The sequence below is a fragment of the Dipteris shenzhenensis genome, chromosome 9, assembly GCF_047967505.1.
Source record: "Dipteris shenzhenensis isolate YYH24624 ecotype China chromosome 9, Dip_SZ_1.0, whole genome shotgun sequence".
NCBI classification, from domain to species: Eukaryota; Viridiplantae; Streptophyta; class Polypodiopsida; order Gleicheniales; family Dipteridaceae; genus Dipteris; species Dipteris shenzhenensis.
The window spans coordinates 51,966,584-52,110,762 of record NC_141604.1 but is presented as its reverse complement, the minus strand read 5'-3'; the positions used below and the strand labels follow the sequence as shown (position 1 = coordinate 52,110,762).

Here is a 144,179-nt window from a genome sequence, read left to right as displayed (position 1 = left end):
TATAATTAGTTGGATCTTTAGAGCTCAAAGTGTTGCTTTTCTTACCGATTGTTTTTTCTTCCATTGTTTTGATTCTGTTGTACTCTGCTAAGGATCCCACCTTCCTTGACACCACCCCCACCCCCACCCCCCTGCCCGGTAGCCGCTTCTTCATTCTCGCTCTCTGTTTTTTTCTTGGGTTACTTCATTTCTTCAGTAATTGTCAATTAGTTTAAGGAAGGCTTATAGATGCATCTGATTATGTGGGTAATGGAATGACCTGTTAGTTTTGGATCAGGAATCCTAGTTTTGTTGGAATGTGTATATGATTATGTGAGTATTGAAGTAGCATGTAAAGGATCAATTTAGCTTCTTCTTCTTTTTTTAAAATAAGAGAGAGAGAGAGAGAGAGAGAGATAATTCCAGATTTTTGGAAGGTTTTGTTTCTTGACTTGCTTTTTTATTTTTGTTTAGTCACCTTCTTTCTTTCTTCTTTATTTCTTGTTTTCTTTCTCTTTTGTTTATTTGACATATTTTAGTAAGCACTAGGCTTGGCCAAGAGACTCCGCAGGTCTTTAGAAACCCAGTATAGCTGCTTATGCTTGGGCACTGATGACGATACAAGTGTTGCTTTGCTTGCTAAGTATGTCTTCCTTTTGTTTTTCATAAAAGTTTTTGTTACCTCTTTTTTCTTCTCTTTCATTTTTTCTTTTATTTTCTGTGTAGATTTTTGGTCTTTAGAACAACAAAAAATCTACATTTATATTATTGGACTTATTCTAGTCTTACAAAGGTATATATATAGCATGTTAGTTCTCTTATGCATGAAGTAATTGCTTTGAGCTTTGTGATTAGATCTCTGAACACTGTAGATCAAATGAATTTTATTTAGTCTGGGAATAAGTTTGCGTATCTTTGAAAATTGTCGAGCACTTGAGCTTTCTGAAATCTGTGGGGCACAGCTTGGCAAGTGGATCGACCATTGGAATCCTAAGTCCTTGTAATTCTTCCTGGGCTTTTAATGGTGAGGCTCCATTCTATTGGCCGAGTACCAAAGAATCAGCATTCTTGCCATGGGTGATCCACATCAAGTTGCCTAGGATGCCCTAAATCTACTAAAAGCCAGATTCTATGGCTTGAGCTCCTAAATTCTGGAGAGCAGAAAATGAGAGTAAAATTAGGGGCGTAAATTTGGTCAACAGCTTGGAGGGTAGAGATGTACTGTATCAAGCTTTAACTATATTATTACAGTCATGTTTCAGGTATGTTGTAGGAGGGATGTCACCGTAGCACAGGCACATATCCACTCACAAGCATTGTAAGCGTATAGGCACCAACATGTCACTTATGGGCACGACAAAAGTACAGATAAATGTCTAGAAGTCGTGATATCAAATCTTACCCTGTTTTTAATCACTGGAGAGGGATGACGTTACTCATTTGATGTCTGCTTTAAAGAAACTTGGTCTCTAATCAAGATTTTCAACTATGTTGCCCCTCTATGCAGGTCAAAATCTGGGTGGACAGCATTGCTGCAGACTGGCGCTTTAAGCAAATTATCCCCTGTCACTTTGCTGCACCCATAGCTGCCAATCCATCAGACTTTAAAGCAGCCTTTGCCTTTCTAAATGATCTTATCAATGAAGATGAAAGAAAAACGACCATCTTTCAATTCTCATTTTCTGACCTTTTAGGAAAAGCTGCTACTTATTTTCCTCCAGATGACATGAAAACATTGTCATCCCTAGATGAGTTGTTGGTTTCTGTTGGTGCTGTCAAGAAGACTGTCTCTAATAGGAAAAGATAAATCTCAGTTGCATTGACTCTCTCTCTCTCTCTCTCTCTCTCTCTCTCTCTCTCACACACACACACACACACACACACACATTGCACGTGCATTGCGCTTACGCGCATGTGCATGCCAAGGCATGCATGCGCTTACTCAGCATGCAAATTATACTTTTCTTTTTTAACAACCCCCCCCACCCCCTTCTCTCTCTCTCTCTCTCTCTCTCTCTCTCTCTCTCTCTCCCTCTCTCTTCCTTTCTCTCTCCCTCTCTCTTTCAGGCACATGATTGACATCCACATGCATGGCACATGATATGGCATGCAGTCAGAGGTGCTCATTTGTGCGCACTCCTGTGTGCTCACACACTTCAATGCCTACAATAGTGCATCAGTGGACACATGCTTGTGTGTAGGCAGACATGAGATGTGGATAATGTAGCCTTTCAGAAGAGCAGCCTCAGTAGCTTTAACTAGTGAGATGTATGAGGACAAGGAAGGTTGCTTTGCCATAGCAAGGAGTTTGATGACTGATGAAGTTGGTATGATACTGTTTTGGTCCACACCATCCTTGAGGAAAGCAAAATGTAAGCTTGATCTCTCATTATCCCATTATATCAGTCTACATATCTCATTATATCAATAACTAGTTTAAGTTTGTGGAGCCTCTACTTAAGTATTGTATTAGTATTAGGGCCCCTTTGTGTTTAGCTAGTAAAACTTAACATAACCAATTTCGTTAAGTTAATAATTACATTAAATTGGGCAGTGGGGATCACATTGTTATTGGTATTTATTATGTTATGCATCCAGCGATCTTGACTAAAACTTTCAAGGTTTATTCCATGCAAAATGGTTTATTCCATCAACCGAAAGTCCGTTCTATATAGTTAAGGTCACAAGGGATTCTTCTCAAGATCTTTGAAATGAGTACATGTGTTGTATAGTTTTGAGTTGATCTTGACCATGAAAATTTATTAACAAGAATCTTGCTTAAAGTTGCACTCTCATTGTTGATCCTTTACCATTAAAACTTTACGTTCCAATATCTTTCTCTTCATTTAAGTCCGTAAACTACCTCTTTTAGCATTAGGAGACTTAAGTTAACTCTCTAAATGCCAATGGGAGTGCAGAAATTTGTGCATTTATGGGTGAAAACTATCCCTCGTGTAGCTTTAAATGGCAAGATAATAAAATTTATAAGGGCATGTTCCCACTACCCATTAGGGAGCACTAGTTAAGATTGTTAATGGAGTGTCCACCTTAGTATGTAAAGAGTCTAGTTAAGTAAGGTCCTAATCCCACTACTAGTTAAGGAGCACTAGTTAAGGTTGTCAATGCAAAGAGAGATGGGTCTAATCCCACTACTAGTTAGGGAGCACTAGTTAAGATTGTTAATGGAGTGTCCACATTAGTATGTAAAGAGTCTAGTTAAGTAAGGGCCTAATCCCACTACTAGTTAAGGAGCACTAGTTAAGGTTGTCAATGCAAAGAGAGATGGGTGATGATGAGAGTGGTAAAAGGTTCGTGTTGTCTATGGGATTAGTGGAAGTGTATGATTGGTGTTTGAGGAGAATTGAGTGTTCGATTGGAAAGGGTATTTCTTATGCGTTTTTCATACCCATTACTTCCACATAGACTTTTTAGGTTCGGGTTAATGCTTTTGTGGAGAACATACACAAAAAGAGGTTGTTGCCTCATTCAATCCATTCTTCATTGATTGTGAGTGAACTTGTATGATGTTAAATACAGAGCGCATGTCATTTGAAGAGCATTATGAAGGGACACTAATGCCAATGAAGTATGAGATCGATAGGTTTGTCAAATTCATCACAATTTCATTCTCACCTTTGTCATAGACCTTGGTAAATTTCTTGAATCCTATTCACTTTGCTGTCAATATTTCATTCTTATTAATGTGCACACTTTTATTGACTATGTATGATCTTTTTAAGGACTTTTCATTATTAATCGATTGTCTTTTCTTAGCAATCAGTTGTTTTAGGTATGATTCATGGCATGGTTTTCACGAAGCCTCTACCATAATTGTTGGTGGTGGCATCATTCATGAAGGCATTTACATTTGATACTTTTTAGAATGCTCATCTTGTCATCAATGGGACAATTGGAAGCAAGTGTATGTAGTGTAATCCACCTTGTCTTTCAACTATAGCTAGACTTTTCAGTCTTATCTTCACATAATTGTAGATCAATACGATGAACAAGCATTTCCAATGTTTTCATACCCATTAGTTTGATTTAACTTGATTGTGGGCCTTGGGATTGAGCCTTCGTATACTGGGCAAATATGCTTGATTAAATAGTGAGGTTTTTTAAAATTTTTATTTTTGAACGCTTGTGATAGCTAATTGGATGGTATTCTAGACACCTCCCATACACAGTTGTTAGATCACTTATAAATTTCTTCATTCATGTAATGTTTGGGTTTGTCCAAGTTTCTAGCTTATATTGAGGCTATTGATTGTTTTTTAAAAACCCATTTTTAAAATTAAAGTAGAACGGATCAAGCTTTACTAGATGAGACATTTGTACTTTATTTAGTTTTGCATTATTGGATTTAATAGCCCATATCCGTTGGCCTTCTAGAGTGAGATTGGCTAGATGTATTCTCCTCACTCTCACCTCACATTCTTTCTTGCTTCTTGAGTGTTCTTGTAGCACTAAGCTATCTGCAAGCTGAATTTCAAATTTGGGCATAACTCCTCTGTCCAAAGATCGATTCCTTCATTGTGTTGTTCAATGTGCATGTTCATCTTGCAAGTTGATATTGTCCTATATTAAAGTGGTTGCTCATTTTTGTTCTCTGATTTGAAGTTTTAGGGCTCTATGCTAGTATGTTCTTTTGCACTGTTTATCCTTATCTCTTCAAATCACTAAAGTTTTTCATTAACCTCTTGGACTCTGTTCTAATGTTACCACTCTCATCTTAGAGAATCCGGTAGTTGCTATGGTCATAATTTGACTTTGGAGCATTAATTTGATGTTTGTTGACTTGTTTTGGTATTTGAAATTTCGTTGGTTAGAACTCCATGGTGTAATGATTGATAGGTGTTGATTTCTACCATTAGATAATGTATATTTTAGGATATTGACAATGAAAGTACTTGTAGCTACGATTATGAAGAAGACTAGTACTTGCGTGTTGAGATTTTTCCATTCAAATTAGCTTTCTTGAGTCTTGGATCAATTATCAATATTTTGGATGTATTTGATAGACTCTTGGTTTCACTTTGAAACACACACACACACACACATAATGTTATATATATTATTTAGCTCCATATATCATTGTATTTATCATTCAGCTATCATATGTTGTAGGAATTACTCAAGTGCTTGTGAATTTGCCAAAATGATATGTGATGATTGGGCGGGGCAAGGGGGGGGGGGGGTAAGCCTCACCTAAGTGCTCTCCATCTAGGGAAGTCACACATGGTCTACATCAAGGTTTTCCTAATCTAAACATTATGCCTCTAGCTTGGAATGGCATCCACCAGGGGTAAAGAGGGAAAAAGTCTTGTATATTTAATGTAATGTAGTGAGATATGGAGGTAGAAATTTTGGGAATAATGTCGTGTGGGTTTGAATCCAAACTTGAAACCTAACACTTGGAGGAAGTGAACATAGAGATCAAAGCAAGTGAATCTGAAATTTAGAAGCCGAACAAATTGAATCTGAAATTTGGAGGAAGTCAACCTCAAATCCAAACTTAGAACAAAAGAAGTGATCTAAACCTAGAACTTGGAACCTAAACTGAGTGAACTTGGAGCCTAGAATAAGTAAATCCGAAACCAAAACAAGTGAAATAGGAATCGGACCTAGAGCCTAACAATCCTAATTAAATAAATTTGGAACCTATACGGACTGAACATAGAACCCAAAACTTAAAACCCTGAGAAGTGAATCTTGAATTTGATTGGGGGGGGAGGGTGGAGGAGGCTAGCCTTTCCTAAGTGCTCTCCATACCTAGGGAAGTCACACATGGTCTACATCAAGGTCCCCTTTTAAAAAATTTATGACTCTACCTTGGAACATCATCCACCAAGGATAAAGAGAAAAAACCCTTTTATATTTAATGTAATGTGGTGAGATATGGAGGTAGAAATTTTGGGAATAATATTGTGTGTGGGTGTGAATCTAACTTGAAAATTGACACCAAGAGGAAGTGAACATAGAGACCAAAGCAAGTAAATCTAAAATTTGAAACCTGAATGAATTGAATCTGAAGCGAGGAGATGAACAAATATGTAGAGAGGAGAGGAGAAGAGTGGAGATGAGGAGCAAGGGCAAAGCTAGAGAGCACACCGCAAATGACTAACTGTACACTAGATTTAGTTGAAAATAAGGAATATATACAAGCCCCTTTAGGGTTAGGGTTTCCAACCCTTTCCTTTTTAGCACTCTTTTGGGTTAGTGCTATGCACATATGATAACATGATGTTGAGATCCCGAGCACCTTCCCTCAAGATCATCATCATGAAGTAGGCCTTCCCTCAAGATGATTATTTTGGGGAATTGAAGAAGGAATGAGCATTACATTCCATCACACCCCTTTAATGGGAATGTCCTTCCTCTACATCAAACCAAAAGATTGTTGGTGCTTTTTGAAGAGCTCTTTTCCAAGTGGTTTCATAAAGATATATGCAACATTCTCTTTGTTGTCACACTATTGCAGTGTCATGTCACCAAGTAACACTCACTTTTTGATAAACTGCTCTCTGACATCAATGTGCTTCGTCCTGGACTAACATACTAATTCTTGGCTAATGCTTGAGCTGATTGATTATCACAGTATATTATTTGTTGGCTTTGATTCATCAACGTAATCTATTTTTGACAATAGCCTTTTGAGCCATATAGCCTCACATGCACCTATTGTTGTGAGTGCCCTATATTCTGCTTCTGTTGAAGACAAAGAAATAGTTGACTAGTTGTTTGACAAACATGATATAGCATCTTGACCAAGGAAAAATGCATATCCTTGTGTGGATCTTCTAGTCTCATGATCTCCTGCATAGTCACTGTCACAGTATCCATACAACCTTGGATGACTTCCTTTGTATTCTATTTCAAACTGTCTTGTACCTCTGATGTATCTCAAGGCTCTTTTGGTCGCATTCTAATGAGACTGTTTTGGATTTGCCATAAACTATGCAAGTGAACTTGTGAAGATAGTGGGAGAGAGGGAAGGAGTCTCACTTGCGGCTTTCTCACATGCACAATGGGGGAATACACACACAGGTGGAGGCTGAAAACAGTTTTCCTCTTCTTAGTTGTGAAAGCCAAAAGAACTCAAGTACAAAGAAATAGAAGAACCCTATATGTGGGTCTCAAACCAAACTCAACTAACTAAGGTGGCATACTAACTGAGCCACGAACTAGAGTAGATAAGGATAGCTGTCATCCAGCTATTATTCATGGGTGGTGTACCAACCGCATCTGCAGCTAACAAGTCGGTGACATAAATTCACAACAGTCACCCTGGCATATCACGAGTGGAGCTCGATATCTCAACACTCCCCCTCGAGCTCAATCCCAATTCTTGCAAACCAAGCAGGTCTCTGAACTTGCACAGCTTCTCTGCGCCCAATGCCTTTGTGAATATGTTAGCTACCTGATCTTCTGTGCTGACATAAACTAGATCAATAAGATCTAGTAAAACCTTCTCCCGCACATAGTGATAATGCACCTCAATGTGCTTTGTTCTAGCATGATAGATTGGGTTATTTGCCAAGTGTATACTGCTCATGTTGTCACAATAAATGACAACTGGCCCATCTGTAGACTGATGCATATCATAAAGTAGCTTATGCAACCAAGCTACCTCACATGCAGCCATTGTTGCAACCCTGTACTCAGCCTCTGTGCTCGACAAGGCAACTGTAGGCTGTTTCTTGCTGCTCCAGGTGATTGCAGCACTCCCAAAAGAGAACACATATCCACTAGTTGATCGTCTATCAAAAGTACTACCAGCCCAATCAGCATCAGTGTATCCATGCAACTGTATCTAAACCCTAGCCTCATAAAATAGTCCATACTGCAATGTGGACTTCACATACCTGAGTATGCGTCTAGCCGCATCCAAATGCAGTTTCCTTGGAGCCTGCATAAACTGACTTACCAATCCAATAGATAGCTTAAATATGGCCTGGTAATAGTCATATAAATCAAACTTCCTACTATGCGTCTGTATATAGTGTTGAGAGTTCACGCTCAACATCATGTGATCATGTGTGCATAGCACCATCACGTGATCATATGTACATAGCACTAACCTTATAGAGTGCTATAAAGGAAAGGGTTAGATCCCGTAACCCTAACCCTAAAAGGGTTTGTATATATTCTATTTTTTCAACTAATTCTAGTGTGTACAGTTAGTCATTTGTGGTGTGCTCTCTAGCTGTGCCCTCTCTCCTCATCTCCACTCTTCTCCTCTCCCCTCTTCATATTTTGTCATGGTATCAGAGCTTGGTTCTGCCTTCCGTTGAGGCGCCATCCTTCTTGTGAGAGATCGAGAGAGATTGAGTGTTCCATTCTCTTCCGTTGAGAGAAAATTCCGTTCATTCTTGAGAGATTTTAGTTCCTTCTCTTGAGTGTTTGTGAGAAAGAGTGAGCATTGAGATTGTGAGAGAACTAGTTCTGAGAGAGAGTTTTTTGATGTTTGGTTCAAACCTCTCCAAGCTTGCAGCTCATGGGACTACAAGCACAGGCGACTACCATGCTCTACTTCACAGCCTCGAGCTACGACCTAGGCTCTAAGGCGACTACAACACATGCTAAGGAGGGCATCCACGGCCTCTACTATAGGAGCAAAGCAATCTACTCCATCAAAGCCTGTATGCAACAACTCGGCCAGCGAGTCGCCTCCTACAATGCCTCCTACACCTCCGAACCACTCAGCGACTAACTGCAAAAGCGCCACCAATTATGAGCTCCAAAGCTCCAAGCGTCGTTGCTCGTCTCCTCCTATCCGAAGCCTGTGATTCGGTATCCAATGCAGCGACGGAGGGAAAAGAATTCTCAATAGTTCGTAAGGTCTGAGGAGTTAATTTTCGGATGTGCGAGTCCCCCCAGCCTTACCCTTTGGTGCCGACAAAAGCTCCACATCAAACGAAGTAGTCACGGTCTCAGCTCCTAGCTCTTACAAGGCTCCAGCAGCTTCCAACGACTGCTATTCCAGCCAGCTCCAAACGGCCGGCTCCTTGACAGACTCCCAACCGACGCCAGCACCAATACAACGAACGGTCGCAGTCCAAGCTCACTCATGGTTAACAGTCACGATCGGCCAGCTCCAAGGATTTCGAGTGCCATCGCTCAGCCTTCCCAATGGGACTTCAATTGGGATGCTCCATTTGCTGCTCCAGCGACGTTCTCTTGCCTTTAGCTTGCTCTGCTAGCTAGTGCAACGCCCTCCCGAACGGCTGCTATTAGTTCCCACATCGTTGCTCCTGCACGGTTAGCGCTTTGGCTCCATACCTCCTCTTCACGGCGGGCACCTCTGCGGGGACCTCGGCGGTCACCACGACCTCTGTCGCCACGCCCCGCCGCCGCTAGCCTCACGCCTCGAATCGCTGTCTACAAGCCTACGCGGCTCCTCCATCGACTCTGACGCAGCCTATCTACTACCTCGTGAGCCTCTACATACGGCAGCTCTACCTCAAAGCAGCCATCGCCATCTACTGCAACACGGGCGCCACCAACGAGCGGAGATCTCCAGAGGGCTCCATCGAAGAAGAAGACGGAATCTTTGAGATTCCGTCAGAATCTCAAAGATTCTGATCGTCGTCCTTACGACACGTGGCACTTATCCACTCACCCTATCACAAGGGTCACCACATAGAGGTGTGGTCAATCAACTGACACGTGGCACTTATCCATTTGCCACATCATCTTATCTGACACGTCATCACTGCCACGTCAGCTGCCACGTCATCACTGCCACATCATCACTACCACGTCAACTGCCACGTCATCACTGCCACGTCAGCTGCCACGTCATCACTGCCACATCAGCTGCCATGTCATCATTGCCACATCAGCACTGCCACGTCATCACTGCCACATCAGCACTGCCACGTCATCTGCCACGTCATCAGTGACACCTCAGCACTGCCACCTCAGCAGTCCAGTCAGCACTGACCCCTGCAGGCACAGTCCCTTGCCAGGCACACTGTGCACACACTGCATGTGCACACTCCTGCCACCTCAGCACAGAGCTTCACTGGCACACCTCTTGCTAAGCACAGTGCCACATCATCACTGCATGTGACTCACAGTGACACATCATCATTGAGCACCATTTGCACTCCTTTTGCCCCTCCACCTAGATCAAGTCATATCTCTTGATCCAGGAAGAATTTGAGGGTGCTCCAAAAAGGAAAGTCGCTCGATTTTTTGTGCTCTACGCGCTCGTTACATCACGCGCACATTTCGGTGCAAGTTACACTCACATTTGAGCCTCGCCGACAAAACCACTTCCTTCACGCACATTTGCCTCTACATCGACGCATCTGACCCAGCACTTAAAAAGAACAAAGGAAAAGGAATTATTTGCTGCTCTTTCATCGATCGACGGTTGGTTTAGATCTAGATCAGAGTAGACTAGATCGCCATAGAGGGGACGCTTTGAATTCCCCAAGTTGCCAATCTAAGCCATGCCCGAAATTCCCGACTAGTACCTACTCGGAGTCAGTCCATACGCTCACATCCGATTTCACATCATTACATTACCTGAAACCTTACGTTCATCAGTTCAGTGAGCAGACTTCAGAGTTCAGAGGCATTGCAAATTGATTCAGTGGGCAGATAGCACTTGATTTCACACACACATGCCACCATTGTAAAGCCTATTTGGCTATCTCACGGCATCGTGCACATCATTTTTTTCAGCCTTGTAAAGCCTCTTGGCTATTCCCGGCATCATTGCCACAAGCCTTGTAACACAGGTCAGATCTTATTTACTGCAGTTCTATCTTCACCGACGGTACAGAGATTTCACTTGGCATCTTCAGTGTATTTGCAGTTGATTCATACAGAGTTTTTTTTTCAGGACACTTTTTGAGTACATTGTTTGCACCATGTCGACTAGCAACCTCAATCTGGAGGCATCTGCTAAGTTAGACAACTCCAATTACGGTACATGGAAATACCGAATGGAGACCATTCTTGTGCTTCAGGACAAATGGGAGTATGTCGATGGATCCATACCTAGACCATTGGCCGATCCAGCCACCAGTAGCTCTACTCCATCTGTTGTCACAGCACCAGCAACGGGATCTACATCGGGATCTACATCTACACAAACAGTTTCCGCACCAGTAGCAGATCCTGCCATTGCCCGAGCTCAAGCAGAATGGGATAAGAAAGACAAGTATGCCTATCACCTGATCAAGCAGAATGTGCAAGATGTCATGCTAGGACAGCTCAACACAGTCAAGACATCAAAAGAAGCATGGGATATGTTCGCAGCTCTCTACGAGTCCAAGAACACATCCAGGATTCTCACCCTGAGAAACCAGATCAACTAGAGTTTCCGTAACAGTAGTGAAACCGGTCATGCTTATGTACTCCGCATCAAAGACTACAACAATCAACTTGCAGCAGCAGGAGAGACTATGAATCCCGCAGAAATGGTTCAAGTAATCCTGAATGGACTAGGAGAAGGATATGAGAATCTAGTCCAGAGTATTGCCATCCAACGGCAAATTCCAACACTGGAAGAACTTCAATCAGTTCTACTTGGTGAAGAACTCAGGACTCAGGCCATTCAAGCACATAAAGGTCATTCTAATGATCAGGCATTCACAGCTTCAGACAGAAGTAGAGGCAAAGGCAGAAACAGAGGTAGATCATATCAGAAAAGTGGTCATCATCATCAACAAAATCAAAGTCAGAATCAGCATCAGCATCAGCAGCATCCTCAGCAACATCAAAATCAGCAAAGAGGAAATCATTCGAACCGAGGAAGATTCCAAGGACGAGGGAATGCATCCACCAATGTGTCAAACATTCAATGCAACTATTGTCACAAGTTTGGACACTATGAAAGAGATTGCTGCAAGAAGCAGTATGACCAAGGTGGTCAATCCAGCAGTAATCGAGGGAATTCCCGAGGAAGAGGAAATCATCGTGGTGGACATTCTAGTCACATTCATTTTGCAAATGAACATGGCAATATGTTTCTTGCAAGTGAGGAATTGCATCAGACTGATACAATGCACCTAGACACTGATTTCAATCCCAAAGAGGATTTCAGCTATCAAGTCGACCAAGTGGAAGAGGATCCTTGGTACATCGACAGCGGTGCATCATCTCATATGACAAATCATCAGGAATGGTTCACAGAAATGAAGCCATTAGAAGGTCAAAGGAATGTCATCTACACAGCAGACAATACACCGAATCCGGTTCAAGGGACAGGTGTTATCCCTATGAATAATTTCACTGGTACAAAAGGATTAGTCAAAGATGTGCTCTATGTTCCAAAGCTCAGCAAGAACCTTTTGTCAGTAGGTCAAATGACGGAACACAACTACAAAGTCATCTTCGACGGTGATGAATGCACTATCAGAGACAAATCCAAAAGAGGTCAGCTAGTAGCAAAAGGTGTCAAGGAAGGACGCTTATACAGGATGCTAGCTACAGTACCAGATAAGCATGCCATGTCAGCTCAAATGCAACAGATGCCACTATCTGCAAAATGGCACAAGAGATATGGTCATGTCAACTTCAGGTACTTGTTAGATCTTAGGAATCAAAATATGGCAATTGGGATTCCAAAGCTACAGTTTCTTGGAAAGGTTTGTGAAGCATGCTGCTTCGGCAAACAAAAGCGAACCAACTTTGTCAGAAGTACCTCTCGTGCACGAGGTATTCTTGATTTAATTCATACAGATGTATGGGGTTATGCCCAGACCTGCAGCATCAATGGTTCACTTTATTACTTGACCTTCATCGACGACTACAGCAGATATTGTTGGGTCTACTTTCTGAAAGAAAAATCTGAAGTGTTTGCCAGATTTCAAGAATTCAAAGCCATGGTAGAAAACCAAACAGGCAGAAAGATCAAGGTCATGAGATCAGACAGAGGAGGTGAATACATGTCTTCAGCCTTCATGAACTTTTGCAAAACTCACGGCATTCGAAGACAATTCACATGTGCAGATACTCCTCAGCAAAATGCAATAGCTGAAAGGAAGAATGGGACTTTAGCAGACAGTGCTAGAGCAATGCTTATTGAAAAGCATCTTCCGAATCAGTATTGGGCAGAAGCAATAGCTACAGCTAACTACTTGCTTAATCGGCTTCCTACCGAACCGATACAAGGTATGACTCCTTATGAAGCATTCACTGGACACAAGCCACGCATTGGGCATCTCCGCATATTTTTGGTTGCATAGCATATGCCCACATACATGATGATCATCGCAGAAAATTGGATGCGAAGTCACGCAAATGCATCATGGTTGGCTACAGTGAAGAAAGCAAAGCATACAAATTGTATGATCCCATCAACCGCAAAGTCATTATCTCCAGAGATGTAATCTTCGATGAGGAATCAGAATGGAAAACCTCACCTACACAGGAGATAGAAGCATCGACTTCACAGTCATCTACAGAACAGGTTGATGAAGAAGAGCAAGAATTGCCAGCAACACCCCAATCAGTGCCACAGCAGCTCAGACGGTCTACTAGGGAAAGCAGACCACCAGCCAGATTGACATATGCTCAGAAAGGCAAAGCAATTCAGGTGGAAACCACCAACTATGCTCTTATGACTACCATCATGGCTACAGAAGAGCCAGTGTACTTCGAAGACGCAGTAGACAAGCCAGAATGGCAAACTGCCATGAATGAAGAAATGGATGCTTTGTATAAAAATAACACTTGGGAATTATGCGACCTTTCACCAGGAAAGAAGGCCATAGCCAACAAATGGGTATACAAAGTGAAGTACAATCCAGATGGCAGTATTCAGAGATACAAAGCCAGATTAGTTGCAAAAGGATTTGCACAACAATATGGCCAAGATTATGATGAGACTTATGCTCCAGTAGCAAAGATGGATTCCATACGGTTCTTGATATCACTAGCGACACTCAGTAAATGGAATGTGTATCAGCTCGATGTCAAGAATGCATTTCTCAATGGTTATCTAGACGAGGAAGTCTACATGCAACAACCAGCAGGTTATGTTGAACCACGAAAAGAGAACCAGGTTTGCCATCTCAAGAAAAGTCTCTATGGCTTAAAGCAAGCACCCAGAAGTTGGTACAGCAGAATTGACAAGTATTTTGCTGATCTGGGATACATCAAGTCCAATGCAGATCATACTCTCTACTACAAAGTTCAAGGGGAAGATATTACTATTGCACTTTTGTACGTAGATGATCTCATTGTGACAGGAAGCAAGGATAGCTTCATTAGAAAACTAAAACAAGACTTATCTGCAGAGTTCGACATGAAAGATCTTGGACTTATGTACTATTGTCTTGGAATTGAGTTCTGGAGAGATTCAGATAGCACATTCATGAGTCAGCTCAAATATGTTGACAGTCTCCTGAAGAAGTTTCATATGGCAGATTGCAAGATTGCAGCCACTCCCATGGAACAGAGTTTGAAACTTACTAAAGATTCAGAAAAGCCTACAGTCAATGACAGATACTACAGGCAACTCATTGGATCTCTTATATATCTGACAATCACACGGCCAGATATTTGTTATGCAGTAAGCTCACTAGCACAGTTTATGGCAAATCCAAAACAGTCTCACTGGAATGCAGCCAAAAGAGTCTTGAGATACATCAGAGGTACAAGACAATTTGGGATAGAATACAGAGGAAGTCATCCACAGTTGCATGGATACTGTGACAGTGACTATGCTGGAGATCATGAGACCAGGAGATCGACACAGGGATATGCATTTTTCCTTGGTCAAGGTGCTATATCATGGTTGTCAAACAAACAGCCAACTGTTTCTTTGTCTTCGACTGAAGCAGAATATAGAGCACTCACTACAGGTGCATGTGAGGCTATATGGCTCAGAAGAATATTGTCAGAAACAGATTACTTTGATGAGTCAAAGCCAACAACAATATACTGTGATAATCAATCGGCTCAAGCATTGGCCAAAAATCCAGTATATCACTCTAGAACAAAGCACATTGATGTCAGAGAGCACTTCATCAGAGAAAGAGTGTTACTTGGTGACATCACACTGCAGCATTGTGATAGCAAAGAAAATGTTGCAGACATCTTTACCAAACCACTCGGTAAAGAGCTATTCGAGAAACACCGACTAGCTCTTGGTATGATGCAGAGGAAGGACATTCCCATTAAAGGGGTGTGATGGAATGTAATGCTCAGTCCTTCTTCGATTCCCCAGAATCATCATCTTGAGGGAAGGCCTACTTCATGATGTTGATCTTGAGGGAAGGTGTTGAGAGTTCACGCTCAACATCATGTGATCATGTGTGCATAGCACCATCACGTGATCAACCTTATAGAGTGCTATAAAGGAAAGGGTTAGATCCCCTAACCCTAACCCTAAAAGGGTTTGTATATATTCTATTTTTTCAACTAATTCTAGTGTACAGTTAGTCATTTGTGGTGTGCTCTCTAGCTGTGCCCTCTCTCCTCATCTCCACTCTTCTCCTCTCCCCTCTTCATATTTTGTCATATAGTAGGGTCTTCCAAAAGCTCACCTGCATCTGTGCTCAGCTTCACATTCTGCTCCAAAGAAACTGAAATAGGCTTACAGCCTGTCATCCCATATTTGGACAGCATGTCCAATCCATACTGCCTCTGGAAGAGCTGTATCCCACTTGGTGATCTAATCACTCATAGCTCTCCTAAATCCTTCATCTCAAACTTCTGCATTAATAGCATTTTCACATGAAGGATATCTTCATCACTATCACCTGTGATGATCAAATCATCAACATAAATGACAAGCAGCATAATCCCTTTCTCTGTTTTTCTCACATAGAGTGAGAAATCTGCCTTGGAAATCTGAAAGCCAATAGTGACAAGATACTGTCCTATCTTGTCAGACCATGCTCTAGGTGCTTGCTTCAAGCCATATAAAGCTTTCTTCAACCTGCAAACAAACTCAAGATGAATAACATGAACATAATCTGCTCGCTGCTCCATAAAGACCTCTTCTTGCAAATCACCATGCAAAAAGGCATTCTTTACATCCATCTGATGTAAAGACCATCCCTTTGATGTAGCCATAGCAATGACTGCTCTTACAGTTGCCATCCTTGCAACCAGACTGAATGTTCCTTCATAATCAATGCCATATGTCTGTGCATACCCCTTGACAACTAATCTTGCCTTGTGTCTATTCACAGAACCATCTGCATTGTGCTTGATCTTATAAACCCACTTACAGCCAATTGCATTCTTGTTTTTAGGCAAAGGCACCAATTCCCATGTAGCATTGGCTTCCAAGGCATCCATTTCTTCATCCATGGCTTTCTCCCATTTTTCATTTCCCATGGCTTGCTCAAAAGAAGTGGGTTCTGGTTCCTGTATCACTTTGACCATATAGGCATAGTGAATGGCTGTAAATCCATCATATTTCAGTCTATCCACAGGATACCTAGCTCTGGTAGACCTGCGCAAAATAGGCTCACTTTCAGGTGCTCTCAAAACATCCCTGGTCTTCCTTACTCCAGGTGTAACAACAGAAGGAATACCCAACTCATCATCAATGCTCTGTTCTGAGCCACTGGATTCACCATCCACATAAGAGTGACCTGCATTCACATCAAACATGGGCTGATCTACCTTCTCTTTTCCTTTTCGTGATACCTGCGTACCACTTTCTGCATTGCTTTGAGGAGATTCTCCTGATCTCAATCTACCTGTCCATGGCAAAGTATGTGAACCACTGCTAGAGGACACTGTAGGTCCACTGATATTTTGTGATTGTTGCTGTGAATTCTGTGCAGCATTACCATTTTGTGCATCTACATCAATCATCACATTTACTGGTTTATACCAACTGCTCATCTCATCAAAAATAACATCTCTGCTCACTGTAAACTTACGAGTAGAAGGATTATAGCATCTATACCCTTTCTACTGCAGAGAATAAAAGACGCACTTCTCAGCTTTTGGATCCAACTTGGACCTCAACTCATCTGGCACATGAACATAGGCAATGCAACCAAAAATTTTCAAATGAGAAATGTCTGGTTTCCTACCAGTATACATCTCCTCTGGCATCATGCCATGTATTGTTGTAGTGGGAGTCCTGTTCATTATGTAAACTGCTACTGTAGCAACTGCTTCAGCCCAATAATAATTTGGTAGATCTTTCTCATTTAGCATGGCCCGAGATACCTCTCTAATATGCCTGTTTTTCCTTTCTGCAAGTCCATTTTGCTATGGGGTATGACTGCATGAATATTGCTGCTTTATGCCATGCTCCTGCAGGAACCTTGCAAACTCATTTGAGAGGTACTCTCCCCCTCCATCTGACCTTAGGCATTTTATTTGCAGGCCTATTTCTTTTTCAACCATAGCTTTAAAAGCTTTGAAGTGCCCAAACACTTCACTTTTCTTTTTCATAAAATACACCCAAACTTTTCTGCTGAAGTCATCAATAAAAGTGATAAAATAGTGACAGCCTCCAATAGATGCAGCTTTAGTAGTCCACACATCAAAGTGGATTAATTCCAATGGCTTTTTACTCTCTTGAACATGCCTAGGAAATGGTTTCCTTACCTGTTTTCCAAATTGACAGGCTTCACAAACCTTATGCATTTCTGCAACCTTGAATTTAGGCAATCCTGCAACAATATTTTGGGCTTGCATTGATTTAAGTCGCTGTATATTAATATGACCAATGCGTTTATGCCAAATATCAATATCTGCAACTACACCGGTCCCATGTGCAAACATTGCTACACTCAATTCAGGCATGTCCGCATCCAACGTAAACATCCTGCCCTTCTTCTTTCCTTTTGCTATCAAGCGATCGTTATTTTTCATATCCTCAACAAAGCATCCATGAGGACTAAATCTGACTTGCAAGCCCTGCTGAACCATTTGACCAACAGAAACCAGGTTCTTGGTGATGTTCGGGACATGAAATACATCAGACAGGTATTTCTTTTTCCCATCCTGCATAGACAAAGGAATTTTACCAATCTGCACAATATAATGTGCAGTATCATCACCAGTCTCCACAAATCCTGGTTTTTCCATTTTCCTTGCATCCTGCATCCACTATCCTGCATCCACTCTGCATGACCTGTCATGTGGTTTGACGCACTTGAGTCAACATACCACACATCATTTCGTTCTTCTGCACTTGTCACAAAATTGGTCATGTGTTGCAACCATAAATAGATGCTCATTTCTATCATCACCCTGTCTACTAGAAGATGCATAATTACCTTGCTGCAATTTTCCATTCATAATGTCATTCTACTTTTTGTAGTAGTCCTTAGCCATATGACCCATTTTACCACAGTAGTAGCATTCAACATTGTTGTTTGCATTTTGGCCTCTCTGCCATCCACCACGGCCTCTTTGGCTCCCCCTGCCTCTAGAGTTACCATGTCCTCCTCCATAGGACTGGTTTTCTTGAGTTTGCTGCATATTCTGATTTCTACAACGGCCTGCACATCAGCCTCCTCTACCTCTGCCTCTACCTCTTCCAGCATTTGAGTAGAAGACAGTTTCTTTTGAAGTTCCTCCTGAAGAAGATGCACCCCCATTTCTCTGCTCTTTAGAAATTAGAAGAGCAAACAACTCTTCAAAATCAAGAAATTTTTCACGGACGGCAATGGATGGCCGGAACTGTGCATAATCCTTTCCTAGACCATTCAAGGTCACAGAAACTAGATCATCATCTTCCACTGGCGACCCAATGGAAACAAGTGCATCTGCAATTTTCTTCACCTTCATGTGGTAGTCATTTATGCTCAAATTTTCTCTCTGCACATTGTGCAACTCCTGTTTGAGCTGCATTTTCCTGGCTTGCGTATTTGTGCTATACATTTTTGCCAAAGTATCCCATGCCTCCTTTGGCGTACTTGCATCCTGAATATGCACAATCATAGAATCCGAAATACTGATAGACAGCCAGTACATAACTTTTCTGGCTCTCTCATGCCATCCTTTAAATGCCTGCATTTCCTGTTGATTGGGAACATTAGGAAGAACTGGTTCTTCTTCATTTCCTGTAATGAGCTCCCAATAGCCTTTTCCCATAAGGAAATTCATCATTCTAAACTTCCATGCCTGGAAGTTGTTCTTGTCAAGCGTTTCTGTGACAATCTGTGAAAGAGAATCAGACACCATTACAAAACACTGCAAAATATTCTGTCACTGCGAAAAACGCAGCTTTTGCCTCACACGGGCAGATCTGCAAAACTGACGAAAGTGGTATTTGACCACACTGTCACTTCCTAGTGACGATTTTGCATCAACAGGCAACAAGCATGATTCTGCAACTCCTAATATCTCTGCACAGAGGCATACGATGCAATTTTTGTGGCAACTTTTCACCGACCAGCCGAGCAGTGGTCACACAGCAAAAACAGGGCCTTTTTCTGAGTGCCTGCGAAGAACTTCTGCCTTCAAAATGGGCCCCGAAATGGCCTCGAATCAGAAAAATAAAGTCACCAAGGGCTTTGCCCTTGTCCCACAGCATATACTGCCCTCTTGCTATACCGTGAAGGGTGTCTCAATCTGAGACAGTGCACTCTTGCACTTCTGGCTGTGCTACCTGTAGAGATTTGCTCCCAAACTCGAAATAGAAAAGTAACACTGGTCCTCTTACCAGGACACCACGAACTTGGTTTGCTTTCTTGAGCTCCTTACCACGAACAAGGCTCTGATACCATGTGAAGATAGTGGGAGAGAGGGAAGGAGTCTCACTTGCGGCTTTCTCACATGCACAATGGGGGAATACACACATAGGTGGAGGCTGAAAACAGTTTTCCTCTTCTTAGTTGTGAAAGCCAAAAGAACTCAAGTACAAAGAAATAGAAGAACCCTATATGTGGGTCTCAAACCAAACTCAACTAACTAAGGTGGCATACTAACTGAGCCACGAACTAGAGTAGATAAGGATAGCTGTCATCCAACTATTATTCGTGGGTGGTGTACCAACCGCATCTGCAGCTAACAAGTCGGTGACATAAATTCACACCAGTCACCCTGGCATATCACGAGTGGAGCTCGATATCTCAACAAAACTAACTACATAACAAATATATAGCCTTGTGATAGTCAGATATAGAAGAGATATGATGAGCTACTGATAGTACTTATCATTGACTGTAGGCTTGTCTGGATCTTTTGTAAGTTTCAAACTTTGTTTCATGGGAGTGACTGCAATCTTGCAATCTGCCATATGAAACTTCTTCAGGAGACTATCCACATATTTCTGTTGGCTCATGAAGGTTCTTTTTGAGTCTCTCTAGAACTCAATTCCAAGACAATAGTACATTAGTGCAAGATCTTTCATGTCAAACTTTACAGATAAGCCTTGTTTCATCTTGTTGATGAAGCTATCATTACTTCCTGTCACAATCAGATCATCTACATACAAAAGTGCAATAGTAAGTGTGTGAGAGGAGCAAGTTTTTTGAGTGAGTTTTTTTTGGCAACCAACATGTTTTGTTCCACCTATTCCACTTATGACACATCTCTCTCTCTCTCTCTCTCTCTCTCTCTCTCTCTCTCTCTCTCTCTCTCACACACACACACACACACACACAATTCTTTTTGTCTCTTTTCTCTCTTCATCCTCCTTGTCCTTATTGCAACCCTCTATCTCTGTCTATGTCTAACTATTCATATCTCTCTCTACCCCCTCTCTCATGCATGCAGTGCTGTGTGTGTGTGTGTGTTATTTGTCTCTTTGTTCTATGTATAAACCCTGTATCTTTGTCTATGTCCTACTCTATCACATCTCTCTCTACCCCCCCTCTCATGCACACATTGCGGTCCCCCCCCCTTCTCTCTCTCTCTCTCCTTTTTTACCATCATAACTTGTCTTTTTTCCCCACCATTTTGGATAAATTTTTGGCCCAAAAGGGCCTCTAGAGGAGAGCCAACATGCACAGAATCCCACTAGAGACATAATTTCATGAAACTAATAAGAGAAATGAGCTCATTTGATGTGTTCCAATCGTTTCGATACCAAACATGACTAAATTTGGATATTTCTAGCAAAAGTTGTGAATTCTTTTAAAGCCCAAACTGGCATCCAATAGACCCTGTATCTTCGTCTATGTCCTACTCTATCACATCTCTCTCTACCCCCTCTCTCATGCACGCATTGCGGGTCCCCTCCCTCTCTCTCTCTCTCTCCTTTTTTACCATCATAACTTGTCTTTTTTTCCCACCATTTTGGATAAATTTTTCGCCCAAAAGGGCTTCTAGAGGAGAGCCAGCATGCACAGAATCCCACTAGAGACATAATTTCATGAAACTAACAAGAGAAATGAGCTCATTTGATGTGTTCCAATTGTTTTGATACCAAACATGACTAAATTTGGATATTTCTAGCAAAAATTGTGAATTCTTTTAAAGCCCAAACTGGCATCCAATGGAGGGCACCAGCGCCCTCCTTTGGATGCCAATTTGGGCTAAAAAAATTTTCAGTGATTTCTATTTTAGTCCCTCTCTCTCTCTCTCTCTCTCTCTCTCTCTCTCTCTCTCTCTCTCTCTCTCTCTCTCTCTCTTTCTATTTTGTGTGTGTGTGTGTGTGTGTGTGTGAGAGAGAGAGAGGGAGGGAGGGAGAGGGACTAAAAAAAGAAATCATTGAAATTATTTTTAGCCCAAACTGGCATCTAATGGAGGGCGCCCTCCATTGGATGCCAATTTGGGCTATAAAAAATTTGAGTGATTTGTTTTTTTAGTCTCTCTCTCTCTCTCTCTCTCTCTCTCTCTCTCTCTCTCTCACACACACACACACACATAAACATGAGAGAGAGAGAGAGAGAGACTAAAAAAAGAAATCACTGAAATTTTTTATAGCCCAAATTGGCATCCAGAGGAGGGCGCTGGCATGTGTGTGTGTGTGTGTGTGTGAGCGAGAGAGAGAGAGGGACTAAAAAAAGAAATCAATGAAATTTTTAAAGCCCAAATTGGCATCCAGAGGAGGGCACTGGTGCCCTCCTCTGGATGCCGTTTTGGGCTAAAAAAAGATTCACAACTTTTGCTAGAAATATCCAAATTTAAACATGTTTGGTATCAAAACAATCGAAACACATCAAATGAGCTCATTTATCGTGTTAGTTTCATGAAATTCTATCTCTAGTGGGATTCTGTGCATGCTAGCTCTCCTCTAGAAGCCCTTTTGGGCCAAAAATTTATCCAAAATGGTAGGAAAAAAAGATATAATCATGGTGGGAGAGAGGCACAGAGAGAGAGAGAGAGAGAGAGAGAGAGAGAGAAAGAGTAAAAAAAGAAATCAAAAAACTTTTTCTTAGCCCAAATTGGCATCCAGAGGAGGGCGTCGACACCCTTCTCTGGCGACACCAGTTTGGGCTACTAACAATTTCACAACTTTTGCTAGAAATATCCAAATTTAGTTATGTTTGGAATCAAAATGAGTGGAATACATCAAATGATCTCATTTCTCTGTTAGTTTCATGAAATTATGTCTCTGGTGTGATTCTTTGCATGCTATCTTTCCTCTTGAAGCCCTTTTGGGTTGAAAATTTTACCCAAAATGGTGGGAAAAAAAGATAAATTATCATGGTAAAAAAGGTGGGGGGAGCGAGAGAGAGAGAACCACAGTGCATGCATGAAAGAAGGGGTAGAGAGAAATATGACAGAGTTACACATAGATGTAGATATAGGGTCTATACGTAGGACGAAGAGAGAGAGAGAGAGAGAGACTATTGGAACCTCAAGTGGATGAAATTGGAAAGCTATAAAAATGAAATGCAGGGCATTTGTGCTTACAAATTCTGTACCCTATAAGCTTGTTGAATGTATGTGTGTGTGTGTGTGTGTGTGTGTGTGTGTGTGTGTGTGTGTGTGTGTGTGAGAGAGAGAGAGAGAGAGAGAACAATGCGTGCATGAGAGAGGGGATAAAGAGAGATGTGATAGAGTTAGACATAGACGGAGATAGAGGGTTGCAATGATTATAAGGAGGATGAAGAGAGAAAATATGCAAAAAGAATATTTTGTGTGTGTGTGTGTGTGTGTGTGTGTGTGTGAGAGAGAGAGAGAGAGAGAGAGAAGTGCGTGCATGAGAGAGGGGATAGAGAGAGATGTGATAGAGTTAGACATAGACAGAGATAGAGGGCTTCATGGTTGAGGAGGGACCAAAAAGTATCACTACTTGGGAGTCCATGTGCAAGAACAGAAGACATCTGGAATACAAAAATCCGTACACTGCAAGAACTGTACGTCCAAATTATGTTATGAAAGCTCTGCATATCTTGGCCAATAAGCCTGTTTATAAAGAAGCAAATGTAACAATCTCGGCAAAATGGCTACCACTATTCAAACTTTCAACTATAGTCGAAGACACTAACATCAAAAGTACAGAGAACTATATCAACATGCATCAAAATAACATAGATGAAAAATACACAAACATGCTTTTTCATGCTTTATGAGTTCACATGTTGTCTTTGACAATGAAACCCAAGTACTAGCAATAGCTCCAACTGAACACCGAAACCAATATTCATACTGAAAGACAAACATTGTGAAGAACAAATCTATCCAACTTTATTCTTTGGATATCCAAGGTCAAAAAAAAATTTACAAAACAATAGCTACCACCAAAGTATTAAATGGGAGATTCTTCACAAAGACAGATGCCATGCTTTAGATACACCAAGTCTTTTTTTCAAGGCAATAAGTATACTTTCCAAAAACATTGCAAGCTCTGCATGGATATGCATATGAAAAGCAAAGCTACTAGGATGCGAACTCACAACAAAAGACGTTAAAACAAAGCCTAATTTAGATAAAATCCTATAATTGGATGTAGGATATCGAGACTTGATCCAACTTCGGACATCACCAGACTATTTGGAACACCTATGCAAATAGGTATTCACAATGATCAGATATTTGGGACCTCCAACATTCTTCGTGACCTTCACAAGTGCAAAGAGTAGATGGGTTCCTTTAACAACTGCTCTAAGGAAACTAATGGTTCAAAAATGCAGGTAGGACACAAAAGAAATTTGTGTATGAGCTTATACAAAATGACCCTGTGACTTATGCACACTATTACAATCATCGGGCAAGCATTGACAACACTCTTGAAAACCTGTGATACGATATTCGGATAGGTAGATGATTTTTTTTGGTCACATAAGTCCAAAATCAAGGAAGCCTTCATGAGTACCTACTCCTTTGGATAAGAAATGCTCCACACTACAACAACACAACAAATGATAAAGTGACAGAGTTTGTAGACAAATACATATCTTGTGATAAAAAACTATTAGACCCTATTATCTGTGACATCCAAGCACATCATCACACTTACACTTGCAGAAGGAATGAGCAACAAACATGTCAATTTTATTACCCTTTACCACCAATTAACAAAACCACGATTCTTACACCACTAAAAAATCATTGCAAAGAAATAATGAAAACATTAGAGGAAATATACCAAGCATTAAACTCTATCTCAAGTTCAGATGACTAGACATTGCTATAGTTCTTGGAAGAACTTAACTTGGATGAAGAAAAAAATGCCTTCGAAGTAGCTTATGGAGGCCCACTCTTTGCTTGAAAAGAACACTGCATAGCTTTTCAGCAAACATGTAGCACCTCTTTGACAAGCAAATACAAATGCACAATTCATACTAGACCCATACATAGTGGCAAGCTACTAGACATCATACATCACTAAAGTTGACAACACAATCACAAAAGGGTTGCATGAAATAATGACACAATGTCATCAAGATCAAACTGATGTAGCAACTCAGATCCAGAAAATGGGAAGTGCATTTTGGAATATGCAACAAATGTCAGCACAACAAGCAATGTATATAATTCTATCACTTCTAATGTACCATTCACCCAAACCATGCCAATTCATCAATACATCACCATCAGAAGACCGTGCTTTTGTTCTTAAACTGCCTATGGTGCTATCAGACCTTATCAAACAATTCCAATGACATCATTTGTCCATCTATAATTGACAAATACACTTGTCAGCTAGCCTTCATTGAGAACTTGTCTCTATCTGAAGTAACATCATACTATAACATGCACAAACACTTTTAAAAAATAAAGAAGCCACAGATCATTTGGTACATGCATTACCACAAATTCCATAATTCAACAAATTACTACAGGGAACAAATACTTCTTTACATACCTTTTCACAAAAAGGAAGACAATATAAAAAAACAAAATGAAATGTGGCATGATACTTTCAAAAGATATAAGTTACAAATAAAAGAAACTCGAGACAAGTTCACATGCAATGTGCAAACAACTTGTATTAACAACATCATAAAATGGAGTGAGATAGAGCAAAGGGCTCATGAACTAGCAATTGAATCACACAATACACTATGGATGGAAGCTTTTCAAGGTGCAACACTGCTAGAACTAACAACAATCAATGCAACAAACTATGACCCTACTCTTGATATAAATGCCACTGCCACAAACATAGTAACGAGACAGGAGAAGACAAACCAACCAATGTTCAAAACAATTCAGCTAAAGCATGTCATGTTATCACCACTAGAATATCATCATCAAATTAAAGGCTTAAACTAAGAACAAAGGCTAATTTTTTATGACATAATGTACAAAAAAAGAACAAGCACCGCCATTCCATTGCTTGTTTTCATTACCGAAGGCACAGGAACAGGAAAAAGTACTATCCAACTAGAAGCTTGCTAATAGAACAACTAACTAGAATCTACAACAAAGAACTAGGCGTTGGTCCCTTGAAATTGAAAGTCTTAAAAGTTACATACACTGGTGTTGCATGCCACATAGACGGGAGCAAATTCATGCATCTTTAGGAATTCCTATCAATTGTAAGAACTTAACACACCTACGCTTACAAAACAACCCTTAATAAGAGCCTTCCACTACCAACAATAAAGTGGACATGCTGATCAAAGCTTACAGCGAGCTCAAAGCAATAGTAATTGATGAAATTTCTCTTGTAGGTAGTAGAATTCTCAAATTCATTGATCAAACATTGTGTGGCATCATGCATGTTCAACATCTGCCATTCGATGCCTCAATGTTATTTTGGTTGGTGACCTATGCCAAATCCATCGTGTAAGAGACAAATGGATATTTTGCGACCTGCATAGTTTTGGTAGGATTGCATTTACTAGTATGAGTTAACAAAGCCTATGCGGCAAGAAGATCTAGAGTTTGTGAGTATGCTGAATAGGTCCAGAACAGCAATGCAAAATATTATGACATCAACAACATAAACAACACTTGCTGCAAGCCTCTCCCACCTAACTCAACAATTCCTCATTTGTTCTATTATGTGAAATCAACCAAACACCACAATGATATGACCCTTAACAAAATAGCAAGAGATCCTTTCATATTTCATGCAACCAATACACACACAAGCACATGCCCTAAACATTTTACCTACCTGATCAGTGATAATCCTAAAAAAACAACTAGTTTGCATAAAAGACTGCAATTCAAAATAGAAACAACCATAGAACTATGTGCTGGGAACTACAACATTAATGACACAATTGTAAATGGTGCTGATGGTGTTTTCAAAGGAACAATTACCGAGAATAAAGGTCCAATAATTTGGATCAAATTCCATAACCAAAAAGTAGGTGAGGTAACACGCTCAAAAAACAAGCACTTATACATAGATAACATACAAGAACAATGGACATCAATTCAACCAATAATGAAGGACGTCCAAATTGGCCAAAACAAGAATCATACAATAATGAGAACACAATTCCCAACACAACCTGCAAAACTACTAGAACAATATATCGCTCCCAGAGCATGACATTAGATAGTCTTGCATTTGATCCAATAGGCTCAACAAAACATGGCCTAACATATACAGCACTATCACGTATATGCCATAAAGAACAATTATACTTGCTGAAGCCACTATCACACAAAAATTTCAAAATTAATCCAAAGGTCCAAAAATAAATGATAAGACTATCCATTGAATGGGCATGGAACTTAGCTATTCCAGATCTGCATCAGTACAAAGACACACACTTAATTCTCCAATCATCAAACACAAACTTTTTACCTTCACATTATAAAGACATCAACCACAATCCCAATTTACAAGCCTCTGATATACTCTGTTTGATGAGATAAGAACCCATGATCCATCCCTCTACTTGTCACTATATAAAGCAATAACAATAAACAACACAATGGGCACTCCTAAACTCTACAACAACATGTTGCCAGTCCATATTGTCCAAGTTAACACTACAAATGAAAATGAATTCATTGCTGTACACATCAAACCTTGTATAAGAAATTCAGTATTTATGATTTCGACATATTGCTCTCCAAGAGCAAACATTGGTACATATCTACATGAATTGCAAGATGTGTTGATGCTCTCACCAACATGTCCAACAATTGTACTTGGTGACTTAAACATAGACATGCTAGCCTCCAATCCAGAATAATCAAAATTACAAATGCTCATGGACAACTTTAGCATGAAGCTCACATTCAAACAATTAACAACAATATATAACTCACAAATATGGATAAATGCTCATTTACAAGACAGCATATCAAGCACCACAACATCATATTATACTGACCATGTTCGAATTTACCTTGCATGCCGCATGCTGCCACATATCCTACAATTCATTCCTTCAATGTAAGTTCCTTGCTATCCACCCATCAACAAAATCAATATTCGGTACCATAATGAAGACTCTTAAGTTTTAAAATTGATTATGTTTGTCATGCACAATTACACACTTTTTAAAATTGAATATGTTTATGTCATGCACAATTATTGTGGCATTTAGATGTGATTAGCACCAGCAAAACACACATCTGACCAAATTTCCTATCCATTCTAGACATCCTGATGTACATTCTAACTGCTTCGTAGACCTCTGCTAGAGCACATCTTAGGTACCAATAAAATAAAGATTCAATTCTACACATTCTTAATATACTTTCATCCACTATAGTATTCGATTATAGTCAACACCAACAGGAAATTGTTTATCTTTTCCAGATTACAAAGAACAAGATCCGACCACTTCGAACACCCCTGTTGAAGCACGGGACATATTGAGTCACAACAAGACAAGAATGCAAAGAGTTCGATAACACTTGCATATTTCAAGTCCTAAAAGACTCTTTCACAAATTCTGTTTCCTCCAAGAGAAACACCACCACAATTTCTTGTAAAGGAAACAAAATGTAAACGGCTTCAACAATTTACCCTGTTTATGTAACAATTACATATCTCATCCTCTTTTTTAAAAACATGGTATTGATATGTAAACAATAGTTTCATATTGTATATATTCACATACGCACACACATACACGTGCACATACATTCTTTTTTTTTACCACGATTTTAAAAAAAACAAGGTGGTGAAACCACAAAGGCCCTACAAAGGCAAGAAGAGGGCAATGATATGTCATAGTCTTTGGATGGTTCTACCCCGATATGTAAGCTATCGAGTGGTCGATCCAATAGATGAAGGCTATTCCTGAAGTGGTTTCATGGATCGGTATGTTTGTCCAAAGATGGTTCAAAGTGCTTCCGTAAACTATTGTTGGTATGTTGATGTGCATATGTAATTTGTATTTTTCCATCAATGTTTTTAGCTTTGTAGATCTTGTTGATGCTTCATTGAGATTAACATTGAAGTCACATTTGTTTCTTGTTTCGAAGGATGTTTTTTTGGAGTACTTGCTCTAGGAGGTTGATGAAAGCATTTAGGTTAATCGCGGGTGGTTTGTATATTGCAATGATTATATATTATTGTATTGCTTTTGCAACATGAGGTTCGATTATCTCAATTCCTTTTGTGATTGATGTGTTTGGCATTTTAGCAATGAGACACCTTTTTGTAGTAGGACACATGAGCCACAGGAGTCCGAGAAATGTATGGCTTGGAACTTATCAATAGTGATTGTATGAAATTGTTTTGTTTGTAAGCTTATGACATCTGATTGCACAATATTTTGTGTTCCTTCAATGTCAAGGTTGTATTTCTTGAGTGACCTTGTGTTCAAAGTTTGGATTATGATGTTGTAATTTTTTGCTTTGCTCTTTCTTCCTTGAGTGTTATCCATTTACGATTTGTGTTTAGTCTCTCCATCTCTTGCTAGACATCTTTGTCGACATGGAAGTTCTCCATTCATATTTGTTCCAACAAATAAAGGTTCTCAATTGTTTTAACACAAGACATTGCTGTATAAGCTAGGCCATATCTGTGCATGTTCTTTGGAGAGAATGCAATGCGATCCATAGTAAACCCCTAGGATCTATGGATTGTTCGTGCAGATGTCAATTGGATTGGAAATTACTCCCTTGTCAATGTGCTTGTCTTTGATGGTCCTATTTGCACCTCCTTCACTATATGAAAAATAGGTGTCCAGCTTTTGTCTACTCCTAGCTTGTAGGCGGCACTGTTGTTTCTCCTTGCATGTCTCCCCATGTTTGTAGCAATGAATTTCAGCCAAATTATGTCTTTTCCATTGTGTGTAGTCATTGTTTTAAAAACTCCATCAGCCCCATTTACGAACCCATCATGCTAGTCTAGGTTTCCTAAGTAAAGTTCAACAAGCATTCCTTCCTTGATTTCTATTTTGGTCCTAAGACCATCTGTTGTTTTTGGATCATCCAAAATCTTGTGAGTGATGCTTTCGATTTTTGTGAAATGTTCTATTGCCATGGGTGTATATAGTTTTCCTTGCACTGTGTGTAGAACAGATTCGTTGTCTAAGTTCATTTGGATGTTTGTGTAGAATAGGTGTTGGAGGGATATGGTCCTTTGGTGGGTTTCGAAAGCATCTTTGGTTGATGTAATCAACTTGTTCTTGTGTGTGTTGTTTTTCTAAAGGAGTTTAGAATGGCAATGAAACGTTGATCCTACTGCCTCATTGTTTTGCTTAGCTTGAAGCATTTAACTTTATTATGCCAGTAGGCAATGGAGTCTAGCATTCCTTCGTTATCTTTGAACACCCATGCATCTTTCATAGGTTTGTCTTGGTAGAAATCCCCACATGTTAGCACATCCACTCCTCCAAAGTGTTCTTTGAAATTGCATCTTAGGGCTCTCATTCTTAGATCTGTGAATTCAGTGTCCGACTCCCGACTAGGGAAATCTCATCAAAAACTAGAAGTTGCGGTTGCTTGTAGAGGTGCATTACCTCAACTAGTTTTTCTCGGGAGAGGGACATGAGGTTCTTACCATGCACTGGCAAATGTAAGGCAGAGTGGATGGTTATCCCATCAATGTTGAAGGCAGCCTTCCCAGTGTATGGTAGCACTATTGCCAATGGCAAGGTCAGTTTATTACATATTAAGGTTTGGTTGTAGAACCTTAGCAATCATTGAACTAGGAGAAGAAGCGAGTTTTCCTAGTCCCAGCTCCTTCTGTAGGGAAAAGGTGGATTTTCTCATTCGGACATATTCTCTTACGAATGAGGATGTCATAAATAATATCTCTTTGCTCTTTATTCAGGCTTCTAATTCTCATGAAGTATTCTTCCTTGGGCATCACTATGATTTTTTTTGTGGGAATTATGAAATTGTTACATAGAGGGACCCTTTGCAATACTAATATGTCAAGGCGAAGGTTGTATGTTTCTAAAGGGTCATCTGCAGAGGTCATATTTGCGGCCTTCTCCTACCCTTGTAGTCCCCCCAATTCATCTATGCTCTCGTTCGTTTTAAAGAGGATGTCGTAGTTGTAGTTGAATTTGTTGCTATTGTGTAGTATGATATGTTTGTTCATTTCTTCCAAGAACCAAAAATGGTTAGGGGTTGGCTCTCATCATGTTTGAATGGGCAATAGAGGGGGAGTTGTTCCCTGTGGTCGTTACTTGGATCTTTTACTCTATTAAATTTGACAAATCTTATAATTTTATCTTTTTTCCTTTTCTTCGAATTTTGGTTGCAATGGTTGTATTCTAAAGCAAATGATGCAAGGCAAACGTCATCCATACCCTGATGCTTCATGTACTTATCGATAATTGTCTCACAAGCTATGTCCTTTGAATTGTCATTTAGCCGTTGAAGTTGATGTTTCTTTTTTAATATCAATGCCCTATTGGCAGGTTCATTTGTGTTAATAAATTGGAATTCACGTGAAGCTTTGTGCAGAGGCAGATATAAAAGCTGCTAGTTGCGCAGTCATTTGTTGCACGTGCAAAAATGCATTTCCCATTCTCCATAGACAATTTTGTGTGTCCAAATTTTCTTGCATGCATTCTTTCATAGTTTGTTGTAGGTTTGACGTTATGGTATTATCCATTTTAGTGATGTATGAAGTAAAGCATGACGTTGCTCCGTATGGGTCCATAATGAATTGGATGTCAATGTTTGATTGCCAAAGGAATGAAAATTTTCTATTGAATGCATTTGTGTACAGATCCTTTGGATGCCTTTTCAGGAATAGGATTGGCTTCTGTAATTGTGATCTTATGGAAAGTATATGTGTTGGTATATCTAATCCTTGTGCTTCTATCCATGCCTTTGTACTTTCATGTGATTCGGTAGGAGTTGCTACCATGCATTAACACACCTTAATGTTAATTTGCTTGTAGATGCTCTTTTGAGGAGAGTCGAAAGGTGTTAATATCATTGTTTGGTGCAACGGATGCTTAGGGTAATGAAAACAACATTCCATGTTATGTATCTATCAATGAATGTGCAAATGATCTCATTGTCATCTTCATTAAAAATGGGTGCATATTTGACCCAAAGCAAGCCATGTTCATGTTGGCTTCCTCTGCTTTGAAATTCTATCACAAAAAAGTAATCTTCTATGTTTCCAACAAAATCTTTGTCTCTTTTTAGCAAGAAATCAGTTGGTGGAGCTTGTGGTTGTAATAGCAAGCACAAAGTGTTGGATTCTCCCTCACAAGTTGACTCTTCTAAGAGAGTCGACCTCTTCCTTTTTTTGGTGGGGGCAATATCTTGTTCTCATGCAATCTACCAAAGGATCCCACAAGCGCTCAGCACATGAGAAAGTGATGAAGAAGGTCGGTGGTCCCAATTGGTGCATCATTGCAAATGCCTCTTTACGTAGTTTTTTTTGTGTAGTTTAGGGAAGTGCGCAGGGCTTTAGAATCCCTCGAACCTATGTGAGAATTAATAATTTTCTCTATGTTAGTGTTGTTCATTACGTCCTTTGCCACAAGATGTGTGGTTTGTAACATGCCCTTTTGCAAACAAACCCATATGGATTGCATCACTTGATGGATGATTACCTTGATTGACTTGGAGAACAAGTTAGGAATGTTTTAATTGAATTTCAAGGATGTGTTAGCTCCCACTTCACTATGTCCATTTATGATAAATTCTCATTTCCATTGCTTCTGGGAGAGCCATGGAACAATGTAGGGAAGTTCAGTTCTTCACTGTGCTTGTCTTGAAATATTTCAAGAGGCTTATTACCCTCGCATGGGGCAATGAAGTGGACTATATGCTAGTAGTCCACAACTTGCTCTGCAAAAATGAGGTGGTGCACCAACGTGCCAATTTCTAACTCATTACTCTCAACATTGTGACTAGTTTCATTGGAATCCATCTCAAACGTCTATTGATGTTCCTAGAGATTCCACAACGTCCTACAATCCACTCATGAAATTCTTTCTTTAGGAAGACCAGTTGCTTTTTAAAAAGTAATCTCTCGTAAGAGAAACATTCAAAAGGAGTGTCCTTAATTGCCTCCAAATAGTTGATAATAGCAATTGAAGGTTTACTATACAATGATGTGTATTGATTTTTGCCTATTTTACCATCAAGAACAATAGGCCTTTTTCTCTTTCGACTTTTCTCCACATCATCTACTAAATTTTTTGGTTCAAATGCAAGTGCACGTATAGTGTCATTGGAGTTTTTTGGGAATTCATGCAATGTTTCCTCATATTGTCTCTCTTATTTCTCTCACTTTTTGTATAATTGTATGCAACAACATGTTGGAAGAAGGGTACAAGTTCTTAAAAGTAGTGCTTATATTTCTCAAACTTTTGCTTGGATCTTCCAAAATTGTACGTGTCAATTGTGATTCCAATTCTACTATCCAAAATTTCTTCTTGTTTAACTCTTTATGAAAGGTGCATGAAAAGACAATTGAAGTTTGTTTAACTTTGAAGAAGCGCTCATGTATTTTTGATAATTTGTCTTGTTATTATACTGTGACATCTCAATTTGGAAATTGAAAACATCCACAATGCTTTCATATAAAAATGAATCCAATGGAGAAAATATGATTGTTTTGTTCTCAACTAACTCCAAAAAATCTTCCACACTTGAGATGTGTGGGTGCAATTTATAGATAGAGTTGCTTTCCAGCCATGATTCATTGCTCATTAAACCCTCACAAATCATATTGCGAATACTTGTTGCCATTTTTTGGAGCCCAACATCCATAACAATTTCCTTTGTGACATGGTAATTCAATGCATGACTCAAGCAAAGGAAAATGCATTTGTTAGATGGGTTCAAATTGAAGAAAGAAGAGTGCAAGTGAAAGTCCTTTGATGTAAAGCATAGTTGCATCATCATAGAAAGTATTCCATCATCCATGGCCTTCAATACTTTTCTTACAACAAAAAAAGGGATTGAAGATACTATTTTAGTACAAAGATACCATGCCACATTTGCAATACTTTTCTTACAACAAAAAAAGGGACTGAAGATACTGAAGATGCCACATTTGCCTTTACCTCATTTGTTGAATGAAGTTAAAAAACAACAATCATTAAAATGGAGTTTCATACTAAAGGAATGAAGAAAGCAGATTGGGATTCACCAGCTTATAATTTTGAGTGAGCAGCCTGCAAGGATCTCAATTTCAAGAAACTAAAATTAAACTTTTGTAAGAGCTCTTGAAATCCAAAATTAAAATTTGAGTTTCATATTAAAGGATTGAAGAAGGCAAATTGAGATTAACAAGTTTATAATGATGAATCAGTAGCCTAGAACGGGCATAATTTCAAGAAACTAGCACCTTCAATTGTGGTTATTACACCTTTGATCTTGGGAATTTAAAAAAGTGATGCATGTTTATCACAAGACATATAGAATGTGTCGTCAGGAAATTTCAGAATCCTTGCAAACTACACAAATTGACTCATATAATGTAGAATTAACCCCAATGACTATCAGAACTGCAATAACCTGTAGTTCATAAATTACAATTTCAACATGATAGATCAATACCTGAAAATCTGATTTCAACTAAAAAACTTTCAAAGTATACAAACAGAATTTATTTCAATTTTAGCATAACATATTAACTTGCAGAAATTTTGCTTTCAACTGAAGAGGAAGAATAGATTTTGCATAACCTATTTTCTCATTTCTCAAGTAATAGCCTGCACTTTTACTGAAACCTTAGACAAACTTTACAAGTGAAAAAATTCAGTAATAATCAAGAAATATGTTCACATAATTAAAATGAAAAGGAGAGAAGCATGCCCTACATTCAAATACTTGATTCTCGTAACCTATTTGCTGAGGGTGGGGGGTAAGGAACACTTGTGACAGCCTTGCTGACAGTCCTGGATCATTTATTGGTGCAATTATGGTTGCATTAAGCATGTTGAGGCCAATGGGTTGTGTGTCACACAAAGTCTTGAAGCGTTCGGATACTTTTAAATAATCAAACATTCTATTACTCCAAAAGCTGAGCTAGAAAGAGTCCACAAATTGTAAGTTAGATGAATAGGAAACAAATTATCACTGCTAAGTAAACAAAGTGCTTGTAGCATTCAAATGACTTATAGTAATAAGGTCATCAGCCAATGCACCATCTCCTATGATAAGCTCATCTCTTTGTTTGAATGAGGTGCCGAGCTTGATGATGGTAACAGCCAATTTTGCCAATTACAACTGATTCCCCTCACCTTTGTTGATGAGATCTTTGCAGATTTCCTTATGTTTGGAGATAGAATGTTCAGGCAGAAAATAGGGATCTACAATGAAACTTGGTTTGAAGACGGGTGGATGGATCAAAAGTCAAAGTATAATCTATTGTTCCTCCATCATTTCTTACATTCCTCACACAAACAGAGAAGTTCACAACATGAATGCAATCTCCTACATTCAAGGTCTTACACCTCATCTATGTGTAATGTAATGCATCCAATACCCTTCCTATCTACCAAGTCGACTTTGAGAGACTTTGGGTTCATTATGTTTTGCAACATATACGTCCCATACTTGTTGAGCACTCTACATTAAAATACCCCATTTTTAATACACACCTCAATGTCTTGGACACATAATGGCTTACTATTGGGGGACACTATAGGGGCTGGTTTGTCATCTTCATTCCAATTTAAAGGTGAACCTGGTTGGGTCAAAGGCAAGGTATCTACATGGCATCCACTCTTTGAACTCTCACCCCCAAATGTAAGGGTCTTCGCTTTCTTATCTTCAAGAGCTAATTTCTCAGGAGAGGACCTCTTCACAGATTGCCTATAAGAAGGAGAACCTTCCAAAAGGGAAGCTACACCATGCAATAGAGATGGGCTACTAGTGGGAGTGGTCACGGGTGATGGCTGGCTGATCAAGAGAGTGTTGTCTTTCTCATGAATAGAAAATTGATCTGTTAAGGAAACAAAAGTTTATTTTAGCATCTATAAAACAACATAAATTATTACCAGTTAAGCATTCCCACTCCGTGAATGAATACATCAATTAATCAAAAAACTCTCATAAGTTTAAATACACCCAAAAAACGCAATCAAAGTATTTAGTAGACATAATATTTTCTTACAACACATTACTTAGATTATAAAATTGCTAGTTTTGCTAGAAAGATCTGTCCACTGACTTTTTAAAGAAAATGCCAGTATTGCCAGTATGTGCTGACTACTGACTGTTTTAAAAAAAGTGTGCGAGTTGGCAAATACATTGTCCACTGGCTAATAGAAAAAATATTCATCAACTTTTGATTAAAAGAGTTCCACTAGCAAAATATATTGCTGTGTACAAATAACACCATGTAAATACGAGAATTAAAATTTCAGTAATTTATTTCCTATAAAGCTTAGAAGCTCTGTTGCACATCTTTCAGCTGAAGACTGGCAAATGCAGCCTATACTTTCATGTATTCAGTGAAGAAAAGTTCAATAGAAAATGGAAGTGCCAATGCTGAGAAAGCACACGAAAGGACTAGAAAATGAAATTTCCTACCTAATAGTGCATGAACACAATGTTTCATCGAGAAAAATCATGTAAAACCTATCTATAACAAAAACTATCCATTCATAAAGGATTGTGGATAATATACATCAAACACCTCCTATTGCATGTTAAGATCATGTAGCACTACTCTCAAACGACTACTACAATGCTTGTAAAGAAGTACGAAGAGACGAGTTGAAACTGGGAGAGCTACTGCAAGACAGACCTTTGGAATCGACCATGTCAACGTCGATATCTTCACTACAAAATGATGCAATAGGAAACATAGATTGCAAGTGAGAGATGTACAATCCCTCCTATAAAGCTTAGAAGCTCTGTTGCACATCTTTCAGCTGAAGACTGTCAAATGCAGCCTATACTTCCATGTATTCAATGAAGAAAAGTTCAATAGAAAATGGAAGTGCCCAACGCTGAGAAAGCACACAAAAGGACTGGAAAATGAAATTTCCTACCTAACACTGCATGAACACAACGTTTCATCGATAAAAGTCATGTAAAACCTGTCTATAACAAAAACTATCCATTCATAAAGGATTGTGGATAATATACATCAAACACCTCCTATTGCATGTTAAGATCATGTAGCACTACTCTCAAACGACTACTACAATGCTTGTAAAGAAGTACGAAGAGACGAGCTGAAACTGGGAGAGCTACTGCAAGACAGACCTTCGGAATCGGCCATGTCAACGTCGATATCTTCACTACAAAACGATGCGACAGGAAACATAGATTGCAGGTGAGAGATGTACAATCCCTCCTATAAAGCTTAGAAGAACTGGCCAGAGCATCCAAAGAAGCAGCAGGCCGAGGAAAGCGAGATACAAGCAAAGGAGAAGGAGAAGAGCATCACAGCAGGGGGAGTAGAGGTGGTGGGAACAAGACAAAGGTACGTTGAACCCACCTAACTAAGAAAACTAAACACGGTTAATACTAACTATCCGTTAATCATCAGTTACTACTAACTACTACACTAACTAAATCAGCAAGACTTCTAACAAAACATACACAACATCTACACAAAACTCTTCTCTTTCCATAAGCTGCCATTGACGATTACTTGTACTCTCTTGTTCTTCTTGTTGGAATTCTTCTTCCATGTGGTGACAGGATGTGCCAACCATGTTGTCAAGTAGAGCTTTCGCTTCGGCAGAGGTTCCGCCAGACACCTCAGTCTATGGGCTTTTCCATGACGAGTACAGGCGCACCTATAGGGCAGGCCGAGAGACTTTGCACCGGCTTCCCGTGATCATTGGCCACGGGCTCCCTCTCACCTCATCTGAAGCTTCAATTTCGCGCCCACTTGTTTCACAGAGTAATTGGAAAAATAGTTCGCCTGGAGGGGACGTGTCTGACCCTCAAATGGAGTGGCGGAAGTGTGATGTTGTGCAAGATGGTTCTTTTCTAAGCACCTCAGGTTTGTTTACTCGGCTACGCTGGACATATCCTATGCTTTTTTTTAAACAAATCTATAGACCTTCAGTTGTGTTGTTGCTGGCAGATAGGGAGCACTTATGGCAGGAGCGTGTCGTAGATCCTTCTCAGGAATGGGACGACAGAAAGATGAAAGTAAGTGACAAGACTTTGGAACTTGCACAGATAATATGTAGAAGTATTTGAGTATCATGGCCGCAAGCTACAATTTGACTGATTTGTGTGAGGAGTCTATACAGACAAATCCAAAGGCTCCAGATTTCAGCAATACAAGTACTAAGGAAGCGCTGTGGATAGATAGCATCGAGAATTCAGGCTGGCTGAAAGATATGCTTGAGAAAAAGAGTGGAAGCCAAGAAGCCAGTGGGATCAGCTTTGCATCCGGAGTACCCTTGGGCCCACAACTGCCACAAGGAGTCCGCGGTTTGGAAATCCTGAGTTTAGAGGAGACGCTCAGTATTTTGGACCAAATGGCTGAGCAACCTTCCATTGAGACTTTGGTCTGCCTCTTGCAGAAGTGCAGGAGGAAAAAAAACCTAGCTAATGCCAAGCGTCTCCATGCACACATTTGCAATAATGGGCTAGAAGCTCAGAAAGCTTTAGGGAACTTCATTGTGCCAATGTTTGTGGACTGTGGAAGTGTGATAGAATCTCAGCAGGTTTTTGACGGGTTGATCCATCGCAATGAACATTCATGGACTTCTCTCATATTAGGGTATATCCAGTGTGGTCAAGCCCATCATGCTCTTAACCTGTACCAAAATATGCAAGAGGATAGTATACATCCTAGCAGATATACCCTTATTGCCCTACTAAAAGCTTGCACTAGGTTGAAAGACGCAGAAAGAGGTCGAGAAATACATGCTGAGATTGCACAGAAGGGATTTGGAAGAGATGTTTTTGTGGTCACCACTTTGGTTAATATGTATGCCAAATGTGGCTCACTTTCTGAGGCACGTGGTGTCTTTGACCAGTTGCCAGTTCGGAACACAGTGTCATGGAATGCACTAATTGCAGGATATGCGGAACAAGGACCTGGTGTAGAAGAGCTGAAATGCTTTGAACAGATGCAGCTGGAGGGCATCTCCCCAAATGCAGTCACATTCATTCGGGTCTTGAAAGCTTGTGGCAGCACTGGAGCCATAGGCAAGGGCCGGGAGTTACATTCTGGGATTGCACAAAAGGGATTTGAGAGAGATCTTTTTGTTGGCAGTGCTTTGATTGACATGTATGTGAAATGTGATGCACTTTCAGAGGCACGGGAAGCCTTTGACAAGCTGCAAGGTCGAGATGTTGTATCATGGAATACGCTAATTGCAGGATATGCTGAACACGGACCCGGACAAGAAGCACTGAAATGTTTTGAACAGATGCGGTTGGAAGGTGTTTCTCCGAATGCTGTCACGTTTGTTTGTGTGTTGAAAGCTTGTGCCAGCATGGAGGCTATAAACAAGGGTCGAGACATACATGCTGAGATCACAGAAAAGCAATTTGACAGAGATTTATTTGTTGGCAGCACTTTGATTGACATGTATGCCAAATGTGGCTCACTTTTGGAGGCACGGGGAGTCCTTGAGAAGCTACCAGTTCGGAATGTCGTGTCATGGAGTGCATTAATTTCAGGATATGCTGAGCATGGTTCAGCTCAGGAAGCCCTGAAATGTTTTGAAGAGATGCAACTGGACGGAAGCTCTCCAAATGCTATGACGTTTTCATGTGTTTTGAAGGCTTGTGGTAGCATGGGAGCCATAGGCAAAGGCAGGGAAATACATGCTGAAGTTGTACAAAAAGGATTTGAAGGGGATCCTTTTCTTGGTAGCACTTTGGTCAACATGTATGCCAAATGTGCCTCACTTTTAGAGGCACAGGAAGCTTTCAACAAGATGCCTGTCCAGGACTATGTGTCATGGAATGCGCTAATTGCAGGTTATGCTGAACATGGGCCTGATCACGGAGCACTGCAATGTTTTGAACAGATGCAATTGAAGGGCGTCTCTCCAAATGCTGTTACTTTCATTTGTGTCTTGAAAGCTTGTGGCATCATTGGAGCCGTAGGCAAGGGCCGAGAAATTCACATTGAGATTGCCAGAAAGGGATTTGAAAGGGACCTTTTTATTGGCAGTGCTTTGATCGACATGTATGCCAAATCTGGATCACTTTCAGAAGCACAGGAAGTTTTTTACAAGCTTCCAGATCGAGATCTCGTGTCCTGGAATGCTCTGATTGCAGGATATGCTGAACATGGATCTGACCAAGAGGTGCTGAAATATTTTGAGCTGATGCAACTGGAGGCCATCCCTCCGGATGGTGTGACGTTTGTTTTTGTCTTGAGAGCTTGTGGCAGTGTGGGAGCCTTAGAAAAGGGCCGAGAAACACATGCTGAGATCACAGAGAAGGAATTTGAAAGAAATATTGCTATTGGTGGCTCGTTGGTTGACATGTATGCCAAGTGTGGCTTACTTTCAGATGCACAAGAAGTTTTCGACAGGCTGCCAGCACGAAATGTTGTTTTGTGGAGTACACTTATTGCGGGATATGCTGAACATGGACCTGGTCAGGAAGCACTGAAATGTTTTGGACAGATGCAACTGGAGGGTGTCTCTCCAGATGCTATTACATACGTTTGTGTCCTGAAAGCTTGTGGAAGGGTTGGGGCCATGGGCAGGGGCCAAGAAATACATGCTGAGCTTGCACAAAAGGGATTTGGAGAAGATCTTTCTGTTGGTAATACTTTGGTCAACATGTATGCCAAATGTGGCTCACTTTCTGAGGCACGGGAAGTCTTTGACAAGCTGACAGCTCGAGATGTTGTGTCATGGAATGCTCTAATTGCAGGATATGCTGAACATGGACCTGGCCTGGAAGCACTGAATTGTTTTGAGCAGATGCAGCTGGAGGGCATCTCTCCTGATGCTATCACGATTATATGTATATTGAAAGCTTGTGGGAGCATTGGAGCTATAGACAAGGGCAGAGAAATACATACTGAGATTGCGAAAAGGGGTTTTGGAAGAGATCTCTCTGTCTGCAACACTTTGGTCAACATGTATGCTAAATGTGGCTTACTTTCAGAGGCACGTGAGGTATTTGACAAGCTGCCAGTTCGTGATGTTGTGTCATGGAGTTCACTAATTGCAGGATATGCCGAACATGGACATGGTCTAGAAGCGCTGAAATGCTTTGAACAGATGCAACTGGAGGATGTCTCTCCGAATGCTGTCACTTTCGCTTCTGTGTCAAAAGCTTATGGCACCCTGGGAGCAATAGAGAAGGGCCGGGAAATACATTTTCAGATTGCAAAGAACGGATTTGAGAGCGATCCTTTTGTCAGCAGCAATTTGGTTGACATGTATGCCAAATGTGGCTCACCTTCAGAGGCACAGAAAGTATTTGACAAGCTGCTAGTGCAGAATGCTATGTTGTGGAGCACTCTTATTGCAGCATATACTGAACATGGACCTGATCAGGAAGTACTGAAATGTTTTGAACAGATGCAGTTGGAGGGTTTCTCTCCAGATGCTGTCACATTTGCCTGTGCCTTGAAAGCTTGTGGAAGCATGGGAGCCATTGGAAAGGGACGAGAAATACATGCAGAGATCACCCAAAAGGGATTCGGAGGAGATCTTTCTCTCTGCAACACTTTGGTTGACATGTATGCCAAATGTGGCTCATTTTCAGAGGCACGGGAAGTTTTTGACAAGCTACCAGTACAAGATGTAGTGGCGTGGAACACAATGATGAATGGATATGGCATGAACCATGAGGGTAACACGGCGGTACAGTGTTTTATAGACATGCAAGAATGGGGTGTAAAGCCTGACACTGTTACATTCACAACTCTTCTCACTGCATGCAGCCATACCAATCTGGTGTTCAAGGGCCAGGAGTATTTCATGGCGATGAGAAAGGAGTCGAGCATTGCATTAACAATAAAGCATTATACTTGCATGGCAGATCTTCTTGCACGATCAGGACATTTGTATGAGGCTGAGGAATTTCTTGAAACTATGTGGTCTCCATCCGGAGGAACTTGGATAGCTTTGCTCAGTGCCTGCAAATCTTATGGGGAAGCAGAACTTGGACTGAGATGCTTTCATCAACTTGTCCGGCAGAATCCAGAATCTGCTGCTTCGCATGTGCTCATGGCAAGCATCTATGCAAGTGTTGGCAGGTGGGATGATGCATATAGGGTGGAAGAGCTCAGGAAAAATGCAGAGGCAAAGGATGAACCCTCCAACTGCTTAAATAAAATCGAAGAAGGTGCTTGAGTTAGGGATGGTTAATATCAGAGTACTGAAATTATCACCGTGCAAGAATTCTCGACTTCAGGTGCGAAGGGAGAAGGCATGCAAATGTCGAAACTTAATTTTTACAGGGATAAGGCGTTATGTGGGCATGCAGCACAATTGGCCATATCTTCCGGCCTTCTCGACATGGCGAAGGCTGTCCCTGGCTTTCACGCACTAAGGTCATATCCAGAATAAGACACCTTTTGCATGCAAATTTTCAGGGGTGGTTTGTATTTATGATGAGAGACATGGTGATGTGTTCTTGCAAAATGTAGGGTCCCAACCACCACCCAACTGACCAGCATCTTTGGGACCGCCCAGCTGGTCAGCTTGGCTGGACAAGAAACAGATCAGGTAGGTTGGATAGAGGAGGGTTTATGGGTAGGACAGGCCACCTATGAGTCGTGCCAGTCCAGAGTCTTTCCAGCCCTTTGTCACCAGCCATAGACGGAGACAAGTCTAACATTATGTCTCAGCGGGCCTAAGGATACCATGTGGATCAATTTAAACACATGGGGGGGGGCCGCTTGCAGCAGGCTAGTAAAGGCCAGGGGCTCGCTTTAAAAGCAGTCCAAATTTGCAGATTGTGCCATCAATACTACGAGGTCTTTGAAAGGTGACAAGAACACAGTTTGACCAACCTTCCTAGTACCAGGTGGGAAACAGGGAACCCCTTCCTCGCCTGGTGTTGTTGAAGACCCATCACTTTCTTGCATATCTGACTCGGCTCTTCATGCTGCAGCTTTCCCTTCGTGCATGAGTAGGGCTCTGGAGCAATTTTGGCAGTTGCTCACCATGAAGTAAGCCTCCCTCACAGATGTGTATGTCAGCTATTCCATGTTTATACAAGTTCCAACAAGTACTCCCATTGGGGAGGGGCCAGTTGGAACCAATGCAGTGTTCTTGCTTCCCCTCCATACTCACCTGTTTTATATGGTTTATGTCTATACTTTGCACTCTAAATCAATAATATTATATGGATCATGTAAACCAGTCATTCACTTGCTTGTGACACTGGCATCATTGCAGGGAAGTAGTGTTAGAGGAAAAAGCAGGCGGGAAAAAAAAACAAGCGCAAGACCGGGAACGATGACTTCTACAGACAAGCTCTTTAGGAAGAAAGGAAATTGGTATTTGTGCTACAGGTGAGCAGTGCATTGCTGGAGGCCTCGTATCATCACATTGTTCACATTGACTTAAAAGGAAAATTTCAGAGTTCTGCTTCCACAATTTCAGAGGAAATCAAAAAATAAGATGCATGAACTTCTCATTCACGAAGATGTAGCATTTAGAGAAAGATGGAACACTAGATGTGGTGTTAATGAGGCTTGGTCAATGGTTTACATTGACTTGAAACAAAAATTTCAGAGTTTTGCTTCCACAATTTGAGAGGAAATCAACAAATAAGACGCACAAACTTATCATTTACGAGGTTGTAGGGTTTAGAGAAAGATGGAACACTAGATGTGGTGTCATTGAGGCTCACTTCTCACATCTAGTTTGCTACCTTGTCACCACAATGTAAATATCCTAAGTCAAAAGTACAGTTGACCATTTATCTGATCATAATTAAAGAGTTTTTATGTGTTAACTATGGTCAAAGAATTGACTACGGTCAAAGATACTTGACTCTGGTCAAGTAAACTTGACTTCAGTTGAGGAGACTTGGTTCATTACCAAGAGGGTTAACTGCGGTTAACCAGAGAACCACAGAGCTAACTACGGTCAGAGAGTGTTGACTTTGGTTAACGAGACTTGGCATGCGCTAAGAGGGTTAACTACGGTTAACCAAGATATGTCAACTTCGGTTGAAGAGTTGTGCCAACTTCGGTTGGAGAGACTTGACTAAAATCAAGGTGCCTCGACCCTTGGTCAAAGCCTCTTAATTATGATCAAGAGCGTTGACTTCGGTCAACCAGAGAAAATATATATATTTTTATATTTGTTATGTGTGTACATGTGTTCAGTGGGGACGCCCACCGTGACTAGAATTAGTCCACAATGTGTTATTTGCATGCAAAGCGCTAACAATTAATGGGTACCATGGTGGTGCGCTTTAATTAATTATTGCAGGTACTGGGAAGAGTGATTTTCCTAAGCGCAATGGAGCCTAATAAGAGTCTAGGAGGCGGTTCGCGTGACCAAGTGCTTCGAAGACTCTAGAGTTGCTCTTAGTGGCATGTAATTAAGAAAGTAATGTAGAAATTGACAAGTGGCTTGTTGCCAAGAAAGAGAGCCTAAGAGCTCATGTAATTTCATTCATCTTTGGATTTTGTATGAATAGCTTCCACGCTAAACTCATGTACTCCATTTTCTCTCTGATGAATAAAAACATTCGGGGGGGTCCAGCCCGACGATTGTCCTGGGCTCTAGTGTATCTATTAAGAGAGGGAGAGCAAATGAGAGTGTCTTTGCTGTCTTTATGAAGGATGTTTTGTAGCAAATGGTGTAATTGTTGTCTTTCCAGAGCGAGTGGTTTTTCAGAAGCCTTCGGGGTTTCATTGGTATTAGAGCCTATCCTCATAGCCTTTTAAGGTTGTGACGATTCTAGCAAAGGGGAGGAATTAATTGGTAGGCTTGAGATCTCCTACACAACAACAAAAGAATGCTTGACGGAGAATAAGCTTAGAGGGAAGGTCGGAAGGTCGTCATCGACGGTTAGTACGCAAAAACCAAAGTGGCATCTGTTCTTTTGGGAATATGAAATGCTTCATGAGTAATTATGCGTTGACCTTCCAGAGATGCTAACGGATGAGCGACCAAATGTCTAATGGAAAAGGTCGTAGACGAGCGTGCACGGGTGGAGGTTTGCATTGCCAAATTGACGCTCAAAGCTATGTTTGAGAGGCGCCTGCGTTGAACGGGTGTTTTTGTCATTCGTTGCTGAAAGAAATAAAAGGCGGATACGTTGGAGAAGATGACCATATAGTTGGCCGGGCTAGCGACGCGGAGCGCAATTAGAAGAAGTGCTTTTGTCCTGTCGGGAGGCGCAACGCGCAATATTGATTACCCAAAGCTTTAACCTTTGGCTTTTGATGACGTGGCACAAGAGCTAACGTGGCCAAGGAGTTACCTAGTACACATGGCATATACGTGGATGCTGACTCAGCAGTTGTTGTGGCAGTGTATGCTTACGTGACACGTGGCAGACCACGTACGCAAGACATGTGGCAAGTGTTGATGTGGCAGGCTTGATAGACAGCTAACATGGCATTGACTTGTGGCAGCCATCTAGACTGCTGAGGTGGCAAACCAGTGGTTAGACTAACTCTGGTTAGTAGACTGGTTAGATGTCCAGTTAGTTGATCCAACTAGACCAGTTTGATCACTGTAACCAGACTGTGATCAACCTAGTTAATCTAGTTGCAAGCTAACCAGACCAAAATCAATCAGTTTGGTTAGAGTAACCAATCGATTACTTCATTTAGTTACTGTTCACACAAAAAAAGAAAAAAAAAGACAATTGTAGAAACTGTTTCTGCCAGCAGTTTTCACCTATCTGAGAGTATTTACTGTCAGAAAAAGCAGAAATTAGAGAAAAATCAAAGATTTGCACAAGTAAAGGAATGCATGCCTTTGTGCTCAGAAAAAGGGAATCAGATGCATACTCAGTGCTTTTTGCAACAGCCAGAAAAGGGGCAATATAGTTGTTGATGCCTTGGCAACTTTGTGGGTATATGCCTTGAGTTGACAGCCCGATACTGGCATAGATTGTGAATGCAAGACACCTCTTGTTGAGGTAATTTTTCTCTTTGAAAAGCAAAGGTTGCGTGCATCAGTTGCATACATAGTGTGTGTGAGAAACTTGCTGACCTCAGACGAGTTGTAAGAAAATGGCATAATCACCTATCCAGTGGGATTCACAAGATAGGGATGCATATCCAAGATAGAGAAGTGTGCAGCAAAATCAGTTGGTATGCACTCGTATGCAAGAGATGAAAAATCTTAGAAGGTGGTCTAGGATCCTTGTTGGCTTTCATGCTGCATTTGCTCTAGTTCGTGTAACATTTCAATTCCATCAATTAATGGATCAATTGGTTGCAAAAGTCATTTCAACAAAGACACATGAAACCTTTGATGCACTTTGCAATCATGTGGCAATCCTAACCAATAGCTACCGGGCCTATTCTATTTAGAATTAACCATAGCCGACAATATCGGGGTGACAAATTCACAGATTGTCCTATAGCTAAGGATTTAGCATGTGAAAGGAATCTCAAGTTTTTCCCTAAAGCATTTCTTCTCATCTGCATAAGTCTTAGCCCTATTCATAGCTTGGTGGATGCTTAACTTAGCCAGTTCCAACATTCCCAACATTTGGATTTTATAATCCATAACACTAGGTACCTTTTGTGGGACTCCCACTGTAGTTGGAATTTTTGGCCTAAATCCATAATTTAGTTTGAAAGGACTCATCTTATCGTTAAGTGCTTCCTATGATTATAGAAATTGCAATAAGGGCAACCATTTGTTCCAAGAACTTTGCCTTAAGGACACATATTCTCTCAGCATATCTTCTAGAGGTTGGTTGACTCTCTCCATCTGACCATCCATTTCAAGATGAACCCCACTACTCATTCCCACTTTAGTGCATCTAATACAGCAATCCAAGATTGACTAGTAAATCTCATATAACTGTCTAATATTATTGGATTTTAGGTTTGATTTGGCACCTAGTCATAAAGGAGAGGAGGAGCCCAGAGGTGGATAGAGTGGATTAACAAGAGCAAGAGATGAGGTGGTCGCATAGCCAAAGCCACAGAGACCACGCATACTATAGAGACAAAACCATAGCATGCATGATGGAGGTCCAATCTATCCCGGCCTTACTTGAAGGGGACCATTAGAGGTGGGGTATAACTCTTTATATGGCCCCCTACATATAGAGGTCACAGAGGCCACACCCTTACCACATTGAGGGACAACTCAATAGAGGTATATACTCTCTCTCTCTCTCTCTCTCTCTCTCTCTCTCTCTCTCTCTCTCTATCTCTCTCTCTCCCTCTCCCTCTCCCTCTCCCTCCCTCTCTCTCTCTCTCTCTCTCTCTCTCTCTCTTTGTCCACACATCTTGGGTCTCATTGTGAACTTTACATTGGCCAACTAACCACATTTATCCAACCAAAAGTTACCAACCCAGGGCTTTGCTAGCTACTACTAGCCATACCTAATTCCGAGGAGTGGCACTATCCATAGGAACAAAGGCATCTATAGGTAGTGCTAATATTCGTATAGAGACATCGATAAACACAAACACAGGCAAATATCAGGGTAGCCCATAAAAGGCAAATATCAAGGTAGCCCGTAAGTACCCGCATGCACCAAAGAAAGGTGCCAAGCTTCCAACAAGCACCAGAGGGTTCCCTATTATAGACAATAATGTGGCATTTTTTTTGTTGGAGGCCTGGTCCACCTTCAAAGAGAGCATTCCCATCTTGGTCTTGGGCAAGAAATCTAGCTCCCCACTTCATGTCCAATGCATTTTTCTTTTAATTGTTTCTACTCACTCTATTTTCTATTGAGGGATACTTTCTTGTCATTCTGAGTATCGCTTCTTCTAGTTGTACACCTTCATTTCCCCCCTTGCATGTAACCTTTCTTTTTCCTCTCCAAGGTCCCCCTCTTGTTGCATGTATTGGCTACATATAAAACCTCCCCGCATTTTCTAGCTGCTTTTTACTTATGTAGATCATTTGTAATGACCCAATTGATTTCCAAGTTCATTTTTACTTTTGTAGATCATTTGCAATGACCCAATTGATTTCCAAGTTCATTCCCACGGAATACTATTACATGTTATTCTATAATCTGTGCAAATGACACTAACATTTTTTGAAAGTTTATTTTATAGCACTTCACAAAGCAGCAAGCTACACATTATTATAAATCTCTAGACATAACTTTTGGCTTTCACCATCTTTGCCATGGTGACCCACTCTTTGTGGTACCATCCACAATGGTGACCCAATTTTGAGACCCTTTTGTTTTGGTGTTTAGACAACTGAACTTTCATGGTCATAAGATGTTTGGAGTTAATGCATGGAATGAGCTTGGGGAGTTTCCCAATCCAATAGTACCAAATCACCCTCCACCAAGACACAAACCTACATGCATTGCACATTCATCCATAATATTTCTAGTTCTAGCTAGGTAATTCTAGCCATTATTGATTGTTGTTTTTATTCCCTTCTTTTTCCTCTTTTCTCAAATTCCATTTATTTGGGTAGATTAAGGGGAGAAAACACTTACTAATAGGGAAACTTGTTTGAGCCTTGGTATTTCATGTAATAATGAAAATGGGATGTTGGCCGAATAAATGGCGGGATCTTACATGGTTGACACCATACCTAAAAATTCAAATGCTTGAACAGTTGTTAGCAAGATACACAAATCATCTTGGCTAGAAACTTCACTCCCCCTAACATTACAAGAATTCCATTTTCCAAATCTATCCACAAACTTCACATTACTTGCAAAAGAAAATGCATTCTCTATCCAAATGTCCTCACATGTCTATTTGCCAAACATGTTATTCGTACCAACAAACATCACAAGATATGCTAAATTTTACTAAGCAAGGTTTGATGAACCATTATTGCATTACAAATTAGTAAATAAATTTTAAGTCTATGAACTGGATGTGCTAGAATTGACTTACATATATAAGGCATTTCAACTTATCAAGATTCCAATTGGATCTTAAACTTTTATGACATCATCTTTACGTTATTTACTTTTCATAGAAATTTCTCAAGGCATGAAGTATTATGTCTCCTTGCTCACCATAATAGGACAAAGCTAAGCTATTAAGCCAAGACCCTATACAAACAGAGCTATGGCACATGGTTTACTCATTAATTCTCACACAATGAAATTTTGTTGCATGCACAAAAAGCTTACATCTACAAATGGCCTTAGCTAATAACCTATGTATCAAGCTCCTAAAACGACCAATCTTTATTCCCACTATTCTGGCTATGAGATCACTACACTTGAATTTCTACTAATCAAGAAACATTTCTTGTAGATTCAACAACTCCTTTCAGCTACTTACAGACTAATTTGCTTGTACTAGTAGGCCATTAAGTAAAATTTTATTTTTGATCTAGTGAAATTTATCATCGCAATTGTTCTCAGTCTCATGCAATTGACATTCATTTGACAGCTTTATGTCTTTTAGGCTCGAGGAACCAGCATTTCACCTCGACTAGTGTATGTTGGTTTTGAAAATATTTGACTTTGCATATTTATACATTGAAGACGAATTGGGTTCAAGGGCCATCTTCATTTTCCCAAGCTAGAAAATTTTGTGCGTTTTTAGCATTGACCCGAACAATGACATAGGGTAAATTTTTGGGTTTTGTAGGGCATCAATGGATTGTGACAATTTTCAAAGATGTCATCAGTATGTGGTCTTCTCAAAGCATTTTCCACAAACTGCCTAACTTTATGCAGTCAAAGTTGGCCTCTAGGAAAAAATACCTAGCCTTTTAGACGAATCCTCATGGTCCAAATCTTGGAGGGAACTCGGTGTTCGATGGTGGGCGTGAGCTAGTAGAAGAAAGGGTAGAAGGATTCCTTGAGTTGCTAGTAGGCAAAAGGGGATGAGGCATGAACTAGCCATAAAACAAGCATGGGATCTTAGCTAGCAAGGCTCTATCCAAGGTTGCTAGTGAGGGGCACCAAGATAACACTCTTGCTAGTCTAAAAGGGGGTTCTAATCTTGCCATTAGTAGTTGCTAGGGATCACCCTTGAATACAAGATATTTGTGGTCATCTATTTAGGACGAGGTCATGGAGGGACACTAGGTTCAAACATGAGGAAAAGGGGGGGGGCGATCCGCATCCACATAGGTGAGCTTAGGGAGCCAAGGATAGAGCACATTGATTTCCATGGTAGCATCTGAGTGGATATGCCATTCTTCCTTCCTCTACTCAATCATGTAAACAATGTTCAGATGGATGATCCCTAAGTGTGTGACTTGGACTTGTATGGCTTATGCTAAGCATGGGCCTTAGAAATTTTTTCTTATGGGCCCTTGCACACCAACAAGTGAATCCACATGGATAGGGACTCAGTGAGTTATAGGATTGGGACTCAATGTGCGTGCATGTGTGCGTGTGTGTGTGTGTGCATGTGCTAGCTAATTCGTTTTCTAGCTATTATAGCAGCTTGATCAACTTAGATTTGTGTAGCATATTAGTCATTCTTGTATTTATCTCATACCCACTAAGCTATAGACTTTACTTATCATCAAAGGCTTCGGCCCTCTTATCATATAGGCTTGCATTTGGTAGTAGTCCCTTGGTCTAAGAAGCCATTGTGCTGATGGTAGCCAATGGAAGCAGATGTGTTAGCTTTGAATGGTCTCTTAGGTTGAGATGGCTTGGAGTTGACTCTAGGAAGTGGCAATGCTTTGAGAAGGAGCAGTTCCATGCCTAGGAGAAGGGGATCACCTTCAAAACTTAGCATGGAATCGGGTTGGTTTCTTGGATTCTCAAGGTGATCAGGCTTGGGTAGGCATGCAAAGTGATCAGACTCATGGTGTTGCTTGAGGGGTGCGATCCTCAAGGACTTGACATCAATTTACTAGGCTCGGTTACCTAGTGCTCAAACTTTACTTTCTATTGCTTAGCTTTGATCCCAGTGAAGTGGGTGATGGTGGCATTTGAAGTTGAGTGATGTAGGTGGTCAACCATTCTTACTATGCAGTTGGCCTTGCAAAGTTTATTTTAGATTTCTTGTATTAAACCATGTGTCCAACCCGCTAGTGAAAAGTATAATAGGTCAAGTGGTACATCAAATGGAAGCTAGATGGGGTATTGTCTCTACATGCTATTCCAATTATTGAGGCACTTCCTATGGGGTTGGCTCTAGGCTATTGGCTTGTTCAAGTGGCAAGTATGCAATCTTCATAGAAGTGATACTATTGCTAAATGATGATGTATGATGCTATTTCGAAGTGTTCTACCTATTGAATTGGGTGGAAGGGGGACATCCATGGGACTCTCTCCTCGAAGTACTATTTTTAAATCTCGGTTCTCACTTGGGGTATATATCACTAATACTAACATCCTCTGAAGACTTTGTGGCTTGGATGGTGAAGGCTAGCTTAATGAAGAGGGAGAAAGGGCAAGTGGCTACCCAAGCCTGATCACCTTGAGAATCTTAGTTGTAGTTGCACGTGGTGTTGAGGCAAACTCTTTCCTACACTTTGGCATACATTGCATTTGGTGCAAAGTTAGTGAGCATCATGAAACAAGGTATTCCATTATAACCCATTTTTTAGGACCTTTCTAGCCATCAACTTGGTACCAAAGTGGCCGCCAATGAGACCTAAATGTGCCTCGATCAACACTATTGCTTTCTCATGGGATAGCACCCATTTGCAAGGTACTCCATCTATGCCTTGTTTATAGAGCTTCACTAGCTAAACTAGAATCTAAAAAAGGAATTTCCTGATACTCCAATTTAAAATGTTGACTACATGCATTCATTTGTAAGTTAGGCGTCCAAGTATCCTCTTTTCTACCAAATAGATTCCATTCGACATAGTTTTCAAAGGCATGTTGAAAAACATTCATGATTATATATAGAAACATACATCTATCATGTCACTCCATAAGAAAGTTTCCTTTAACATCTCTTTAACATCAAATGATTGTGACTTATGGAGAGTTGAGCCCCAAGTGTAGCCACAAATTGCCAGTCTACAAGGTAGCCATCCTGGATAAAAGTGTTAGTAATGAAGCTGAAAAATCAACAAATGAAAATGTAATTAAGTGACTCTCTTAACATAAAAAATGCATCACATCTCAAACATCCTCAACCTCATCTAGTAGCATTTCAAGCTTTTCAATTTTTGAAAGTTTTATCTCGGGTGCCATAACATTTTCACTCTCATCAATAATTTCACCATTTGCCTCATTATCAATATCATCAGCATCATTCTTATATATCAAATCCTCACTTTCATGTACATGATCTCCTCCTTGTTGTTGAATGGCATAAACATTGGCGGGATTCATGTTATATAATTCAGAGAATATGAAAAAATGGCTAGAGATCTATCAAAATGAGAAGGAAACTAGGTTGTAGGAGAGAAAAGGGCTTAAACAAAGTAGAAGGGGTCGAAAGCAAGTAAGCTATCCTTTAGGGTTAGAGATGCTTCCAAAAAAGTGTTCTCTAGACTATTCTCAAGCTTCTATAGCAAGGAATGGTCTAATGGATTTCATGTTACTTTTTAAGAATGGGAGATATTACTTGGATGTGATTGGCATGTAAGTGAAATTTCTTCTTTATGCATCTTAAATTTATTTATATTCCATCTTAGAGCTTGCATTCACAAGAATTTGAATCAGATTGTATCTTTGTACTATTATAGGCACATATCTATGGTGCTATGTAGGCCTATGGTCATTACTTTCACATTTATAGGATAGATCTGCAATAGCTTACCATGCATTGTTTCAGCTATAAAGTTGTGCAAGCATAAGAGATGAAAAATATAATCCACAATGAGATAAAATTATGTTAGAGTATTGGAGCAAATAATTGAATTGAATTATCTACTTTTCAAGATTGTGCCACTCAAAGCATGATAGTTCCAAGTGATTACAAGGGTCCTAATGCAATAGTTAGAAAGTGTTTTTATGCTATTGATTCTTCAAGATTGCTTTGCTCATCTAATTAACCGTTTGTGTTTCTTGAGCATTGTCAGCAAGCATTTTTCAATGAGGATGTAATTGATGAGAAATGGTGACGTGTGATACATGTAAATCATCCTAGGAGATGTATTTCCAAAACTCCGGCATAGGTGATCATCATGATGGATGACTTTGTGAACATTAATGTCAACTTTTGATGATGACAGTCATGATGAGTATGAATGAGATGAAACGTCAAAATATAATCGCAAGTTGTATGAGATATTTTATTTCTTTCCTTTGCCTCGCAACTTATCTTCTAATCATCCTCATCATTCCATATTTTTGGAGATTCAAGATCTATGTTTATTAGATATTCAGTGACATAAAATAGAGACTTATGAAAACAAGGCATCATTGTGCCATAGACCCTTTCGTTCATTCTCTTTGACAAATAGATACCTTGATAACTTTCATAAATATCTCATAAATAAAATCTTTTGACAAGTAACAGTGCCTACAAGTGACATCTCAGTGACAAGATGCACTAGTATGCACTCTTGTATATTGAGAAAATTGGTTGAAAATTCTTTCATTATCAAACAAAAGAGCTCTATACACTCCAGCCTCTTTTTCAAAAACTCCAATTGATTTAATTCTTTTGAAATTGCCCACCTGTACAGTGTACATGCTTGCAGTTTAGTCAAAATGAATGTAGGAAAACCAAACAATATGTGAATATAAAATAAGCCAAAAATATATGAAGGTATATTCATGCTTGCTTACCTCGCAAATTTCTCCTAGCTGATAAATGACTAGTACATCTCTGTCACCTAAAAATATCAATTGTTTTGTATGCTTGACAATTAAAAAAGCATCCGAATACAATGACAACTAAGACATAAATGGGCTTATTGTATGCTTAAACTCGGCTGATCTGGTTAAAGCGACAAGTTAAAGTTCAAGAAGAGCATAAGCTTCTCTAGGCTAGATTATTAAAGGGGCTGGTGGGAAGGAAAAATAGGCAGGCCAACCAAAGAATACTTTAGGTTAATCAAAAATAAAAAGGTTAGTGAAGAGCTGCTCCTACAAAGAGTCACAAAAATAAGAAGTGCCAGGGAAACATAGGGAAGTCCAAAATAAGGAGCACAACTTTAAGGAAAGAAGCACCTTTGAATGATTACATAGAGGGAAATGCTTTATCTCAATCCTATTTGTCTCATAAAATTCCTAACAGTGAAGAAGTCATTGAAAAGCACCTTCCAATGGGCTTAAAGAAAAATTTTGACTCTATTGAAGAGAAATTAAGTGAAAGAGGGCATGTTGTGGCTTCTTTTTATAATTATATACTCTTTGGCAAAAGAACTTTACGCATGTTAACATTCCAAAATGACAAAAATGCCAAATGCAATGAATGTGATGATTTAAAAGGAAGTGCAAGTATCATCATGGAATTGCTCATGTGAGATGAAAATATGCATTTTCAAAGGAGCAAGTTATTTCATATCCAAAGAAGTACAAGTGCCTTATTTTGTAGATGGTTTGGACCAAAATACAACAACATTGCCTTGCTTTTTTGTCACCACTCCTAAGCTATAAGGGAAAAAAAAATGAAGACACAGTTATGTGGGGTGTTAGTGCATGGATTTAAGCTCTTTTCAAACATATGGATTTACTCCTTGCATCGTCATGATAGTAATAAAGTTATAACATCCATTATGCATGCAATTCACAATCTACATGCAACAAAAGGTTACCTACCACCAATTTTGAGAATATAGGTAATTAGCTACTGGTGTGGGAGAATAAGAATGTATTCATATTGACATTTTGCTCGATGCTAATTGCCATCAAATCTTCAATGAAATTAAAGTAGGATTTTTGTATTTTGGGCATACACATGATATCAATTAGGTTTTTGGCACAATCTCAAGAGAGCTAAATGCATGGACATGGCGACAATAGATAGGCAAATTGGCAGCCATGAGAAAAGTACAAATGTTAAAGAATGTATAATTGGAGTAGAGTTATTCAACCTTTTCCACAAAAGGCTGCGATGATTTGAAAGGTCATAGCCATCCACATTACTTTTGCTATTTTTAAAATGAAGAAATGTATCATAAGATAATTGACAATCAAGGTCTTTGAAGCTCTTTCAAAAGGAAAACTCTGTGAGTATGAATCATCTATTAAGGATGCCCCTTCGACATTGAAGGAGCTAATAGAAGTATTATGCATATGAAGCATGGTAACACTCTAGGAGAAGATGGTTGGGCTTTGAATTCTATAACACATCATGGAGATTCATAGGACCAAATTTGTTGATAGTATGGAACATAGCCCACAAAGAAGGTTTTCTCCCATGACTGGCTCATCTCGGTATGTGATGCTATGGCGATGAGATACTATTCGGGAGGTGTTGAAGATCATAACCTTGGTTTTCTCAAGGTTATCTATCAAGTCTCTCTCTCTGCAGAACATCTCTAGAGCCTCTAGACGTTTCTGCAATCCCTCAATTGAGGATGTGTCGTCTACATACAACAATCTCTGCACCATTAGATCAGCCAGGAGTGAACCCTCTCCACCTAGGTGGTCCACAAAGGAAGTGATCTCATCGATATAGAGCCCAAAGAGAGTCAGTGAAAGGGGGTAGACTTGTTTCACTTCGATAGTTTCTAATAGACCTTCTAGGGCACATGCCCTCCCTCTGATAGACTCATATAAACTCATGACCCCTCAGATGATGATCTCTAGAAGCTACAACTCCTCTAACCTCCTGATTAGGCGAGAATGTGGGACAATATCAAATGCCTTACGGAAGTCTACAAAGCAATTATAGACTTTCTGATGCCTCGACTTTGTCTTCTCAATGATAGCCCTCAAGGTGAAAATGTGATCCAGGGTCGAATGTTGTCTCTAAAAACCTACCCGTCCAAAAGCCTGTTGCACGTGACCCTCTGTGTGGCTGCTAATCTCCCTCTCTAGTACTGACCCATATATATTTAGCTAGAGTGTGGCCAATCATAAGAGTGCAATAATTCCCATTGTCCCTGGAATCACCTGCCTTATGTATCGGTACTATGGTGGTGATACTCCAAGTAGGCAAGAAGCCATAGCATACAGCATGGTTGAATAACTATGCTAGGATCGGGGTCAAGACCTCCTGTCCATGTGCAAAGTGCTCAGTGCGTAGTCCCTCACGATCTAGTGATGTTCAGTTATGAAGCTGAAGAAGAGCAGCCCATACATTCTGTGTAGTAAACAAGTGACAAGTAGTGGGTATGGGCATAGAGGACATATCAGGTGGTGCCTGACCCGGGACATCATAGAGAGAGCATGCATATATATTCAACGTGATGGGGATGAGCGACTTCCCCACTGACAAGAGCCCCCATCCCACAGTAAGATCTCCTCCGTGAAAGGATCCGATCACCTCATCCATCTTGTGTATGAGGAAAGCATGCTTCTTACGTCATGTCACTTGGCATGAGATCTGTTGTGCCTCTAGTGAAGTCAAATGCCCCAGTGCTTGCTCACATGTGATGTGGGCTCTCATCTTTTTGCACTCATTGTCAAACTAGGGGTTCTGGGGCATCTTTCCATTTGGGACATGTGCAAATCGAGTCATGGGAAAGGATCTAGTGGCAACATCATGTATCACTGAGACAAGGGTATTTGATGCATGTGCGAGGTCCATGCCCTCTCTAAGTAGGACTGGGAACTCAGCAGCTAGGTGGTTCATGTACATCGAATCAAGAGCATAATCAAATGGATCTGGACATGGGTGGGTGGCGGGAGGGCCCCCTCATGGATGGCATGGCGGCTGACATACAAAAGGCAAGGTATGAGTGGTCTGCCCCGAGTGGAGGAGGAGGCACAATAAAATCGTGTATCTGTGGGGCGAAGGCTAGTGGACCCAATAGATAGTCCATTGTACTTCTCCCCCGCCATGTGGGAAACAAGTGAGCCCACCAGATGATGGCCATCTCTAAAGCCCACTATATATGATCAAGTCATGGATAGCTCCCATCTCGAGTAGATGCCTCCCATATGCTATCACTGGTGCATCTGCATCTTCTGACTACGCCTCATGATCCCTAGCTCTATTGCATCCATCTTCGCTACTACAAGGGCATTCTCATCAAAATCTAGTAGGCCAACCTGTCTATTCCCAGTACGTGTATTGAAGTCACCAGGGAGGAGAGTGTCCCCCTGTTCAGAAAGCTCTATGATGTCATCATAAATGGTCTCATCATGGAGGGAGAGAGAGAGAGAGAGAGCGATGAGATGGTCTAGAGAAGATAGCATAGAACACTTGCAAACCGCATGAGGAGAAAAGAAATCCACACCCAGGCACCTACATACTCAAGAAACAAGAACATTGTTGGGGGCGTTGTTATAAAATGCCATTCAAAACAAGATGAATTTCATTCATGTGGCCTACAAAAAGAGAGAGAAAAAGAAGAAGAGAGAGAGAGAAGAAGGAGAAGAGAGAGAGAGAGAGAGGGGGGGGGAGAAAAAGGTGAATCCTGCCCAAAGTGAGAGAGGGAGAGGAGAGAGAGGGAATGAATGCACACCCAAAAACATGGAAGAGGAGAGAGAAGGAATGAATGCACTTCCAAAAAAGCACACCCAAATTTGAAAGAGATGCTCTAAAGTCAACACACCAACCAATCAAAGAATTTCGAAAAAAAACACATATGAAAAATGCTAGAAATTATTTTGACTTGTGAAAGTTGAACCTTCACTAAGGCTACCTTACGGTAGGCCAAAAAATAAAAAACATTCTTTTAAAACGAAGTGTTGTCATGTAAGCCTTTGATGACATACGAGGTGCACCTGGTTTGCCAACACGTTTTCAATTTATTTATTTTGGCATCCTTGTCGAAAGAGGGGTCATTATGGTACTGATTTGTAGTCATGAATGCACCTTTGTTCATGCTTGCTCTTAATCTTTGAACTAGATGAGCATTGGGGTGTTTGTAAATAGTGGTTGCTTTGAAATTTGTGTCACCCTTTAACTATGATATCGACCAGCATTGCACAAAGTATGTATAATCTTTCAGCTTTCATTGATATCGTCATGCAATTCACTACTTGATTGAAGCAATAAGTCTTTTGGCATTGCATTTGCATTTGCTAGTAGCTTTGTATATCATTTTTGAATTGGGCTTGTTAGATGAAGCAAGCTTTTTGCTCAACTTCATGTCTTTTGGATTGATTAGAACCAGATCCATAAAATACAATTTTTGCGTTGTAGACAAATCGAAATCCCAAATCACTAATTCTTTGTAAATCCCTTTTTCAGATTTCCCTAATTTCTTATAGTGTCAAGGTTGATATATTATAATATGTTGAAGCGATTTCATCATATGTTGCAAATTGCATTGGCAAGCTGATAATTTCATGGATTTTGAGCTAGCATTTCATCTAGGCATGTTTCCAAATTGAAATCCCAAATCATCAATCCCTTGTAAATTTTTAAAAAGTTATCTTGTAGTGTTAGGGTTGACATGTCATAATATGTTGAAGTGATTTCATCATATGTTGCAAATTGCATTGGCAGTTGATAATAACATGGCTTTTGAGCATGCATTTCATGATGGCTTTTGAGATAGCATTTCATTTAGCCATGTTTCCCATTCATTATTTGAAGTTGTTGCTGCTTCTTGCATAAGCCTTATGCAAATCTTAGGTGCAAATTATTGAAGGCTTAGTTCCTTGACCATAAGTAAAGACAATAACCATTATGTTGTTAGCTTTGTTAGATGCCATGTTTTACTAAAATAACAAACATATATGAATGAAGAAATGATTGCATTGTACAGGAACAGTACATGGAAACCACATCCTTATTAGTAGTATAAGGAAATGAATGGGTTAGTTGACATGGTATCATCACTAAAAAGATTCAAACACAGGCTTGTTGCAAAACCTTTTGCATAATAATATGAGAAAGACTATGAGGAAAAATATTGCATACTACTAAAAATGGCCCCTATGGATGTTTGGTGTTATTGGCAACAATTAGCAAATGGAATATGTATCAATTAGATATTAAGAATGCAATCATGGAAAGATACTTAGAGAAAGAAGTATATATACAATAGCTGAAAGGTTATGTGGAAAAAGGCAAAGAAAGGGAAGTATGTAGATTGAAAAAAGGTCTATCCTGCTTGAAGCAAGCACCCAAAAGCTAGTGTACAAGAATTCCAAAATATTTTATTGCTTTTGGTTATACAAAATCCTAAGTAAATCTTATGCTTTATTACAAAGATCATGGGGAAGACATTACCATTATGCTTTGTATGTAGATGATTTGATAGTGATAAGAAGTACCGGCAACTTCATCACAAAGTGGAAACTCTTGGCATTAAAATTTGGAGGGGTGCAAACATCACAATTGTGAGTCGACACAAGTACGTGGACAATCTACCTAAAAAGTTTCATATGCAACAATGCCAAAAATAGAAAAAGATTGCATGATTGCAATGACTCCAACTTAGAAAATGATGAAGGCAAGCCAACAATGACAAAGATACTACAAATAGTAGCCTATGTGCCCAATAAGCCTTTGTACGCCCTTTGCGTTGGTGGACGGGGGTAATTCTAGGATAAGTTTGATGCTATTATAATCCATGGAGATTCCATTCTTGGACACTACGTGTCCAAGTATAACCCTGTGTTTCACCCAGAATTGGCATTTCAAGGGATTGAGGGAGATCCGGTAGAGATGGCATCTTTTGAACACAAGTGTCATATACTTGAGGTGATCATCCCAATTGGAGTGAACACACAAGTCATCTAGGAAAACCTCTAGGAAATCCCTTAGATATTCCTTAAAGGCCGTGATCATTAACGTTTGGAATGTCATAGGAGTGTTTGTGAACCTGAAGAGCATCACCATGGAAGCGTAAAATATTTGACAATCACCAGAGTCGATGTTTGTTGACACAATTCTTGGTCACATTGAATTACATGCTTAATGTGATAGTGATTATCAAGGTGATTAGAAGACTCGAAGATCAGCCTGCTCGAGGAGCTATTTGTCTATCATCAACATAAACAAATTATAGAGCTCTAATAACAAGAGCGTATGAAGCTCTATAGATGACAAGACTTTTGTGAAAAACAAATTATTTTGATGACACAAACCAATCAATTTACACGTGTTACCAAGTATATGACTCACGGATTAAGCTTATCGACGTCAGAGTTTTTTTATCAGAAGTAGTCACTTTAGTTACACAAAACTAACAACAATATATTGTGGTAATCAATGAGCTCAAGCATTACCGAAGAATCCTACATGTCACTGAAGGACAAAGCATATTGAGTTAGAGAACGTGTCATCACAGAAAGAGTGCTATGTGGACAGATAGAAATTAGAATGTTGCAGACATGACCTGGAGAAAAGACATTCTCCCTTAATCGTTGACAATTTTGTAGGTTCTTGGATGATTGGAGAACTTATGTGACCGGCACAATAGTAGCGTCTCCACAAATCATAACAAATATAATATTGGAGCGATGCAAAAGAGCGGCAAGAAGAAAGGTCTTCTTTGCCAAGGGATTCTTCCACTCTATTACTTCATTTGGGGCGAATAGAAATAGCTGAATGCGTGCGTGTGAGGAGGTTAATTTTCACTAGCGAGTAGAGGGTATGACTATGGATGCCACATCAGCATTGGTAAAGTATCAAATGATGCTAAGGGTGTTTACAAACTAGCACACCATGGGGCAAGATTGTGCATCCATGTGGAGACCACGGTGCGGCGGCCTAGTCTTAATCTTCAGGGAAGAGTCGGAGTCCAGACTCGATTGGATTGGGTGCCACATCAGAGCAATGGGGGGGGAGTAAGGTTGGGGTTGGATGGTTATGTTGCTTGTAATTGAGAGGGCTTACAGCTTCTTCTTCTTCTTCCTCTCCTTTTCTTCGCCAACACACAACAGAGGACTTCTCCTCGACGTGAACTAGGGTTTTCTACCGCAGGACGCCATTGACGAAAGTCTCGCGAGCTTCACTGTCTCTTACTCCCTGCGATGTGGACTAGGGTTCTCTCTCACATTGAAGAACCCGCTTATGTAAGTTTGTTTCACGGGAAGGCTTAACTCTCAGAAGCAGACTCTCTGCAACATGGCCTAGGGTTTAGGTTGCTAGCTAGGGCATCGCCGAAGCAAACACGCCGCAGACAAAAGGAGCTCAGCATAAGACTCCATCCAGGGTTGTATCAGTGCGTAGATTTCCGCGGCAGTGGGGCGTGGTGATGGCAATTCTAAACTGTAGCACCGCGCTTTAGTTCCTGCTCCAAGCTGTAGAATGGAAATGGTGGGCATCATGGCTACAGGTGGTCTCAGAGAGCAGGCCGTTGCGCTCCTCAACGACGCCAAAATGCAGGGCGATACTTCTGCCAAGACGGACATGCTTAAACGCATGAAGGAGATCGTTCTCTACCGGGATCCCACGCTGCTAGCGGAGTTTGTTCCCCATTTGATGGAATTGCAGAGCGAGCGCACTGCCCCAATAAGGAAGTACCTCGCCGAGTACGTATTATTTTCTTTTCCGAGCCGTTGCAGTCCTTTCGGTACAGGATTAGTTGAAGGCTGGGTTTCCGTTTTTGTCAAACTTGGAGTATGGACTACTTAATGTTCGTAGGTCCAAAAGACAAACATCGAATCAGAAGTAAAGCTTGCGTAAATCTCTCTTTGGTTGTAGGTCTTTTTCCTCAAATCCGGCGTACTGCAATCCCCCCCGTGTCGTCACATTGTGTAGGGCCTTTCGGAAAATTTTTAAGGACATTTTTTGATCTGTGCATAGCCGCAACTCGCTCTTTAAGCTTTTCTGACTGAGGATTCTAGTTTTCTTGAGCCTTACTAATCGTTGAACTATTAAAGGATCAATAGGCATTTAGTACTCGTCCGTTAGCAAGGACGTTCGTCATTTGTGCATGCTATAGACTGCCAAGAAACCTGTATTGACCATGAGAACCTCAACATATTTTTTATGTTTTTGGCGAACCATGATGTGGTTGTTGATTGCCCCTGCCTATGAAGAGACAAGTTTTTGCAGTCAGCAGCAGTGAGAGCGCTGAATGATGATTTCTTTCTTAGAGACCAAAACATGCCATAGATGACCTAAAACAAGTTATGACCTGTCTCTAGAATCCCCCTCCCTCACACTGTTTGGTGTGGATCTGAGTGCATCTAATGGCACAACTGATGCATGTTACTATCTTCTGTTAGAAAATGAAACCTTGCAAAGAGAAGCCTAAGTTGTGCTTGAAAACTATTTTTCTTTTTTCTTCCTCGTCAGCGGTTTGTATTTGAGGACATCCAAAAAATAGCTTTGGTTCAAGTAGTAGCGTAGCGTTCATGGATTCATCTAGATAGACAGTAGTCTAGTGGTAATGGAGCCTATGCGCATGCAAATAGGTAATGTCTTCGGAGGTTCAATTCCCCACAACCATCATACCCACTTAAGTGGAAGGTGGACAATTGGATGACTCCTCTCCATGGAGTAAATGGGTTGTTGTCTGGCTTTGTCCCCAAGATTGGAAGTGTGGATGATTTTCCTCCCCACAGGCTAAATGTTTTTTGTCACTTAGGTAGGTGAGACTTGCACCATGCAATTTGATACCTAAGGCTACATTGACTTATTTTTTTATGCAGAAAGAATTGGAATATGTAGAGTACTTGACAACAATCACACAACAAGCTCATATTATTATAAGGAGAACACTAACGTGACAACAATCCAAAACTCCATGCTAAACCTTCCAATGCAAAACTAATACCATAACTTTTTCTATTTAAGAGAAAAAAATCAAATGTTATACCTATGTTTATCACAAAGCAAACAAGGAGGATACACACTCAAGACATAAGGATTCACATTCAACACATAATGATTCACGCTGAACAAGGTTGGTGATCATGGACAACCACCAAAGTTGGGTAAGTGATGCTTTGACGTACACATGCAACAGGGCCAAGACCTGCTTCACCTTCTTCTCATCTTTATGAGAGACCCACAGTCATCAAACTTCATTGAGATGTACTCTTATTGCTCTACCTATATCCCGAGTTACTAGCCATTCACCTATATCCCGAGTTACTAGCCATTCATTTCCTGCTATCCCAACGTCTCAGCCCTAGGGTATTCTTGACTATCCCTTTCGATGCTAGATAATGTAACCTCCATCCCATTTGCTGCATCTTCAAGTTTTGATTTAAAGAGCTCTCTAGAATTTTTAACTCAAGAAGTGCTAAAGATGAGCAGCAATGGGTGGAGTTTAGAATGAGATGGGAGTCATCAAGGCAAAGGTAAAGAGTCTTTGAACATGTAGTGGTGATGATCAAGAGAAGTTAAAATGTCGGAGGGAAGAGGCCTAGGGATGTCAACTCGATTGTTTTTTCCGATGATGATTGCAGTGACTCATGCATGATGCAGCCACTAGGGGATTCATTAGAGCAGCCAGAGATAGCTATGGTCAGATGAATGGTTTCACCCTACGTTCAAGCCCAACATGGAGCTTCTCAGGGGTAATGTGTGCTATGTCCATGTTTGGACATAATGTGGCTAGTGTTAAGGAGGTTAGGCCAACCTAGAGTACGTAACCTAACCTTGGGACAATTAGGACATGATGTACCATTGGTATAGTTAGGGTTGAGACACATAGGACACTCTATGCCTATACGTGTGTGCCTTAGCTCATTTGGGACATTCTTGGGAGTGGAACCTCTCGAGAATACCCTAGAGCCTGTCAGGACTATGTCTCCTTGAAGACATTTGTGGCAAATGGGGCTGCTTGTTATGGGAGCGTAGTTTCACTGGGAGAGTGTTGGCTTGTGTTCGCCTAACCTCTAGCTTGGGCGTGGCTCTTACGAGGATCTATAGCTGGGTGTTGATGTAGTAGCCTACACGTTGTGGGATGTGGTGGCAACCGCTTCATCGAGTGACCGTCGTTGATTGCTTTTCTAGGTTACATGTCTTGTGCGTCAAACAAAGTCAAGATTCTTAGTAGTCGCTAGTGTATGCCTTCATTTGACAAACAATCAATTGCTTTGGTGCCTAAATGGAGGCTTCTGGTGGTTGCATGCAAGTGTGCATGTTGGTATGCATGTGTCCATGCAAGGTGGCTTGTGTGTGCATGCAAGCACACATATACCCGCTAGTACTTGTACATTTGTCTTTCCTTTGGTGACTACCAACTTTGGTCCCAAAAGTAAATTTTATATACTTTTTGTGGAGTGCCTACAAAAATAAAAGTAAACTCTTGGTATGCATGCGAAGCTAAGCATGCTTGGTCTAGTAGTGCTTTGCTACTCATGCAACCTATGTTTACGACTTGCTTTTATCCTCTGTCCGTCAACATTTAAAGCCATTGTTGCCCATTCCTCAATTTGCTCGCCTATCTAGCTTGTGGCATAGTTTTAGCTTACTAGGTCATTGCTTCATTTGTAGGCAAGATGGACACTTTGCCCATGATTGCCCTTGGGGGATGAGGCGTTCTAGGTGATGCCTCAGGTAGCGTTTTCCATGTTCCTTGAGCTCAACTTGCCCACGTTGCTGCTTCCAGTTTCTTGTCGCTTCGGGTCAAGAAGCTAGGATGCATGGGTGACGGCATTTATCCACGTACTCCTCCCTCCCTTCTTTCGTCCCCATGGCCTCCCCTGACGCGAATGGAGCACAAACCTCTTCTAGAAGAGGATGTCAGAAGATATAGAGGAATAGATGCGAAGAGAGAGAGAGAGTAGGAAGCGTGTAGGAGAATACAAGAGGACTGTGTTGGAATGCAAGAGGGCGTGGGCAACAAGTACAAGCACAAGCACTTGCAGGTCACACTCCCGAGAAGAGGAGATGGGATAAATGCGACCGACATGCCTTTTCTTTGATCTCACTTTCAGTGGAGGTAAATTATACCTCATATTCGGTCCTGCCAGACTTCAAATCGTGCTTGGGATATTATGGAAGCTATGTATCTGGCTCGTCATGAGGCAAGAGTATCATTTTTGAGAAGAGAGCTTGATTTGGTGCACATGAAGGAAGGAGATTCTATGACAGATCATGTTGCAAAGATTCAGGACTTGTCTGATTAACTCCTGAATATTGATGTAGTCATTCTAGATGCACAGCTTGTTTCCACTACATTGAACTTTCTATTGGACTCATATCTTTCTTTTCGTGCGTCGCTCAACTTGTTACGAGGGGGAATCGTCACCACCCTTTCACCTTTCAGGAGGTGGGACTCTTGTTGCAGGAAGAGCAGATGAGAGGGAATTTGTCAGTGAATTCACGTGGTTGAGAACAACCTTTTACTGACTGAAGATCTTGGAAGATCTCTCTGGAAGGAGTCATGTGCCTGGAAATGCCACTGTCTAGAATCCACTCCTGAATATCCCCAACTGTGAGACCAACCACTTCCGCTCGAAGAAGATAAGTTCCGGTGTCCATGATTTCCAAGTGCACAAAAGATGGGGGTCTTCACAGTTGCAGCTCAGTAATCGGTACACTTCATGTGGTTCTGCTAAGGATTTGCACTTCCAAGGGGACTCTTTTCATGTGTGAAACTCCTCTTGTACAGGAGGGCCAAATGCTCGCACATCCCTTTGGCCAGTGTCATGTGTTTCATGTGGTTGATCACTTGGGGTGTGCAATTGATGGAGGAGCGTACATGGGCATTTACATGATTCCACAAGTGTGCTAGGGTTTTCCGCTCCTGGACTGTCAAGGGAAGGCCCTCCTCCTCCAAATATGGCCTTGAATCAGCCAAGTCATAAGACTGCAAAACAGACTCCGTCATTACCTTCCAAATGCCGTAGTTTCTCTTGTCCAACTGTCAGACCACCGGGAATGTATGAAGGATGGGTATCTTTACAGGCAAATCTGCCATCGGGGAGGTAAATTTGTCTGGAGGGTGGGTGGGGTTAAAAATGAATAAGAGGCTGCTGCTCTGTGCAAGGTGGCTGTCCAGCAGTGATGCCGCGTTCTGGCTGCTTCTCCATGTCCCGTAGAGCCTGAACCCTGCTCCGATCAGCAGCAAATGCCTACAGTCCTGTTTGCTCTCTTTGTGGCCAAGGCTTCAAACTACCTTGTGCTCTGGTACCACGTCAGAATATGCAGTGAAATAGATGCGAACAGAGGGTGCAGGAAACATGCTGGAGAATGTAACAGAAACTTGCTGGAACTTCTGCTTTATTCAGTGGAGAAAACTGGATTAACAATACTGGAGAATAGCCCCCATTTATTTATAGGCTGTGGGGGGCACCTGCTGGTCCGCTATGTAGTCAAGCCGACTGGGCCGCCTTGGTTGGATGATCTGACCTAGCTGGCTGGCCTCAGATCAACCCCAGAAACAATATTCCACAAATGCTTTGCAACAAGAATATGTTTCATGAGATAAGACCACATCGGATAGTTGGTGCCATCCAACTTATCATCTTCACGAAGAATGCCAAATAGATCTTGATTGTTCCAAGCCATTGCAAATATGATACCCTGAAAAAGACTTGAAAACCCAAAAGCCTCAAGGCTATCACTGCAAAGAGCTGGCTGTCCAAAAATGACAGCAAATATTTGCAAATAAATATTCTGCAAATTTCCAACCCAAATCAAAGGGCAAATGCAGATCTTACCCAAATGTGACTGTGTCAGGCAATGTTCACTGCAAAAACAGCAAATCTGGCAAAAGCCCAATTTAATGAGGGCAAATAGGCCATAAAGAGGGCAAATGCAGAAAAGCCCCAAATTTTGCTGAGATTTTTGCAAATGTGACCCAATGTATGAGAATCTGACTCAATGTCCCGCAGAAAAGACTCAATGTCTGAAAATCTGACTCAATGTCGTGCAAATGTTACTCATTGTTCTCCAATCTGACCCAATGTATTGCAATCAAACGAGAAATTGCAGACCAAATCCCAAAAAATAGCCTCAAGGCTTGCAACTGCAAAATCAGGACTTGCTGTCCACAAATTGACTGCAAAGGTGCACCTGTCCCAAAATATAGACCTCAAGATGTAGGCTTTCCAATTTGTTGAAATGGCTTGAAAAGATTTCAAGCAGTAGAAGGAAGATAAGGATAGCAAAAGTCCTCAAAAGCCCCAAATTTTGAGATTGTTCTAAACATGACTTCGCACGTGCAAAACCTGTATGGAGATCTCGAAGTAAGTACAATTGTACGGATGCAGGTACTAAGCTGTACGGTGTACGGAAGCACGGTACGGATATAGGTACGACGATTGTACGGAGTGTAGGTACGGAACCTTCTGTGCGGTTGTACGGAGGGTGTACAACGAGGCACAGTGTACGGGACACAATGTACGGAGCAGATGCTTTGCAGATACTTGTACGGAACAGGTGCAGTGTACGGTGCAAGTACAGTGTAGGTACGGAGAGCAGTACGAAATGGGTACGACACCTGTTGTACGGCTATATGGTGATGTAGATACGGATGTGTACAGTTGTAAGTACGATCGTTCGTACAGTCGTATGGATTGTACGGATGGAGGAGCGTTGGTACAAATCCGGGGGGAGAAGACGAGGCAACCGTAGCTCTGATACCACTATAGGATCGATTAACGAGAGAGAGAGAGTCGAAGATAGCAGCCGTCACGTCAACTTGAGTAGTGTGTGAAAACAAAGTACATAGTACTTGTACCTAGACCTAGGACTAAGTGTCCTAGGTGTCACATAGGACTAAGTGTCCTATGTGGCATAAAAGGCACACAATAAACTAAGTGCCTATACCAATGCCTACAAGGCACATACTAGGGCCTATAGGGCATCACTAGAACTGAAAGAAGATGGCCTATAGCAAAATAACTCTTCCTAGTACCTGCAATAATTAATTAAAGCGCACCGCCATGGTACCCATTAATTGTTAGCGCTTTGCATGCAACTAACACACTGTGGACTAATTCTAGTCACGGTGGGCGTCCCCACTGAACACATGTGCATACATAACAAATATAAAAAAATATATTTATTCTCTGGTTGATCGAAGTCAGCGCCCTTGATTATAATTAAGAGGCTCTTGACAATAAACCAAGTCTTCCCCACTGAAGTCGGGCTTACTTGACCAGAGTCAAGTATCTTTGACCGTAGTTAATTCTTTGACCATAATTAACACATATGAAAACTCTTTAATTATGATCAGATAAATGGTCAATTGTACTTTGACTCAGGATATTTACATTGTGGTGACATCCCCTCGGCTTCTATTCGGTTGACCTCAACTGAAAAGCTTCCTTGTAAACATCCAAAAGTTGTGGATGATCGGACGACATGTCTTCATCCATCCACGTGGCATCTAATTCTTGAATTTTACAATATATTTGTAAAACTGCTTGCCTTGAGGGCCTTTGCGTACAGTATGGTACACAATTTGCTCTGGCTAAAGGACCTCTTCCAGCTCATCCACTTTTGGTGGATCCTCTAATATTGGCTCTGTTGGCTCTGGCCCCTGGAATATCTTTAGAAGACTCACATGGAATGCATTGTGAATCCTCCAATGCTCTGGCAATGCCAACCTGTATGCAACTTCATTTATTCTTTCTGTAACCCTGAAAGGGCCATAATACCTGGAAATAACTTTGCATACACTTTTTGTTTGCCTTTAAACTTGCGGAGCCTAGCTTTCTCGAACTTTAAAAGTATCCAATCCCCTTCCTTGAGATTTAATTGTCTCCTATGCTTATCTGCAGCTCTTTTATGCTTCTCTTGAGACCTTTCAATTGCCGTCCGGACTTGGTTGTAAGCTGTCTGAAGGCCTCTCACAAACTGATCAGCTGCAGATATTTCATCCTTGGTCCTTAGGATAGGTGGCAGAATCACCTTTCCATAGATGATCTCAAAGGGGGCTTTCCCTATAGAGCTGTGTACTGTATTATTGTAAACAAACTCTACCAATGGTAGGTACTTTTCCCAGTCTGAACCTCGGTCACCCATGTAGCATTTCAGCATATCCAATGCTGTAGAATTCGCTACTTCACTTTGACCATCTGTCTGGGGATGGAAAGAAGAAGAAAAATTCAGTTTCGTCCCCATATTATCAAATAAAGCTCTCCAGAATAGACTGGGATCTCGATCACTGACAATGGACTTAGGCATACCATGATGCTTAAAGATCTGTGCCATGAAAAGCTTAGCCATATGATTTTCCTTTATGGTTTGGCGAACTGGAATGAAATGAGCTTGCTTGCTGAATCTATCAATGATGGTCCAAATCCCATCATTCCTTGCACTTTGATCTCGGCAAATAAAAAATGAAGCATTGTAATACTTTCCCACGGTGCCTGAGGCACGGGAGGCCAGGTGCCTTCCGTCTATCATACTTCACTTTTTGACATGGAGAGAGTATATTCATGCACTGGATGGTGGGCAGAAAAAACAGCTCACAGGGAGCAATACAAAATACAGCAAAGTGCTGGAAAATACTGAAGGACTCTCTCTCTCACAAACTGCTCCAGAACTGAGTGCACAGCTCAGCCTTGGAAGGAGGCTTTCAGTCTTGCACTGGATGCTGGAAACAATGAAGGAGTGGGCCTTTTTATAGGCACTGCCCAGGCCCCTTGAGTTGACCGACCAGCAGGGTCAGTACCTTGTCTGGTGGCCGACCAGGTGGGCCCTAGAAAACCGACCAGGGTTGGGCCGACTTGGCCTGCCACAGGCCCCTATTTAAGGGTGCCCTGTGCAGCCAGTCTGCGCAGCTGCAGAAGCCTCCAAGTGAGGCCTAAGGCCCCTTATATTCCTGCTGTTGCAGGCAGCAACCAGCCCGTGTGCTGGTTGCCTATGATGCCGGCGTGAGTCTCTCTCTTTCCCCAGCCCTCCTACCTCTCACTGCCCCTTGTCCCCTCAAATCGGGGGCTCACAGGTGGGCACAGTGAGTTTCTAATACTTGATTATAATTAAGAGGCTTTGACCAAGGGTCGAGGCACCTTAATTATAGTCAAGTCTCTCCAACCGAAGTTGGCACATCTTGGTTAACCGTAGTTAACCCTCTTGGCGATAAACCAAGTCTCCTCGATCGAAGTTAGGCTTACTCGACCAGAGTCAAGTATCTTCGACCGTAGTCAATTCTTTGACCACTAAAAGAACTCTTTGACCATAATCAACACATATGAAAACTCTTTAATGATGATCAGATAAAGGGTCAATTGTAATTTGACATAGGATATTTACATTGTGGTGACACTATACATATCAGATTGCTCCTACCGTCATCTTCACTGATAGTTAGAGTGCTTTGGTTGTTGTACAGAATCTTGATCTTTTTATGAAGGCTCTACCTCGACCTAAGTTTGAGGCTTTTCGGCAAGCTTTAAACTTAGCTCCTCTTGTGATTTGATCTGTTGTACTCTGTACAGTCATAGGTAGCTATATCCCTATAGGATGTTCTTGTGCAACCATGACATTAGATATCGAGATATCTTGAGCCATGTCTAGGGTACTTCACCCCATACCATGGAGAGGCGTTTTTTTCTTTTTTCTTTTTTTTCTTTTTTCTCTTTTATTTTCTTTGTAGATTTTTGATCTTTAGAACAACAAAAAATTCTAAATTTGTATGATTGGACTCATTCTAGTCTTACAAAGGTATACTTCACCCCATACCATGGAGAGGCGTTTGTAGGCCATTCTATTGGCTATTCATAGGTGCTACTTATTCCTTGATATGTGCCATGTAGGACTAGCTACAGTTAGTTAGGACTCTTGGTACAGTTACATGTACCACCTAGTTCAGTTAGGACACTTAGTCATTTAGGGCATTTAGCCCTAGGGTTTGTCATATTGGCTCCCTCTTGAGCCTCCATTCATTGTAGCAGCATTTTCAATACAGCAGCTCGGTTTTGGTTTTCTCCCACTCATTTCTGAGATTCCATTGATTGCCATAGCCAACATTGTTGCTGGTCTATAAATTGCTGTATCAGCTTAGTTTTCTTTTCCATCATTAGTTTCTGCAGTTCCATCATTTCTGCCATAAAGCCCTCAAGATAGCTGGAAAGGGGCACTAGGCATAAGGCCCTTGCAGCTAAAGGCAAGAAGCCTACCCACTGCGTATGAATGAGTGCATGTTAGATTTTCCTATTGACTCATTCGTATTGCTAAATCAAATGGTGATTATGAAGTTTATAACTGGTAGTTGGCCTGTCAAAAATGAGTACATGCTGTTATTATCTAATGGATGTTGTATGATAATGCTCAAAGATTGGGCATCCATTTGAATGATAAAGGGCAGCAAGAAGTTGGGAAAGTGTTCTTGCACTGTCTAAAGATGCTATCTTGCCCTTGCCCAAATTCTTGGTTTTTCTCAAATAAAATTCTTGAGATGAGCCAAAAATAAAAATGTTGAGTTATTGCAGACAGGGTAGATTCCTGATGTGGAGAGGTTGTCACATTTCTTTTGGGGGCTTTGATATTAAAATTGTAAACGAATGAGCGTGATTCATACATATGTTAAGCTAGCTTGACATCTAAAGTTCAATTTTCTCCTAGTTTGTAATTCACAATATTCTATCAAAGTATTTGAGTAGACTACACATTCGTTTCATTTGGAATTTTCTTATTACAGTTTGCATTGTTTGCCAGATGTGTGAGGTTTTGATACCTGTAGTGTTGTGGATAATTTTATTGTAAATATCAGCAAGTGTGACTTCAAATACTTTTGGTTGAACAGGATTATAGAAGAAATTGGCTTAAAGCACCCAGAACATATACCGCTGATGGTTCCTGTACTTCTAGCCTTGCTACGGGATGATACGCCAGCTGTTATCAGATGTGCTATTTCAACTGGCTCTAACTTATTCCGGAATACATTTGAGCAAGTTGCTTTAAAAGTATGACACGGTTGTCAACTTCAAATGCAGTTAAGGTTGTGTTTCTAGAATGTGGGGTTCTTTCTGAATATTCATTTGCAGATCTTCCTGTAAATGGGGAGAAGGTTTAATAGGTAAGGGCAACACAAATCTCACTTGAATCTTGGAGCTCTAAATTTGTCTTCATCTCTCTTGTGAGGTTTTAGGGCATTTACTCCGGACATGTGGACAAAAGGCTTCATGATGCTTGGCTCTGGATGATCACTCTGAAGGATTGTATCTATCCAGCTGCTCAACAGGTCCTCTATTCAAAATTATGCTGATTTTCCTTCGATTTATAGCTGCACAGTGTCGGTACTTGCTGCTTTACATATAGTTGTATACGGATCTTGTGACTTGAAGATGGTATTGAAAGTTTGGTTTCTACCATGCTGCAGCATAGAAATGACGGTGTACGACTACTGGCAATAAAATTTGTAGAAACATCCATTCTGCTGTTTACACCTGATCCTAATGGACCTTCTCAGCCACCACCTCCACAAGAGAATACAGACGGTAAGTTTTGTGCTCACGAGTCAGGTATTCCCTTTTGCAGCTGATATGGTACTGAACTATGATTTCCTGTATAAACAGGACGGGTATTCAATGTTGCTTGGATAGTTGGAGGACATCCAGTTCTTGATGCTGGAGGGCTGGGGCAGGAAGCCAGTAGAAATTTGGCACTATTGCTAGATCAACTCCGAGCACCAGAGATTTCAAAGCTTCCTGGTCCTGTTGCCATTGTGCTTGTCAACAGGTTAGCTGCATGCAGAGCGTCTTTGTAACTACTCCACTATGCATGCTTATGTGAGATGCGGCTAATTCAATGCCAATGTGTGATGTGCAGTTTGGCCTCCATAGCTAGACGAAGGCCATCCTTATATGGGCGAGTTCTCCCTGTCTTGCTTGGACTTGGGCCCAACTGTGAGGCCATAAAAGGAGGACAAGTGGCCAGTGTAGTGCATGCTTTAAAAAATGCATTCCTTTCTCTGCTCAAGTGTACACATTTCGGAGCTGCACCGGTAATTGCTAATGACGATGTAGGATGCCCTCCCCTGGGATTCTAACCTAAGGTTATGTATATGACAACAAATTAGTGCTCTCCTCTGTATTGGGAGCTATAAAGTTGCCGTTTTTAGATTGTGGATTTTTTTCTAGTGGTAGGCAGCTCAATCTGCTTCATTGTTGTCTGTGGTTTTAGATCTATGGATGATTGAGATTGATTTTGTTAAATTGTGTTGTCTAATGGAATAAGGAAAGATTGATGAATCTGTTCGTAATAGCAGGAGAAATGTAAGCCCTGGAGGCAATTGTTGTTTAATTTGCTGTATTTTTAAATTTACAATAACAGTAGCCCCAACTTGGTCATACGCAGTGGCGTGAACGCCTGGTTTCAGGCTTGAGAGCAATGAATGCAGGGGACGTGGCTGAAGCGGCCGTACGCCAGACAGACAGAATGCTGAGAAATGCTGAAAAAGCACGTGCATTTCTGGATTCACGCTCGAACAAGGTTGGTGTCTGTCTGCTGTCTTCTGACTACTCCTTTGAGACTGGCATTTGTATGCTTGTTCTGTTTTGTGTTACTTTTGTATGCCAAAGTTGGAGGGAATGAATATTGTTTTCCATGCAGGATGAGAGACTGCAAAGCTCGTCCTTTGTGGACCGCAAAAGGCCTCCACAGGAGAATGGAAACCTAGCTGGTGATATGGATGACAGCTCCGGCAAACGTGTCCGGGCCACTCCCAGCGCCATGCTTGCAGGACAACAATATTCACAAACAGCCACTGGTTCTCAAGACCCCGGTCCATCTGAATCATTTGGTGCTTCCCTTGATAGTGAGCTATCTCCATTGCAACAAATGATTGCCATGATAGGAGCATTAGTTGCAAAAGGTGAACGAGCAGCTGCATCTATCGAATTGTTGATCACAAGTCTTCCACCTGACATGCTTGCTGATGTAGTTATAGAGAACATGAGAAATTTGCCATCAAGCCCGCCCATAGTACCCTCTACTGTCAACAACACAACTGTAACTTCAGGTTCAGCTTTAACCCCAGGGATGTCATCCAGCAATGTAGGGGCTTTGAATCCTTCTGGACAGTCAACAGCTTCTGTTTTGCCTCCACCAGATTTGGCTCCTGTCCAAGCAGCATCAGATCATCGACGTGATCCTCGCAGGGTAAGAGAGCTTTCCAAAATTTGGAATAAATCATCTACTTGGTTGCATGTATGTAAAAATTTTTTTTGATGTTTTTGAATAACTTCATTCCAAAATTTGGATTGAGATTATCTATCTCCAGTTTTTACAAATTTTTGAAGAAGCTGACTTCATATAATTTCAGATTTCCCTTTTATGGATTTATATTATCTATGATATTTGGTTTTGATAGATCATTCACTTCTGAATGTGATGTTAGGACCCGCGACGCATGGATCCTCGCCGGGTAGCTGTGCCTGTTGGTGTGCCTCAAGCTTCATCTGGGGTATCATTGATTTCAGTGAAAAGTGAAGAGCCCGCTGTGGAGTTTCCTAGCACTTTAAGTAATTCAACCGCAGCTATAGTAGTGAAGAGTGAGAGCTTCACACTCTCGAGTATTAGAGAACCCCAACCAAGTGAGCAAGTAAGTGGTATACCAGGGATCAGTGAAACTACGCTGAGCGAGGAACCTTTAAGTATATTGGAAGAACCCATGATCGGTGATGTTCCCACACCACCTGTAACAGCTGTAGAAGCCACTTCAACCCAAAATATTGCTATATCTTTGTCAACAATAGCAGTTCCCTCCCCTGTACCGTACGCATCTGGTCCTCCAAGCACGGAAGAGAAAACCCAGTCAGTTATACTATCAGATGCTATGGATACCACAGGAAGCCAACCTATAGTGCCTGCCTTATCTGAACCTGCAATATTGGCTACATCTGATCCTGCTGAACCTAGAATTGATGTGCAAAACCTTGGTGCTGCTGCTGTTGCAGCATCAGGAGCTACAGTGCAGGTTTTATCTGCAGCCATGCCGGTTGTACATCTTGATGCGGAACAGCAAATGGCATTATGGAAGGTGCTCCTGATGCGCATCTTGGAAAGCTATAAGCTAGTTGGATCTGCAGGAGGAACTGAGTTGCGTATCTCACTTCTAGCCCGTATTATTGCTCAGGTATGCAGCCTTAGCCTTTTTTATGCAGATTTTGAAGCTACTATAATTACTTATTAGCATGATGTGTATGCGATCCTTCTGTGTATTTCTGATTTTACTTATAGGGTTTTTTTTATTGCAGTCGGATGGGGATGAAGAAGCATTGAATATTCTACTGAAACATATTCTTTCAGACTATCAAAACCATAAGGTATTTGGTTTGTAGAGTTCAATAACATTCTATTTGTGCATGGGTTCTTTCTGATTTTACTGCCCCTCCTTGAGGAGGGTGTTAATGTCAAGAAATACAAATGTTTAATCAAATTTGGCATTCATCTCTCATTGTGTGCAATTAAAGTTTATTAAACAACTTTTAGTGGAACCTAAGAAAGGATAAACTTGATTTCAACATGGAGTTTTTGATATGTATCCTTTGCTTTCAAGGTCAAGCCAACTTTTTAACTTGTTTTTCTCAATTTGGGCCATATTTTCGTTCAAATTTCATGATGTGGAAGATAACGAGGGATTACTTTGGAATGGAAATGTTATGGCAGTGACAATGAGGTGAGGGCTCAAGTGATGCAATCAGTTCATGATTCAAGAGGGAACCCTCAATGAGGGCAAGCTTGGGGCATGTCGAGGGGCGTCATTCCACCTAAGGCTTGGATAAGGGGAGAAATGCAAGAGTGTAATGATATCTGTTGTGTAGGAATAGGTCCTTGACGCATGGTTCCTAGTGGTGGGTTGAGAGAGCACCCTTGTAGTTTGTGACTTATGAGTTTTCAAATTGGAGTATGTGAAGATTGGAACGATCGTTGAAGTCTTGATGAGCTATGGAAGATCTTCTGACAAGAAATTCCAAAAGTTTGTCGAAGCAAGTTTTGATAACCCAAGCAGTCAACGCTGAAAAAAACTGCCTTGATGGTTGGACATTTAGGTCAATTTTCGGCTGTTGATTTAATTGAAGTATGTGAACTCTTATTAATCCTTTCTCAAGATCATATTTAGTAAGGGATAGCTCATCTTCCTTCTAAGATCTGTAACTTACAAAAGTCTGATTGGCATCGATGGCATTATTGAGATGTCTGTGGTCCCATGAGGACTCTTGCATTGGGTGTTTATCTCTATTATGTCACATTTATTGATGACTACTGAACCTACACTTGGGTTTATGATTTGAAGAAAAAATAAGATGTGTTTAAGCATTTTCGACATTTTGTTGCGAAGGTTGAGAATGAAACAGACCTCACGGTTCAAATTCTACGCACAGATAGAGGGAGGGAGTATATGTCTCATGAATTTGAGGCTTATTTGAAAGAGAAGGGCATCACACATCAGCTTACAATGAGACTTACTCCTCAGCAAGATGGCAAAGTTGAGCGGAAAAGTCGAACTCTTGTGGAGATGGATAGATGCATGCTTACAAGCAAAAAGTTGCCTCACCGGTTTTGGCTTGAAGGTCTCATGTGTGCCAAGTATGTTTTGAATTAGGCTCCCACTAAGGCTTTGAGAACAAAAACTCCTTATGAAGTTTGGCATGGCAGAAAGCCTTCAGTGGCTCATTTTTGTGTCTTTGGATGTGTTGCCTATGCCCATGTGCCTGTTGAGTTCCGACATAAGCTGTCCGACAAGGCAATTAAGTGCATATTTGTTGGGTATAGTGCAGAGAGCAAAGGTTATCGTCTCTACAACCCTGCTTCACGTGAGATTTTTGTTAGCAGAGATGTTATCTTTTCAGAAGATTCAGTACATACACAAGCTGAATTTAATGTGCTTGCTTCCTCTACATCAGATGATGTTTTTGAAGGTATATTACCTCTTGCTTTGGAATCTTCAGCTGATATGCCTTCTGAAATTCAGGATATACAGCCAGCCCCTCTTGTTCCACATGCCCTGATTCAGCCCCAAGCTGATCCCGTTCCTCCACAGGCAATGGATAATGTGGTTGGACAGGAAAGGACAGAAATTCAAGCTGCCAAATCAGTTCCTCATTGGCTGCTCCAAACTCTCAAGGAGAGTAAGCTTGATGCTCCTTTGCCTGGCAGAGTTCGTAGTGCATCCAGACATGAAGAGGGGTCACATTTTGTGGATTCAGTCTTTATTGGTGCACTTCTGGATGAAGAAGAGCATGACTCTTTTGAGGAGGCTCACGATAATGCGCATTGAATGAATGTCATGAAGGATGAGTTGCAGTCCATTGATAAGAATCAGACTTGGAATCTTGTGGATTTGCCACCAAGGAAGAATGCTATAGGTACCAAATGGGTTTTCAAGGTCAAGCGAAAGCCAGATGGGTCTATTGATAGGCACAAGGCAAGGCTGGTTGCCAAAGGTTATGCTCAGAAAAAGGGCATTGATTATGAGGAGACTTTTGCTTCTACTTCTAGGATGACTACTATGAGGTTAGTGATTGCAATGGCTGCACATTTTGATTGGCGTGTACATCAGTTGGATATAAAAATAGCTTTTCTTAATGGAGACTTATTGGAAGAGATTTATGTAAAGCAACCTTCCCGATTTTGAGGTGTCAGGTGCAGCCCATAAGTATGCAAGCTGAAAAAGGCTTTGTATGGGCTCAAACAAGCTCCACGAGCTTGGTATTCGAAGATTGATGCCTTTTTGACTAGCAAGGGCCTCACTAATAGACCAACTGAAAATACCCTCTAGATCAAGAAGATGGGGGGGGGAGGGGGGGTATTTCGGTCATCATTCTTTATGTAGATGACATGCTGCTCACAGGTTCTAATGAAGGAATAATTGCAGATTTCAAGGCTGAGTTGAGAGCCACATTTGATATGTCAGATTTGGGCATGCTTCATTTCTACTTGGGGATCCAGTTCATACAAGAGAGACGTGGCATCATTATGTCTCAATCCAAGTATGTGCAGAAGCTTTTGGATCGGTTTAGGATGCATGATTGCAAGCCCATAGCCACTCCCATGGAGCCAGGACTGAAACTTACTATGTATGATGGAGGAGAACCGGTTGATGCCACACTTTACAGCTAGGCTGCTGGATGTCTCATTTTTTCAATGCAATACTTGGCTTGATATTTAGTTTACAGTTTCACAAGTGAGCAGATATATGCATAGCCGAAAGACTTTGCATTGACAGGCTGTAAAACACATTTTTCCTTACTTGCAAGGCACTAAGTCTAATGGCTTGACGTTTCCCAAGGGGGCGACTTGCAGATGCGTGCTTATAATGACTCAGATTGGGCTGGAAATTATGACACAAGGCCGTCCACTAGTAGTAATTGTTTCTTTTTAAGGATGCTTGCATTTCTTGGTTGAGCAAGAAACGCTCTACAGTGGCTACCTCCTCATGTGAAGCTGAGTATAGAGCAGCTTTTACATCAACAGTTGAGTGTGTTTGGATGCATCGTTTAATGGTTGATCATCTAGCATTGGAGGGTCCTTCTCCTATTCTCACTGATAGTTAGAGTGCTAATGCAGTTGCCAAGAATCCTGTGTTTCATGCTTGCACGAACCACATTGAGGTTCATTATCATTATGTGAGAGAGTTGTTGCATGCAGGGGAGATCAGTATGACACATGACAATGTTGTAGACATCTTCACCAAAGCACTTACACGTGAGAAGTTTGAGGCATTCCACAATGCTCTAAACTTATCTCCTTTTGGTGATTGATCTTTTCTCCTTGTACATCATCACATTGGTACTGCAGGGGGTGTTGGGATTATCCCCATAATTCATGGCGGTGACCAATGTATGACTAATAAGTGGGTTAGGGACACTTTTCCCTCATTAGAGGTTTTTTTTCCTAACTGCAGCTAGGATATCTAACTACAGTTAGTAGTTAGTGTTTGGGTTAGTTAGGGTTTTGTCACTTTGACAAAACCCCTAGTTTTGTATGTTGTTCACAATCTCTTGCGAGACAACTGACATTGCTCTCCTTCATGCTCAAACCCTTTTGCTCACATGCCCTTCACCTCCGGAGTGTCGATAGAAACTCAGTACGAAGACTTTGTATAAACAGATGCTCAAGTATGTGTGTGTGTGTGGATATGTATGTGTGAGAGCATATTTTTATACTATGGTCTACACCCACTGTTGGGCGCCGATTACATCAGTAGGGATGTCATAGTAGCTAGTCCCTACTATGCGTGATGGAGTTTATGGTTTTCAACCTTATCAGTGACTATCAGAAACTGCACTATGTTGTGTTTTTAAGGGATGAGTTTGGGAATGTTCCTGGATTCATCTAGGTATATAGGTTTTGATGTGCATTACCTAGTGTGCATGCCAGATATCAAGGTAATCATGCAGAATCTAAGTAAAGATTCAAAAGATTTGTGGTGGCTCCGACGACTTAATCCACCTTATTTTTAGTATGTTCTCCACTCCTCATGTTGGTATCATTCTTGATCCATTTTGTTCTTGTTCTTTGAAATGTGTTTACTTTGACTGTTGTTTCTGTCTTGGTCATTTGCATGCAATTCCAAGGTTTAAGTTTTGGAACGGGTCTATTGTTGCAAAGTTGTCTTTACCCACTACATATTGTACATAGTGATAAGTAGTGCACATGCATTAGAAGGCAACTTCAAGGCCAAGTAAGTTTGCTGTGCGATCCCTTTTCCCGCCCCTCTTTGTGTTTCTTCTTCCTGCTGGTGAACGAGATGTTCTTGTGGTTTCTGGAGTTGGGTTGATGACACCGTTTTTTGTGGCTGTTTTGTAGGGCCATGAGCTTGCAATACATACTCTATACCATTTGTATGCTGAGAAAAAATCACATGAGGATGATGATCCTGACGCTATAACAGCTGCTTCAACAGTATATGATAAGTTTCTAATTGCTGTGGTAAGCTCTAATTGTCCTGTATTTGAGGCACTTTGTAGTGTCTTGTGGAAGGTTGATTGCTTCCTTTCAGATGGGTAAAATTATGGCTAGGTTTCGACAATGCTCTGTGTAGGCCAGAGTAATTAAATGATGGTTTGATTTTGTAACTGTAGTTACTTGTATTGAATATGATTGGCATTTCTTTTTCAGGCAGAAGGTTTAAGGGATACTCTACCGCCAGCAGACAAGTCCTTGAGTAGGTTGCTTGGGGAGGCTCCCGCTCTTCCTAAGGTTGCCTTGCAACTGCTGGAAGCCCTTTGTAACCCAGCTATTGGGGATAAGGAAGTCTTTGAGCCTCCAACTGTAGATCGAATCACTCAGGGTTTAAGTGCTGTTTGGAGTCTTATCTTGCTACGACCTCCAATTCGAGCAGAATGCTTAGACATTGCCCTGCAGGTGTTCTACTTTTCTTTCCCTTGATCTTCTATGGGTGTGGTGTTCTATTCCTCTTGTGCAATGCATGAAGAAATATTATTTATGTTGAAAATTGATTTTTCCAGAATGGTAAAGTAGAGGGGTTTTAAGTATATGTAAATGCAATAGTCAATGTTTATCAATCCCTATGAATAGAAAGGTTGAAATGTGCCACTTCTTCCTATTAGATAGGATAGGAGGGATATGTTTGATGATTAGAAGCAGTGCTGCTTTGAAAATGGATAGATTGAGGGCAGCCAATTCTTTGTGATAGATGATCAGAACATCATATGGTTTGCCGAATTCTGGGTTAAGTTTATGGGTAATACGGCTGCTTTGCAGTGTGCAGTGCATGAGCTTGACGAGGTGCGAGCAAAGGCTATCCGTCTGGTACACGACCTTATCTTGGCTTTATTTAATGTAGGCTGGACTATATATCAAATATTTGGACTCCTTCAACAAGATGACCATAAGAGTACTGTTTGCGTTTCTTTCATGTCGATGTAGGGGTTTCAATGCTCTTGAAAGTGTTGTATAGGGGCATTTGTCTGAATACATGGCATGCAGATTCACGTTAAGGATCCAGGTTGTTTGCATATCGAATTTTGCAGTAGTAGCTAATTTAAGATATGCTTGAATTGTGTCTTTCAATGGCAGGTTGCCAACAAATTGTATCCTCTTAGTTATGTTTCTCAAAGCATTGAAGAGTTTGCAACCAAGATGGTACATTCTGTTGTTGAAAAGGGGTCTAATCAAGATGGGCAAAAGGAGCCCGTGGAAAGTGTGACGTTATCTCTTGAAGCACATACTGAACAGGTAACAACGCACAGCTCGTCAAAAGAATTTCTACAACAAAACACAAAAAAAAGAAAAGAAGAAGAGAGGAATATGACAAGAAAGAGGAAATGGGTTTTTGGGGGGGGGGGCTCTTTTCCTTTTTTGTCAATGTATGTAAGAGATGTAGATATTCAAAATCATAACGTATTCTAACAACATGTGCGTCAACAATCGCTGTGTTTAACAGGAGGAGTGGTCTTACTTCATGCTTGTAGATCAGAATCTGAAATGTAAAGACACAAGAAATGACCCTATACTGCACATTGGACCCAATCACCTTGGGATATGCATATCCCCTTCTCAAATCCACTTTCTTGATGGATTTGAATGCTGTTTCCTTATGTCCATTGTTTTCTAGGCTTGCTTCTGTGAGTCATGTGGCATGTGTTTAAAATGACAGTTTCGCTTATCTTGCTTGAACAGGTTCAATGCATGCAGCCAACGTGTATTTGGAGGATTCTAACAATGATATAAAGCTATAGAAGTAATCTTTTTTGTAGCCGAAAGTGCTTGAAAACAACATCTAGCATTGCAAAAACTATGCATGGAACAAACTTAATAAGATGGATTAGTTTCCTTACATGGGCTTGCATTGTGTTATGCTTGCTGTGCCCTCTGTGGTATTCTCCCCGTTGTATTGAAGACTGGAATTGCAAGTATAAAGAGACAATGTAAGGAGGATGTAGAATTCTGGAATCTGAGCACGATATGCATAGGCTTAGGCCATAGAGACTCATGCAAAGGATGCCAAAGTCTAGAGCAGGAGGAGTGGAGAAGCAAAAAGCCAGAGCACATTTTGATAAAGAGCCCGAAGGATTAATATGGACCCTTTGTGTATGTTGGACCTGAAAACCCCCTTGTGTATATGGTTACCCCAATGAAGAACAGCCCTTAACATGCACCTCGCCTGTATGGAAGCAAGGGTGAATCCCTGAGATTAATGGAAACCAAATCAAAGGACTAATTTTGGACATAAATCACTAATGCACCTAAGCTCCTTGTTTCAAGGATCGATGGAAGAACTATGACCATTTGAAGGAATACCTAGGGGCAAAACTCTCAAAGAACAATGGAGTGTACATCCAAAGTTTCCAAAGGCAATAAGGACTGGTGAGGGAAATTTAGGAAGATGTCCTGCACCAAAGTCAAAAATTGCAAAGATTTGGAATGTTTATATTACATAGTGTAATAACAAATATGCAGGATCTCGAAAGAGGTGACTGAGAAAATATGCAAAGCTCTCCAACCATACCATGTAGATCAGAGTGCTTCTTATCCTCGCAACAACAATTGTGTACAAATCACAATAGGACAGAGGGCCTATGTGCTCTTTGTTGCCATTCTCTTGATCAGCCGTTCTTTAGCTTTTCTTTCTCATTTTGGAATGATCTGTATGATATTGTTATTATTGGGTCATAGAAAGAACGCTTGTTCTCCTTTGTTGGTAATGCACCTCCTCAATTAATGTAAGTACTTTTATTTATTTTAAATCTTTTCAACTAGGCTACTGATGAAGGACTAAACTCAAGAGCTATTAGTGGGGAACAACTTGGTGCTGATGCATTGGTTTCTGAGGAGGATCAACTTAAAACAAGCAAAAGCCCTGTGTCAGTACAGGAGGCACAGCGATGCATGTCTTTGTATTTTGCCCTTTGTACCAAGGTATGATCTTGTATTAAACCTTCAGTTATTGCCAAACATTAACACTGTTACTCTTATTTCTAAGCATTATGAACTCCATCTTATGCATAATGTGCAGAAAAATTCTTTACTTCGACAAATTTTCACTGTGTATGAACATGCACCTAAAGGTGTGAGGCAGGTATGTGAATTAAGATGACATTTTGCTAAAGTTATATATCTTTGAATCCATTGTTGATTTCTGGGGTAACGTTATGAGTAAATGAAATATGTTGATTGATACTAGCAACAAAATAACAGTATGCTTTGATTTACTTGTCTACATCATATGACATTTTATTGAATGGTTTTTGGATGCATAGTGTTAGCTAAATTAAAGCAGAAAGTGTGCTCTCTCTCTCTCTCTCTCTCTCTCATTTACTCAAGTGTTTTTTCTCTAAATTTGGATAAAGCATATAAGTTTAGCTTTTGATTGATCAATGTGATAGTTGAAATGGGCTTAGTAGGCTAGGAATTTTTAATCGAAACTACAAACAAAATAACATAATGCCATTTAAGCAACGCATTGAGGATTTATTTGTCGAATTGTTTAGATATGTGAATTGCTAGCATGCTTTGCAAACCAACTATGTTCCATGCTGTTGCAAAATTCAATTGGTGAAGTAAAGTATGAATTCTGCTCCCTTTTTTCAAATTGCATGAAGCATGAAGTACAGCTTCTCCTTAATTCATGTGATCCTGAAATGAGATCATAGGCTCCCAGCCTCTCCTTTTCTCCTACAAGCCCTTTTCTTCCTGATCCCTCTGTACTCTCTCTGATCTCCTACAGTAAGAGGAAGAAGAAGGTTATTTAGAACTATCAATATCAAGGAAAGTTCATTTAGGAGCAAAAAGCATGGAAACAGTGTATGTATGGGATATTGACTTCAAAAGTAGTTGGAGATTAATCTCATCCTATGGATTTAGATGTTCTATACAGCCGAGCAGGCCCTCAGGGAGAGTTTGTTTTTAGGCTGATTTGTAATTTTGCACACATTGCACTTATACACTCCCCTCGAATGCCCTCTTTCGTGAAGTCTTTATTCACGAGCCATGAAAAAGGGGACTTCTCTCTGTCCCAAGTTATCAATCTTCCTTTGTAAATGGGGATACAGAAATTCTTGGCAAAATGATCTCCCTGCCATTTTATGCCATTGAGAATTGATGTAAGCCATGCACTATCTTGTGATAGGGAGATTGTGTTGTTGTAAAATGTCAGCCCCTTTTGCCCATGAACATAGAATGCAGACCTAGTCTTAATGTTATAGAAAAAAAATGAACTTTGTGCAAGTTCAATAAAGGTCTAGCTTTCTATTCGTGGAAACAGAGAAATTATGACTTACATTGCAACTATATTGTGTGGTGGATGTGATTGTTGATTGTACTTATCTATTGGCCTGTGTAACAGGTTGGTAGCCGGTTTGGATCAATTGTGTCAATAGGTGTGCATTTGCACTAAGCAATCAGATTGAGCTATTAAGTGAGCATAGTTTATCTTAAGCCCAAATTGCCGAGTATGCTTGCTTCAGGATTCTCTTTTGTAGGATAAAAGGGAAGCCTGGGTGCTTCAAGTTTACAATACCCTTTTTTTTTTTTGGGGGTGAAATCCAGACAATTTCATTAACAGAAGTTGTCTCCAAGGAGGAGAGCAATTACTTCTTCAGAAAACTTGCATATAGCCCTTCCTTGAGTCACTCCAGCTCAATCAATCTGTACCAGTCATCATGCAACACAAGATTTCTTTTGTCTATACCAAACCAGGAAGGTTGAGCATTGAGTAAGTTGATTACAGTTGCAAGTTGCAATGTACTAAACTCATGTAAGTTGTAGTATCCTACGTAATTTGAATTTTGAAACAGGTAACTTTATAAATTGTTATCTATTGAGCACCAAGAAAATGTATCCAAATTGCGTCTTTTGTAGTGTTGTTTATGCTCTTCCATCAAGGGGCAATTGCATGTGGCTTGCCTGTAATATAAGGGATTATTTGCATCATTTTTCAACCACACGAGATACCCATGGTAGGTTTCTTTTGTCCTCCATCATAAGAGCAATAGACTGCAAGGGGTCCACACAATCTTTGGATACTTTTGCTCAAGCATTGCTTCCATTCTTTTAACAATGGTAGTTTATATCAGCGATAAGTTGCGCTACCTAATCTACCCGCACCTCTTTTATGGCTGCCTCATTGTGGTTCCAAATTCACTGTCTTGTGATATGAAGGCCATCATGCGATACATTGACCATTTGACCTAGAGGGCTTGGCTGGTGATTGTAGGATGGGGGAGGGATCATATCTCTGCATATTTCTCCACTAGTCCCTTGGTAGGCCATGAAACCCTTTGTATTGCATGGAAACTCCTTGTACGACCACATCCCTTCCGCAAAAAGTGAGCTTGAACTCGAAGGGCTGATCCAATTAATGTCTCTGTGCAAAACTTAAATATTGTCTTCTTTGTGCCCAAATTTCTCAAAGGAAACAGCGTCTTGCCACATGCCACGCCTTGTGCTTCCACTTCTCGTGGCTATGATGGGCAGTGGGAGAGAATGGGCTGAATTTTTAAGGGGAAGACTAGAATGGAGTGGCCGTCTAAAGTTCAAAAAGTGAGCCCGGCTGAAAGGAAGCAAAGTGGGAGTGATATTGGCGGGAGTCATGACAAAATTGTCGATTTGGAGTGCAGCCACTGACGTTATGCTCAGTTTTGAGTGTTTGCGGCTCTCTATGGGAGTTCTTGAGAGTATTTCGTGAGTTTCCAAGGTCTTCTTAGTGATATGGAGGATGGAGGATAAGAAAATAGTGAGAAATTGAGGTGAGTTGAGGGGATAGAGAGCTAGATTTAGATGCTTGTCTGGGAGAGACTAAAATGAAATCGTTTAGCCTTCACAAGTAGTTGTAGCTTGAACGAAGAGATTTTGGACTACTTTTGAATTAGTGCTAGCCTTCGTCGTGGTTGAGTCTGCCCTTCACCTATGGAGTGTTGACAGAAACTCATTATGAAGAATTTGGGATTTGTATGTGTGAGAGCATATGTTTATACAATGGTCTACACTCATTGTTGGGCGCTGATGTCGTCAGTGGGCTGCCGTGCATGATGGACTTTATGGTTTTCAACCTTATGAGTGACTATCATGAGATTGAAACTGCACTATGTTGTGCATTTAGAAGATGAGTTTGGGCATGTTCGTGGATTCAAAAATACGACCTCCAAACAAAAGCGCCTAAGCACTTCTTTGGCTATGAAGGGAGTGAGTACTTAGTTCAGTTCCACAGTTGATGTAGGCCTTAAGTTTGTTATTGAAGTCTCTTTTGCTGTTCTTGAGGAAGTACAAGCTCTAAACTAAAGCTTCCAAGAATGAGGCAGCAAGTATGAGTGAAGAACATGTGAAAGAAATGGGCCAAAAGAAAGAAGGTAATGAGAAGAAATAGCTGGCTGTGCAAAACAGCCAGCTTGGGCTGCAAATAATCCAAGAGCACCAGAGGCAAGACAAGGTAAGACCAAATGGGTGTAGAGGGATGGTGAGGGATGAAGGATGAAGAGCAAGGAGGCGGGCAGGGAAAGGCAAAATAAGGTGGCAAAAACAGCCCATACAGTGCCATAGAGCCTTTTTTGTGGCCTGCCCTATTGCAGAAATGACAGCTCGTTTTGCGTGTTTGCAGAAACCTTTTGGTTAGAAAGAAACATGTGTGTTGTGATTCTGCACAGGTCTTCAGAAACACAATGATTGAAGTGCGGGACAGCCAGTTGCTCCACCCTTGTGGGCATATCCTCAACCTTGTTGTATTTGCCTCCTCAGTGGCATCCTCAAAGTGTCGTTCTTGAAGTCCCTGGCTTCCATCTGCTGCAAATGTGGTTAGCTGTGCATAGACACTATCTCTCATGAGCTGTCTAGTGATGCCAGAGCCTTAACCTCTTCCGGGTTGGGTGGAGGTCAGCAGGAACCTTGCAAGATCCTGGCCTCAAGACCATCATAGGGGGAATCTGTCAGAAAGAGAAGAGTGACAGAGCAAGAAAGCTGAAAGTCAGTTTGCAATAGATGAAGTGGAGTAATACAAGAAGAGGGAAAGGTTTTGTCTAAGTGACAAAACCTTATCCTTCACTAACCGTAGTTAGTGAACTAACTGTGATTAGGGGAAAAAACCTCAAATGAGGCAAAAGTGCCCCTAACCTACTTATTACATTTCATTGGTCTCTGCTATAATATAATAATAATTCTAAACCCCCTTGTAGTGCCAATGTCATGTACAAGGAAATGATCAATCACCAAAAGGAGATAAGTTCAGGGCACTGCGAAATGCCTCAAATTTTTCACGTGGAAGTGCTTTGGTGAAGATGTCTGCAACATTGTCATGTGTCGACACACTGCAACTTCTCTTTGACATAGTGATAGTGAACCTCAATGTGCTTCGTGCGAGCATGAAACATAGGTTTCTTTGCCACTGCTATAGCACTCTGACTATCAATGAGAATCGGAGGACCCTCCAATGAAAGATGAAGATCAGCAAACAAACGACGCAGCCGAACACATTCAACTGTCGCTGTGAAAGCTGCTCTGTACTCAGCTTCACATGAGGAGGTAGCCACTGTAGATTGTTTCTTGCTCAACCAAGAAATGCAAGCATGTCCTAGAAAGAAACAATTCCCACTGGTGGACTGCCTAGTATCATAGTCTCCAGCCTAATTTGAGTCACTGTAAGCATGCATCTGCAAGTCACCCCCCCTGGGAAACATCAAGCCAAAAGACTTTGTACCTTGCAAGTAACGGAAGATGCGTTTTACAGCCTGCCAATGCATAATCTTTAGGCTGTGCATATACCTGCTCACTTGAGAAATTGAAAACTGAATATCAGGTCGTGTATTGCAGAGATAAATGAGGCATCCAACAGTTTGGCTATAGAGTGTAACATCAATTGATTCACCTGCATCATGCATTGTAAGCTTCAGCCCCAGCTCCATAAGAGTGGACATAGGCTTGCAATCATGCATGTTGAATCTGTCCAAGAGCTTATGAATATACTTGGACTGAGACATAACAATGCCACGTTTCTCTTGAATAAACTAGATCCCCAAAAAGTAATGTTACAAGCCCAAGTCTGATATATCAAATGTAGCTTTCAATTGGACTTTGAAATCTACCATTACCTCCTCTTTTGATCCGGTGAGCAGCATGTCATCTACATAAAGAATGATGACCAAAATATCCTCCCCATCCTTCTTGATGTAGAGGGTGCTCTCAGTTGGACTATTGTGCAGCCCCTTGCTGGCTAGAAAGGCATCAATTTTTGCATACCATGCACGTGGGGCTTGTTTCAGCCCATACAAAGCTTTATTCAGCTTGCATACCTGATGTGCATTTCCTGAAATTTCAAAGCCCGGAGGTTGTTTGGCATAAACCTCTTCCAACAAGTCTCCATTAAGGAAAGCTGTTTTAATGTCCAACTGATGATCATTCCATTCAAAATTGTTAGCCATTGCTATAACCGACCTGATGGTGGTCATCCTGGATGTAGGAGCAAAAGTCTCCTCATAATCTATGCCCTTTTTCTGAGCATATCCTTTTGCAACCAGCCTTGCCTTGTACTGATCAATGGATCCATCTGACTTTCTTTTGACTTTGAAAACCCAATGTGTACCTATGGCATTCTGGTGGCAAATCCACGACATCCCAAGTCTGATTTTTATGAATGGACTGCAATTCATTGTGCATGGCATTCATCCAATGCACATTATCCTTTGCTTCTTCAAATGTCTCAGGTTCTTCCTCATCAAGAAGAGTACTTGCATAAGTTGATTCAATTGAAAGAGCTCCCCCCCCCCCCATGTGCCTTACTGCACTACGAGTCCTGCTAGGCAATGGAGCTTCAAGCTTACTCTCCTTGAGAGTCTGAAGCAACCAATGCGGGACGCTTACTCTCCTTGAGAGTCTGAAGCAACCAATGCGGGACTGTTTTGGCTGTGTGTATCTCTTGAATTTCTTGCCTGGCAACTTCATCCACATCTTGAGGTTGTACTAATTCAGCTGGGGGCTGAATCTGTACATGTGGATCTAGTGGAGGTTGCTGTAAATTCAGAGTTTCAGTGGGGGAACCAAATGCTATAAGAAGCATCCCCTCAAACCCATCATCTGAAGAGGCTGGAATCTGAAATTCAGCATGTGTATGTGCAGAATTTTCAGAGAATATAACATCTCTACTAACAAAAATCTTGTGTGTAGTAGGATTGTAGAGACGATAGCCTTTGCTCTCTGAACTATATCCCATAAAAATGCATTTGAGTGCCTTATCTGACAACTTGTGTCTGAACTCCACAGGCACGTGGGCATATGCAACACAACCAAAAACTCTGAAATGGTCCACTGAAGGCTTTCTCCCATGCCATGCCTCATAGGGAGTGATTGTCTTCAAAGCCTTTGTAGGAGCCCGATTTAAAACATAGTTGGCACACATGAGGCCTTCCAGCCAAAACCTGTGAGGTAACTTCTTACGTGTGAGCATGCATCTGTCCATTTCCATGGCGGTGCGATTCTTCCGCTCAGCTTTGCCATTCTGTTGAGGTGTAAGCCTCACTGTAAGTTGATGCATGATGCCTTTTTCTTTCAAAAATGTCTCAAATTCATGAGACATATACTCCCCCCCTCGATCTGTTCAAAGTGTTTGTACCTTGAGTCCTGTCTCGTTCTCAACCATAGCCACAAAGTGTTTCAAATATATAAACACTTCTGATTTTGCCTTAAGACCATACATCCAAGTGTAGTTCGTAAAGTCATCTATGAATGTAACAAAATAGAGATAACCCCCAAAAGCAGGTGTCCTCATGGGACCGCAGACATTACTGTGAATAAGCTGTAATTTTCGTGTAGCTTTCACTGCACCATCCTTTTTGAAGGGAAGTCTATGCATTTTGCGAAGAATGCAGCCTTCACATGCATGAGGAGGAGGCGACTCCAAGGGAGGCGATGCATCAACCATATCGTGCCTTTGAAGTGTCATTAAGCTACCATAGCTCATGTGCCCATACTTGACATGCCATAACTCCCCATTCTGCATCACAGCAGTGGGAGTGCTAACTGATAATGCAAGATGGGATCTTTTTTCATATATATCAAGCTGAAAAAGACCGTGATACAAAGTGCCAGACAACATCAAAGCATAGTCATTTTCTTTGTCTCTGATTGCACACTTGTCATCATAAAAAACAACCTGAAATCCTCACTCAATAGAGTGAGGACACTGAAAGCAAATTCTTCTTTATCCCTGGCACATAGAGGACATCTGAAATTTTGAAATCGGTGCCATCAATGGATGCGAGAATAATGTCTTTCACTCCACACACTGAATAAGAATAATTATTCGCACAAGTTCCATGCACTTCAATTATTCTGGAAATGCTCTCCAATGTCACACACACACATGCAAAACTTGCCAATGTCTGCAATGTCACTCAAAATGAGTCCAAAATTGCCTGCAATAGTCCCAAACTGCCAAATTGCATCAGAATGCCAAAAGCCCCAATTTCGTCAGGGAAATTGCATCCAAAAGAGGGCAAATTGCTTGAAAGCCCCCCAAGAATGCAAGAAATTGCTGTGAATAGCAAAAAGCCCCAAATTTTTGTAAGAAATTGCAACTCAAAAGGGGCAAATTGACTGAATGCCCCAATTTGCAATTTATTTGCAAAAAGAACCAAATTCTACTGCCTATGTGTGCAAATGAGCACACCCTCAATCCCAACTTCACCAGCTTGAATCCACAACCAAACAATGGCTTACTGCACAAATGCCTGACAAAGATAAAAACACCTGCAAGATTCACCTGCAATGAGAACTCTCCAAATGAACAAGGCACCTTTTTGCAGAAAGACTAGAACAGCCCGTACAGTACGGACTGTACGGCAGTACGGACAGCTAACGAGAGCTGTACGGCCCAGCGTAGGCACGGTTGATTAGAACAGTATGGATTACCGTACTGTTGTACGGCCTAATACACATTGATGGAGGAGCTGATGGAGGAGCTGTTGCAGGTATGTATGGAAGAACTGCTGGGAGCAGTACGGACAGCGCAAGAAAGCATGTGTACGGACTGGAGCATGTGTATGGTCAACAGTACGGTAGTCTGCTGTCAGTTGTACGGCGCAAGTACGGCGGGTGTACGGCACATGTACGGCCAGCAAACTCCAAATCTGTACAGCGTACAGATGTTGTACGGCTGTTCACGGGCGTTGTACGACATGTTTTGGCTGGAGCTTCATCGTTAGTACAGGCATACGGACAGCAGCGTGGGCTGCTGTATATCTGTACGGAATCAGTCCATACAGATTGTACGGATGGGAGCTGCGATCAGGGTGCTTGGAGCAGGAAGAGTTTGCGGGCAAGGAGCAGGGAGCTGGGCAGGAAGCTAGGAGCAGGGTCTTGTTGCTCTGATACCAAATGTTAGAAAGAGAAGAGTGAGATAGCAAGAGAGCTGAACGTCAGTTTGCAATAGATGAAGTGGAGTAATACAAGAAGAGGGAAAGGTTTTGTCTAAGTGACAAAACCTCATCCTTCACTAACCGTAGTTAGTGAACTAACTGTGGTTAGGGGGAAAAACCTCAAATGAGGGGAAAGTGCCCCTAACCTACTTATTACATTACATTGGTCACTGCTAGAATATAATAATAATTCTAACAGAATCTTCTCTCTTTCATGCTGGCCATTGTGTAGAAACACAAATGATGCATCATTTTCAAACTGATAATTCACAAATGCTACAATCACATTGTACTTGAAGATGTAGTTATATACTTAAAAGCATATGGCCATACTGTAGTAACTTATTTCTTCTCTTTCCCAAGCACCAGTTATGCATGGTTCTACTTTTCTGGATTTCATTGATAAATTGTTCAATGCTGCGATGAACAATAAAGTCTTGTTATGTTTTGAAACATTTTTCTTTGAGTTGCATTTTTCTACACTGTCAGATTGGTTGAGGGAAATCAGGTGCTAGTCAGAGAGTAAACGTTTTCATCATCTTCTGTGCAGGCAGTTCATCGGCATATGCCTGTTCTGATCCGAACAATAGGCTCCTCTTCTTCAGAACTTTTGCAAATCATTTCTGATCCTCCTGGTGGCAGCAAAAACCTTCTTCTTCTGGTCATACCTTTTCTGTTATTTTAAACTTACTAGTGTGGGAACGTTTCTTAAGGTGGTTGTTTCCGTGCATGAATAGAAGAGGTTAGAAGAAATTGTTGAACTTCATGTAATCACGCTAGGCTTTTCTGTATGGCTCAAAAGTTATTTTGTTTTCAAGGCTCAGCTATATCCTGTTTTGATTTATCAGGTGTTGCATATATTGACGGAATCTAGTACACCTTCCTCTGAACTGATTTCTACCGTTAAGCAGCTTTATGGGACCAAATTAAAGGTACTTTGTATTTGTAGCCAGATGTTTTCCCTCTGCAAGTATAAAATTCTATCTAACACTGCACTTAGTGTTGCTTTTTATTGTTTCGATCATCTCAAAATGTAAAGGCTTGTAAAAATTTTGTTTGATATTGTCTGTGCAGGATGCAAGACTTCTAGTGCCAATCCTATCATCTTTGTCAAAAGATGAGGTATAAACATTTTCTAGGTTAACTTAATTTGTATCTGCATTGTTACTGCAAGTATGAATTTTGTGTTGTACATCCTACCTTCTAAGTTGTTTTGTGATTTTTCAATTGCTGCTTGAAGGTTTTACCCATTTTCCCGCACTTGGTTGCATTGCCATCTGAAGATTTCAAAGCTGCCCTAGATCGGATCCTCCAGGTCAGAACTAGCCTTTGTACTACTGGAATTAAAACAAAAGTTTTCTCATGCTCTTGGCAATCCCCTTTGCTGGAAGGCAGGAACTGGCGAAAGTTTTGTTGAAATATTTTCACTCAGAGAAGGTTTCTGTTACTTTTTCCAGGGTTCAGTACATACTGGTCCTGCATTGACACCAGCAGAAGTTCTGATTGCAATTCATGGGATTGACCCAGATCGGGATCATATACCCCTGGCAATGGTATATTATCTGAACCATTTTTGTATCTTGTAGATAAATTTAGCAGTTCTCTAGATCTTAACAGCTACTGAAATTGTCTGTAGGTTAAGAGGTCTGTATATTAGATAAATGGTATCATGCTACCTTAATTCCTTACACTAAGTAAAACACATCTGTTATAGGTTACTTTTTATAAAAATGTTTGGTTTTAAATTTGTCTAAAGTTGCTTGTTGTCTTTGAAAAAGTAACAGTGCTTTTATCAATGGTAAAACTCAACTTGTAGGCAGTCTATCCCAGAGGTTCTGTCTCAGGAAACAATTTAATAATTTTTGCTTCTTTGAAAGAGAAAATCTAAAGAAGAAGTCCACTCTGTTCCGCACTCCAGTCGTTATATCTTTGAGATTTCATCTTTGGGTATGTTTACAATCAAAAATCGGCGAGAAGCTTCAAAACCCCCCAACAACCCCCCCCCCCCCCCCCCCCCCGGCCGCCGTGCAGGCGCACTGTGTTTTTCTTGTTTCCCAAAATTCTCGATTTGGAAGATCAGTCTTATGAAAGTATATTTGTAGATAACTTTGTCTGATCCACTTAACAGCATCACAGAGGAAATATGTTGTCTGACAAAGTATAAGATGTTTGTTGTCATCCTGCTTCAAAGTGTATCCACTTGCTTGGTAACTATTTCTTTTTGTTTTTCAATAGTATGCTTATTAAGAAATGAAATGTTTTCCTACTGTTCAGTTACGGACAATGGGGACTAGGTCTAGCATTTGAGGGTGGACCCCCTTGCTTGGGGTTATGGGCATTAGTGACCCACAAGAGTGATTGCTTCTCTTTGAGAGGGACATCTGGAAACCACACCCCACCTGAGTACCCAAACATGGGACCAATCAAATGCACAGATTGCATACTGACCTTGGAACCATTCAAGAGAATGTTCCCTGAGCTTTGGGTCTGGGCCTGGCAACATGCCAAGAGTAATGGAGATACAAGATAAGACGACAAACAAATGAGCTGAGTATGGCTCAATTATGACCTTAGAGTACGTCAATAGATAGTCCAAGCTGTTAGGAACCCGTGGGTGCGATCAGAATTGAATTCTGACAACTTTGAAATTTAAGGGTTTTTGGGAGTGACGGAAACCCCGTTTCCTAATGTTCAAAATTGGGACGTTTCCGAAACTTGGAAACATTTTGGAAACGAAAAATCTACAAGTGCGCCATAAGAAAAGCCAACAAGGGCAGATATTGAAGAGATGATGGCAGGATCTTGCATTATCGTGGTGGGTGCATAGTGAAGGCTTTAGAAGTAACACTCCACTTGGAGTACATGGGTGACGATTAGTTCGTCAATGCACTATACGATCGCATCTTCAAGGATCATCTGCTCCATGCCCTCCAAAAATCCAATTGCTTGACCATTGATTGGTCGGAGCTCTCCAGTAATTGCATTTCAAATAGATTGCCTGTCTCAATCCATCAACAATTGGATGGCATGTGCTTTTTATGATTGCTTGGTGATCTTGCATGCACGCTTGCCTTGCACACACGTCTAGCTTATATGGTCCATGCCTTTTTAAGTTGCTAGCTTCAGTATGTGAGCAGAAATTGACATTATTCAGTCTACCCCTGCCGTTTCCTATTAATTTAAATGGTGTTTGAGAAATGCTTTAAAACTACCAGTTTCCTGCAACTTTGAGAATTTCCCCTTGAAGGTAAAGCGGATCTGGTTTTTGTGTCTTGTAATAAGATTTACTTTTGCTTTAGTGATGCTCACTTGCACTCGCATGTGCATAATCCATCTAGGTGTGTCTGCAACCGTTATTGCTGCAAAGGGAATTACATCGCTTGGATAATATTCCAAAAATAGAGTTAAGGAAAGAGGCATCATTGCTTAACTACACTGTTACTGCTTACTTGTACCTATTCACCCAGGTTTGTTCGTTTGCCAATGGCTTTTGTATCACATTTTTGTATGGTGCGAATGTAGCTTCGCTGATGTCCTAGGGTTAGTTTTATTACTCTTTTCCATAGTTTCTACCATGGCATTGTATTAAAAGCCTTCTCAAAGTCTACAAAATCAATAGAAGAATGCGCTACTCTTGCTTTGGCCTCCTCTGCTACCTCTTCGTTGTTGACTGAATGGTCCATTGTGGAATGCTTTGGTCCAAACTCTACTTGTGACAGCGTCCTAGCCCCATTAATCTCAGCCTAATTACTATGTTTTTGTTCCAATGGGAGAAGTCAAACTACAAGTTTGAGAATTTTAATCTTTCTTCATATTTTAATTTCGCAATCTTAAAGCATGATTGTGTGTTGTTTACTTAATCTTCAATGTGCTTGCATCATCATCAACTTGCAAATCTGCAAGTAGCAAGATCCAAAAGATCATAGTTAAATTGGAGACCTAGGAGTGAAGTCAAGGTACAATCGCAACTTGTAATTGTAACTTGGTGCGTCATGTTCATTCGTATTGTTGTAGACTTGTATATACTTTTGTCTTGGAAACATTTTTTCCGGAGGGATGAACTTTGCGTGTCTCGTCAACAACCTTGAGCATGTGTTTCTAGGTTCCCACTTAGAAACGTATCTCATGACATTAATTGAAGCAATACACTCATTGCTGTGTTTTTTGATTCTTTAAGCAATTTGGCAATGAGAGAATAAGTTTGTATAATTAGAGGGAAGTACTTGAAAATCAACGTACAATGGGATTCACTGCCTTCAAATTTTCTTTTCTCTCTCAGCTTATTGTTGATCATCTGAAAATTTGCTTGTAGGTGAAAGAAGCCTGCGCAGTTTGTTTCCAACAGCGTACAGTTTTTACACAACAAGTTTTGGCGAAGGTCCTCAATCAACTGGTAAACTGAGACTCATTGTTTTTTGTAACGAGTTGTTCTTGCACATATTGCTTTGAAGGGATAAGGCTTGTTTTGAAAAGGCTTGCCTTTCTCTTATTTTTTGGGGGTCTTTTCCCCTTGAAAGTGAAGATCTCAAAATTTGTATAATTTTAAGTAATGTTTTGAGGATCAATGCTTTTAAATAGGTGGAGCAGACACCGCTTCCGAAGCTCTTTATGCGTACTGTGATTCAAGCTGTGGGTTCTTTTCGTTCTCTGGTACTGATTTGCACACTCTCTCTTTTTAACACTTATTAGGAATGGGTTTTCTATAGCATTCTTTAGAAAGCAATTTTAAGCTGATCTATGAGTGTCTTGTTAGTGCAGGTGAGCTTTGTGATGGAGATCCTTTCTCGTCTAGTTAGTAAACAGGTGCATCCTCTTTTGCATGTTTATGTTGTCTTCATCTTTTCATATGCAAATGTATAGAGCTTGTCCTTTTATTTTGGAAATTCATACACATGCTAGCCTTTGATGTTGTTCGCAAGCTCTAAAATATATGATGAAGACTGTGAACCAACCTTGTTTATGTATAATTGAGGTTGACACGTTTTGGAGAGTACATTGCAAAGCATTTGGTGTTGCATGCTTTGCCTACGTATATTTTTGTAGGCAGTTAACGTTTACTCTAGCCTTCAATGGCATTTGCAAGTCCTAAAGGTATGGTCCCTGTGGCTTAATTCGTAACTTTTTGACACTTAGGCGACATTATGTGTTAAATGCCAGCATCATTTGTGTAGAAACTACCCATTTATGTAACATATGGATTTGGTTTTCTGCAATTTAAGGCAAAAGATATGCACTACTTTCTGCATTGGCGATAGAGTTTGGCTAATGCAATTCAATCCTTATAGATCGCTTTGGGTTGGTAGTGGGCTTTAAAAAAGATGGCTTTTTGTCTGCCCCTCCAGGGGTAGGAATTAGTTACGATACAACTCTTTCCAAAGAGAAATTTGGCGGCTTGTGTGGGCGGCTTTTTAGGAGGGTTTTCAGGTGAAATCAGTGGCGGCACTAGTTTCGCATCCCCTTCTCTACCACCCTCGCTCTTCACTGATTTCAGCAGCAGCACTCGCATCGCATCCCCTTCTGTACTACCCTCGCTCTTTGCTTTCTCTAGTCTCAGCCTCCGGGGAGGCCCTATGAATTACAATTCATCTTGTCTTTCTCTTTGAAGAGTTGTGCGAGAAATAATGTAATAGTTGGAGATAAAAAATGAATTGCACACACTAAACAGAGCAAAGAAATGTAGGGTTTTGTAATGGCACGTGGAAGCTAATCTATATTAGCAGAGGGTCTCTACATAATTTGGTGTTGCCATGTATGGTGTCACCCTCCCCCCCCCTCTCTCCCTCACCCCTCCCACCGTTGTCTTGGTCTCTCTCTCTCTCTCTCTCTCTCTCTCTCTCTCTCTTATCTTGCTATAGTGAGCCGTTCTTGTAGATATCTATATTTCTTTGAACAATTAGGAAATGGATTATCTTATTAATGCATACAGTCTTAGAGTGGTACTTTTGGAGAATTAGCAGATGTGCACCAATTGGTATTAGAGCCTCTTTGAGATCCAGTTCTATAAGTGTCTAGTTGAGATTGGGACGTGTTAAATGTGCTTGGTTGTCATCAGTGCAAGGATGAGATCTAGTCACAGCATAGCCTCAAAGAAAGCAACACAGCAACAACAGTGTCTGAACCGTGCTTATGCGGAAGCGTGTTATTTAAATAAACAAGAAATTTATAACCATTAACTGGAAATTTATACCACACACATGTCATTCATCACACACAGTCTTAAAACTGAAATTAAATTTGAGAATGGAACACAAAAAGTTGATGCAAATGAGGATCACCCCCTGTATTCCAGTAATGCTGAATCTTAATACAAAAAGTATTCCTGAATTAAGGGTGAAACCTGTGTACTGAAGTCCTCATACTTCCTTCATCCTCCTAGACACAGTCACAATCATCTTCTATGTTAGTTGAGTCTGAAACTTAAACCCACAACCAAAATCTAGTGTAGAACACTGAAGTCTCTCTATATCCAATAAAAATTGTTCCGATAGACTCAATTAATAACCAGCAATGAATTCATTAACCAAAACAATGCCAAATGGTGCTAAAATTCACAACCATTAACCCAAAAGTGACCAGCAGTTAATCTAGCATGAAATCATCAATTCTGAGGGGAAAACTTTGCCTGAAGTGAAACAATGCCAACCATGAAAGGGGTAAACTCCAAAGGAAGTTCTTAATGATGCCACAAACCTTGGAACAGTGCTCTAGATTAAATTACAATCGATCAGGGATCTGTTCCGGTCAATCGCAATTTGCCTGGAAGCATCTTTCAACTTTTGATCTCAAATTGGTGCTAATCTCCCAAGAAAACTGAAGAAATTTGTTCTATCTCTACCTGTCGTGAGAAACTGGAACGAAATTGATTCTAGTGAAAGAAAGAGATCAAAACCAAAATGAAATAATCTGGAAAGTGCCGTGATATTTTGCTTGGAGGACCATGGCAGCATGATTGGAATGCTGTGCATCATTCAAAGTATGATGTTGCAAAGTTGACGGGTATCATGAAGAAGGATCGTGGGAATAATTGCACTCTAGAGCCACCTATTTTGGTTTTTCTAGACTTTTCAAAGACATCTTTTAGAGCATATTTGGGCTAGAAGCTGAATAAAGCAAATCAAAGGTATTTTACCCATATGATAAAGAGTTCTACACTCTTGTGCAAGCATTGAAGCAATATAGACAGATTCTTGCTACCAAAAGAGTTCGTCGTCAAGCACTTAAGTGTACGTGCAATGCCAAGACAAGCGGCGGGATGGGTTTCATATTGGGGTTTCCAAGGACGGTGAAGGGGAATGGTAGTATAATGCAAAATGTATCATTTCATTGCTTGTAAGGATTTTGCTAATGCTTCAAAGATTGTTGATTTATTTTTAAGAGAAGTGGTTAAATGTCATGGATTGCCAGTGAGTATTACCTTAGATAGTGATACTTGTTTTCTCTATTATTTTTGGTACTCTCTTGTGGGAAGGTTACACCACCGTGTCTATGGATCTCACATCTACTAGATTGATCTTTACATCGTGGGAAGAAGACTCATAGAAAGCTACTATTGAGCACTAGTGATCATTCTCAAATAGATAGTTAGTTTGAAGGTATGACTAGAAGTTTAGGCAATATGGTGAGGTTTCTTACGGAGAATAATCCCATGTATTGGGATACTTATCTTGCACCACAGGGGGAGTTTTGCTTATACCAGTAGCTAGAATCACTAGGTAGGACTATCTCCTTTTCACATTGTGTATGTCCTAGGACAAACCCAAGGTATCCAATAGAGGTATTTGATTATGGCATGCATGTAGTTTGTTAAAGGCATGCAAGAAATCTTCAAAGGATTGCAATAGAAGCTTGATGAATAAACACCAAATACAAGAGAAGATGAAATAAGCAGTTTGACGAGCGAGATCTTGTATGGGTATTTGCTAGCAAGAAACGATACCCTGAAGATTAATCGAAGAAAGAAAAAGGTTGGAGAATCAATCTATTTCTAATGCTGCAGATTTGTATGACTAACATGGTGAGAATTGTTGGAGATGTCATAGTCAAAGAGAGTGTTGGTGTGAAGTACTAGGTGATCTAGTACTAGTCTATGTGTGTGAGTCTTGTGTGAGTGCCATGTCTCATCATGGGACTTATCCCATACGCAGTAGGTGCTAGTGTGTGATTAAGTAGCCTACATAAGGCTTGTACTTCACTTGTCTTGTCATACTTGATGAATGAATGAGAGCCTTTCATTACGTCTTCATTTGAGCATTATTTCCTCACACCGTAACTCTCTCTCTCTCTCTCCTTTTCGATTCTTTGGTCCGCCCAGCAGGCATGTACGGTAGCCCTTGGTGGGGAGTTGACCTTTCAGACACAGAGTGGGCTTGAGTCGAGCGCCTACAGATACTGATGTTTGCTCGGATGATCCGCAACAAACCATCGGTACCACACCAGAGGATTCTAGCAGAGTTCGGCGCCTCACCCCTATAGCTTGATGCGGCTTTTCAGGCTATCACCTATCTCCACAGAGTCGGGGATTTCAGCTCCTCCGCCTACCTTGGCTAGCCCTATCCTCCTCTATGGCCTTATTCGTTGATGGGGACCAGCGATGCTGGTATAGTCGTCTTTTCAGTTGGTTCACCCGACTGGGCCTCGACTTAGACCGGTGGCCTGCTTTTCAGTACAACCTCGACGCTCCACCATCTCCCCTCTCCCCCACTGACCAGGAGGTCAACCGGCTCATTCGAGCGGATCTGCTCCAGCTCCACACCAGGCGGACATGGTTTCTTTACTCCGAGCTTCCTGTGAAGCACAACTTCTACCGCCGACACTGCCTCCAGATCTCATAGGAGGGCTTCATCACACCCCTCCGGATTACACACAGCTTCATCTACCACATGCGCTCCGGATCTCCCTCGGTCAGTTTAGGGTCTCGTCACACCGATTACGGATCGAGAGCGGACGCGCAGAGGGTATCCCACGAGAGGACCGCCTTTGCCCACTTTGCGACTTGCAGGAGATCGAGTCGGAGGAGCACTTTGCTTTCAGATGTCCTATCTATTATGCCATTCGAGGCCGGTACCACTGCCTCTTCCGCGACGGATTTGGCTCCCTCCCACACATGCTGCAGTTCCCGGATCAGCGATGCCTAGCCGCTTTCCTACATGAGATGACTCGCCACCGAGATACCTCTCTCCGAGCACGGCGACACGAGCGACGCACACAGTGTGAGGACACCCAGCGGCCTATCACTGACTTCTTCCAGTCACAGGATACCTCTTATCAGTCTAGCCGACGACGTGGATGTGAGCGAGAGCGAGAGCCACGACAGCTGCGCCAGCGGACAGACTCACACATCCAGGTCCATGACATCTCGTCTCTGCTCTCTGCCCGCCCCACCAAGTTACTGTTGCCCTCATCCACAGGGCCACTCGCCGCCCCCGACGATCGAGCTCGACTAGGCCGCGTGACGTCAGAGGCCAATCATCTATCACAGGGTTTTTTCCGACCTCCCATTTGACGGCCCCTCTATGATTGGTCTCTGACGATCACCACCTGCACATGTATACTGTATCTTCCCCCTCTGCCCCATTTTTGGTGCCCCCCCCTTCTTTTTGTATCATCTGGAGGTAGACACATTTTTTGTATGAGGACTAGACACACAGTCCTTCATAACCTCTTTTTTGTTGAAACGGTTGGCTGGCCCGTTTTGTATGAGTTATCTTTAGTCTCATAGACCTTCACGGTCTCCCGAAGACTTTAATAAACTTTCTTTCTTTCCTTTCTCTCTCTCTCCCTTCACCTCTCTCTCTCTCTCTCTCTCTCTCTCTCTCTCTCTCTCTCTCTCTTCACCATGTTTCTAACATGGTATCAGAGCCACCTTCCGTAGCTGCCACGTCACCATTGCTCTAACCTTAATTCGTCACCCTTGCCCTAACCCTAATTCTGCTTCATCCTCTTTGATTCTGCAGCCGCCTCATCTCTTCGTCGTCTAACCTCTCCACAGCCCTGCTGGTCGGCTTGTTTTCAAGAGGAGTGTGTACACGCGCTGCTGGTCGGCGTCTCCTTCAAGTGGCGCTTGTATACGTGCTGATTCGGAGCATTTCCATTCCCGTTTTTAGGGTTTCCAGGCCGCTGCAACAGAGCTGTCCATCTACACGCGTTGGTTGCAGAATTTTGAGCCTTTTGGAGGCATTTTCGATCAGTTTTGGAGCTCTCCTTCGCTGAAATGAGGGTTTCTGAGCTGCTGCTGCATAGCCGCCTTCAATAGAGCATTTTCGGAGGTTTTCAATGCTGCTGCTGTGTAGTCGGCCGCTTGACAACATTCTCTGCAGCATTTTGAGTCATTTGAAGGCATTTACGAGCTATTTCCAGCACTCCAGCCCACGACTTGCTCCATGCAGATTTCGGACCTCTAACTGTTCTGAAACCTTAAAAGTCAATTTTTGCAATATCTGCTCAGATCTTTAGGGCTTTTATGATTTGAGGGCTCCTGCGTGTTGCAAGAACACCCTCCTGCAAGAAAATTTGAAAAGCCCCAAAATTTTCCAAACCCTAATTTTCTGCTCAACCCTAATTTCCTGCTAAACCCTAATTTAAAAAATTTAGGGCATTTCTGTTTTTTGCATCCCCTAAGCTGTATTGAAGTCTCGTGCATGTAGACATTTAGGGAGTTCTCCAAATTCATGTAATTTCATTACTATCTTATACATTCATTTGGGCATTTTGCCCCCTTTGGGCATAATTGCTCAAATATGAAGATCTTCGCATTCGGTGACTCTTAGATCGGCACATTGAGTCATGACATGGTCTACCTTGGTAGCTGCTCCTATGGACTTCATCAACACATCATTTGAGGGCATCCTAGCTGGGTTCTTCATCGACATACCTCTTCACATCAAGATGTGCACACTCTTGTGCGGTAGCTACATCAGGATCATGGGTTCTTTGCCCTTGCTATGCATAAAATGACTGAAAATATTTCTTTGTTTGAGTTAAAGGTTCTCTGCCTTGAGTAGTCCCTTTAAAATGAATGTTTGAAGAGTCAATAAGAGGTCCTCTACCCTAGGTTGTCCTCGAAAAATGATTGTATTGTGTTTTACCTTGGTTGATGGTATCGACCACCTAGTTCAGAGTAAGGGGGGATGACAAGTGATGGTTTGCCCTTGCTGGTTGCAAGTTGACAGAGAAGTCACTATCACACGGGAGGTGTTGGATAGTTGGACTTGCTCTTTGCAGTATTGCGGTGGAGGGGGGATCGGTCTACTCTTCCGTGTTGGGTCTCACACTCTTTGCTATGAAGGGGGGTGTTGGAGATATCATAGTCAAAGAGTGTTGGTGTGTAGTACTAGGTGATCTAGTACTAGTCTATGTGTGTGAGTGTTGTGTGAGTGCCACGTGTCATCATCGGACGTATCCCATATGCACTAGGTGCTAGTGTGTGAGTGAGTAGCCTACATAAGGCTTGTACTTCACTTGTCATACTTGATGAATGAATGAGAGCCTTTCATTATGTCTTCATTTGAGCATTATCTCCTCACACCCTAACTCTCTCTCTCTCTCTCTCTCTCTCTCTCTCTCTCTCTCTCCCTCCCCCTTCACCATGTTTCTAAGAAGAATGAGGTTGGTATAGAGCAGAAAGCTGGCTAGGTAGATAAAGATGTAAACCAGCACGTTGATCCATTTAATAGAGATGTAGTTGATCAGCCATCAATGTCATCCCGAATTCGATGAAGATCCTTAGTGTATCTAGGACCTTAGTGAAGACAGATGGATTGTTAGAAAACGGAGGTGGAGGTTGCTTACTACAGCCAACACTCCCATACATTTCCATGCTGCAAACACATACAGATATGGAAGTATGATTAGAGTATGGTTCAGCCACTGGGGCTGAAACGTATGTGACCCTAATTTAACAAAACGAAAACAATAAAATGTACATTGTACACATTTAATAGTTAGAGAGTTAGCTTCAAACTTCAAACTAGTATTAATTTTAAAGTTATGAAAGAGTCGAGACTTGAGAGATTGAACTCTAGCACATAGATCAATCATCAAAGTGGCACAATGTAGTGGTGCACTGAAACCGGCCTCCAAAGGGCGGTATTAGACAACTTACCAGCGAATGCTTTCACATTAAAAGATTCAGCAAATATAGTAAACACAAATTGGGAGCTGGAGTGCTCTTGCTCACGTGGACACAGATTAGTCCCAAACCCTTGGCGCCCCTTTTGGTATTTACAATTCCTCTTGCACTCAGAGTATTCCTCATTTCCTTAGGCATCAATGCTCTAGCTGTAGCCTTGTTGGGCTCTGCCTTCACCAAGCAAACTCTAGCCGTAGCCTTGTTGGGCATCAATGCTCTAGCCGTAGCCTTGTTGGGCTCTGCCTTTACCAAGCAAACTAGAAGCATCCAAATCTATCCCAAGCATCTGTATAAACCCTCGAAACTATTACTAGCAATCCATTCTTGATCACACAGTTCCCTTGCCGGCCAACAAATGCACACAAGACAAATGATGTACTCGAAGTACCAAATGAAGGCATAAGAGAATAACTGACAACCTTGGAGAGCCACCAACCTAGCTCATACACAAGCTAAGGCATACCCATTATAGAGCATTCTTTTCACATTGTCTCACAACTAGCTGCCTGTGCAACCAGGGTCCACTTTCCAAGCACATAACCCGAGGCAATTGTGTACTTAGGATGGTAGATTGGTGTGTTAGTCATACATTAGCCGTTCGTCAATTTGCCCATCAACCATACGAGATGACTAAGCAGTTGTGCAATCCATGCATCTGTCCACCTTGCTCGTACAATAGTCCAAATATCTCGTAGATCAGCGTTCAGCCCATGAATCAGCAAGATTCCGTACCAATGTTTGCACACTATGCATGGCTAGTTTGTACCATCCTGTACTCCTTTGTACATACGGCATATTGGCTTTAGCCCAACCATCTGCCCAAAGGTTTGCGCAACAGTCGTTCGTACATTGAAGTCCGTACATGCAGCCCATAGTGAGAAAAAAACTTGGACTCTCCCACAAACAACATTGCTAATTCCATCAAGGCATTGGAAATGCCCCGTGGCATCCACCTCTGAATTTGCCCCCATTGCCCCCTCTAGTGGGGTAATTTTAAAACCAAACCAATGATTTGCCCCATGCCCCCTCTAGCGTGGCGTTTTTAAAGGGTCTAACCAATGACGTGCTTGGGTTCTATGGGTACTTTGCCCCCTCTGGCCCAAACCCCAATTTTACCCCCAAAGAACAATTCCCTAGGGGAAGCTTTGCACATCCACACCCCGTGGCCTTGCCAACTAGTTTTCTAGGGTCTTACACCAAATTTTTACCGAATTCTCTATACAATGCTAACACATTGTGTTTCTGGGTAAGAAATGACACAATCATAGTGACATGCGCCAACACATGGCTCTATAATATCCATCCATCCATCATGCATCTCCTTGTCACTATTTGGACATCTTTCTCCCTAAATAGAATGAAGAACCAAACTTGCTGCATGCATTGGAGAGTGCATCATATCCCGCCTATCAACACACAAGGCTTTGATGTTTGCCAACTTTGAGAAGTCAACCCCATCTACAGTTTGTATCTTATCCACAAGACTTTGCATCTTGTCAAAATGAAATGCCCAATACAATGAAAGACACATTTTGTGCTTTTAGAGTGCATGACATCTTCTTTCTGCGATACTTATCACTGACAACCATGCGGCACAATCCATTGTATGCTCTTATATCCAACAAGTTTGCTGACATGATTAACATGTAAGCAAACCAAGTTTGTGCAGTTTCACCAAATTTTTACCGAATTCTCTATACAATGCTAACACATTGTGTTTCTGGGTAAGAAATGACACAATCATAGTGACATGCGCCAACACTGGCTTCACCTATGCAAGCTTTCCAATATCCTCAAATAGGAGATCAAGGCAATGGCATGTACATTTAGTATAGAAAATGTGGGGCCACTGTTGCTGCACCAATTGTCCCTGCTCGCACACAATTAGATGCAATGTCCATACACATTGGAAAACCATAGGGAGGTGAGGTTAAAGTGATTGATCCAAGGGATTATATAGTCAATGTGATTCTAAACCCTAGGGGCAAAGAGGACCCAAGAAAAGGTTGCCTTTAATTAAGGAGGGCCTTATGTGCACCTTATGGGGATTGGGGAAGATGCCAAGTACCTGCTGCCTCATTTATTGGTAGCTTCTCAAACATTGGAGAAGGAGAGGACGACGTGAGAAAGACGAGCCTCTCATTCGGCATTGAGGTGGGGACGTCAAAGGATAGTCTTGACCTGGTTGCATTTGGTGAAACTTTCCTATGTTGTCAAGAGTTGAGAAGGCGATAAAGCATGAAGCGAGTCCTTAAGAAGGCGAGTCACATTGCCTCAATGAATTTGCCAGCTTGCTAGGCATGTGCTCTTGAAAGCAAGTCGTAGTGAAAGTGAGCCCTTGTTCCTAGAGAATCAAGAGACTCGATCCAATTGAAGAAGCATTTAGTCCCAATAATAGTGGCGGAGGCTCTTTGTGACCAAGTGGCAGCATGAGAAATGGCTTAATGTGAGTGTCTGAATTGGAAGCTCATATCCGCCCTCATTGTGGCTTACAGAATCCCTCTTGCCTTACCTCTTGTCCTATAGGATTTGAAGCCTAGGGTGGCTGTTTTGAATAGCCAACAGGTTCTCCTATCCATCCTCTTTTTGGCACATTCCTCACAAACTGTATTCTCTAATACTTGCTTCCTTCTCCCTGGCAAGGTGGACCATAGGATCAGCTGCAGCTGTGATGGAGCCTTTGATGCAGCTACTAGGCTTCCCTAAGGTAGAGTGTCTGGCCAAACAGGGGTTCATTTTCCACTGTAGTTGAGGCTCATTTCCTCTTTATTCTACTTTGCACAGTGACTTTTAGATGCCGTGCGGAATGTGGAGCTTTAGTGATCCTGTTTTCTTTTATTGTTTCTCTAATGCAATCTTATGTTACACTCTTGCAGATCTGGAAATGGCCGAATCTGTGGATAGGGTTTCTAAAATGTGCTGACCAAACCCAGCCCCACTCCTTCCACGTGCTACTACAGGTATAATTCTTTATTTTAAAGCTTCCTGGTATGGAGAGAGAGAGTGTCAGGAGATTGGTTGCGGGAAGTGATGTTGAGTTTATGTCTACCATGCAAACCATTTAAACAGTTACCAGCTGTGCAATTGGAGAAAGCACTGCTTAGGCATCCCAACTTAAGAGCACCCCTGACTGCTCATGCTGGCAAGCCAAGCGTCCGCTCTACCTTGCCAAGGTATGGAAATTCTCAAAATGCAGTATGTGATGTGACAAGTTAAGCTGCAAATGTTGTTTGTAAATGTGTGTGCTTACTGCAGGTTCTAACTTTAAAACCTAAGCATTTTGTTGCAAGGGATACTTTGTTCTGTTTGCTGATGTCATGTTGGAATACTGTTAAAGGTCTACACTGGTGGTTTTGGGACTCACACAAGATGCATCGTCTGCTGAGCCTGCTACTTCAGCTCAATTCACACCAGATGTTCCCTCAACGAGCATCACCACTACTGAGCCACAAGCCACCGAAACTGCTGTGACAACTTAACAATATATGCAGACACAACACACAGGTCTCCTTATTCTTTTTTTTGCAAGAAAAGGAAATTTTCAATTAAAAGTGAAAATAAAAGATACAGCTACAAGAGCTTACAACCAATTACATGACATGGCCCAACATCCTGGCTGTCATAAGCATAGTTTTGTTTTTCCTCCCAAAAAAGAGGAGAACATCTAGAGCCTCTCTTTGTATTTGGAAGTAAAAGTCAACCAGAATAGGGGCCTTGCACGGATCAGCTGCTACTCTGGTAGTGTGTCATGCGTGATTTATCACCCAGAAGCACGATCTTCCATCTAACCTGAATATTGGACGCACTAGTCAACCACTGGCGAAGCATTCGCCAAACCTCCTTAGTTACAAAACAGGTCCAGAAGAGCTGATAATGTGTCTCGAATTGTGTTCTGCAAAATGGACACAGGTGTGAAATGTCTCGCCATGTGGTCAATCTATCCTTAGTCGGAAGTTTGCAAACGAGTAACCTTCAGAGCATGAAATTTAGTCTAGGCGAGCAACTAGTAACCTCCAGAGCATGTAAGGGGCTCACCTTTAAGGTGGGTGAAAAAGAGGCTCAGCAACTGATGCTGGAATTTGTCTACTGCCTGAGGCTGTTTTATTGCGCACCACGACACACACTCTCTCTCTCTCTCTCTCTCTCTCTTTCCCTTTCCCTTTCCCCCCTTTTCTCTCTTTTTTATTCTTTGCTCTTGCTACATGATCGTAAGCTCCTAGTCTCATTGCATTTATCACTTTGAGTCATCCTTGGTATGGCTCAAAGGTCTAGGTATTTGGACCATCATATTGGATTAAACACGAGTTATCCCTTAAATTCTTTAAATTATTTCTCTAAAGGACTTGTGGGCATTTATGGATGAGAAATGTTAGGAACATTGAAGTGACTAGGAACTTCAAATTTTTGCAACAAATGAAAGATTCCATGTGCAAGGAGAGAAATGGTAGTTAACTTTCATGGATCTTGATAAAGTTTTGTATATAGATGCCAATTTATGCAATGAATAGATGATTTTCAACAATAATCGTTGGTATGTATGTCATTGTTAATTCGCAGTGTTTAAAAAATAAAGCAAAGCTAAGGTTTGGAAAAAAGGAAAGTGTAGGGTGTGTGTGTGTGTGTCTGTGCGCTCGGCTTTCAGTGTATGCAAATCATTTTCTTGAGTAAGTGGTCCCCTCCATCTCTTTTTGATTATGATGGGATTGTGCTATTAGTAGCTGAGCTTCACACAAGCGATTGTTCGCTTTAATCTGACTTGTAATTTGAAACAAAGAACCAGGTGTGATTATGTATAATTATAGTGTTATGTGAAGTTACATATTGTAAAAACGCTAATAAATGTCAGAAAGCATTACTTGTTTGAGTGGACATTTGTCTACACGGCCTCTACACACATTAGATTTTATGCTTTGAGGGTATTTAGTTTTTAAGTAGTCACTTTACTTGAAAGTGACTCTCTCTCTCTCTCTCTCTCTCTCTCTCTCTCTCTCTCTCTCTCTGTGCATTGGTATGGATGCTCGTTTAGTAGCTCCACTACAACAGCTCATTGTATCAAGTTTTTCAGTCTCATAGACCCATCGGTCTTCCGAAGACTATAATAAACTTTCTTTCTTTCTTTTTGTGTGTGTGTGTGTGTGTGAGGACAAAGGAAATAAACCTTGATTAAGATCCATAAGGGGACTTGTTTCAATAACCACCCAAGCTAGATTATAAGAGACAAGAAAAGTTCATGGAATTGAGGTAAAGACAATTCACAATAGGAGTTTTGTTAGAGGGTGCAAGTTGTCAAATTATTTAGTCAATCTTGTATTATGAATATCTTGTTTTCGAGGGTTGCATTCAAGGAAGAGAGATACAATCCCTCTACTAATTTAAAATAATGAACCACGGATTGTCTAAATAGTATTTTGTCTATTGAGATGTGATTACTTTGGAAAATTGTCTTGTCAAAAGTTGGAAATTTTTTTTTGTCTTTACAGTATCTCATTATGGTAGTAATTGAAAATTTGGTTCTTAAAAGTTATGGATAGACAAGTCAATACATTTTATTAATCAATTTTTTAAAGATTGCCTTTAGATATAAGTTCTCATTGATTTTTTAAGAGACCAATGAATATTTAATAAGACTTCCATGTATAAAGGGTTTAGGGGTTTGTGTATCCTTTATTGAATTCGTCACGTATCACCTTTCATGGACACATCCAAGCGCCACCGCATGACTCCTCTTGTGAGCAGAGTAGTTGGTATGATATTTTTGATCGTGAGATTGACTTGATCAGGATAGTGTAAAAGTATAATGATACTTTCATTGATGAGATGATGGTATGCATGGCTTCATCAGTTAGTTCTTAGACATTGATAGAGTGTAGTGGGTGCATTGCAATTTGCTCTTCCTTGCTTTTTTTGAGACATAGATTGCATAGAATTTGCAGTGTCTTAGGTATCGAGCACTACAAAATAATATCAAATAAAGAGGAAAAAGAAATTCAAATGGACTTGTGGGGACACGTTTTGTGTCCATTGATGTGGCATGTTGCATAGTTATTCTAGATGTGGAACGCCCCTATTCACCTAGATTAATTTGAGAAGTGCTATTTACTTGCTTGTACAAGAGTATGTAGGGATCTGGAAGAAACGATCAGTTTGTATGTTGACGGAAGCTTAGCTTTTGGATGGTACAACAAGACACTTGAAAAAGATAAACACATAGCAGAAGTAAGCAAGTCAACAGGGTTAAAGATTGTGGTTTCTCAAGAGTAACCAAGACAATTTGCCATGAGAGGAGCATATCTAAAGAGGAAGAACATGATATGAAACTTGATTTGTGAGAAATAAGGGTTTATATCAATATGTCGTAGAATTTGGCTACAACTCTTGTGTGTCTTATTGAAAATAGAGAGAATTTATTTTCGATTGACATGTAATCCATCACAAAGAGAGGATGAAATTTAACTACATTGTGAATTTAGGAGAGCAACGTCAACTTGGGCTCACAATTGAAGGATATAGTTGGTGGATGGACTTGGTACCTGCTATTATTACAACATGGTAAGAAATGGCTCAAGAATTCGTATTAGAGGCGAAGTTTTGGACATAAATCATGCTAAATGAGCTAGATCACAAATAACTAAGCGCTGGAGACATTGGCTAAATGAGGTAGATCATAAATATTTAGTGGGCTCTCTACATCTATTGCTATTGATGAGAGCATAAGCTCCATCAACCTTTGTGAAGAAGGATTTGATGAAAGAGATGTAGAGAAGATTGAGAGTCAAAGTTATCGTGCTAGTTCTCTTGATTTAATGTTCTTAGATTAAGTGATTTTTGCTAACAAATAATGATTTGATTATTGCAATTGCTAGGTCGCCATTGAAATTTATCATTGGGATGTGAGCTTCGCCTTACACACTTCTTGGGGATGTTTTAAAGGCAGATGTTGGAATTGACGTCCCTCAGACCTTTACCTCCATTTGTACATAAATGTATTTGGTGAGGCAAAGATGTGGCTCTTTTGGCTTTTGGGAAAAGTTTTGTAGGACAAATCTTGGCTGCTGTTGCTATGGGTGCAGTTGTCGATGTTTGATATCCAAACATACCACCGTCTTGGCACTTAGGAGGAGCGATGTGATTGTGGAAAAGATTGGCAAGCGGAAGGACAATCGAGTGTAAATGAAAAGCAAATGGTATTGGTGTATTGTACTGAGAATGTAGATAGAAATTCACCTTTTTTAAACAAAAATGAACTTTTTATCTTTGTCTTTGTACTATTTCAAGATGATGTTAGTTTGCGTTGCTCTTTTGGATAAATTGAACATGGTATATACAATTAAATGTGATTTTATGTGAACTTGTATTTTATAATTAAGTAATTTGATTGAAATTTATAATAATCAAATGAATGTAGAAGGAAAACTACCATAAAATTTTATTGAATTGAGAAATTTGATTGAGTATAGATTGAGATCTCTACTAAGCTAGACAAAGAATATTTGACAATATCCTCCCTTGGTTTTTTGGGTACCATGAGCAATATTAGGGGAAAATCACCTTCCAAAGAATTGCCTTGTCTCTAAAAAGCTTACTCATGTCTAGAATGTCTCATGAAGTTTGATCTGATGCTTGAAATGCATGCTTATGAGTCATAGGTGCTTCATCTCCTAGTGGATCAATTATGCTAGATTTTGATTAGCAAGATGTAGATGTTTTGCTCAATTGTAAGGCAAATTTGGTAGTCTGACCACCAGGCAAGATAAAGAGGAATTTTTGGATGAAACTATCGAATAAGTCAAGCCAATTTATCTAAAGTGTAATGGTAAGAAATATAAATGAAGTTTTTTCCTATTCCACCACCAGGGCCATCTTAGAAAATCCTCCAATATTATCAGACTTTCTTGTATCGATGATGACCACAAATGCTTGTTTTATGAAGGGTGCTATTTTGAAAGATGTTGTAACTTGTTTTGTGAGTGCAAGAACAATATCTCGATGATCTGTAGTCTATCATTATTGCCAATCATGATTCATAAGCACCGCAACCTCATATATGACGATGATCTTTCCTTTTCACAATCAAGGTCTCTGCAAAGTATCGTTGGGCTTTTTCACCTAAATGTCTCTAGTTGGATGAAAAAATGCACATATATATTTACCTCATGCATCATGCATTGCAATTATTGAAGAATCCAAGGATGGCATGAGTCCCATCCTAATTTGTAGTATTTTGTGTCATCCATATACATTTGGTGCAAATTGTGGGGCTTGTTCACGTTCCAAACATTTGTGACTATGATATGGATGAAAACAATGATCCCCTATGATGACACAAAGATCCATGAATCTTGAAAGTGCATACTCTTGTTTTTCTAAAAAATCAATCATTAATGTTTGCATGAGGTGATATAAAGGCCATGATGTTCTAATTACATATGGAATTTTGAAATTGATTCCTTATTATATCATTATTGCCCAAGAGATTTTATGGAGTTATTGGAGGCCTTCTTAGTTCATATGGGGTTGCCCTACCATAAAAAGATTTAAATATTCTAGAAAAACCCTATTATTTTTAAATGATTTAATCCTACTTCCCACAATATTGCAACACAATATGAGAACTTGAATCACAATGCACCAATATTTTTTCACTCTTTGACAATCTTTTAAAACTTCAAATTTAAGATGTGAACCTTGAATATTCTTATTTGTTGTTTGCAAATAAGGTACTTGACTTGAAGTTGATCCTATGGTCTCATTTTTTTTTCTTTGAGCAATAAGAGGGTGTTTTATATTATGTTGTCAAAAAGGAACTTTTCTTACATCCATTATATCTCAACCTTGTGTAAACAACAAAACGGGGGAGTAAGCAAAAAGATTGTTCACCATCTACAACCATATATAAGAATCCTCTAGCTTAACAATATAATTAACAATTCATGAGAAGAGGATCGCTTCTGAACCATGTTGTAAGGGGTAACTGGAGGTGTGTTACCCTAACAGGCCACATGAACATGCTCTACTAAGCCATTAGCTCAATAAGATTTTGGATGAATAGTAGGGCGCATTTACTGGACCTGCGGGGCGATAGACACATGTACAGCCATAGAGTTAGCCATAGGAGCATATTTGTTAACCATACCCTACTTGGCCAACGTGGTATGCAACTTATAATAAATAAATCCATATTGGGCCACCGCACCTTGAGCTTTTGGTTGGGTAACCTTTCCCTACTAGGCCATGGTGGCTTGTGTTGAAGGATATTGGGCCATTAATTGCTGAGTATAGGTAGCCTTCTCTTTTCGAGTTTAGTCTTTAGGTCCATATAAGAGCAGCTTATTTGATGTGTTTGTTGGACATAGCGACATCCTTCTTAACGTAATCATGGACTTGATGCACCGGTTGATCAACATGTTCCAAGTTATTAGCTCGATCTGCATGCAACTACTATGTTAGAATAATGTGACGTGTCCAAAAACTCGCCTCTAAAAAGATTAGACAAATATTCCATAATTGTAGCTTAGAAGTTTCTATTCGGTTTTGTTTGGATTTAATAGGAACATCCCTCAACAAAATATATGCATAATTAAGAGGAACAAGGGAAATATTTTTCCTAATCTATTTCCAACGGTGACAGAATGTACGCAATTTATAATTAAATTTGGAATGCCCTCTTGTGAGCCTCTTGCATCCTGTGACATCTCATGCATCTCCCATCCCCTTAACTGATCATGCTAGCCCTACTTGTAGTCAATACCGCTTTATGCAAGGTAAACCACAATATGCAAGAATACTTCTTAGGGATTGACTTAATCCAAATCCTTTCAAATCTAGCTGACCAGACCCTAACAGAGTCTCTCCTATGGTCTACTATCTCATCTTGGTATTCCACATATACATGCGGGAAAGATTTTTCTTCTGACCCATTTGAATTCCTTGAATGCATGGTACTACCTACCACCCATCTAGGTCAGAGCATCCCTATCTTTCAACGATATTCAAATCTCAATAACTATAGCATTCTCCCTAAAAGGGCAAGTATCCCAAAACAAAGTTTTGTCTTTGACTAGGGGCATACATAGATAATTTCACTCATGAATTTCTCATGCGAAAATTCCACCCCTATCCCATTATTTCCCAAAAGAAGAAGGAATCTACCAATACAATGTTCAAAGTGGTTTGCAATTCCCAAGGCTGCACCCCCTCTATCCTCATCATGACTTGTGATGTACCATTTTCTTTTTCTATCAACCTACTTTAACTACCATGTCAACTTTCCACCCCTACCTCTACCTCTTGTAGTGCTAAGAAATCTAGTATGAGAACCATCCTTTTCAACCATCTTCTAAGAGGTTGGTTTCAAGTCATCAGTAAGTCCTTATACGTTGATGCTAGGGAAAGTGAAGTTATCCTGAGTTATGATCTACATATTTTGTTTCTTCTCTTCTTAAACTACACTAGAATTCGATGGGAAGATATCACCAAGCCCCTTGACATCCTTCTTTTCTCTCTAGGTTTTCGATTGGTTGCCTCTTTATGACCCATTTCGCACATGGGCTTAGTTCCAGGCTTGTTTTGCATGTTGGCACTTGGGTGCTCTTGAAGGTGGTGGATTAGTATGGCTCGACCTATTTTTGGTGTTGTCCCTCCATTGCTTCCCATGGATCAAGCAGTTATTCCACCCATAGTTCTATAACTTTCTACTATAGGTCCACTAATCTTTGAGAAAGAGAATCTAGTCTCCTTAAAGCCATTTTGCAAATCCTTTTTCTCAAGGTGTAGAGTCAAGCTAGAAAAATGATCCTGGGATGTTGTTTTCATTATCTTCGCATCCTTGTAGATACATCAACCACATTTTGCATTGGGCCTTCCCCATGCTCATGGCCCATATCCTAGATACATTGCCTAGGTTCAATTTAGTAGCCTTCTCACTCCTAGTCACATCAAGTTGTTTGATGACACAAACCTTTCCCCCCCTCATGGCTAGAGTAGGCCATCCCTCTACTTTGCCCAATCTCTAAGATTTTTTTCTTGTAGCTACCTTTCTTAGATAAAAGCAATACTCAGTGTTTCACTCATCTAGTGTCATATTGTTGATTAGTAGAGTCTCTTTTTGTTGATTAAAAGAGTCTATTATTGTTTTCAATCATATCCTTCTCTACCTTGAATGAGGATTCCATTCATTTACACGTATGTACGTACACACACACACACACACACACACACACACACACACACACACACACACACACACACACACACACACACACACACACATACACATACGCATGCATGCACGCACACACACATAGAGGTTCTATCCCTTCCTCCTTCTTTCCTCCTCCCTCCCCATATTTCCTCAAAATTTTCCTATTTTCCCTATTTTTCCTTAATTTCCTTAAAGTTTCCTTATTTTTCTTAATCTTTTCTTAATTTCCTTGTTCTTCCCTTTCCCCCTTAATTTCTTCTTATTTCTTCTTAATTTTTTAAAATATTTTTTTCTTTATTTTCTTAAATTCTCCTTATTTCTTCTTATTTCAAAACTTTATTTCCTCGGCCCTATTTTTCTATTTCCCCCCCCCCCTACCTATATTCTCCTATTTTCCTTAAATTTTTTGCATTAGTTTTCCCCATTTTAACCATTTCTACTTTTAAATTTTTTATAATTAAAACCATTGTAATTTTTGTATTTCTTCTTTAAATTTTTTTATAATTAATTTAAACCATTGTTAATTATATACCCCCTCTGCACCTACCTCGCTCCCTAGTCACTCCATCTTATGCCTAAACTCACTTACCTGACTCCTCCCATCACCCAACCCTATCCCTCTTCTATTTAAACGCCTTGCCTCTAATCACTCCCTCCCACTCTTTTGGCCTCATTCCACTCTATTTAGTTATGCTCTTCAGCTCCATCTGCTCGTCTAATTGGATTACTCTACTCCCATCTCATGTTATTGCTTAGAGTGTCCACCTTGCCATTACTCTGTCTCTCTACCAGTCCTTTTCCATGTCTCAGCTCCTGTGCCGACCGTGCTCCCTTCCTCAATTCTCTAAGCAACCATCTCGCCCTTCAATACCTTCACATGTACATCCTTCTCCACCGGCAAATTGCATTCCCCCTGCGTTTGTGGATGGTTCCATTACTGCACTGCGCTCTTCCCGTCGCGTATCGACTATGGTGCCTCACAAACGCCTAATGTACTTCCTTGTTGCTACCATCACCGTGCAACATGGGTGGTCAGGTCCTCTTTTCTTTCTCTCTTTTTATAATTATTGCTTGCTTTTGTTGCTGCCATCACCACGCAACATGGATGCTCAGGTCCTCTTTTCTTTCTTTCTCTCTATAATTTACCTGTGGCCCCTTCCCTCGCTCCCCTGCCTCTCTCCTTTAACTTTAACCCCCCTTATATTTTATTATTATTTTTGGCTTTTTTACCTTATGTTTAATTTCTTATTTCCACCTAACCCCCCTCTTTTTTTAAAAAATAAAAAATAAAAAATGTATAAATTATAACTCACCCACCCAACTCACACACATGGTTGAAGCTATCAAGGGGATGCCGCCCTGCCTGTACTCCCCTTGCGGATTGAACAAGGGTCATCGCCATGGTTGGCTGGTAACCCTACCACTGGGCTGTGTGACTTCCTCTCCCCCCCCCCCTTTTTCCCCATTTTCCCTCCTCCCTCCATGACCATCCTATATATATTTTTTCATTTAATTTGCTCTAACTTTAGTGTAAGCTCTCACTTATCTTATTTACACTTTCCTTTTTCTTTTTCTTAAAATTTTCTTAATTTTCCTTTTTTCTTTCTTTCTTTATTCATTTATTTCTTCTATTTCTCACTTATATTATTTCTCTTCTTTTTTAGTACTAATGCTTTAATATAATCTCACTTAAATGTTTACCTTTTTTCCTTTTTCCTCATTATGTTTCTAGTTTTCACATAGGTTATTTTTCACTTTATCCCCTTTCTATTTCTTTGTTTTTACTAGTGCTTTTATTAAAGCTTTTATTTACATCACGTTTACTCTTTCCCATGGCTTCCGCAAGAAGAGTAGGGTATTCCCAGTATGCAAGATTATGAGGTTTTTTGTCACCTACAGATATATCGGTGTTGCTGTTTGCAATATAAGTGTAGCTTAGGACCTCGAGTCGTATTCTGGTGACAGACGTAGGCTTAAGTGTGCTAAGCAAACATAGTGCATGCATGTGTGAAAGGAATGTGCATCATGATGGTTGGGGTAATGAAGGCTTTTGTCTTCATTGGGGTTGAAGAGTTTAGGAGGAGTTTAAGTGTTAAGGGAGGTTCAGGGTTTAGAAGGAGGTTCCAAAGTTCAAAGAGAGGTTCCAGAGTTTAGAAGAGGTTCAAGGGTTAGAAGGAGGATCCAAGGTTCAGGGTAGAGTTCATGATGGAGAACTCATCTCCCAAGGTGTAAGAGCATAGGAGGAGGAGAGAGAAGAAGGGACGAGGAAGGAGGAGGAGAAAAGAGAGGAGAAGGGAGGAGGAAGGAGGAGGAGGAGGAGGAGAAGGGAAGAGGAGAAGGGAGAAGGAAGGAGGAGGAGAAGGGAGGAGGAGGAGGAGGAGGAGGGAGGAGGAGCAGGAGAGGATGGGTTGCAAGGTTGGAGGAGAGGGGAGGAGGAGTTGCAAGGTTAGGACATGCTTTTGGACGTGGAATGCAAGGAAGCATGGACACTTGGAGCCAATTTTTTTGGAATACCAAAGTAGAACTCAACACAATGCTCCAAAGAGTGTGGGCTTCATTCCATTATGGGGTATTTATACAAGTTGGAGAGCTTTTCTCTTAGCATGTAGGAATTGTAAGACGTTCTCTCTCTACATGTAGAACTTGCATATATAAGTTGCATGTAGGAGTTGCATGTAGAACTCGCATGTTGCATGTTGCATGTAGGATTTGCATGTTGCATGTAAGAGTTGCATGTTGCATGTAGGAGTTGCATGCTTGCCTATAGAACATGCATGTAGGAGTTGCAAGTAGAACTTGCATGTTAAGGATTCCCAAGAGAGATTATTCCTAGCCTTATGCAAGTACAAGCAGAGCTTTACTGTTACTCTACACATATTTTGTACTACCTAACTCCATGTTGGCACAAAGACAACATACTTCAGGATCCATTTTATTACCTCTGTCCTTGGGTTATGGCTTATTGTGATCATGGAGTTGGGATGCCATGTGTGTAATCCAGTGGCTGTGGAACTTGTATCGTGCCAGTCAATCCTACTATAAAGCCTTGGCACCATACAAATTTTGCTCTGTTTCCAGGTAGCCTGTATCCACCATTTATTCAAACAATGATATGTGTTGTGCTTCTAAGAAGATGACTCTTTGATAGAGTTGGCTTGTAATCTAAGCATCAATCCATTCATTGGGATTGAAACTGAGTGGAGGCAAATGGTGTTCGATGTGGCTGGGGACCTCCAGAATGTATTCCAATGTTTTGTAAAAGATAGCACTTTGGAGAAGGAAGCAGTCAATGTTGCTGTGTGTTATTTAATAATGCTGTTGAAGTGCTTGGATCAGTGTGCCTTGGATATTCCATTCTACAATAGAGTATGGCTTGATCATTGGCAAATTTATGTTGTGATCTTCACTCAAAGTGTGTATGTTGGCTTCCCATGTGTGACGTTGGGGAACTGCATACAACTTGGGATGGGTTGTGAGACATGGAGGGCACGCAAGTACTCTTTTAAGAAGATTACATCAAAGAGCTTGGGACGGCACCAATTAAGTTGGGGATCTAGTTTGATGCTAATGAAGGTAGGGAAGTTGTCCAGGGTCCATCCACCTCGAGTTTTCATATTAGGATATTTGCTCCAAAATTCCTTGATGGGGTTACTGGGAAGTGGTATCACATCAAATTCATACCCATCATTGGAATTTGGCATGGGAATGAGAATTGGATTTTTTGGATCCTAATATTCAAAATCAAATATTGGGTCATTTTTTGTTGATGGTAGCACAAGTAGTGTTGGAGGTGATGACGGGGCAAGGAGAGAATTTGGGGAAATGGGGGATAAATATGGAAGAGTGTTAGTTGTGGAAGGGGGATCAGAGGGGAGGGGGGAAGAATTGGGCAAATGGTTTGAGAAGCTTGGTAATCCTCGAGGGTAGGATTAGTAATGGAAGTGAAGAAGCTAGGTGTGAGGGGCTCGTAAGTTTGTGACTATTGGGTTAGTTGTTGAAAGTGGTGAGAGGCATGAGCAAAGAGACAATGAAGGGAGTAGATGTTAGGCTAGAGTTCGGGAGGGTTAAGAGGGTGGTAGCAGCAAGGGTAAGTGAGGTTGGCATCGAGAGTGTTTAGATATGGGAAGTTGGATGTGAGATAGGTCCTGCTATCTTCCAACACTTCTTTTTGCTGGTGCGATGAGATCATCAACTGCAAGGGTGGGATGTCTATTATGTCATGCCTTGCAAATAATAGTGATGGCCTTTGTAGAAATGGCAACAAACTAGCAATAACCTGAGGGAAGGACTACCCATGATGCATACATATGCGATGAAAGCATCTGTCTTGAGTGCTATAAACCCGGCATGTGTAGATAGGCAGAAGACATTTTTGTCATCTTCGGACAAGTCTTGGCAAATTATGCGCAGAGTTTTGGTCCCTATGGAACGTTCCCATTTGATTGTTGGATGAGTGGATATGATCCTGATTTGGAGTTGCTTCCATTGGATAAGCACTCATGCTTTGAGGTGATCTTCTGCTTGTAGAGCGGCCACAACCACTTGGTACACCACCGTTGTGCATTGGAGTGGGACTTCATTGATGTTATCTTCCATTGCCTCATTGTTGTGCACTAGCGATTGGAGTTCAAGCTTGGAGATGATTATCTTTTGGGATTGCATCTCATCCATTTTCTCTTTATATTTATGGTAAATAAATGTATATGCCTCCTTAGGCTTTCTCATTTGCAAGGTCACTTGCACTTGTTGAGGAATGACTTCAGTGGTATTGGACCATTGGTCCAAGAATTGTGCTTGTGAAGTGCTGGCCTCTTTAGCAATAGCAAGGTTGTCCTTTAAGATTCCACAGTCCCTTGTAAGCTCTTCAATGATGAATGTGCATATTGCCAAAGACTATTGCATGTCTTTAAGCTTATCTTGGCAATCCTGGAGCTCTTCTTCTATGTGGATTAGAGTGAGTCGAGCTTGTGCCAGTGCCTCCATTTGTTGCTGAGCATGTGCAGTGGTCAAGTAGTAATAGGAGGTATGTAGGATTGCCATAGCTTGTATTGCTGCTGTCAGCTTTATTTGGCTTTAGTGGAGGTTGGAGGTCACATCCCACTGCCTTCTCTTGATCTTGGAGAGCTTGGTTCATGCACACTTCTTCAACCTCTTTCTCATCTATTCGCACTCGAAGTGCCCTGACCTCTGTGGTGATTCCTTGGAATTGGTCTTTGATTCTCGTGCATGTTCCTCCTTGGCCAACAAGCTAGTGAATAGTTCTTACATTTGTAGCATTTGGCTAGGTTAATGATGGAGAATGATAAACGGTGATGAGGACTGGTGATATTGCTGATAAAATTGGTGCCCATGTAGCCATCCTGATGATTCTATAGTACTTGTTGGGGGTTGTTCCAATGGTAAGTTAGTCACTTGGGTACAGTAGTCATACTATTGTTCTGGCACTAGCTCCCCTTGTGACTCATGGATTGGCATGGCATTGATGGGTGGTGCTGGTGCCGATGTAGCCTCAGGATCTAGCTGTTGCGATTGTTGGAGATATATTGGTTGCAGTTGTGCACCAAGCTATAGCATCTCATGGGGTGATTCCTCAATTCCGACCTCCAGTTGAGGAATTTCTTTGGAGGTATTTGCATTTGCCAATGTGATAGTAGGAGAAATTGGTGACGGCTCCCATGCTAGTGAGAAGGGAATGTCCAACTCCGCAGGGCTACCACGATGAGGGCACTCTATGATCCGGTGATTCTCTCCACAACTGTAGCACTTGATTGGCGCTCGATATGTGTTGGGTCAAATTTGATTTGCATAGACTGGTATTAAACCTTCTGTGCCTCCACATAGTACACTGGGTACATAGCTTCATATTCGAATGGCGAATCCACTTCCTTAGCTTGAAGTTGTTGTATTGGAACTACCAGAGTAGCTAGATTTGGCACTCTTAGATATGGTCATGAATTTGGATTCTTGAGTAATTGCGGGACTTGTGTCTAGACGGGAACAAGATTCAGCCTCAGATCTTGGGGCGCTTGTGCAAGTGCTGGTTGCTTGTACTCTGGTATGGGTGCTAGTTGGTATCATTGAGGTTAAGGTAGGTTGTTACGCATGTTGAAGATGCAACTATTTTCATCATGGCCATCGACTATGCAGATATGGCACCACAACCTTGGCGGTGGATTTGCTTGTGCAGTGATCTTAGCTCTTAGGACTAGGCATTCATTTGCTGTATGATTGGCCATGCAGTATGGGCACACCATACATTTTTTAGCCATGGATAAGTTTGAGGTGGCAGCTGAGACATGTGAAGCTTTCGTTCCATGGCTTGCATCATTTCTTCTTTTAGCTTCATGGTCATGGCCTCCAGGCAATCTTCATTAGATGTTTCAACAGTGGACTTGGTTTTTCCTTTTTTAGAGCATTTATCTCATGCATTGGATCTTCCATCATCACTGCTAGTATCAGAGTCGGTCATGCCATCCTTGATGAAAATTTAAGGAAACGAAGGAAAAATAGGAAAGTTTTGAGGAAATAGGAGGAAGGGGGTTGGGGGGGGGAGGAGAAAAGAAAGAGGAAGGGATAGAAAGTGTGTCTGTGTGTGTGTGTGTCACCTTTGCCCCAGTAGGGTCCATCACACTAGGTGAGACAGTAGGTCATCACACTATGTGATGACCTACTATCTACCAAAAAGGGAAAAAAGTGTAAGTAAATCTAGTTTTAATTTAGGAAAGGTATTAGAAGAGATGTAATTGTGGATTATTTTTCTAATTTTGTGAGGTTGGAAGCCATTTTGCTTGCAAATGTCAACAAGAATGGATAAGTGAAAAAAAGCTTCAAAACTCTCTCGAAAAGAATAGAGGATGGGAAGGACAAAGGTTAGCCAAACTTTGTAAGAGGAGGATAGAGGTCAGTTAGTGCAACAACTAATAAGGGAAATAGTAAAAAAAATTTGAGAAGCTTCCAAACTAATGCAGTAAAGAATTTTCCAAGGAAGGGCGGAGAAAGAGAGATGTGTGTGCTTAGGAAAGTGGTAGAAAGGCCGTTGAGATTTGGATTAGTGTCAACAAAGGAGGAGGACATACTACATCTAAGGGAGATTATGTGTAGTGGATAAATGGTAAATGGGTCCTCTTCATGGAGTGGCTTAAAAGGGTCAATAAATTTTGTAATGATAGGGTTATTGATAAAGAGGATGTCATTAAGAATAAAGAAGGAAAAGAGTATGCAAAAAAAGCTTTTAATAGAGTCTAATAAAGTATTAGAAAAAGTAAAGAAAAAAGAGAGGAAAGGATGTAAAAAATAATGTGCTGTCTCTGTGCCAATATGGACTTAGCTAGTACAGAATGTGTGTGTAGAGTAGCGGCAAAGCTCCGCTTGTACTTGCATAAGGCTAGGAATAATCTCTCTTAGGAATCTGCAACATGCAAGTTCTACTTGCGACTCCTACATGCATGTTCTACATGCAAGCCCTACATGCAATTCCTACATGCGAGTTCTACATGCAATCCTACATGCAACATGCGAGTGCAACTCCTAGATGTAACTTCTATATGCAAGTTTTACATGTAGAGAGAGAATGTTTTATAATTCCTACATGCAGAGAGAGAAGCTCTCCAACTTGTATAAATACCCCATAATGGAATGAAGCCCACACTCTTTGGGGCATTGTGTTGAGTTCTACTTTGGTATTCCAAGCATTTGTCTCCAAGTGTCCTACGATTGCTTCAAAGACAAAGAATGAAATCAACAAAGTACTATTTGGTATTTGACTTTGACTATGATAAGATCAAGGATGCAACATCCCATGAAAAAAAAGTGACAAATAAATTTGACGGGGAGAAGTGTACAAATTCAAATAAGGATGTACATAAGAAACGGATGTACATATGCATGAAAAGAAAGCGAGTCTAGGAAGATATAGAAAAGCAACCAAAAAAAAAAGAGTAATGAATGAAGATGTTGTGCAAAAAGCAATGCGATCTACATGTTGCAAGCATAGGATGTAGGCATTCCATTAAATTATGTGACATCAAGGGGTGAAGAGAACGATTTATTCCTTACATCCACATGATAGCAATAAAGTTATAAGATCCTTTATGAAGGCAATTCACATTTTACATGCAGAAAAAGGTCGCCTACTAGCAAATTTGAGAATACATGCATACAATTACAGATGAGAGAATAAGAATACATACTCTTCCTCCCTCCTCCTCCCTTCTTTTCTCTCTCTTTCCCCCCAATGCTCTTACATCTTCTTCCTCTCCCACTCCTATGCTCCCCCTAAACCCTTAGTTCTGCAACCCTTAACCTCCATGATCCACGAGGGAGATGAGTTCTCCACCATGTATTCTACCCTAAACCTTAGAACCTCCTTCTAACCCTTGAACCTCTTCTAAACTCTGGAACCTCTCTCTGAACCTTGGAACCTCCTTCTAAACCATGAACCTCCCCCTAACCCTGAAACTCCTCCTAAACTCTTCAACCCTCAATGTAGACAAAAGCCTTCATTACTCCAACCATGATGATGCACGTTCCTTTCACACATGCATGCACTATGTTTGCTTACCACACTTAAGCCTACGTCTCTCATCGGAATACGACTCGAGGTCCTAAGCTACACTTATACTACAAACGGTGATCATTTCACCTTTTTGCAGAAAAAAGATCTGAGCTAACCATGAAAAGTTATGGCTCGGGAAGAGTTTAGGGTTTTTGACCCTAACCCTACACCCATTCCTATAAAAACCCACTCCACTCCACCCCCTCATTCTTCTTCTTTCATATCTAGTCTTCATCCTCTTCCCCATTCTGAGCCCTATGCAAGACCCTCGTCCCTCTCCATCGACCACCACCCTACTCCCATCCTGACATGGTGAGTTATTTTGAGCCCTTCTTGCAGTGATAACCTAGCCATCCACCTGCCATCCATTGACCCTCAACAATCTTGTTACATCGAAAAAGACTTGGAGAGCATTAAGGTGACCATCTCTTCCTCCCTTTGGATTTTCATCAAAGTTTTTAGTTCGTCAAGTTTCCTCCACCACCATTCCCCCCTACCCCCTGCACACCCCCCCCCCCCCCCCCCCAATCCCCTCCATCCACCCCCTCCCACCCCATCCCCTCCAACCCCCCCCCCTCCATCCTCTCCACCCCCACCACTGCCCTCTCCTTCCATCCTCTCCCTCCATCCCCTCCATCCTCTCCCGCCACCCCCCTTCCCCCCCCTCCATCCCCTCCACCTCCACTTTCCCACGAGTGGAAGGTCAAGTTTTGGGGTTTGAACAAGTGGATTGGTGGTCATTTGCACAGATGAGGAGTGTTAAGGTTACTAATGATGGTATGAATAATAACACAACATCATTGGATGGTCCCTATTATGAGGGAGGAAAGATTTGGGATGGAGCAAGTAATTTTTGAAGATTGAAAGAGGACATATGGTTTTCAATGATAAAGATAAGGTATACTACAATTTCAAAGGACCTAAAGAATACGCCCAATGAGCTAAGCTTTGTCCCTTCAGACATGGATGATTTCAATGGACGTATACTACAATTTCAAAGGACCTAAAGAATACGCCCAACGAGCCAAGCTTTGTCCCTTCAGACATGGATGATTTCAATGGACTCAAGTATAGAAGTGACATCTTATCTGGAGTGGACGAGTCCATTGGTACTGAGAAAGATAAAGAATTCAGAAGCAATGCCTTATTTGGAGTGGATGAATTCATGCATATTGAGAAAGGCAAAGACATCAAAAGTGTTGTCCCTTCAGAATTAGATGATTTCAATGCAGTCATCTATAGAAGTGACATCTTATCAAGAGTGGACGAGTTCAGTGTGATATCGAGAAGGCAAAAGATTTTAGAAGCGATGTCTTATCTGGAGTCATTGAATTCACGCACGTCGAGAAGGATAAAGATATCATCAATGTTGTCCCCTCAAATTGGGATGATTTCATTGCACTTAACTATAGAAGTGATATCTTATCAGAGTGGATGAGTTCATTGGTACCGAGAAAGAAAAAGTTTTCAGAAGTGATGTCTTATTTGGAGTGGATGAATTCACACACATTGACAAGGGCAAAGAGTCCAAAAGTGTTGACTTATCAATTATGGACGACATGGATATTAATTCAAATGGTCCTATGATTGCTTCAAAGACAAGAATGAAATCAACAAAGTACTATTCGGTATTTGAATTTGATTGTGATAAGATCAAGGATGTAACATCCCATGAAAACAAAGTGACAAATAAATTTGACGGGGAGAAGTGGACAAATTCAAATAAGGATGTACATAAGAAATAAATGTACATATGCATGAAAAGAAAACGAGTTCAGGAAGATGTAGAAAAGCAGCCAAAGAGAATAAGAGTAATGAATGAAGATGTTATGCAAAAAGCAATGCGATCTACATGTTGCAAGCGCAGATGTAGGCATTCCATTAAATTATGTGATATCAAGGGGTGAAGAGAACAATTCAAATTGATTTATTCCTTACATCCACATGATAGCAATAAAGTTGTAAGATACTTTATGAAGGCAATTCATAGTCTACATGCGGAAAAAGGTTGCCTACTAGCAAATTTGAGAATACAGGCATACAATTACAGATGAGAGAATAAGAATACATACTCTTCTTTGTATTTTGCTCAATGCTAATTGCTCATCGATCTTCAATGATATTGAAGTTGGGTTTTTGTTGGTTGGAGACACACACATGAGGATATCGATTAGATTTTTAGCACAGTCTCAAGAGAGCTAAAACACAAGTACATGGAGATGATGGATGACAAGCTTGATAACAAGGTGTGGGAGGCAAGTTGGTGGCCGCAAGGAAGTTAGAGTATACTCCATGGTTAAATGGATGTATGATTGGAAGAGCATGATTCTACCTTCCATATAAAAAGGTGGTGATGCCTTGATTGGTCATAACACGAGCCACACTACTTTTGCTTTTTCTTAAAGGATGAAAAACCAATGATGCAATGGCAATACTATTCTCATGATACAACATGGGAACCCAAAGAAACTTACAGTCTCTTAACTTCAGTTGCGAGCAAATACATGGATCCAACATGGAATTCTATAAAAGAATTCAGCAAGAAACCCAAAGGTGAAATAGAAGGCTTAAAATCTTTTATCATAGACAATGAGGAAATGCTTCATAGATTTCATGATTGGAAGCACTCTTGGAAGGAACACATTGCTGTTGTAATTAGAAAGACCTACCAATTGATAAAGGACCTTGAGAAAATGTGAGAAGATGATGTTAAGGCAGAATGACCTTTGTTTTAGCCAAGTGTTAGTAACAACTTGCGCCCAACGTTTGATATCTTTGAAAATGAGTTTGAATTGCTACTCCCACATCCATATTGTGGACCAAACAAGAGAGAGTTTATGCCAGAAGTAGACATAGACATCCATTGTTTTGTTGTAGTTTGACCATCGATGGATGATGAAAATGAGAATGCAAAGTTTTGGGTTGCAAAAGTGGTGGACGTGAGCATGGATGACTAGGGGAGAGCTGTAACATGTACAAAACTATGGTATGAGGAGCCAAGGGTTAGGAAGGAGAACTAAGACAACAATACACTCTATCTTGGTTGCTTGAAAAAGGAATGGGTTCCAAACCATGAAGCAGTTTCAGAGCTTTCCACAGAGATAGTCATAGTATCCTAGAAATCAAGGACAAATAAAACAAAGAAGCACATGGGGCATGATGTAGAAGAAAAAGTTAAAGTACCACTACCAATTATTTCGCACATTATGGAGTTTTTAAAGATGCTTGCTAAGGAGAAAGTAGAAGGAGATAGCATAAATGAAGAATGCCCATGACAATACCATTCAAGCATCAATACAGACTGGAGATGATGGTGGTCAGATGAGAGTGAATGAAGATGGCACCCAAGCAACAAGTGACAATGAATTAGACATTCATCCAAGCAAATGTCAGGATTGACCATTTGTACTTAACACATTATAAAGGCAGAATTGAATTATTGAAAAGGCCATGACTCCTTTATACAAAGACTCATCGAGAGCGATATTTCTTATAAACATATGACAATGTAAAATTGCAAGCATAGCTATTACTATTCTTGGAGTACAAAAGAGCCTTCCATGTCTCTTGTCTATTTAAACCTTTTAACTTTTTAAATCTTCAAGAGCGTTATAGTTTTCTACATTGAATTTTAAGTGTATTCTTTTGGATTAAATTAAATTAATAAGTCTTTATTTTGTAAGTGATTTTTCATGGATTTAAATGAATAACTCATGATTTTTTCAAAACATGAATAGTATTCTTAAAAACAAGAAGTACAAAAGTAGGATTTAATAGCAATTTTTGCATTATTAGTGCAACATTATAGAGACAGATTGTGAAATTTATTATGTGAAAATGACAGTGCCAAAAAGTGAACCTTTGATTCTCGAATGAGATTTTCATGAAGTAAACTTTTCATTTGGGAAGGATTTTTAGGATTAGTCCAAATGTAGACATATGAGTCTAAAATTAATGAAATATGTGCTTTAAATACATTTTTCTATGACTTGAAACCCACCCTTTTATCATTTTTTTATTCTACGAATTCCCGAATTCACCCTCTAAAATACCAATAGGTCTAAATTCACTTATGACTACTCCATTCTACTCGTTACTCTTAAAAGTTTAAATCTAGCTTGATAAGGTTTATGGTTAAGTTCTACTTTTTACAATGACCCCAATAACAAGGGAGGAGTGTTTATGACACGTGTCTTTCCAACTAAGCTTTAAGTCGGTTCTTACCATGTTTTACTCATTGGATGGTGGCAGGTATGCAGACTCTCCTCTTAAATAAGAGTGACGCCTACCAGGACTTCTTTAAGCTCGATTTTTTTTGCAAATTTTTGCAAAAATATTTTGTTATTTGTTACCAAAACTCTTGTGTACTTTTTATAAAAATTTATAGGTTTTTTACCTACTTGCTCAAACTCTTCCTTAATTCTATAAGTTTCTCTCTCTTTTCCATTGTCCTCATTGTTTCATCATTTCACTATGCAAAGGGGTTTTATCTTGTCTTCTTTCATTTTTCTTTCATTTCCCCAACCTTAAATCCCAAAAATCCATTCTAGAAAACAAAACTCTTCTCGATGAAGTAAATTGGCTTTCAAACCATGTCTTTATCATCATTGGCTTGGATAAAGTGTCCCAAACTCCCATTTTTCTTTACAAAAATTTAGTATAGAAGCTCACCTTGGTTAGAATAAACTCACCCAAGTCTTTACCCCAAACTGCATCCCTTGTCACACTAAAATCCATTTCAAACATGCTTGATTCCCTTAGGCAGTTCTAGTAGCCTTGATTATCTCATATGCACTTATAATGCAAACAAGCATGATTTTTGGTGGCTTACCAATGCGCAAAACTATATCTTCTCCTCTCTCATTGACCTCTTTGCTTCAAGACTTAAAGAGCTTAAAAACATTATCTCCATTGGAGATAAACTACATACCACTTATAAGAAATTTCTTAACGTTAACACCCATATGCTATGGTGCATCGATTCAAACTTACAATTCCTTGTTAAACTACCCCAAAAAATCTACTCCCTTTACTCTACTGACATTGCAAACTATTATGGAACCATCCCCACCATTGCACCTTTAATCTCATGGATTCTCTCTCTTACTTTTGTAAGCTTGCTACTAAACTAGGTTTCAAGGGATTCTTCCAAAAAAATGGTTGCTTCTACCTCACTAAATCAACAAAGGTTAAAATGCTCTACTTCTTTGATACCTTTCTCAGTTATAACCACCTACTCCTAGACTCTTATATTATTCACATTGGCCCACATTGCTGGACCCAAACTAAAGGTATGCCAATAGGTTTCTCCTGCTCTCCTCTTTGGTGTCACCTTTATCTTACCTCATTTGAATTCAAATTCATAAAAAAACTAGCATGATCCCACTTCCTTTCCCTTTCCCTTCATACTTTGAGATATGTTGCGACAACCTCTTTATTGATAATCCTTTCATCATAAAATTTCTTGACCCTTCTGGACCACTCCTCCAGGAAGATGACACCTTTACCATTTGTCCATTGCACATTATCTCCCTTAAATGTAGTCTTTCCTCTTCATTTGTCGATGCTAATCAAAATCTCATTGGACTTTCTACCACTTTCCTAAGCACACACATCTCTCTTTCTTGTGGTAGTTTACAATTCTTGTGGGCATGCAACTGAAGTAAGTATCAAAGTATCGTGAATCCGATGGAGAGTATCAATGACAACCACATGAATTACTTCTTATAATACAGTCTCTATAGCTAACCCCATTCCATACAATGCCACATTCCAACCTTTTAGCCCATATGCTTCTACCATTTCTTGTATTTGAGAAGGATGCTTTGGATGTCGATAATCAAGAGAAGGGGAGATTATTTTTAATGTTTCTCTCTCTTGGAAAAAGAGCTGAAGAATTTCCAATGATGGACCATCACACCCTTATGCATAAATGCAACCATCATGGGTTGCAATATTTGGATGCCAAATCACCATGATAACTATGCTCATGTCATAATACCATACCATGCAACACCTTTCCAATGACACACCTAAATGTAGATTTCAAACTAGCAAACAATGCATCCTGTTGTTCATCCAAGATAAACATGACAAATGTTGCTCTTGGTTGTCTTGCCATAGAACCTTGTATCATAGTTCGTATAAGCTAAACAATCCTGACATTGACAGATCTTGTAGTGTGAAGAGAGTGGGAGGGAAGTAAGGAGTCTCACTTGTAGCTTTCTCACATACACAATGGGGGAATACACACAAAGGTGGAGGCTGAAAATAGTTTTCCTCTTCTTAGTTGTGAAAGCCAAAAGAACTCTCTCTTAGTACAAAAGAATAGGTGAACCCTATATGTGGGTCTTAAACCAAACTCAGCTAACTAAGGTGGCATACTAATTGAGCCACTAACTAGAGTACATAAAGATAGCTATCATCCAGCTATTATTCATCAGTGGTGTACCAACTGCATTTATAGCTAACAAGTCAGTGACATAAATGCACAACGGTCACCTTGGCATATCATGGAGCTCGATATCTCAACACTCCCCCTCGAGTTCAATCCCAATTCCTGCACACCAAGTAGGTCTCTGAACTTGCACAGCTTCTCTGTGCCCAATGCCTTCGTGAATATGTCAGCTACCTGATCCTCTGTGCTGACATAAACTAGAATAATAAAACCTACTAGAACCTTGTCCCGCACATAGTGATAATGCACCTCAATGTGCTTTGTTCTAGCATGATAGACTGGGTTATTTGCCAAGTGTATACTGCTCATGTTGTCACAATAAATGACAACTGGCCCATTTGTAGACTGATGCATATCATAAAGTAGCTTATGCAACCAAGCTACCTCATATGCAGCCATTGCTGCACCCCTATACTCAACCTCTATGCTCGACAAGGCAACTGTAGGTTGTTTCTTGCTGCTCCAAGTGACTACAGCACTCCCAAAAGAGAATACATATCCACTGGTAGATCATCTATCAGAAATACTACCAGCCCAATGAGCATCAGTGTATCATGCAACTGTATCTGAACCCCAGTCTCATAAAATAGTCCATACTACAATGTGGACTTCACATACCTGAGTATGAGTCTAGCCGCATCCAAATGCGGTTTCCTTGGAGCCTGCATGAACTGACTTACCAACCCAACAGCATAGCTCAAATCTGGCCTGGTAATAGTCATATAAATCAAACTTCCTACTATGTGTCTATACATAGTAGGGTCTTCCAGAAGCTCACCTGCATCTGCGCTCAACTTCACATTCTACTCCAAAGGAACTGAAATAGGCTTACAGCCTGTCATCCCATATTTGGACACAATGTCCAATCCATATTGCCTCTGCAAGAGCCATATCCCACTTGTGGATCTAATCACCTCAATGCCCAAGAAGTAACGCAGCTCTCCCAAATCCTTCATCTCAAACTTCTGCTTTAATAGCATTTTCACATGAAGGATATCTTCATCACTATCACATGTGATGATTAAATCATCAACATAAATGACAAGTACCATAATGCCTTTCTTTGTTTTTCTCACATAAAGTGAGAAATCTGCCTTGGAAATTTGAAAGCCAATAGTGACAAGATATTGTCCTATCTTGTCAGACCATCCTATGGGTTGTTGCTTCAAGCCATACAAGGCTTTCTTCAACCTGCAAACAAACTCAGGATGAACAGCATGAACATAACCTGGTGGCTGCTCCATATAGACCTTTTCTTGCAAATCACCATGCAAGAAAGCATTCTTTACATCCATCTGATGTAAATACCATCACTTTGATGTAGCCATAGTAATGACTGCTCTTACAGTTGCCATCCTTGCAACTGGACTGAATGTTTCTTCATAATCAATGGCATATGTCTATGCATACCCCTTGACAACTATGTATCTGTTCACAAAACCATCTGCATTGTGCTTCACCTTATAAACCCACTTGTAGCCAATTACATGCTTGTCTTTAGGCAAAGGCACCAATTCCCATGTAGCATTTGCTTCCAAGGCATCCATTTCTTCATCCATGGCTTTCTCCCATTTTTCTTTTCCCATGGCTTGCTCAAAAGAAGTGGGTTCTGGTTCATGTATCACTTTGACCATATAGGCATAGTGAATGGCTGTAAATCCATCATATTTCAGTCTATCCACAAGATACCTAGCTCTGGTAGATCTGTGCAAAACAGGATCACTACCAGGTGCTCTCAAAACTTCCCTTGTCTTCCTTACTCCAGGTATAACAACAGAAGGAATACCCAACTCATCATCAAGGCTATGTTCTGAGCCATTGGATTCACCATCCACATAAGAGTGACCTGCATTCACATCAACCATGGGCTGATCTACTTTCTCTTTTCCTTTTCGTGATACTTGCATACTACTATCTGCATTGCTTTGAGGAGATCCTCCTGATCTCAATCTGCCTATCCATGGCAAAGTATGTGAACCATTGCTAGAGGACAGTATAAGTCCACTAATATTTTGTGATTGCTGCTGTGAATTCTGTGCATCTGCATCATCAATCACATTTACTGATTTATACCAGCTACTCATCTCATCAAAAGCATCTCTGCTCACTGTAAGCTTACAAGTAGAAGGGTTATAGCATCTATACCCTTTCTACTACAGAGAATAACCAATAAAGATGCACTTCTCAGCTTTTGGATCCAACTTGGATCTCAACTCATCTGGCACATGAACATAGGCAATGCAACCAAAAACTTTCAAATGAGAAATATCTAGTTTCCTACCAATATACCTCTCCTCTAGTGTCATGCCATGTATTGCTGTAGTGGGAGTCTTGTTCATTATGTAGACTGATGTAGCAACTACTTTAGCCTAATAATAATCTGGCAGGTCTTTTTCGTTGAGCATGGCACGACATACCTCTCCATTATGTCTGTCTTTCCTTTCTGCAAGTCCATTTTGCTGTGGGGTATGACTGCATGATTATTGCTGCTTTATGCCATGCTCCTGTAGGAACCTTGCAAACTCATTTGAGAGGTACTCTTCCCCTCCATCTGACCTTAGGCATTTTATTTGCAAGCCTATTTCTTTTTCAACCATAGCTTTAAAAGCTTTGAAATTCCCAAACACTTCACTTTTCTTTTTCATAAAATACACCCAAAATTTTCTGCTGTAGTCATCAATAAAAGTGACAAAATAATGACAGCCTCTAATAGATGTAGCTTTAGTAGTCCACACATCAGAGTGGATTAATTCCAATGGCCTCTTACTCTCTTGAACATGTCTAGGAAATGGTTTCCTTGCCTGTTTTCCAAATTGACAAGCTTCACATACCTTATGCATTTCTGCAACCTTGAACTTAGGTAATCCTGCAACAATATTTTGGGCCTACATTAATTCAAGTCACTGTACATTAACATGACCAATGCGTTTATGCCAGATATCAATATCTGCAACTGCACCGGTCCCATGTGCAAACATTGCTACACTCACTTCAAGCATGTCCACATCCAACGTAAACATCCTGCCCTTCTTCTTCCCTTTTGCTATCAAGCGACCTTTATTTTTCATATCCTCAACAAAGCATCCATGAGGACTAAACTTGACCCGCAAGCCCTGCTCAACCATTTGACCAACATAAACTAGGTTCTTGGTGATATTCGGGACATGAAATACATCATACTGGTATTTCTTTTTCCCATGCTGCATAGACAAAGGAATTTTACCAATCTGCACAATAGGATGTGCAGTATCATCACCAGTCTCCACAAATCCTAGTCTTTCCATTTTCCTTGCATCCTGCAACCATTCTGCATGACCTGTCATGTGGTTTGATGCACCTGAGTCAACATACCACACATCATTGCTTTCTTCTGCACTTGTCACAGAATTGGTCATGTGTTTCACCATAAACAGATGCTCATTTCTGTCATCACCTTGTCTATTAGAGTTTGCATAATTGCCTTGCTACAATTTTCTAGTCATGATGTCATTTTGATTTTTATAGCAGTCTTTAACCATATGACCCATTTTACCACAGTAGTAGCATTCAACATTGCTGTTTGCATTTTGGCCTCTCTGCCATCCACCATGACCTCTTTGACTCCCCCTGCCTCTAAGGTTACCACGTCCTCCTCCATAGGACTGGTTTTCTTGAATTTGCTACATATTCTGATTTTTGCCATGGCCTCCAAATTGGCCTGCTCTACCTTTGCCTCTACCTCTTCCAGCATTTGAGTAGAAGACAGCTTCTTTTGAAGTTCCTCCTGAAGAAGATGCACCATCATTTTTCTGCTCTTCAGAAATTGGAAGAGAAATCAACCCCCCAAAATGAGGAAAATTCTCACGGATGGCAATGGATGTCTAGAACTGTGCATAATCCTTTTCTAGACCATTCAAGGTCACAAAAACTATATCACCATCTTCCACTGGCAACCCAATAGAAGCAAGTGCATCTGCAATCTTCTTCACATTCCTGTGGTAGTCATTGATGCTCATATTTTCTCTCTGCACATTATGCAACTCTTGCTTGAGCTGCATTTTCTGTAAAGAATAAGGGAGAGAGATAGGAGACTCAAGTGTAGCTTTCTTCACAACACACAAAAGAGAGAGGACACAAGGTTGGAGGGTGAAGCCTTTCTTCACTTTTGCACACAACAACAATACAATAGAAGAGGGAAATACCCTATATGTCAAAACCTAGAATACGTGGTTCATATGTGAACCCAAACCAAAAACATACGTGGTAGTCTAACTACACCACGAGTACAACTAACATAGGCGGTGACATAAATGATAGTCATCCAGGAGATGTATCGGGGGTAGAGCTTGATATCTCAACACTCCCCCTCAAGCTCAAATCCATCTCACGTACACCAAGCAAGCTCCTAAATCTGCGAAGCTTCTCGGTACCCAATGCCTTCGTAAAAATATCAGCCACTTTCTCCTCAGTGCTGACATAGACAAGATCAATCTCACCAGCTAGAACCTTCTCTCTCACAAAGTGATAATGCACCTCAATGTGCTTCGTTCTAGCATGATAAACTAGGTTATTAGCAAGCATGATGCTGCTAATGTTGTCACAATGAATGACAACTGCTGCATGAATTGACTGTCCCATATCTGCAAGTAGCTTCCGTAACCAAGCTACCTCACATGCAGCCATTGCTGCACCCCTGTACTCAGCCTCTGTGCTCGACAAGGCAACTGTTGGCTGCTTTTTGCTGCTCCAACTGATGGCACCACTCCCAAGAGAAAACATAAAACCACTAGTAGATCTCCTGTCTGAGACACTACCAGCCCAATCAGCATCTGTGTATCCATGTACCTGTAATGCACACCCAGCTTCATAAAACAGTCCATAATGCAATGTGGACTTCACATACCGCAGTATGCGCCTAGCCGCATCCAAATGTGGCTTCCTCGGTGCCTGCATAAACTGACTTTCCAGCTCCACAGCATAGCTCAAATCTGGTCTGGTTATAGTCATGTAAATCAAGCTACCTACTATGCGCCTGTACATAGTAATATCTTCAAGAAGCTCACCTGTCTCTGCATTGAGCTTCACATTCTGCTCCAATGGAACAAAAATAGGCTTACAGCCTGTCATCCCATATTTGGACAGCATGTCCAAACCGTATTGCCTTTGCAACAGCCATATCCCACTCGGGGATCTAATAACCTCAATGCCCAAGAAGTACGCAGCTCTCCCAAATCCTTCATCTCAAATTTCTGCTTCAACAGCAGCTTCACTTCATTAATGTCTGCATCACTATCACCTGTAATAATCAAGTCATCAACATAAATGACTATAAGCACAATCCCTCTGTTTGTCCTTTTCACATAAAGTGAAAAATCTGAATTGGAAATCTGAAATCCAATAGTGACAAGATATTGCCCTATCTTGTCTGACCATGCCCTCGGCGCCTGTTTTAAGCCATACAAGGCTTTGCGCAACCTGCATACAAAATCGGGGTGTAAATTATCCTCATAACCTTCTGGCTGCATCATATAAACCTCTTCCTGCAAATCACCATGCAAGAAGGCATTTTTCACATCCATCTGATGCAAAGACCATCCCTTTGCAGCAGCCATAGCAATTACTGCTCTCACGGTTGCCATCCTTGCAACTGGGCTGAAAGTTTCCTCATAGTCAATTCCATATGTCTGTGCAAAACCTTTGGCAACCAATCTTGCCTTGTACCTGCTAACAGACCCATCAGCATTGTGCTTTACTTTGTAAACCCACTTGCAGCCAATAGCCTTCTTATCATGAGGCAAAGGCATCAAATCCCAAGTATGGTTTGCATCCAAGGCAGCCATCTCTTCATCCATAGCTGCTTCCCAATTTTTATGCCCTGCTGCATCCTCAAAACATGTGGGCTCTGGCTCCTCTAGAACCTTGACCATATAAGCATAGTGATGTGCTGTATACCCATCATATCTCAGCCTATCAACTGGATACTTAATACGAGTGGACCTCCGTACAACTGGATCAGTTGCAGGAGTCTTTAAATCATGCCTGCTTTTCCTTGCACCAGGTGTAACAACAGAGGGAATCCCAAGTTCCTCATCAAGGCTCATTTCAGAGCCACTTGACTCTCCATCAACATGAGAGCTACCAGCAGACACATCAAACACTGGAGCATGGTCCACTTTTTCTTTTCCCTTATGTGATACCTGCACAACACTATCAGGACTGCCATGTGACGATTCACTAGATCTCAATCTCCCTGTCCATGCATTAGATCCACTAGTAGAGGACTCTCTGGGTCCACTCAAGGCTTGAGATTGCTGCTCTGCATTTATTGCAACATTCCCATTTCTTGCATCTGCATCTCCTACCATAACAGTTGGTGCATACCAACTGCTCATTTCATCAAAAACATCTCTGCTCACTTGCATTTTGCGGGTGGAAGGGTTATAACAGCGATACCCTTTCTGGTGCAGAGCATATCCAATAAAGATGCATTTTTCTGCCTTTGGATCCAGCTTTGTTCTCTTCTCATCAGGAACATGAACATAAGCTATGCAACCAAATACCTTCAAGTGAGAAATATCTGGTTTTTGCCATGTATACATTTCTTCAGGCGTCATGCCATGGACAGCTGCAGTGGGGGTTCTGTTCATAATATAAACAGCAATTGCTACTGCTTCAGCCCAAAAATAATCAGGCATGTTTTTCTCATTTAGGACCGCCCGTCCTACTTCTGCAATATGCCTGTTCTTCCTTTCTGCAACCCCATTCTGCTGAGGGGTAGACCTGCATGAGTACTTCCTTTGAATTCCCTGTTCTTTCAGATATTCACAAAATTCTTCTGAAAAGTACTCTCCCCCTCCATCAGATCTTAGCACTTTAATATGCACACCTTTCTCTTTTTCAACCATGGCCTTAAAAGCCTTGAAATGGCTGAACACTTCACTTTTGTGCTTCATAAAATAAATCCACACCTTCCTAGTGTAGTCATCAATAAACGTCACATAATAATGGCATCCACCAATAGAAGCAGCTTTGGTTGTCCAAACATCTGAATGGATCACTTCCAAAGGTCTTCTACTCACCTTAGCATTTTTGGGAAATGCATGTCTGGCCTGCTTACCCATTTGGCATGCTTCACATACCTTTTGCATTCCCTCAACTCTGAATTTAGGCAAACCTGCAACAATGTTTTTCGTTTGCATAGATTTCAGCCTTTGTATATTCACGTGCCCAATGCGCTTGTGCCATATCTCAATATCTGCAATGACACCTCTCCCATGCACAAACATAGCAGCTTTCACCTCAGGCATATCAACATCCAAGGTGAACATTCTGCCATTTTTGTTGCCTTTCGCAACCAAGCGGCACTTATTTTTCAAGTCCTCAACAAAGCATCCATCAGGATTAAATCTAACCTGCAGACCTTGCTCAACCATCTGGCCAACTGAAACTAGGTTCTTAGTGATTTTTGGAACATGAAGTACATCTGCCAAGTACTTCCCTGTGTAATTGGGTGCGCAGTATCATCACCTGTTTCAACATAACCTGGCTTATCCAAATTTCTAACATCATGAAACCACTCACCATGACTGGTCATGTGGTTAGAGGCACCTGAATCAACATACCAAACATCATTGCAAGCTGCAGCATCTCCTGACATAGAGTTAACCATATGCTGCATCACAAAAAGGTGCTCATTTCTGTCGTCACCATGCCCACTTGATGATGCATAGTTGCTTTGCTGCAACTTCCCACTTTTGATGTCATTCTGCTTTTTATAGCATGTATTCTCCTTGTGTCCAGGCTTTCCACAATAATAGCATTCTGTGCTGCTATTTACTTGCTGGTTCCTTTGCCATGAACCACGGCCTCTTTGGCTCCCCCTGCCTCTAGAACTACCACGTCCTCCTCCATAGGACTGGTTTTCCTGTTGTTGCTGCTGGTTCTGATTTCCTGCACGGCCACCAAAACGGCCTCTTCCTCTACCCCTGCCTCTACCTATATTCGAGTAGAAAGCAGTCTCTTGAGAAGTTGAGGTGGCTGAACCACCATTCCTTTGCTCTTCACTCAGCAAGAGAGCAATAAGTTCCTGAAAATCAGGAAATGTTTCACGGACTCCAATGGATGTCCGAAACTGTGCATAATCTTTCCCAAGACCATTCAAGGTCACGGACACTAAGTCCTCATCGTCAACAGGTGCTCCAATGGAGGCAAGAGAATCTGCAAGGCCTTTCACCTTCAAGGAATACTCATTTATATTTAGATTTTTCCTTTGCACATTGTGCAACTCTTGCTTTAGCTGCATCTTTCGTGCCTTGGTATTTGTGCTATACAGCTTCACCAATGTATCCCATGCCTCCTTAGGCATCTCTACATCCTGTATATGCACAATCATAGAATCTGAAATGCTAACAGACAGCTAATACAAGCATTTTCTGGCTTTTTCATGCCATTCTTTATAGGCCTTCAATTCAGCAGGAGTGGGAGCAGCACCCAAAACTGGTTCTGCAGTTTCACCACTGGTGTACTCCCAAACTCCCTTTCCCATAAGGAAGTTTGTCATCCTGAACTTCCATGCTTGGAAGTTGTTCTTGTCAAGCTTCTCACTGACAATGGTAGACAGATTCTCAGACATTTTACAAATCACGAATTGCAACAGCAACCTGTAAACACAGCAAATGCCTCACAAGGGCAAATAGCAAAACTTCTGAAAACAGCCTCACAGGGGCAGATCTGCAACACTGACGAAAGTGGTATTTCACCACACAGTCACTTCCTAGTGACGATTTTGCATCAACAGGCAACAGGCATGAATCTGCAACTCCCAATATCTCTGCACACAGGCATACGATGCAATTTCTGTGGCACCTTTCCACCAACTAGCCGCGCAGTGGTCGCACAGCGAAAAACAGGGTCTTTTTCTGAGTGCCTGCGAAGAACTTCCGCCTTCAAAACGGGCCTCGAAACGGCCTCAAATCAAAAAAATTAAGTCACCAAGGGCTTTGCCCTTACTCGCAGCATATACTGCGCTCTCGCCACACCGCGAAGGGCCTCTCAATTTGAAATAGTGCACTCCTGCACTTCTGGCTGTGCTACCTGCAGAGATTTGCTCCCAAACTCAAAATAGGAAAGCAACAATGGTCCTCTTACCAGGACACCACAAACTTGGCTTGCTTTCTTGAGCTCCTTACCACGAACAAGGCTCTGATACCATGTAAAGAATAAGGGAGAGAGATAGGAGACTCAAGTGTAGCTTTCTTCACAACACACAAAAGAGAGAGGACACAAGGTTGGAGGGTGAAGCCTTTCTTCACTTTTGCACACAACAACAATACAATAGAAGAGGGAAATACCCTATATGTCAAAACCTAGAATACGTGGTTCATATGTGAACCCAAACCAAAAACATACGTGGTAGTCTAACTACACCACGAGTACAACTAACATAGGCGGTGACATAAATGATAGTCATCCAGGAGATGTATCGGGGGTAGAGCTTGATATCTCAACATTTTCCTGATTTGCGTATTTGTGCTATACATTTTTGTCAAAGTATCCCATGCCTCCTTCGGCGTGCTTGCATCCTGAATATGCACAATCATAGAATTTGAAATACTAATAGACAGCCAGTACATAACTTTTCTGGCTCTCTCATGCCATCCTTTAAATGCCTACAACTTTTGTTGATTGGGAACATTAGGAATAACTAGTTCTTGTTCAGCGCCAGTAATGAACTCCCAATAGCCTTTTCACTTAAGGAAATTCGTCATTCTAAACTTTCATACTTGGAAGTTATTCTTGTCAAGCTTTTTAGTGACTATCTGTGAAAGAGCATCAGACGCCATTATAGATCATTGCAAGAATATTCTGTCACTACAAAAAACACAACTTCTACCTCACAAGGGCAAATATGCAAAACTGATGAAAGTGGTATTTGACCACACAGTTACTTCGTAGTGACGATTTTGCATCAATAGGAAATAAGAATGATTCTGTCAATCCCAATATCTCTGTGCACAGGCATATGATGTAATTTCTGTGATAACTTTTCATCGACCTATAGAACAGTGGTCGCACACAGCAAAAACAAGGCGCTTTTTTGAGTGCCTATAGAAAACTTCTGCCACTAAAATGGGCCCCAAAATGGCCTCAAATCAAAAAAATAATGCCACCAAGGCCTTTGCCCTCATCCGTAGCATATACTATGCTCTCACCACACCGCGAAGGATGTCCCAATTTGAGACAATGCACTCTTGCACTTTCCGGCTGTGCTACCTACAAAGATTTGCTCCCAAACTCGAAAAAGGAAAGCAACATTGATTCTCTTACCAAGCCACTGGGAACTTGGTTTTCTTTCTTGAGTTCCTTACCATGAATCGCTTTGATACCATGTGAAGAGAGTGGGAGAGAAGTAAGGAGTCTCACTTGTAACTTTCTCACATACACAATGGGGGAATACACACAAAGGAGGAGGCTGAAAAAAGTTTTCCTCTTCTTAGTTGTGAAAGCCAAAAGAACTCTCTCTTAGTACAAAAGAATAGGTGAACCCTATATGTGGATCTCAAACCAAACTCAGCTAACTAAGGTGGCATACTAATTGAGCCACTAACTAGAGTACATAAAGATAGCTGTCATCCAGCTATTATTCATGAGCGGTGTACCAACCGCATCTACAGCTAACAAGTAAATGACATAAATGCACAACAGTCACCTTGGCATATCATGAGTGGAGCTCGATATCTCAACATGTAGTTCATCAAAGAAAAATGCATATGGATTGTCCCAAGGTTCACTACCCATTGTGGCCATAAATCTTTCAGTATCGACTCCCTTGACAATAACATAATTTGAATTATCCTTTGACAAACCAATGTCATAGGCTAATGTGAAAGAATCATTAAGGACTTGAAGTTGCATCTTGTTTTTCATGGCATTTGACTTTATATGTGCATACATCAGTTTCACACAAATAGGCATCTTAGCTCAAAGCTTCTTTGTTGGTGTTGCATCTTTATCCGATGATTTTATCCATTGCAAGGCCCCGTTCTTGTCAACCATTTTTCCTAGCGCACGTGTTTTTTGCTTATCAACCTAACACTTTTGGCCCACCAAGTCTTCAGTTGATTAAAGCAAAAACTTTAATGCTCCATGTGCAGCTTCAGCCTTTACTTCCTGGGTTGACTATTTCTTCAAGGCTTCCTTGCTTGTTCTTCTTACCAAAAAACATTCTCCATTTAGTAACTTTTGGCAAACCACCTTTACTATTTCATTAGTATTATATCTCAATGGCCTCCACAAAATAATTGACATAGCCTTTATAACTTTTTGATTCTTGTTTACCTCGTGTTTAGGTGACTCAAAGGATATCATACCAGATTCGAATGCAATGCATACATCCACAATACATTGAAAGATTGTTTCAGGATGAAATACGATGCACACGTAATCCTTGTATTTATTGACGGCTCTTTTAACTTCTAGAAGTCTTGGCTGAACATCATTTACAACAATTATCAAGCACCTATAAAATCATGCCTGCTTTCCTAAGTACTCTGTAGTGGGTCTCTTACCCTTTGAGGGTAGTGGCTTCCTGCACGTAATCCATAACTCTCTTGCTTTAAGAAGAACCTCTAAAAGAGTTGAATTTTTCTTCTTTTGAAAAAGTTCATTATTGAGCTCGAGGGATTCCAATATATACTTAGAGTCATCTTCGAATAAACAAATATAAACGATGACTTTTGCAAACTTTGGCATGTACTCATCGGATGGTAATTTTTCTCTTTTGATCTCCTCAAATGCAATTCTACATGCCTCACAGAAGTGTTGTCCATCAATGGGCTCAAACTTGCACCTTTCAAGGAATCTATTTCTAGATATCATATATTTCTTTTCATCATCATCCTTGTATCTGCTCTCATAAAGTGCCGCTTCACAAACAATGTCAGTCAGTCAAAATTCTTGAGATGTTATAAAGAAGTCTGCAAGCATACAAAAAGATACATCATATAACACATGATCATCACTTGCAAGCTTCTTGAATGACATTGGATGTAGCATGATATTACTGGGAGCTAGTGTTTTGACCTGCCTTGCATAATCATATAACTTCCTTGCAAACTTCTCATCTAGCTTTCTTTGATTGGTAAACAAAGTAGCTCGATTGATGTGTGTTGTCTGCACTGAATACAATGAGAATCCCCATATATACCCTTCATCATCATCAGAGTGTAAATTAGCATTTATAAAAGTATCTGCAAGTAGTGATTCTGTAAGCTTGGCTTCTTGAGCTTCTTCATCCTCGTTATCCTTGTCATCATCATCCAACTTCTCACCATGTTGTAATTGGCTTACTTTTAGGTTAGCTCTTTTAGGTCGAGGCAGTCAATAGAGTGAGCGAGAAAAAGTGAGCAAGCCCAAAAAAGCGAGTGACAATTAGTTGAAGTGATTGGAAAATCAAGCAAGCAAAGAAAGAATCTAAGTTTTTTATAAAATAATTGCTTAAAGTATAAAGTATTCAAAAGAGTGGTTATGTGTCACAATTCTTGAAATTGAGTAGTCTAAAGTTAAGGACTATTGTAACATGACCCCATTTGGGTTTGGTAATTATCCTGGGGGGTCACTCATAAACATGTAACATACCACTTTTGTGCATTGAGGGGTATTTTTTAGTGGGGGATCTTACATGTTGTTTGTGTGCATGAGGGGATTCATTAAATAGCAACTTAATGTAATTTATATATGTAGATATTTTAAAATGTAAACACATACATGCGTTCAACCATTTACATGACAAAATGTAAATTGCAAGAATAGGGGTAATTTTTAATACATGCTTGCTTGCACATGCTTTATGGGTTTATGAAGAGTGATCCCCAGAGTGCAATTAAAAGGTAGAGGATGTTAAATTTTGGTTTTTTTTTTGCCAAAATAGATAGTGTCTTCTCGCTCCCCATTATGGGAAACCTTGCTTTAAACTTGGTCCAAAAAATTGGAGAAAATTGCACACAGTTCATATTCTGATGCACACAATTTTTTTAGATGGTGCAAAAAGGCATGATATTGATCTAAATCATGTCTTGTCATTTGATTTGATATGTAACATTATGCCATTTATATTTAACAATAAAAAGATGTAGGGATGTTAAAAACTCATCTTTTGGGCCAAAAAAATCATATGTTGACATCTTGCAAAAATACACGGATGTGAAAATGTTCTCTTTTGGGCCAAAACAGGGAGCGTGTTATTTTTACATCCTTGTATCTTTTGATTCACAAGTCCAAATAGGGTCATGTTACATATCAAATCAAATGGCAAGGTGTATTTTACATGATTATCATCTCTTTGTGCACCATCTAGTAAAATTTAATGCACCAAAATATGAATTTGTGGTTAATTTGTTGCATTGGTTAGATTAGTGGGAGCTAATAATAAATCATTAGGGAAGGATATTTTTCCAATAACAAAGAAACATGGGTTTCATTCCAAGAATGAACAGAGTTAAAAAAGCTAAGCATTTACATATGCATGGAATCTAGACTAATCCATGCAAGGAGTCCTTGGAAAACCCCACTTGTGTAGAAGGTTTCATTGATGACCTCAATTACTCTAGTGGAAAGAGAGAACTTGATTGTAGTTACTGTAGGGTTTGTCTTCAATACAAACAACGAATTGGAAATTGAACATACAAACTATCTCATGGATGATGTGAAATTAGTGGCTTGGAAAGTTATATGCATATTTAACCTTCTAGCATTGAGGAAACATATGGACTTTTAAATAAGTTATTTTTTTTGCTATTGAAATGGGGGATTTATAAATCTTTTATTGTTTTTTATTGCTCGCTTTTTTTGGCTCGCTCGCTTTTTGTCGCTCGCCTTTTGGTAATCCTCTTTTAGGTTAAGGTCTTTTTTCTCCTCTTCGAGGTACAGCTATAGCTTCCAAATGAGGGTCAAACTTAGATGGTGTCTTTTTCTTTTCCTTGCTCATTGTTGTCTACACCTGTGGTTCGATAGTTGGGACCAAAGGTGAAGGTTGTACAAAACCCTGAGAAGATTTAAGTGTACCACCATCTTGACTATCTTGAATATTTGGTAATGCATCCCATATAGCCTTGAGAGAACTCAAGGCATCACCTATATATGGATACTTTGTGGAATTTGGCACTATTCGTAAGAAGTACTTCTTAGAGTTTGTCCTCAACTTTAGGACACATTGGCCCTTCAAGTTGTCATCACATATGGCTATTATGAAGTCCCCATGTGGAAACACATCCACAACTTCAAGATAGCTCCAACATTTCCAATTGCTTGGCTAGAAAATTTGGGACTTGTCACTTTTGTTGAAGTGATAACAAGGTGACAAATCTTTGACTTCTCCAGCATAAACCAAGCATGATCGATGAATTTCTCATAAACAGGCATGGCCATTGCGAATTCCTAAAATTGTAAAACATATTACATAAGACACCCTCCTTAACCAAATAATGAAATCAATAAATGATCATTGCTAAAAACTTGAATTTAGGTTTATAAATTAAGATGAAACTATGATGACATTGCCATAGTGTAATCGCTTTTATTCTTATGGGGGTTCTCTAAAATATTTATAACACTAAGCATGGTAAGGTTTCTTTCATGGATGGTGTCCATCAACAAGGAAATAAGATTGGATTCCAACTTGCCTAAAACATTTGAACCACCACGGGCATTGCCTAATTCAATGACCCCTACCCCACGGTGGTGGTGGGAACCCGAAAAATATCGGGAAAGTCTTTATCTCAAGGGTTGGGATTCCTTGTTGATAAAAAGAGAATCAACAAGGCACTCTCTATCCCAAGAGTTAGGATGAGTTTCATGAAGCATGGTAAGAATCTGAATGAGATTATGTGATGGATTGTGTCCATCAACAAGGAAGAAGATTGGATTGTAGTTTATCTAAAACATTGAACCACCACGGGCATTGCCTAATGCAATGACCCCTACCTCATGGTCATAGAAACCCGAAAGTATCAGGAAAGTTTTTATCCCAAGGGTTGGGATTCCTTGTTGATAAAAAAGTATCAACAAGGCAATCTCTATCCCAAGAGTTAGGATGAGTTTCATG

The 144,179-nt window shown here is 40.7% G+C and overlaps 3 protein-coding genes across 7 annotated transcripts in view; all 3 read left to right on the top strand.

Moving 5' to 3' along the window:
* The window catches only part of LOC147898814 (lysine-tRNA ligase), an 8,250-nt gene extending 6,448 nt beyond the window's left edge, over positions 1–1,802 (top strand). Inside the window, exon 6 of the mRNA XM_087379416.1 lies at positions 1,487–1,802. Within this exon, the coding sequence (XP_087235542.1) occupies positions 1,487–1,786 (300 nt within the window). The 3' untranslated portion in view covers positions 1,787–1,802. The remainder of the gene's footprint in view (positions 1–1,486) is intronic.
* Positions 1,803–37,210: 35,408 nt separating this feature from the next.
* LOC147898813 (pentatricopeptide repeat-containing protein At2g39620-like) lies at positions 37,211–44,192 on the top strand. The gene is made up of 5 exons (XM_087379121.1): positions 37,211–37,576; positions 37,661–37,728; positions 37,833–42,682; positions 42,912–43,027; positions 43,956–44,192. The coding sequence occupies exons 1-3, from the start codon at positions 37,282–37,284 to the stop codon at positions 41,859–41,861; spliced, it is 4,392 nt and encodes a 1,463-aa protein (XP_087235247.1). The 5' UTR covers positions 37,211–37,281; the 3' UTR covers positions 41,862–42,682; positions 42,912–43,027; positions 43,956–44,192.
* Positions 44,193–60,336: 16,144 nt separating this feature from the next.
* On the top strand, positions 60,337–110,103 carry LOC147898812 (uncharacterized). Of its 5 annotated transcripts, XR_015541558.1 has the most exons (29): positions 60,337–61,071; positions 71,199–71,358; positions 71,544–71,636; positions 71,775–71,892; positions 71,971–72,133; positions 72,224–72,416; positions 72,752–72,886; positions 73,007–73,555; positions 73,794–74,531; positions 74,653–74,721; positions 79,208–79,330; positions 79,520–79,765; positions 80,126–80,173; positions 80,441–80,599; positions 82,124–82,282; positions 82,380–82,442; positions 91,313–91,423; positions 91,611–91,694; positions 91,837–91,884; positions 92,003–92,077; positions 92,220–92,315; positions 95,075–95,155; positions 95,341–95,412; positions 95,521–95,565; positions 105,766–105,849; positions 105,959–106,062; positions 106,227–106,393; positions 109,360–109,438; positions 109,753–110,103. XR_015541558.1 is itself a non-coding variant. In XM_087379421.1 (28 exons), exons 1-27 carry the CDS (start codon positions 60,848–60,850, stop codon positions 106,366–106,368), a joined length of 4,182 nt encoding a protein of 1,393 aa, XP_087235547.1. In that variant the 5' UTR covers positions 60,337–60,847; the 3' UTR covers positions 106,369–106,393; positions 109,360–109,541. The 5 variants fall into 5 exon arrangements, 4 of the variants coding, with proteins under 4 accessions (XP_087235547.1, XP_087235546.1, XP_087235549.1 ...); XM_087379421.1 differs by lacking the exon at positions 109,753–110,103 and having other exon boundaries at positions 109,360–109,541; XM_087379420.1 differs by lacking the exons at positions 109,360–109,438; positions 109,753–110,103 and having other exon boundaries at positions 106,227–107,803.
* Positions 110,104–144,179: the final 34,076 nt, after the last annotated feature.

Coding starts and splice junctions, on each gene's coding strand:
- LOC147898813 (XM_087379121.1), top strand. CDS start 37,282: ATGTTGTCAAGTAGAGCTTTCGCTTCGGCAGAGGTTCCGCCAGACACC. Junction 37,577..37,660: donor TTCTTTTCTAAGCACCTCAG/GTTTGTTTACTC, acceptor TGTTGCTGGCAG/ATAGGGAGCACTTATGGCAG. Junction 37,729..37,832: donor GGGACGACAGAAAGATGAAA/GTAAGTGACAAG, acceptor GAGTCTATACAG/ACAAATCCAAAGGCTCCAGA.
- LOC147898812 (XM_087379421.1), top strand. CDS start 60,848: ATGGAAATGGTGGGCATCATGGCTACAGGTGGTCTCAGAGAGCAGGCC. Junction 71,359..71,543: donor TTGAGCAAGTTGCTTTAAAA/GTATGACACGGT, acceptor GTGAGGTTTTAG/GGCATTTACTCCGGACATGT. Junction 72,417..72,751: donor CGGTAATTGCTAATGACGAT/GTAGGATGCCCT, acceptor GGTCATACGCAG/TGGCGTGAACGCCTGGTTTC.